The sequence below is a fragment of the Mya arenaria genome, chromosome 6 (assembly GCF_026914265.1).
Source record: "Mya arenaria isolate MELC-2E11 chromosome 6, ASM2691426v1".
Classification (NCBI taxonomy): domain Eukaryota; kingdom Metazoa; phylum Mollusca; class Bivalvia; order Myida; family Myidae; genus Mya; species Mya arenaria.
Window position 1 is genome coordinate 42,540,315 of NC_069127.1, and position 105,508 is coordinate 42,645,822.

Consider the following 105,508-nt stretch of genomic DNA (forward strand, 5'->3'; position numbering starts at 1 on the left):
TGATAAATATTTTTCTAAGAGGTCAAAGAGGCCCGCCCGTACTTATTTCATTGATGGTGATAAGAATAAAAAAGATTGGTATGATGAGAGTTGCAAACAAAAGTTATTAGTATATAAAGAATACTTGACAAATTTTAATAAGGCATCAGGTAATGAAGGGAGAGAGAGAGTTTTACAGGCCAAAAAAGATTATAAATACCAGTGTAGAAAGTCCAAATTATCATTTCACGCAGAGCGTAGTAAAAAAATGAATGACATGCGTAGAAAATCACCTAGGGAGTTTTGGAAGATTTTTAGGGTAAAGGCTACATGTCAAAAGGGTGACGATATTCCAAATGAGGATTTTAAGGTATATTTCGAAGGGTTGATGTCTGGTGCTCAGGACCATGATGATGATTTAAGCTCTGAGTTTTTAGCAGATTTTGATAGGAACAATAATGGTAATTCACCTACGTTTGATTGTCTTGATAGATTAATCAGTGAAGAAGAAATTTTAAAGGCGATTAGTAGACTTGGTAATAATAAGGCATGTTCCATAGATAATGTTTTATACGAATATTTTAAAACCAGTGTTCCGGTTTTGATCAAGCCATTGCATTTGTTTTTTAACACTATCCTTAACAAGGGCACGTTTCCCAAGTCATGGGCTAACGGGGCTATTATTCCCATATATAAGAAAGGAGATCTTTCGGACCCTAACAACTACAGGGGGATTACACTGATCAGTTGCTTTGCAAAGTTGTTCACCGGTATATTAAATGAGAGGCTTAAGAAATGGGCGATGGAGTACGATGTTCTCACGGATGCACAATTTGGTTTTAAGAACAATTGTAGTACAGTAGATCCTATATTTATATTACAATCATTGATCCAAAGACAGTTAAACTCTAAAAAGAAGTTGTATTGTTGTTTTGTGGACTTTAAAAAGGCGTATGACAGTATAAGTAGGAGCAGGCTATGGTATAAACTAATAAAATCCGGCGTCGATGGTAAATTACTGGCCCTTTTACGCTCAATGTACGAGGAAGTGAAGCTTTGTGTTAAACATGTTGGGACATTGTCTGATTTCTTTGAAAATAATGTCGGATTATTTCAAGGGGAAATAACTTCCCCGATTTGTTTCTCTCTGTTTTTAAATGATATAGAGTTACATATGCAACAAGGAACTTATGCCGGGATCTCTCTCGATGAAATAAATATCTTTCTGTTGTTGTTTGCAGACGATGCTGTGTTAATGTCAGAGTCGAAAGAAGGCCTTCAGACGTCATTAGATAACTTACAAACATACTGTGATCGCTGGAATCTCACTGTAAATATTGAAAAAACTAAAATAGTTGTATTTAGAAAAGGCGGTAGATTGTCGCAAAATGTTGAATGGAAATATAAAGGTGTTGTTGTAGAAATCGTAAATTCCTTCAATTATCTTGGTGTTGTTTTCTCATCTGGTGGCTCATTTGCTCAAGCAGCTAAAACTTTAGCTGGCAAAGCTATAAGGTCTATGAATAGTCTATTTGCGGTTATAAAAGATACACTCGCCCCTGTCCATATTCTTTTTAATCTGTTTGATGCATATGTTATGTCTATACTTAATTATGGATCGGAGGTATGGGGATTTGGTAAGTATGAATGTTTGGAAAGAGTGCAAAAAAGGTTTTGTAAATGGATCCTCAAAGTGAAAAGGTCGACAAATACTCTTTCTCTATATAGCGAGCTTGGCCGGTTCCCATTGTATATTGAAAGATACCTGCGATGCATTAAATACTTTGTTAAATTGTTTACATGCAAATCTAAGAATTGTATTTTAAGAACTATCATTTTAAAGGAAGTGAGTGAAGTAGAACTAAATCCTGCTGTCATAAATTGGGCCTCGAATGTTCGAGATGTATTACAACGCTCAGGTTTTAATGATGTTTGGTTATTCCCCGAATCAGTGAATATGGCTGCATTTGTACCTATGCTTAGAAATAGATTACGAGATATTTATATCTCAGAATGGAGAGTGGGTATGGATAGCTGTAGTTCATTAAATATATATAAAAAATTTAAATGTAATTACCAAGTTTCTAATTATATTTCTCTATTAGACAATATCAAATACAGACAAGTGCTTGCACAATTACGGCTATCTTCCCATAGGTTAAATATTGAAGTTGGCCGACATAATGGTATTGCAAGACATGATAGAAAATGTACCTATTGCAACCTTAACGATATAGAAGACGAGTACCATTTCGTTTTAAGATGTCCACTATATGCTGATATTCGTAGAAGGTATTTGCCAAATTACTATTCAAGACATCCTAGTATGGAAAAATTTATTACCTTACTGCAAACAGATAATAAACCTCTTCTGGTTAAACTAGCTATTTATTGTTTAAAAGCTTTCAAAGAAAGAAATGATTATGTTTGAATACATATATGCTTTTTCTAGAAATATTTATATCCTTGTACTGGATGTTATCCCATGTGTTTTGTAGATGTCTTAAGATTAGTTGTATTTGTACTGTTATCTTTGCGCTGATAACTATTTAGTGATCAAACCACTGTATTCTTTTAAAGTACCCTTGCCTAACATTTGCCTAAACGTTCCTCTATGGAGAGTAGGGAGTGAACACTCTCACAGGTATCTATAGGCGCGATGAAAGCTGTTGTTGTTGTTTTTTTTTGTTTTTTCTCCATCACCATATATATAGAAATTGAATAATTCATGCATTTATTCATCTATGTTTTATTTATTTGTATGTGTATGCGTATTGTGTATGTTGTGTAATGTGACGATGAGCTGTTTATATGCTTAAGTCAAAATAAATTTTCTGTTCTGTTCTGTTCTGTTCTGTTCTGTTCATAATTCTCGTCAGTTTTATTAAACTCATACAAACTCGATCCGTTATCTAAAAATCTTGGTTCGTATTCAAGACGTAGTTTGATCCCTAAAAATATGTTTTGCATCTTTGAAAGTATTAAGACGCTTCTATCACCTTGTTAGAAAAATCGCGGTAAGTCGCATCGCGGCAATTCGCCGCGTGCATATTTTCGGAAGTCTTACGCGGTAGCAGAGATGAACGCGACGATGACGCGCACCATCGCGTTGGCTACCGTGGAATAAATCGTAAACTGATACTGTTTAGTATGTTCAGTATTTAGTCACTTTTCCTAACTAATTTGATTCACAATATGCACTCTTCACTTATGTCTGTATCATTTCATCCCAATACTTCTGATCCACAGGAGCTGTTTGAGTAGGCTGTTAAGTCATATGACGTAGATGATAAAAACAAAAAAAGCTATGAATTGTGTACAGATAAAAAATATAAGCGTTTAAAATGTGAGGGGTTTTAATGGATTCGAATTCCCAAGTTAAAAAAGTGGCAAAATATCGCTTATATGTTTATCTTAGTTAAACCTGATTACCCATTACAATTAATATATATATTTGCATCAACACATATATCGCGCTTTGAATTAAAAGCATGGTAAATTAAAGGTCTCATTCATACACCCCTAATGGCTAACACTCAGGTATACGCCGACGCTCGGGGATAACATCATATTCGGGGACGCGGGCAAGAAAGGTAACAAAGAGAATGATAAGATCCGGAAGTTCAGCGTTGGAGAGTATGTAGCCAGCGACCTCGCCAAGCTGAAGATGTCCAGCAGCAGCAGCAAGCTCACGGACCACATGGAAAACCACGATGATGACGGTGGCGCCACAGGAAAATTAGAGTCTGTATGAATCACTGTGAAATATTTGGGACAGAGGGGTGCGGCTCTTATTGGCATACATTGTGTCAGATGTGTGCTATGTTTACAAGTCATGTTAAATGCATGTCATGTAGGTTTTGAAGATGTGATGTTTGAATATCAAAGTTTCTTTAAATGAAGCATCAAAACCATTCTAATGTAATCATATTTAAAGTTCGTGAAAGCGAAACAAAATATCAAGCTTGTGTTAAATACATGTTAATTATCATTTCGAAATGAATATGCAATGCTGGTAAGCGAGTCTGCTTTTTAACATTTGATATATATGTTTATAAATGCAATTGGCTAAATGAAATACATAATAAGTTCTTGTATGGCCTGTGAAAAAAAATGGAACTAATACGCCATACTTTTTGGTTCACTATTTTACGAGAAACATCAACCATAAGTTCCTTTCAAAATAATTCCAGAATTTGCGATGTACACACCACGCAGTTCAAATTCAACAAGTTCAGTTGTCTCATTTTTTTGTTAGGAATTATGTAGATCGCAATTGTATCCATAAAACTGTTAGAGCAATACAGATGTGAAAGCTAACAACGATGATGTTACCAATGTTGTTAGCTTTAACAAAGATCTTGACACTCGGACCAAGACGGTAAACAATAATGTGTGAAATGAAATGATACAATGCATTAAGCAACATATGTATTTGTATATGTATATGTGATTTCCCTCATAAACTTATACATTAAATACTTTAAATATATTTTGATACCAAATGGGTCATTAATTACAGTCAATGGCTGTGGTGAAATAACTTCAGACAAGAATTCAAAGTAATTCGAAACAGCATGCTTCCTTGAAGTAAAATACATTTTTTTTAATGTTTTGATATGTAATTTCAACCTTTAAAGTTGTGTACAGAAAAGAACTTTTCTCCAATGATGACAATAACGTTCTTTAAATAAACATGAGTAACCGAACAAAAAAACAACAAAGATAATATCTAAAAAAGCGAACCTTTCATGTTTTATTTGTATTATCCTAACGTCCTACAAAATGAATTTCACAGCTTTTCCAATGTACGTGAAGTTAGCGGCCTAGCGGCCTAGCGGCCTAGCGGCGTGAAGTTAGCGGCCTAGCGGCCTAGCGGCGTGAAGTTAGCGGCCTGGCGGCCTAGCGGCGTGAAGTTGGCGGCCTAGCGGCCTAGAGGCCTGGCAGCCTAATTATTTTTTCTATTTCCAAGCAATTGTTAATGCGTTTTTTTTTGAAACAATGATAAATCAAGGTTTTTTATTCATAGTGTTAAATAGCGGCCTTAAATTGTCAGAATATTTTTCTTTACCTTTTATTCTAAAACAATTTTAAATTAACTGTTTTATGCACAAATTATCACTCTGGAGCGTTTTTCAACTTTTTTCCATAAAAGTCGATCAAGCACTTCAGCGACCTAGCGGCATAGCGGCGTGAAATTGGCGGCCTAGCGGCCTAAATTGAATCCTATTTCAAAGCATGTATACATGCATTTTCTTCTAAAATAATGACATTTTAACTGTTTTTATGCACAAATTAACACATTGAAGCAATTATCAACAGTTTTTTTTCCAAAAACGTCGATAAAGCAGTCAGCTATTTCAAAGCATTAAACATGCCTGTTCTTCTAAAACAATGATGTATTTACTGTGTTTATGCACAAATTATCACTCTGAAGCGTTTTTTATTTTTTCCCCAAAAAAAGTCGATCGAGCACTTCAGCGGCCTAGCGGCCTAGCGGCCTAGCGGCCTAGCGGTGTGAAGTTAGCGGCCTGGCGGCCTAGCGGCCTAGCGGCCTAAAATGGTTTCATATTTCAAACCATGTATACATGCATTTTCTTCTAAAACAATGACATATTAACTGTTTTTATGCACAAATTAACACTTTGAAGTAATTAGCGATTATCAACAGTTTTTTTTCAAAAGCGTCGATAAAGCAGTCAGCTATTTCAAAGCATTAAACATGCCTGTTCTTCTAAAACAATGATGTATTTACTGTTTTTATGCACAAATTATCACTTTGAAGCGTTTTTCAATTCTTTTCCAAAAAAGTCGATCGAGCACTTCAGCGGCCTAGCGGCCTAGCGGCGGCCTAAAATGGTTTCCTATTTCAAAGCATGTATACATGCATTTTCTTCTTAAACAATGACATATTAACTGTTTGAATGCACAAATTAACACTTTGAAGCTATTAGCAATAATCAACATATTTTTTTTTCAAAGTCGATTCAGCAGTCAGCTATTTCAAAGCATTAAACATGGCTGATCTTCTAAAACAATGATGTATTTACTGTTTTTATGCACAAATTATCACTCTAAAGCGTTTTTTTATTTTTTTCCAAAAAAAGTCGATCGAGCACTTCAGCGGCCTAGCGGCCTAGCGGCGTGAAGTTAGCGGCCTGGCGGCCTGGCGGCCTAGCGGCCTAAAATGGTTTCCTATTTCAAAGCATGTATACATGCATTTTCTTCTAAAAACAATGACATATTAACTGTTTTTATGCACAAATTAACACTTTGAAGCTATTAGCGATTATCAACAGTTTTTTTCAAAAGCGTCGATAAAGCAGTCAGCTATTTCAAAGCATTAAACATGCATGTTCTTCTAAAACAATGATATATTTATTGTTTTTATGCACAAATTATCACTCTGAACCGTTTTTCAACTTTTTAAAAAAAAGTCGATCGAGCACTTCAGCGGCCTAGCGGCCTAGCGGCCTAGCGGCGTAAAGTTAGCGGCGGCCTAAAATGGTTTCCTATTTCAAAGCATGTATACATGCATTTTCTTCTAAAACAATGACATATTAACTGTTTTTATGCACAAATTATCACTCTGAAGCGTTTTTCAATTCTTTTCCAAAAAAGTCGATCGAGCACTTCAGCGGCCTAGCGGCCTAGCGGCCTAGCGGCGTAAAGTTAGCGGCGGCCTAAAATGGTTTCCTATTTCAAAGCATGTATACATGCATTTTCTTCTTAAACAATGACATATTAACTGTTTGAATGCACAAATTAACACTTTGAAGCTATTAGCGATAATCAACATATTTTTTTTTCAAAGTCGATTCAGCAGTCAGCTATTTCAAAGCATTAAGCATGGCTGATCTTCTAAAACAATGATGTATTTACTGTTTTTATGCACAAATTATCACTCTAAAGCGTTTTTTATTTTTTTCCAAAAAAAGTCGATCGAGCACTTCAGCGGCCTAGCGGCGTGAAGTTAGCGGCCTGGCGGCCTAGCGGCCTAAAATGGTTTCCTATTTCAAAGCATGTATACATGCATTTTCTTCTTAAACAATGACATATTAACTGTTTTTATGCACAAATTAACACTTTGAAGCTATTAGCGATTATCAACAGTTTTTTTCAAAAGCGTCGATAAAGCAGTCAGCTATTTCAAAGCATTAAACATGCCTGTTCTTCTAAAACAATGATATATTTATTGTTTTTATGCACAAATTATCACTCTGAACCGTTTTTCAACTTTTTAAAAAAAAGTCGATCAAGCACTTCAGCGGCCTAGCGGCCTAGCGGCGTGAAGTTAGCGGCCTAGCGGCCTGGCGGCCTGGCGGCCTAAAATGCTATCCTATTTCAAAGCATGTATACATGCATTTTCTTCTAAAAAATGATATGTTAACTGTTTTTATGCACATACTTTCACTCTGAGGCGATTATCAACATGTTTTTGAGAAGGATAGGCATGTTCACATGCTTTGAAAAGCTGACTGCTTGTTCGACTTTTTGAAAAAAGGTTGATAATCGCCTCAGAGTGATAGTATGTGCTTAAAACAGTTAATATATCATTGTTTTAGAAAAACAATGCATGTATACATGCTTTGAAATAGGATAGCATTTTAGGCCGCCAGGCCGCTAGGCCGCTAACTTCACGCCGCTAGGCCGCTAGGCCGCCAGGCCGCTAACTTCACGCCGCTAGGCCGCTAGCTTCACGCCGCTAGGCCGCAAGGCCGCTAGGCCGCTAACTTCACGTACATGCTTTTCCACGCTCGGTGAACAAGTATGTTACAGCGATAATTCTATCTGAAACGAGATGTTTTTGCTTCATTCAATAACCAAATGTGACGTCACAAACCACGTGGTATCTCCACACTGATAACGTATGTCGTTCAAGACTAAAGAAAAAATCTCAATTATAACAAGAAGTATCTTTAAAGACGGCGAACAGATTGCAAACAAGGTCATGAAGAGAGAATACTTTGCATATATTGTTTATTTTAATATCTTTAAAGTACTTAGGTCGATAAAGGTTTAGTTTTTGCACAAATTTCTTACCAATAATATAACATTGACAATTATTTGCTAAACATGTGCGAAATTACGGAGGCAGGGTTTGTGCCATGTTTCATTTCAAAAATATGGTACCTTTTTAAAAAAGTTAAAACCAAAAAATTGAGCAACTTTATAGGTCATTCACTATTTATAGGTATGAAGACATCAGTGTAATGCCACTAATCTGATTTATCACAATGATGAAAACTATAGTTTTTGTCTCAAGTGTCTCAAAAATATTTTAAAGAGTTCCTCGATTTATTCCGAGAAGACGTGAAGGCATTTCAACGTCATTCCGACGTCACACTGACGTCATGTGCCTGTAAGGTATAGTTTTTGTTTTTATTTTAGACCACAATTTTGTCGTCTATTTTGTAATCACTTGCATTTGTATCTTTTACTCTAGCATTCTGTGATGATGTGTTCTTTTGATTTCTCGCACGAAATAATTCGTTATTCTTCTAAGAACTATTTAAAGACCGATTTGACTATTAACATAATCTGAATCACTGCGCGCATATCCATGACAACCACGAATTATCATATATCCATACGCAATAGTTTTCACTAAGCACAAAAGAGTTCCAGCAAAAAATTCAATTTTACTTAATTTTGCAACAAAACACCATACGCTCGGGTCGGAATAAACCTATCTTACACTCTCGGCCATGGAAGATAATCTTCAACACCACCGCTTTTTGTCGTATTTGTAGACATTGTGTCGTCTGAAGTAAACATAACATAATATAACATATTATATTGTTCATTGTATTTTAAGGCCACTAACCAAGAATACATATGACAAATCGTAGTATTGTGTACGTCAATTATATAATGTATTATATTACATATTTACAAAACATGTACCTATGTTTTTACACAAATCAAGCATATCAAAGCAGTGTAAGCATAAATGGTTCTATTTCATGTATAATAAGTTGTACAATATATAATTCGTGTAAGACCAGTTGCTTTCCATAATCGAATGCTTGATATACGAATTTAGAAAACGTGTATATATCACTAGTAGCATCGGTGCACATTATATTATTAAACAACTGAAAGCTTGAATGTGTGAACCAGGCAGTCCGGAACAATTCATGCCGTTAACCGTCATAAGAAGGTAACTTGACATATAGTTTAATACAATGCCGGAAAATCGGTGACAATAAGTATTCCCTCTCCCTTGAAACTCTGATGTATTAATCCACAAAGCTACCTAACAAATTGTAAAGAAATGATTTAATGGCACTCTTGTATAACTTAATACAATTTATTTTCAGTAATGCTGTCATAGCTTAATTTGATGTCAAATAGTCAACCAAAAATTAACTGTCGACATTATTTAATTTCACTGACAAGCTCTCCGCTCATGTATCGTTCTATTTCGTCAAGTTCTTCCTTGGTGAAGGTCCCCAGGCAAAACTTGCGCACCTTATCTCCGGCCGTGCTAACTCGAGATGCCTCCTCCCCGACCATCGTGTTCTGCGACATATCCGCTGCATACCGCGAAGAAGGTGGCTTTCGCCCGTACACATCAGCCACCTCGCGTGTAAGATACGCCGCATTTCCGCAGCACAGACCTATGTACTGTACACCGATTTCCCGTGCCGCCTCAGCAAACCGTCGCACTTGTAAGCGCGTGCATAAGAAGTGGTTAATGTTTGTCGGATACAAGAGTTCACCTGTAAATAAAGTTACGACTATTTTTGTACAAATAATAGCATGATTCTTTGAAAAAAAAACTCGTCAAATTCTATTAAAAGTTGATTCGTGCGTATAGCATATTGATCTGTTTCCTATTATAAGACTTCTCTAGGAGGTTAACATTGTTTGGTTGCTTTTAAACTGTTTTTTGCATACCGGTATATTGGGTATTAATTTATCCATACCGGTACATTAAAAATGAGTCCATACCGGTCTTTTCGTCTTTGAGTGAGAACATGGTCCGACAGTCTTCACGAGTGTTCATCGGGACTGGTAAGGCCGCGATAGGACCCTGCAAAACAATACTGGGAATTGGACGCAGCGATATTGGTTGGGAATCTAACTCAGCTATAATACCCTTCGGAATAATACTGATAATAAAACCGCGTTGAACACTGGGCCCTGCAGGAAAAAAACTGGGAATACCACACAGCAATAGGGTCTTGCAGAATAAAACTGGGAATATAACCTGGCGAAAGGGCCCTACAGAAAAATACTGGAAAAATGATGCAGCGATAAGGCCCTGCAAAATAAAACTAAGAATATAACCTGCCGATAGGGTTCTGCAGAATAAAACTGGGGATATAACGCGGCAATAGGGCCCTGCAGAATAAAACTGGGAATATAACCTGGCGAAAGGGCCCTGCAGAATAATCCTGGGAATATGACGCGGCATTAGGGCCTGCAGAATTATACTGGGAATATGACGCGTCGATAAGGCCCTGCAGAATAATACTGGGAATACCACGAGGCGATAGGGCCCTGCAGAATAACATTGGGAATACCACGTGGCGATAGGGCCCTGCAGAATAATACTGGGAATACCACGTGGCGATAGGGTCCTGCAGAATAATACTGGGAATACCACGCGGCGATAGGGTCCTGCAGAATAACACTGGGAATATAACGTGGCGATATGGTCCTGCAGAATAATACTGGGAATACCACGCGGCGATAGGGCTCTGCATAATAACACTGGGAATTCAACGCAGCGATAGGGCTCTGCAGCATAAAACTGGGAAAACCACGCGGCGATAGGGCGGCGATAGGGCCCTGCAGAATTATACAGAAAATATAACGTGACGACAGGGCCCTGCAGAAAAATCCTTGGAATACCAAGCGGCGATAGGGCCTTGCAGAATAATACTTGAAATACCACGTGGCGATAGAGCCCTGCAGAATAATACTGGGGGCATAACGTGGCGATAGGGCCCTGCACAATAAATCTGGAAATAAAACGTGACGATAGGGCCTGCAGAATAAAACTTGGAATACATCGTGGCGATAGGGCCCTGCAGAATGATACTGGGAATATGACGCGGCAATAGGGCCCTGCAAAAGAATATTGTTAATTTAACGCGGCGAAAGGGCCTTGCAGAATGATACAAGGAACATATTTGTGGCGATAGGGCCCTGCAGAATAATTGTTGCGATCTTACAAAAAGAAAGAAACCTTCAGAATAATAATGGGAAAATTTCGTGGCAATAGGGCCCTTCAGAATAATACTGGGAATATTACGTAAAGAAAGAAACCTGCAGAACAATAATAATGGGAACATTACGTGGCGATAGAGCTCTGCAGAATGAAACTGAGGATATAACTTGGCGATGGGGCCCTGCATAATATTACCGGGAATATGACGTGTCGACAGGGCCCTGCAGAATAATACTTGGGATATAACCTGGCGATAGGGCCCTGCAGAATGACACTGGGAATGAAACGTGACGATAGCAGAATAATACTTGAAATATAACGTGGCGATAGGGTCACGCAGACTAATTCTGGGAATATAACGTGGCGATAGGCCCCTGCAGAATAATACTGGGAACATTACTTGGCGATAGGCCTTGCAGAATAATACATGGAATATATCGTGGCGATAGGGCCATGCAGAATAAAACTGGAAATATAACTTGGTGATAGGGTCCTGCAGAATAATACAGGAAATATAACGTGGCGATAGGGCCCTGCAGAATTATACTTGAAATACCACGCGGCGACAGGGCGGCAATAGGGCCTGCAGAATAATACTTGGAATACCACGTGGCGATATGGCCCTGCAGAATAAAACAGGAAATATAACGTGGCGATAGGGCCCTGCAGAATAATACTTGGAATACCACGTGACGATAGGGCCCTGCAGAATAATACAGGAAATATAACGTGGCGATAGGTCCCTGCAGAATAATACTTGGAATACCACGTGGCGATAGAGCCCTGCAGAATAATACTTGGAATACCACGTGGCGATAGGGCCCTGCAGAATAATACAGGAAACATAACGGGATATAACGTGGCGATAGGGCCCTACAGAATGATACTGGGGATATAACGTGGCGATAGGGCCCTGCACAATAATACTGGGGATATAACGTGGCGATAGGGCCCTACAGAATAATACTGGGGATATAACGTGGCGATAGGGCCCTACAGAATAATACTGGGGATATAACGTGGCGATAGGGCCCTACAGAATAATACTGGGGATATAACGTAGCGATAGGGCCCTACAGAATAATACTGGGGATATAACGTGGCGATAGGGCCCTACAGAATAATACTGGGGATATAACGTGGCGATAGGGCCCTACAGAATAATACTGGGGATATAACGTGGCGATAGGGCCCTACAGAATAATACTGGGGATATAACGTGGCGATAGGGCCCTACAGAATAATACTGGGGATATAACGTGGCTATATGGCCCTGCAGAATAATACTGGGGATATAACGTGGCGATAGAGCCCTTCAGAATAATATTGGGAATAAAGCGTGGTGATTGCGCCCTGCACAATGAAATCGGGCTTATACCGTAGCGATAGGGCCCAGAAAAATGACTACGGGAATATAACGCGGTGATAGGGGCCTGCAGAATGACCGTCTGGGAATAAAAGGCGGCAATGTGTCCCTAAAGAAAACTAATGAGAATACAACTTGGTGATAGGACCAAAAACATTAAATATGAGCGCTGGTTAATTGTAAGGTATATACATTAAATATAAGTATTTTTACTTTGCAGACTTTCCGGATCTCCTTCAAGAGAGGCAGCATTGTTTCTGGGCCTCGCTGGCAGTTAAGGCCCACCACCGCGGCACCCGCGACCTCTAGGCGTCTGCAGGCCTCCGGAATGGGAACATAGTCAAGCGTCACGTCCGGGACATATGGGGCCATCGTCACTACGGCCGGTAACCCTTTAAACATTTAAACAAAGTGTGGATTGTAATGTAATTCATTGCTGGTGGACTTTAATACATAATGTATTGAAAGCAGACAAGCAAATGCTGTTAATTGATGCAAGTTACATTAATTCTACAAACTGGAAACAAATTACTTGATTACTTCTAAGTTAAACGCATTTCAATAATACCAGCAGTCTTTTCCAGATGTCTTGAAACAAATATATAAAATCAATGTTTATGGCTTTGTTTAACAAAGTTATGAGCTGGTTCGTTGTTAACTCTCAAATCTTTAAAACTGAAATATGCAGGTTCACAAGAATGATAAGCGGTACTTTTTAAAAATATTGAGACAACTGATTGACCTATGCTTGTTTTATTTTAAACAAATCAGCAAATCATAAAAAATTTAATTTGAAAGATAACAACGATGCCGTTAACAACGTTATTACTTTTAACAAAGTTCTGAACATTCGGCACAGTGTGACATTTTAAAATATTTTATCATGTACCTAAGGCTCCGGGTTTAATGATATTTTTAGTTGTTTTTTCGTTTTTTACAATTTCTAAACTAAATGTGTTGCAAGAATAACACTTTCTATATTCTATCAACCTTTCCCATGTTCCTTTATAACATTTAAAGCCAGGAGCGCCTCGCCAAGGTATCCGAAGGACTCGGCAATTATGTAGTCCGCCCCGCCCTCCACCGCCCAGTCCACCTGCTCCTGGAAAAGAATCAATATACTATTATATAAACTGTACTTCTTCACAATGAAGTTATCATTAGGTCTAAATAAAGTCATAACTCATGTTCCAGTTCTTGTTCTGTAACGGGTATTTTGTTTATTTTAAATGTTTTAAGAAACTGGAACATGATTTCTGTTCAAGGTTCGTAACGAAGACTGTATAATACTGAATGTATTTAGCATATCTATCTACCATATCACGAAAAAAGAGCATAAGGGTAAAATCAACGACGTTGACGGATGATGATGATGATGAACATGATTATGCATATGTTAAAGGTGTTGGTGGTGATGAAGATGATATCAGGTGGTGGTGGTAATGGTGGTGGTGACGGTTTTGGTGGTTGCTTTGGGTGGTCTTAGTGGTGATGGTTTTGGTCGTAGTTTTGGTTGTCTTGGTGGTGATGGTTTTGGTCGTAGTTTTGGTTGTCTTGGTGGTGATGGTTTTGGTCGTAGTTTTGGTTGTCTTGGTGGTGATGGTTTTGGTCGTAGTTTTGGTTGTCTTGGTGGTGATGGTGGTGGTGACGGTTTTGGTCGTAGTTTTGGTTGTCTTGGTGGTAATGGTTTTTGTGGTAGTTTTGAAGGTCTTGGTGTTGATGGTGGATTGTGTGAAAAGTGTTGGTGGTGGTGAAAGTGGTGGTGGTGTTGGTGGTGGTGGTGGTGGTAATGATGATCATGATGATGATGATGATGACGATGCTCCTCCTGCTGCTGCTGCTGCTGCTACTGCTGCTGCTGCTGCTGCTGCTGCTTATGATGATGCTGATGAAGCATAGTTGTGGCGTTGAACATTGCTAGTAAAGCGAGTTACCTGTTTTTGTGTATCAATCACTTACAACAAACATTTCTCTGGTGGCGCTATGTGTTTTATCGTCTTCGTTATTGTAGACGCCTGTAACGCAAATATTTCCCGCCATCAGTGTTCCAGTGTCGTCTGCAACTGCTCGAGCCATCGCTAGTGCGTTTTTGTTTAGTCGTTCAAGGTCATCTTCACGACCGATACACCGAAGTTTTTCCCTGTGACTGTAGTACTAGAAATAAATAGCTTAACCCGTTCACATTTGCTATAATAAAATATCAAATGATAGCATTTCAGCGATTAGTGTTTATCAGTGGCCGTGTATAAATTATGCTAACACAGGAACAGTTGTTTACAAACTTGTTTTGTTACTGACTTCAAAGACGCTTATTTACTAAGATTCGTTTACAACCCAACGTTGATACTTGCTAAATTTCGTTTATTAAAAAAATATTGTATTCATTAATCGAGCAAAAACAAGTTTTTATTTCTTACCGTGAACGCTTCAACGACATCGCTTCCAGCGTGCACGAATTCCTCGTGCAAATTCTTGACAAGGTGTGGGTGCTCGAGAACGACTTCCGGTACGAAACTTCCGGCCTGAAGGTATCCCCGCCGCTCTAGCTCCAACAGGTAGCCCTCCGCTATCACTACCGTCCCTCCGTCCGCCAACCGCTCTAATAGACCTGTCAGAACCAGTTTAAAAACATGTTTAGTTATTGTTTACAAACATAAAATGTTGTTGACTGTTGATATGCCGATAGAACAAAACAATAAATGTTCCCATATCTAACATTTCAAAAACATTTGGCTGGATTAAAAAACGGTAGCATCTGCCATCAAACTTAAAATTGTTTATTATCTTATTCATCCAGATGTTGACATACAAAATATTCGATACACCAGATCTATCACTAACGCCTATCACCAAAGCATAGAACAGTAATAGTTTCTGTCCACTCCTCCGTGAGTCCGCCATTGCTTCAACAAAGCCGATTGTGCAGTGTCCCCTTCCACATCGTTAAAATTCACCAAAAATTACAGAACAAGAAAAGAGATGCCACATGTCAAAGTAAGTGTATCTTGCCACAATATTCTCAGAAAGAGCCCTCAAGAAGTTCGAATTGTTTATACCTGGTGACGCACAACGCAATGCAAAATATAACTTATTGTCTTGAATGCTTATATATATGGCGGGCTTGCTCGTACTTCAATGAGTTCAGTCTGGAGGGGGCGGGGCGGGGATAGGAGGATGGGGTCGGTGATGACGCACGACTAAATGCAAATAAAGATAGTATGCTGAAGTATATGGCGAGTTTACTCGTACGCCAACGAGTTCAGTCTGGAGGGTCGGGGCGGGGATAGGAGGATGGGGTCGGGGATGACGCACGACTAAATGCAAAGTAAGCCTTGTATGCTTAAGTATATGGCGGGTTTACTCGTACTTCAATGAGTTCAGTCTGGAGGGGCGGGGCGGGGATAGGGGGTGTCGTCGGAGGTGAGGCACGACTCAATGCAAAATAGATCTAGTATGCTTTAGTATATGTCGGGTTTACATGTACGTCAATCAATTAACTCAAAAGGGGGCGGGGCGGGGATAGGGGATGGGGTCGGAAATGAGGCACGACACAATTAAAAATACCTATTATGCTTATGTTATGACGGGTTAATAACAATTAATCATCACATTAAATTATTTTATACAACATCCACGTTTCGGGTAATAAGAAAAGGTTTGAAAAATTAAGAAAGAAAAAAGAAGTACATTATGCAAAAACATAGAAAAATAGATTCTGATATATCCTCGATATATCTAGGATGTCACATTCAAGTTAATATACGGTACTCTCGAATAACGTAGCATGTTTCCTTATTCCCTATAACAAAAGCCAATGTAAACAACATTTGTTGTTTTTCCAGTATCGAGTGTTTGAATTTAGTGTCATAAACTTATAAAAACAGCGTATAAATTGCCCGTTTCTGTACAGTATAAAAACGTAAATTCCATATTACAAGCTAGCTGCAATTTAAAACAATTCTAAAATCTTATAGAAAGTAAAATATATATATACCTTTTCCCATTTTTTCAGCGACGCAAGTCTTAGATATGAACACAAGCTGTTCCTATACACACAATGATTGCGCTTAGCTCTTACACACGCGACTGTGTCGTGTCTTAAATCCTTTATTTGGCTTTGTAAAAACAACCCTTTGTCAATTATCAAGGCTGGCAGTTTTCACTATCAACTTACGAAACCACTTAATTCAGTATCAACTTTACTGACTTTGGACTTGCAAAAAAATGACCCTGCAGATTAACATGGCTTCAAATTGATTGTATCGAATGGCGGACAATACCATCTTTATTTGTTAAGGGAATTGCTATTTCAAATGTATTTTAACGGGATATTTTGAGATTTTTTTCTAAGGGAAGTAACACTGGTTCACATCTAAAATGTACCCTACACGAATAGAATCCTCATCATCCTCGTCATCATCCTCGTCATCATCCTCATCATCCTCATCATCCTCATCCTCATCATCCTCATCATCATCATCATCATCATCATCATCATCATCATCATCATCATCATCATCATCACCACCATCATCATCATCATCATCATCATCATCATCAGCGTCGTCGTCGTTGTGGTCGTCGTCGCATAATAATGCATTTGACTCCCCACATGCATGACTTTTTGCGTCACAGCACCTTTAGTTATAAAATGCCTTTCGTACATGTATAGGTGTTTCGAGAGTAAAGCAATTTTTACCACAGAATATTTTATCAAATATTGCCTTAAAAACATTTGAATTTTATCACAAACTGATTGTAAGACTATAAGGAATATTTGCCAAACTTTTTACTCTACTGTGGCTTTGTAATGATTGCATAATTTTTAAGAAAGATATTTGCACTTTAACCCAAATAAATGGGGGAAGTTCTGAGGGAAGGGCGCAAGTCAAAAATTTACGCCCCTAAGTTACGTCCCTCTAACACAAAATTCTGGACCCGCACCTGCTACACTCACAATCAGGTGACAGACATTTATAATCAAGCACGGAAACTTATCATGGTTTACGGACAGAGTAATGTGGTATTTTAGTAACATCTTGTAGAACTTTCTATAGAACACGCTGACTACCATGGACATTAAACTACGATCATTCTCGAACTTATTATTGATTATAGCAAAACTGTGGACGTAATATAGTTCTTATTTTTTTATTGAGTTTCATGTTCACTTACCAGGCTGTTAAAGTGCCTGCAAATTACTCAACAGACAATGTTCGTTTTATCATAAATGTAAGCTTAGATATGTTTCATAAACTGTCGCTTAATCATAATAGAAGTAAAGTCTCGTATATTTTAAGATGAATCTTCCTTCTGTTGTGTGCATTTGAAATTGAGATGAGTTTATTAATAGTCTTGGTAGGACCATTATATAGTTACATTAGCATACTACTCGATAAGCTGTCTTTGCGTTAATGAAATCAGCCCAGTCATTACATTTGGTGAAAGTTGTACGTGCACCATTACAATGGAAACTACACGGACAAGCCCAGTAGCCAAACAATTCCAGGTGACCTTGATGAAAGGCACAATGTCAAAGACTAAGGGAGAGACATAGAACGTACAAAACACCACAGACATACCACACATGCAGGGGATATATAATATAGGTATTAGCAAACGGGCGCGTAGCTGCCTATACGCGAGTACGCGGCTGAATGCACATGATTCTGAAAAACATCAGCCAGAGCTGCAGTATGCGTACTTGACTACATGATCCTTAGACGATCAATTTCCAGTACTAAATAAAGCACATTCGAACCGAAGAATGCACCAGATTGCACTATCGTTTTCAAACAAATTCGAGGGGGCATGACCCCGCCCCCCCCCCCGCCGCCCTAGCACAATTATGAATCCATATGAATAGAGGGCTAGCTACGCCCCTAACAAACGGTGGGGTAACCGCTTTGTAACGGTCATGATACAGGTGGTTATTGGGGGTTTAAACTACAGTCGAATCCCGTTTGCTTGAACTCCCAGGGACCGGCGAAAATACCTCGAGCCTCGGAAAATTTGAGCCCAGCTTGAATGCTTACCTTCAACATATAGAAATCGGTCCTTATCATCCAGATCAACCCTGCGAGGAATTCGGGCCAAGCGAGATCTGGCCAACGGGGTTCGACTGTAGTTAATGAGTGCTCAATCTCACTCTTATTAAAACTACAAACTTAAAAGAGTTAGCCTCATCGGGGCCGGTATCAACATGGAAACAATAAAGTGTCAAGTAAATCAAAGAATATAAACTAACAAAGTCATTTAAATCACTTAACGATCAGATACATACTGACAAACAAATGAATCAAGCCCAGGCACAGTGGCTACGACACAATCATTCACAGACAGTTATCCTATATCACTAGAGGATGCAAGGGTACGCCCTCTCCACCCTCCACCCCCCCCCCCCCCCCAAAAAAAAAAAAAAAAAAAAAAAAAAAAACAGCAACAACAACAAACAAACAAATTAAAATAAAATCGAAGATCACATACGACCATAAGGAACCTTTTTGGCTAGAATTTATTGAAACTTTTTTGGGGAGCTACTCCAAACCAGCCTGCCAACTCTTTAAACCAAATAAATTTCGGTTCTCAGAGGGGATTGTAAGTCAAAAGCTTACGCCCTTTAGTAACGCACCCCTATTACGACAAATCATGGAGCCGCCCCTGGATATTGCTCGTTTAAGTCGTTTCAATGTTAAAATTATAGGTTCATAAAGTCTAATTATGAATGTATCTTTGGGATTTGCACACATCACTGAATGAGGTTTAGACCCGTAAATAATTTCAGACTCAAGAATTGGTCACGTAACTACGAATATTATGTATGTATATGTTAAGACCTTGCGGTCAAGGATAGCCCATGAAGGTGCAAGCAATTATTTTCAACGGGGTCCTTTGTTGTTTTTTTTGCTGAAGGGACAGCACGCGGAAGAGACAGTGATGAGATACAAGGAGATTCGGGTGTGATACCTTAGCTCTTTTTCTAAGAGATCCCTTGGTTCTTTTACGTGCTCAGTGTAAAGCACAGATACACGGGGTACAACTTTCCTGGGTTAACCAGTACTGAGTACACCACTTTTCCAAGCACTACCCGTTTAATACCGAGGGCTACTTGTACCAACTTCTAACGTATTGCGGTATGACGCAGCCAGGGATCGTACCCACGACCTTCCGCTCCGTAAGCGGACGCCTTTACCACTAGGCCACGGAGACGGTTAAGACATTTTAAACGTTACACAACAGAAGTAAGAAATAAGAAGAGTTCGAGAACGGGGTCAGCTCCGCTTAAATAGGGTCGACCGGTTTCTGTGGGCGGCACCTTGGTTCAGGTGCAATGATTCGCCGCCAAGAGCTTAGGCTATTATCCCTTCAGAGTGTAAACAAGTTTACCCATTTATTAAAAAAACAAATTATTTTAAATAAAAAACATGATCCGAAATTTGTTTAGCTTTGGTGAATCGGGTCCTAAGGTTCGTAAACCAAACTTAAAAAATACCCACATCGCCCACGAGTTTGTGGAGAAGTTATCAAAAACCCATAAAATTTGTCGAAAGGTTTGTAATAACGTTACAAGACATACGTGTATTTTGATGTTGATGTTTTTTCTTTAATCATTTTATACATTTTTGTGTCAAAAAGTTGTTTTTATCAAACATATTTTTATAGTTTTATTTTACAATAATAATGTTAGCTGATCCATTTTGATAACCTTATTCTACATGGTACAATATTGAAAGCTACTACAATCTTACGTCGCGTTTCCGCGCGACACTGAACGCGAGACACATACGTACACCCATTACAAACAGACCACACAGGCATATCATAGCTTGTTAAAGCAATAAATACAAGCTGTTTTCTAGATTGCTCTCTTGGACGATTCTATATCTTATTACATGCGATGTAAGTGGCATTGATTAGTCCTCTATTTTTGCCAGCATTCTTATCTTTCAAAACATTGAAATATATCAAAACGGACGGTACGACTGACAGGCAATTTAAATAACCCTGTTTTATCGATTTGAAAACGATCATTTTCACACTTGAAGCGATAAATATTGATGAATAAATCATTTACTTGTTTATAGTTTGTTGTTAGGTTCAGAGAAGCTCATTTAAAAAAATCGGGAGCACTCGATCGCTCCTCACAAGAAAGAGATTACATTGGCAACACAAAATTGCTGGTTTGAGTGTTGCAATAAACGCCCTCTTCAAGTATTCTATTAAATACGAACATAAATATCTATTAACAAATGTATAAACGTGTGAGGCTGATATTATATCATATTGCATTATTTTAATTTGTATGGTAAATTCCTCTCAATGGGATCTCATTTCCGTTATTAAAGTGAACGGTATATATTTTTCCTTAATAATACGTATGTATGTCACTGCGTTTACTTCTGTTTCATTGTTAATTTTTCATGTTCATATATAAACTGTTTCTGTATGAAATGTTTGATTTTGTTTGTTAAATTGAGTTGATCAAGGTCTGGCCGCCCCTATTGACTGCAATACGGCTTACCGGTCGTGGAGCCATCACGACTTAAACTGTTTAAATGCCATAAGTGACATGAGATAGAAGTGACGGCGATTTGTAGTCAATTCAAGACATTGGAAGATTTGAAGAAACAGAGTGAGATACAAGAGACCCGGTTGCGATACCTCTTTGCGAAGAGACCTCTTGGTTCTTTAACGTCCTCCGTATATAACACCGATAAAAGGGATGCAACTTTCCTGTGTTTAACCAGTACTGCGAACATTTTCCTATAACTAACTTTCAAATACCCAACGCTAGGCAAGGGAGAGACTGATATCAAGTGTTTTTATCATTTGTTATTCATATGCCAGATTATAGGCCATTAACGTGAACAATCCAGAAACATTCCCATAAGTAACTATCTAACATGTTGATACATCAAATAGACTGCTTAAAAAGCCATGCCGTTGGATTGCTTAATAAGCCATGTTGATGCCACTCATTGATTAATTACTATGCCATGTTGATGCTTCTCATGGACTGGTCGCTAAGCCATGTTGATAATTCTCATTGATTAATTACTAAGCTATGTTGATACTTCTCATGGACTGCTCGCTAAGCCATGTTGATGCATCTCATGGACTTGCTCGCTTAGCCATGTTGATGCTTCCCATGGACTGCTCACTAAGCCATGTTGATGCTTCCCATGGATTGCTCACTTATCCGTTTTGATGCTTCTTATGGACTACTCGCTAAGCCATGTTGATGCTTCTCATGGACTGGTCGCTAAGCCATGTTGATGCCTCCCATGGACTACTCGCTAAGCCATGTTGATGCTTCTCATGGACTGCTCGCTAAGCCATGTTGATGCTTCCCATGGACTACTCGCTAAGCCATGTTGATACTTCTCATGGACTGCTCGCTTAGCCATGTTGATGCATCTCATGGACTTGCTCGCTTAGCCATGTTGATGCTTCCCATGGACTGCTCACTAAGCCATGTTGATGCTTCCCATGGATTGCTCACTTATCCGTTTTGATGCTTCTCATGGACTGCTCGCTAAGCCATGTTGATGCCTCCCATGGACTACTCGCTAAGCCATGTTGATGCTTCTTATGGACTGCTCGCTAAGCCATGTTGATGCCTCCCATGGACTGCTTACTAAGCCATGTTGATGCTTCTATTAAATTGCTTACTAAGCCATATTTGTGCTATACATGGACTGCTCACTAAGCCATGTTGATGCTTCCCATGGATTGCTCACTTATCCATGTTGATGCTTCTTATTGATTAATTACTATGCCATGTTGATGCTTCTCATGGACTGCTTGCTACGCCGTGTTGATGCTTCTTATGGACTGCTCGCTAAGCCATGTTGATGCCTCCCATGGACTGCTTACTAAGCCATGTTGATGCTTCTATTAAATTGCTTACTAAGCCATATTTGTGCTATACATGGACTGCTCACTAAGCCATGTTGATGCTTCCCATGGATTGCTCACTTATCCATGTTGATGCTTCTTATTGATTAATTACTATGCCATGTTGATGCTTCTCATGGACTGCTTGCTACGCCGTGTTGATGCTTCTAATGGATTGCTCGCTAAGCCATGTTGATACTTCTCATTGATTAATTACTAAGCCATGTTGATACTTCGCATGTACTGCTTACAAAGCCATGTTGATACTTCGCATGTACTGCTTACTAAGCCACATTGGTGCTTCTTAGTGATTTATTACTAAGCCATATTGATATTTCACATTGACTGCTTATTAAGCATTGTTGATGCTTCTCATGGACTGCTCGCTCAGCAATTTTTTCTGCTTCTCATAAATTGCTTACTAAGCCACGTTGATGCTTCGCATTAATTAATTACTAAGCCATGTTGATGCTTCTCATGGACTGCTCGCTAAGTCATGTTGATGTTTCACATGGACTGCTCGCTCAGCAATGTTTTCTGCTTCTTATATATTGCTTACTAAGCCATGTTGATGCTTCGCATTGCTTTATTACTAAGCCATGTTAAAGCTTCTCATGGATTGCTCGCAAAGTCATGTTGATGTTTCACATGGACTGCTCGCTCAGCAATGTTTTCTGCTTCTCATATATTGCTTACTAAGCCATGTTGATGCTTCTCATTGATTAATTACTAAGCCATGTTGATGCTTCCCATTGACTGCTCGCTAAGCCATGTTGATGTTTCACATGGACCGCTCGCTCAGCAATGTTTTCTGCTTTTCATAAATTGCTTACTAAGCCATGTTGATGCTTCGCATTGATTAATTACTAAGCCATGTTAAAGCTTCCCATTGACTGCTCGCTAAGCCATGTTGATGTTTCACATGGACTGCTCGCTCAGCAATGTTTTATGCTTTTCATAAATTGCTTACTAAGCCAAGTTGATGCTTCGCATTGATTAATTACTAAGCCATGTTAAAGCTTCCCATGGACTGCTCAATAAGCCATGTTGATGCTTCTCATTGATTAAATACTAAGTCATGCTGATTCTTCTCATGAATTGCTTACTAAGCCATGTTGATGCTTCTCATGAATTGCTTACTAAGCCATGTTGATGATTCTCATGGACTGCTTACTAAGCCATGTTGATGCTTTGCATGAATTGCTTACTAAGCCATGTTGGTGCTTCTCATTGATTAATAACTAAGTCATGTTGATGATTCTCATGGACTGCTTACTAAGCCATGTTGATGCTTCTAATTAATTGCTTACCTAGCCATGTTGATGTTGCTCATAAATTGCTTCCTAAGCCATTTTGATACTTCTCATGGACTGCTCGCTAAGCCATGTTGATGCTTCTCATTGATTAAATACTAAGCCATGTTGATGCTTCTCATGAATTGCTTACCATGCCATGTTGATGCTTCTCATGAACTGCTTACTTAGCTATGTTGATGCTTCTCATGGACTGCTAATTGAGCCATGTTGATGATTCTTATAAACTGCTTACTAAGCCATGTTGATGCTTCTTATGGACTGCTCGCTAAGCCATGTTGAATCTTTGCATGGACTGCTCGCTAAACCATGTTGATGCTTCACATTGACTGCTCGCTAAGCCATGTTGATGCTTCTCATGAACTGCTCACTAAGCCATGTTGTTGCTTCTCATGGATTGCTTACTAAGCCATGTTGATGCTTCACATTGACTGCTCGCTAAGCCATGTTGATGCTTCTCATGAACTGCTCACTAAGCCATGTTGTTGCTTCTCATGGATTGCTTACTAAGCCATGTTTATACTTTACATGGACTGCTCGCTAAGCCATGTTGATGCTTTACATGGACTGCAGACTAAGCTATGTTGATTTTCATGAAATGCTCGCTAAGCCATGTTGATGCTTTACATGGACTGCAGACTAAGCCATGTTGATTTTCATGAAATGCTCGCTAAGCCATGTTGATGCTTCACATGGACTGCTCGCTAAGCCATGCTGATGCTTCTCACAAATTGCTTACTAAGCAGCCATGTTGATGTTTCTCGCGAATTGCTCACTAAGCAATGTTGATGCTTCACATTGACTGCTCGCTAAGCCATGTTGATGCTTCTCATGAACTGCTCACTAAGCCATGTTGTTGCTTCTCATGGATTGCTTACTAAGCCATGTTTATACTTTACATGGACTGCTCGCTAAGCCATGTTGATGCTTTACATGGACTGCAGACTAAGCCATGTTGATTTTCATGAAATGCTCGCTAAGCCATGTTGATGCTTTACATGGACTGCTTACTAAGCCATGTTGATGCTTCGCATGAATTGCTTACTAAACCATGTTGGTGCTTCTCACGAATTGCTTACTAAGCCATGTTGATGCTTTTAAGCCATGTTGGTGCTTCTCATGAACTGCTTACTAAGCCATGTTAGTGCATTTAATGAACCGCTTACTAAGCCATGTTGATGCTTCTCATAAATTGCTTACTAAGCCATGTTGGTGCTTCTCATGAACTGCTTACTAAGCCTTGTTTATTTTTTTCATGAACTGCGTACTAAGCCATGTTGATGTTTCTCATGAACTGCTTACTAAGCCATGTTGATGTTTCTCATGAAACGCTTACTAAGTCATGTTGATGATTCTTATGAACCGCTTACTAAGCCATGTTGATGTTTCTCATGAACCGCATACTAAGCCATGTTGATGTTTTTCATGAACTGCTTACTAAGTCATGTTGATGTTTCTCATGAACTGCTTACTAAGCAATGTTGATGTTTCTCAAGAACTGCTTACTAAGCCAGTTTGATGTTTCTCATTAACTGCATACTAAGCCAGTTTGATGTTTCTCATTCATTGCTTACTTCTTCACGTTGATCCTTCTCATTGATTAATTACTAAGATATGATGATACTTCAAATTGATTGCTTATTGTCACAGAATGAACAGATGATTAATGGGATGAAAAAGTGCAATGCACAAAGAAGTTTATTGCGAAGATATCTTTGCATTGTCATGTTCAATGTCTCAAGTATTCAGCCAAGACAGTCTGTAAATTCTTTACATGGAACGCCGGATTTACATTATTAAAAAAACAAGCTCATCTGAAGTTGGTCACAGCTCTATCACAGCCTTGAGATGAATTCTACCTTTCTTTATTGAGCTAGTTAATGCAGGTTTGATGAGCGAAACGTGTTTGGAGATTACCCACTTGCGTGGTAAAATGCTGACTTAATGGGCTCGACATGATAACATTTCGTCCATTGATCACTTAACATACCATTTGCTGTTTTGTCATGATGTGTGCTTATCATTCAGTTCGACAGGGTCTTTCTTTTGTTAGGCAGAACAGTGATTTAGTTTTGATAGATATATAGACGTCATTTAGTTGCAAGCTACATTTGACAAATATACGTATAGATGAACCTAATTTGCATACATACTGCTTTTAAGTTATCGACAGCTGTTTCTCTCTCGTTATTGACATATTACTCGTTTATAATGACAATATTAAATCCATTACAAATCAATCAAAGGAAGGAACATCGTAACATGGATAACATACACTTTACAATGAAAACCCTGAAACTTGCCGAAATCTTCCTATGATTTTGTTAAATGGCATTTCGACTTGCGTGTGGGCTATCTAGGATCATGCTGTTTATAGAAGAAAAAATGTTTGGAAATATTCTTTATACTTATGTGAAGATAAGGACATATGTGACTGTCAGCATATAAATTACAATCCTGTTCCTCACACCTGCGACAATTTAGATTGTCACTTGGTCATATTTTAACAAAATCTGTTAAAAAGTGTAAATAAACATCATGTAGAGTAATTGGTCAGGGTTTTTTTTATCTAGCCCCCTCCACTTTCTTAAATTTCTTTATATAATCTTATTAGATATGTTTTAAATATCCCTTTAACTGAGAAAGTTTACCCTAAATCAATGCATCTTAGCGAGTCCCTTTAATTGAGAAAGTTTACCCTAAATCAATGCATCTTAGCGAGTCCCTTTAACTGAGAAAGTTTACCCTAAATCAATGCATCTAAACGAGTCCCTTTAATTGAGAAAGTTTACCCTAAATCAATGCATCTTAGCGAGTCCCTTTAATTGAGAAAGTTTACCCTAAATCAATGCATCTTGGCGAGTCCCTTTAACTGAGAAAGTTTACCCTAAATCAATGCACCTAAACGAGTCCCTTTAATTGAGAAAGTTTACCCTAAACCAATGCATCTTAGCGAGTCCCTTTAACTGAGAAAGTTTACCCTAAACCAATGCATCTTAGCGAGTCCCTTTAACTGAGAAAGTTTACCCTAAATCAATGCATCTAAACGAGTCCCTTTAACTGAGAAAGTTTACCCTAAACCAATGCATCTTAGCGAGTCCCTTTAATTGAGAAAGTTTACCCTAAATCAATGCGTCTTTATGACCCTGTGTGTCATGAAATTATTGCGATGTATCATAATCTACTCAGGTGTCACTGCTTAAAGATATCTCGGCTACGACAAACAATTACAATGTAATAAATGTAATAAATTCAGTCGTATTTAAACTTGAGTTATTGCGGATCTAATTACTTTTTATAGGTTTATCAGTTTGAATGAAGCGGCAGAAATATAGCTTTTACATTCTGTTGAGACCATGGATATTGAAACAACATTGCTTTTAATATAGTATTTAATTGAAAGGACCATTGTATGCCATTTGACAAATATTAATTGTAACAACCTGGTGTCGATATAGATTACACTCTAAAGAAGTTATCTTAAATAGTGCTGAATTCCAAAGTGAATTTATATTAGTCTTAAATTACCCCATTCTACAAGTAATCCTATCATTGTTGCAGTTCAACAATTAACAGGACGATGATGAAATAGATGGAGTGAAAACGTCCATAATTCGTTTACGTTATTTGACAAATCATGATAAATATGTTGTGAGTTTGCTAGTATTGCAAACTAGCTATTTAATATTAAATTAAAAAGGTAATACACAAGAGTGTTAGGAAAAGGTTTATTAGACTTTTGTAATGCGTTAAAGCATAAATATTAAGAAACAAGAAAAGTGATAACATTTATAACCATTACTTGATCTCGTTTCTTGTATTTGACCACAAATGGATCAGGCTCCAATATCACAAAAATACTTAAGTCAAATCTCAACCTCAATCGCAACTCATTTTACCATATAACATCAAAATTTATTGGAAAAAATATATATGTTTTCACACATTTTTTAAACCGCATTCTTATATGAATATGTTGATTAAAACCTTTGGTCTAGATTCCAATGGAAAAATATTATACAGCCCAAAATGAACTTGAGTTCAATTCATTGCCTTTTAACCATTACTTTTAATAAGGTTTCTTTAAAATATTATCAAAATCTTTCAATAACACATTCCATGAGAAAATACGTGTTCAAAAAGTATAAAAAACATGCAAGATTTGATGCTTTTATGTGGTAAAATGAGTTGAGATTAAGATTGAGATTTGACTTAAGTTTTTTTGTGATATTGGGGCCAGGTGTTATCAATATATTTGGTTCTTTGATTAATTAAAGTAAGTATGTCTTGAGCATCAATCATAAATATATATATTTAAAAGTTTGAATACCATTTGCTATGAGTTTGAGTGTCATTCGCTACATAGTCCCAGAGAGCTTGAATACCAATAGCTTTGAATACACAGTCCCAGAGAGCTTGAATACAATTCTCTATGTTTACACAGTCCCAGAGAGCTTGAACACCATTCGCTATGTATACATAATTCAAGAGAGCTTGAATACCATTCGCTATGTATACCCAGTCCCAGAGAGCTTAAATACCAATCGCTATGTATACATAGTCCAAGAGAGCTTGAATACAAATCGCTATGTATACATAGTCCAAGAGAGCATGAATACCATTCGCCATGTATACATAGTCCAAGAGAGCTTGAATACCATTCGCTATGTATACATTGTCACAGAGAGCTTAAATACAATTCGCTATGTATACCCAGTCCCAGAGAGCTTGAATACCATTCGCTATGTATACATTGTCACAGAGAGCTTGAATACCATTCGTTATGTATACCCAGTCACAGAGAGCTTGAATACCAATCGCTATGTATACATAGTCCAAGAGAGCTTGAATACCAATCGTTATGTATACATAGTCCAAGAGAGCTTGATTACCATTCGCCATGTATACATAGTCCAAGAGAGCTTGAATACCATTCGCTATGTATACATTGTCACAGAGAGCTTGAATACCATTAGCTATGTTTACACAGCCACAGAGAGCTTGAATACCGTTAGCTATGTAAACACAGACCCAGAGAGCTTGAATACCGTTAGCTATGTAAACACAGCCACAGAGAGCTTGAATACCGTTAGCTATGTAAACACAGACCCAGAGAGCTTGAATACCGTTAGCTATGTAAACACAGACCCAGAGAGCTTGAATACCGTTAGCTATGTAAACACAGCCACAGAGAGCTTGAATACCGTTAGCTATGTAAACACAGACCCAGAGAGCTTGAATACCGTTAGCTATGTAAACACAGACACAGAGAGCTTGAATACCGTTAGCTATGTAAACACAGACCCAGAGAGCTTGAATACCGTTAGCTATGTAAACACAGACCCAGAGAGCTTGAATACCGTTAGCTATGTAAACACAGACCCAGAGAGCTTGAATAGTATTCGCTATGTATACATAGTCACAGAGAGATTGAATACCATTCACTATGAAAACACATTCACAGAAACTTGAATACCATTAGCTATGAATACACAGTCCCAGAGAGCTTGAATACCGTTCGCTATGTATACACAGTCCCAGAGAGCTTGAATTCCGTTCGCTATGAATACACAGTCCCAGAGAGCTTGAATACCGTTCGCTATGTACACACAGTCACAGAGAGCTTGAAGACCATTGGCTATGTATACACAGCCCCAGGGAGATTGAATAGCATTCGCCATGTATACCCAGTCCCAGGGAGCTTGAATACCATTCGCTATGTATACACAATCCCAGACAGCTTAAAACTATTCGGTGTGTATAAGTACTCCTGGAGAGTTCGATTACCATACGATATGCATAGAGTTTGAAAACCCTTCGTCATGTATACATAGTCCTGGGAGAGTTCAAGAGGTTTTAAACTCGGAATGTGAACTAATTTATCAGTCACCCTTTCTCTCTCATTCGTTACGTTTACAAAATTCAAAGACATACCGCACAACCAAAAGACCTCGTCCCGCGTTTGTGATCTGTCAAATGTTATCAACGCGGTACGATCCGGTGCCCTTTCATGCGCCGCGTCCGTTTGATTTAAAGTTCGATCTACAATAGAAGGAAATACGAGTAACACAATATTTGTCGCTCGTAAGGACCGGCAGATAAGACATACATACGACTTTCACAAGCGGAATTGTCAACACGGCACCGCTAATGTGCACTGCTGTAAATAAAGCGTTAAGGCAATATTTGTAATTCCTAAATGAAGTGGACAGTGATCCTATTGTTACTTCTGTAGAATTTAAGTGAATTCCGTTCACAAAGTTGACAATATTAGAACCGAATGTTAAGACAAAGTTTAAGATAAAGCAGAAGTACTTGAGAACTAAAACTATTGTGTTTGATGTAGGTAGGAAGGTGGAAAAGTGAAAGAAATTAAACATGCTAACAGAGTAAAATGAGTTTGATAATTGGCGAGGGCAGCGGAAACGTACAAGGAAAAATAGAAGCACTTAATCTGTTAGATAAATAAAATCAAGTATTCAAATACCTCTTAATAAAAAAACGCCAAAAAAGGAACGGAAGAACGCAACGACATATGATATATAAATTGAACAAAAGAAATCCCAGAACAGAACGGACGGACGGAAGGGAGGATGTCGGATTCAGCGGAGTACGTGGCCATGCGTAGACGCATGAGCCGGCTACGCGTCAAGTGTGGGAAAAACGCTTCCATGGAAGGTAAACGCATTGTTTATAACTCCTTTCTTTAAATTACCATAAAGTACAATAGGAAACAGTTGTAATTTAATTATCATTATGACTTTCTATATTCCTTTATTATTAGGTGTATAGCCTTCTGAGATAAAAAAAAAAAACACCAACTTTAATTTCCATCAGTCAATATTTCGATATTAAAAAGCGTTTTAAGTTTACTTATTTTTATTCACGTTTTATGACAATGTATTGCATGACATATTGCCGCACTGCAGCCTCAGCCAAAATGGAAACATCGTACATGTTATGTGAAGATGTGCAAAATGGTATTCTTTGTACAGACTTTACAAATTATTACGTCATTCAACCTGATATAATCAATTGAACATTTCCCTAATTGCATGGCTCGCACCTTAAATGAACCGTAAGCGCATAGACACATTAAGTAAATATGACGTAACGCGGCCGGACAATTTACGTCATATGCAAGGAGGATGTCAACGTCCTTTTTGTAACGTTTTTTTAATGTTCCGTGATACTTCTAAAGTTAATCACACACGTTTTTATTAATAATATATTTGATATGAGACCAAAATAAGAGTTCAAAACCTTACTATAAAACCTATAAGACCATGAAGACCCATTATTTTCGTCACTGTTTAAAGAAGGCTGTTCGTACATGCATAATTGTTATCCATGATTCCATATGTCATTCTAATCCATTTGTTATAAAAAAAAAATGGATCGTTATTCTAATATTCCAAGAGATGAAAGAAATTGCCGACTCTGAAACTTAAATGCAGTGGAAAGAGACAATAATTTCCTTCTCGTACACACAGAAACTAAGGACGATATTTGTGTGAATCCATATAGCAGAAGGGGAAGATAAATGGAAATTGAAAATCTAATAATTTAACGGAGTTAAAGGATTTACTGAAAATCTCTATATATGGCATTTAAATCGAAAATAAAAGTATGAGTTTGTTTGTATATAAATATAAAATGTTTAAAAATAGAAGTGAAGTTAATACGTAATTTCTTTCTAACATCATGATAATTGATGTATGAAGACATTTTCTGATTTTACCATTTTAGTTTTTTAATATTTTTTTCTACTGTTGAAATATATTGGGGTATTTAATATGAAGCTTCCAATTAAATATGTCTGTAAAACCAAGTTCATTGCTGACTGATGTCTCGTATACCCCTTTACATGCCTTCTTTGTCAGTGGCAAACTTTACTGTTATGAAAATTGCTAAATAAATGTATGTTTAACTGTTTACATGCATTTTTGTAAATGCCAAGAGGCGTTGACAAGCTAATTGCCGAAAGACGTCAACACAACCACTATAAACATGCCTTGTTTTCCAATGGTAAAGTTCATATTATGCTTATTGCTGAATACTTTCTGTTTATTAACTTCTGATATGCGTCTTTGCCAATGTAAAGGGGCTTTGACAAACTTACTGCTAAGCAAAAGTTGTTTTTATTGTTATTGAACTTGTTCCTGTTTTTTGACGGTTGAAAGGGGATAAACATTGTGCCAGTCGCGTGACGTTGATAGAAGTGTAAGCATTGGAACATTGTCGTCAATTGGGTTCAGAACAATCCATATCAAAGCCAAGGACAGACTATACTAATTAACAGAGGTATTGAACAGCTGATAATTTGCATTGTTCCCCCGTGATTTATTGGCATATCTTAGAGTCGTGTTACATGCTTTCATTAACATGGAAACATAAGAACCCTGCCCTTTATTTCATTTAAGATTGCCCGATTGCTGAAGTTCAAAGATGTTCTGAACACTAATTGTATAATTCACTTTCATGCTTTTGTATTGTGGTAATTGTATAAGAGCCCATGCACTTATAAGAAAATAGTGCCATTTTAGCACTCGTGCGAATTTATCATGCGATTGTATTGTTACAAAATACGTGCAAAAAAACGAAATCATGATAAACACTAAATTGTATTATTCCAACATGTGTAAGTTCTATATACTTCGATAAATGTCTTTAGGATCACAACGTTTTCTTCAAACATCTCCGCATAACGTCCTTCAATGGTAAAATGGTGAAAATAAAATAACGATTAAAAACAAGTTTGTACATTTAAATATATTAGGATAGGTAAAAGTACAGGATTTAACCAAAAATATGTCAAATATGTTTGATAATTTGCTAATTCTATGAGAAATAACTAACGTCTTGCTTATGTTAATACGTTACTCTGAAAGTAAAACGTGTATCTGTATGTTCAGTGACATCAGTAAAGTCTGACATAGAATTTTGTCTTTTTGATACGGCGTATTTGAAAATCTTAATAATTATCCTGACGTCGTTGAGGTCGTCAGTTAACTTGATACTAATTATTTTGACATAACAGTCATTGTGTTCAACAATTAATGACAAATCTTTATTTATATACAGTCGAACCCCGTAGGCTCGAACTCGGTTTGCTCGAATTCCTCTTTTGCTCAAACTGGATGTAAAGGACCGATTTTTATATACTGAACGTAAGCATTCCCGAATTTTCCGAGGCTCGATGTATGTTCGCCGGTCCCAAGGAGATCGAACCAACGGGGTTCGACTGTAGCATAAAGAATATTTTAGCTTTTTTCTTAAATCTAATTATATTTTGACGCCGAAATATATCAAATATAACCGTGAGCCTGAGCCAAATTTAAGACGTATGTCTGTAAAATTAATCGTACAAACTAAGATGCATCGTTTGACATGTGCGTATAAGTATGGATAGAACTTAGACATGTCTGAATGACTAACAACATGTGTCATCCAAAGCTATATTGAAACTACCACAGAAAGGCTAGCTAACTAACTATACAGTCGAAGGAAGTGTCCAACGGTTAATTCTTCATGCAAACAAAATTAAGCATGCATTAGATTAGAAGATTAGATGGCAGCTCTTTTGATCGTTATTCATTAGGTCTGCAGTTTATGTTTAATTGAACTTAAAATCATTAGAGTAAACAAACACTTGCACACAATCAACTTCTACGTACTTTGATGTTGACAAAAGCGATAAGGTGTCTAATTAACAAAATAATAGTAATAACACCACTGACAGAATTAACTCGAGTCTTTAGAGACCGAAACATTGTACAAATAGTATACAAGCTTGAATGAACAGTATTATTTTAAACCTGAAACCTAATAAGCAAGCCCAGTAGCTAACAGTTCAATGAGTGCCATCCTTAAAAAAGGAAGGTTAAGGTTTGGCAGCTATTATGAAAACATATTTGTATATGATTAAAGATCTCATGCTTGTGTATGAAAGTATGTTTCTTTTCAAAATGTAAATTAGTATACAGTCGAATCCCGTTAGGTCGACCTCGCTTGGCTCGAATTGCCCGTTGGCTCGAACTGATTGTTAAGGACCGATTTCTTAATACGTTCAGTAAGCAATCCCGCTTGGATCGAATTTTCCGAGGCTCGAGGTATTTCACTCCGGTGCCTAGGAGTTCGAGCCGACGGGACTCGAATGTAGTTATTTATTTATTGTGAAATGATTCAAAATATTGAACCTCTTCGCTGGGATAGGTCACATGTTTGTTCAGTTTCTCTGGTAACGAGCGGTATTTATTTAAAAATGTACGTCAGAAAACGAACAAAAAAGAAAGACAACGACGCTATCCACACCAAGGCCACGAACATTTACCATTCGAAAAACAGGCGAGCAAATATTTCTACAAAAAATCGGCCATGATAAAACTGTTTTTTTTATGTGTGATTATACCTCCAAACTGACTTAGTCTAGCTTTTGATTGAAATTGAGTTTTAACAGACGATAATATATGGGAGTATGATGTTAATAATTCCCAGATTGTACCCAAAAAGGTTCACAATTATCTACTACTTTAGAAAAAAAACAGGGCAAAATTAATATGGAGACATTTGCGCGATCATATTTAAGGTAAAAGTAAACGAACGTCACCTCATAAGCAATGTTATCAAATCCCAATCAGGAAGTCACAAATAATCAAATAAAGGACAGGCAACTGCATTGTATTACAGTAATTAGCGAGGCCTGTTTTGTTAACGTAAATGTTTTCAAAAAGCATGACAAAGTCGTATCAGCACTTCTTACGAAAACATATAGGTCAAACATGAAACATTGACTATTTATTTATTAAGGTTAACATAGGATTTCAAATTCATTTATGGATTTATTGTCACTTAAAACCCGTTTACGATCTAATTTACTCGCTCTTTATAGTTGACAGAATACCTTTACCAATACGGTCAATTGTCTACATATGTTCATACGAGCCGCCTATCGAACTTATCAACGTTGGAGGCTTAGCTGTAAGATTAGATATTAAAGAATTAAGCAGTCTTTCATGTTTTATCACTATTTTAGAGCTTACCATTTCGTTTGTTCAAAGCATACAATATATTTTGAATAATGGAAGTTTTCGACAAAATACATATTTGTTTCTCTTGGGGTGTTTAATCCCGGAAATCAGAAATATTTTCTGAAAGTCGTGTACTTACTCCCATTCAACTTGTTGCTCGTATGTGTTCTGTTTTATTGGCATTTGTGATCTGCATACCAGTGGAGAAATGTTTCAATTAAAATCTCATAAAGCTGGAATAAAAATTATTCAGTGCAAATTTTAAAATAATTAACGAATAATAACACAAGAACTCTACAGGGCTAGGCAAAACACGAGATAATCATTAATTTTGCATTTATACTCCCACTTCTAAGGCAAGGTATCTTGTTTTATTGTGGATTATTAATGACTCCCATTCCAATAGCAAGGTATCTTGTTTTATTGTGGAGTATCATTGACTCCCATTCAAATAGCAAGGTATCTTGTTTTATTGTGGAATATCATTGACTCCCATTCAACTAGCAAGGTATCTTGTTTTATTGAAGATTATCATTGACTCCCATTCAACTACCAATGTATCTTGTTTTATTGTGGATTATCAATGATTCCCATTCAACTAGCAAGGTATCTTGTTTTATTGTGGATTATCATTGACTCCTATTCCACTAGCTTGGTATCTTGTTTTATTGTGGATTATCATTGACCCCTATTTCTATAGCAATTTTTTCTTGTTTTATTGTGGATTATCAATGACTCCCATTCCAATAGCAAGGTATCTTGTTTTAGTTTTATTGTGGATTATCAATGACTCCCATTCAACTACCAAGGTATCTTGTTTTATTGTGGATTATCAATGACTCTCATTCAACTACCGAAGTATCTTGTTTCATTGTGGATAATCCTTGACTCCCATTCCAATAGCAAGGTATCTTGTTTTATTGTGGATTATCATTGACTCCCATTCCAATAGCAAGGTATCTTGTTTTATTGTGGATTATCAATGACTCCCATTCAACTACCAAGGTATCTTGTTTTATTGTGGATAATCATTGAATCCCATTCAACTACCAATGTATCTTGTTTTATTGTGGATTATCATTGACTCCCATTCCAATAGCAAGGTATCTTGTTTTATTGTGGATTATCATTGACTCCCATTCAAATAGCAAGGTATCTTGTTTTATTGTGGATAATCATTGACTCCCATTCAACTACCAAGGTATCTTGTTTTATTGTGGATTATCAATGAGTCCCATTCAACTACCAATGTATCTTGTTTCATTGTGGATTATCATTGACTCCCATTCCAATAGCAAGGTATCTTGTTTTATTGTGGATTATCATTGACTCCCATTCAACTACCAATGTATCTTGTTTTATTGTGGATTATCATTGACTCCCATTCCAATAGCAAGGTATCTTGTTTTATTGTGGATTATCATTGACTCCCATTTAATTAGCAAGGTATCTTGTTTTATTGTGGATTATCATTGACTCCTATTCCACTAGCTTGGTATTTTATTTTTTTGAGAATTATCATTGCCCCCTATTTCTATAGCAACTTTTTCTTGTTTTATTGTGAATTATCAATGACTCCCATTTCAATAGCAAGGTATCTTGTTTTATTGTGGATTATCATTGACTCCCATTCCAATAGCAAGGTATCTTGTTTTATTGTGGATTATCAATGACTCCCATTCAACTACCAAGGTATCTTGTTTTATTGTGGATTATCAATGACTCCCATTCAACTACCAAGGTATCTTGTTTTATTGAGGATTATCAATGACTCCCATTCAACTACCGAAGTATCTTGTTTTATTGTGGATAATCATTGACTCCCATTCAACTGCCAATGTATTTTATTGTGGATTATCATTGACTCCCATTTCAATAGCAATGTATCTTTTTTATTGTGGATTATCATTGACTCCCATTCCAACAGCAAGGTATCTTGTTTTTTGTGGATTATCAATGACTCCCATTCAACTACCAAGGTATCTTGTTTTATTGTGGATTATCATTGACTCCCATTCCAATAGCAAGATATGTTGTTTTATTGTGGATTATCAATGACTCCCATTCAACTACCGAAGTATCTTGTTTTATTGTGGATAAGCATTGACTCCAATTCAACTGCCAATGTATTTTATTGTGGATTATCATTGACTCCCATTTCAATAGCAAGGTATCTCGTTTTATTTTGGATAATCATTGACTCCCATTCAACTACCAAGGTATCTTGTTTTATTGTGGATTATCATTGACTCCCATTCCAATAGCAAGGTATCTTGTTTTATTGTGGATTATCAATGACTCCCATTCAACTACCAAGGTATTTTGTTTTATTGTGGATTATCATTGACTCCCATTCAACTACCGAAGTATCTTGTTTTATTGTGGATTATTAATGACTCCCATTCCAATAGCAAGGTATCTTGTTTTATTGTGGATTATCATTGACTCCCATTCAACTACCAAGGTATCTTGTTTTATTGTAGATTATCATTGACCCCCATTCCAAAAGCAATGTACCTTATTTTAATGTGAATTATCATTGACTCCCATTCCAATAGCAAGGTATCTTCTTTTATTGTGGATTATCATTGACTCCCATTCCAATAAGGAGGTATCTTGTTTTATTGTGGATTATCATTGACTCCCATTCCAATAGCAAGGTACATGTATCTTGTTTTATTGTGGAATATCATTGACTCCCATTCCAATAGCAAGCTATCTTGTTTTGTTGCGGATTTTTATTGACTACCATTCCAATAGCTAGGTATCTTGTTTTATTGTGGATTATCATTGACTCCCATTCCAATAGCAAGGTATCTTGTTTTATTGCGGATTATCATTGACTCCCATTCCAATAGCAAGCTATCTTGTTTTGTTGCGGATTTTTATTGACTACCATTCCAATAGCTAGGTATCTTGTTTTATTGTGAATTATCATTGACTCCCATTCCAATAGCAAGGTATCTTGTTTTATTGCGGATTATCATTGACTCCCATTCCAATAGGAAGATATCTTAATTTATTGCGGAATATCATTGACTAACATTCAAATAGCAAGGTATCTTGTTTTATTGTGGATTATCATTTACTACCATTCCCATAGCAAGGTATCTTGTTTTATTGTTGATTATCATTTACTGCCATTCCAATAGCAACTTTTTCTTGTTTTATTGTGGATTATCATTGACTCCCATTCCAATAGCAAGGTATCTCGTGTTATTGTGGATTATCATTGACTCCCATTCCAATAGCAATGTATCTTGTTTTATTGTGGATTATCATTTACTACCATTCCCATAGCAATGTATCTTGTTTTATTGTGGATTATCATTGACTCCCATTCCAATAGCAAGGTATCTCGTGTTATTGTTGATTAGCATTAACTGATGCATGTCATCTTGTCCAGATATAAGGTAAAAGCTGGGGCTGATAAAAATATACGTTAATAACCTGTGGTTACTACTTATACAACAAGTGCAGGTACAGGGCCAGTAGTCTTAAATTATTATTAACGAAGACAATGTTAAGAGGTACGATATTAAGGCTAACATACACTAAACGAGAGACAACAATGTCACAAAAACAAACATTGACTACAAACCCGATAACATTATACGAGTAGATAAACATCACTTTAATGAAAATTGTTGTATTGCTGATGTTAATGCTACTACTGACTCTGATCCTGATAACACAACCGAGTCAATGGCATTTAAAGAGGTGAATCTTAACCTCGGGATAAATTGATTACCGAGAAATTTCAAAAATCGATCGTTTGCGAGTGAGGTCGCCCGGTGATCGATTTCATTTTATTTTTTGTCGTCATGTGCCTTAAAACGTATATAGAAGAACAATATTAATCATTTAGTATTCGGGTAAAAACCTCAAGCCTTAATCATTTAAAACTTTCTTCTAAATAACAATTATACTGACTAGTAGTTTAGAATTGATGTTCATTCATGGTATTCACTATAAAGTAGATTTTAATACTTAGATTGAAATAAGGCGTGTGTTTCGTTTATTATTAATAATTGTTTAAAAACCATGATCGATTATTTTCGATGATCGATTAGAATTTCGGACGGATTTCCATCCCTATCTTTCTCCCATTTGTAAATTCAAAAGTCACATTCAAATGATATTTAGAAGTGCTTTATATTGCGATCGAAACTGTAGCCATAGCTCATATATCAAATGCATATGTTACAGCCGAGGACGCATCGGAGGGCGGAGACCCGGGATTCCGTGACCTGGTCAAATACTGGAAGAAACATGGCATCCCCATACCGGAAGCCCTTCTATCTGACATGGCAGATGAAAATGGTGAGTTTCAATTACACTCTTCAATTTTAATTGTTTGGAACTTGATATTCAAGAGACGTATGGGACAATGGTTTAGATTTATTTGAAGGAAGTAGACATGTTACTTCAGTCCGAAATATTATACTGAGCACATAGTACACTTTAATTAAATTACATCATATGTATATTGAAATACAATAAAATGAAAAACATAACACACCATAACACATATTACACTTTATTTACCATACATTCATATAAGATTCATTTATATGTTAACATAAAAAGTCTGTATTCACTTTATTATTGTAGAACAGCATAGGATCATATGAAATGCATGCATCTGTCATTTATATTGTCATAAGATAACTTAAAACATTCCTTTAATTTATGATTTCAGTCAAACAAGCCAGAGCCCGTGGTAAGGGCAGACGTCGGTCAAAGGAACTAGAGGACCTTCACTTGTGCGCATCCACTGGCAAGTTACACACCGATAAACTTCACGATGTCGCCGAGGAGGACGACAGTGCCACAAAGGCGACCAAGCCGACTGCAAAGAAACCCTTATACCGCCGACAAACTGATGCGCAGATTGGTAGCAAAACGCGCGAAAGTTCACTTGGTAGCAAACCGCGCGAAAGTTCACTGAAAAAGTCAGGTTCCAAAAGCTCACTTGGTAGTTCCACAAATAGTCCAAGGACATCAAAGAAACCGATTGCAAAGACAATATCTAGCAATAAATGATAAATTTATAAATTGTTGTGAAGTATGTTCAAAAAAGGTTATTGTTTGTTTTTATTATTATTTGTATTATTATTATTATTATTATTATAATTATTATTATTATTATTATTATTATTATTATTATTATTATTATTATTGTTGTTGTTGTTGTTGTTGTTGTTGTTATTATTATTATAGTATACTTAGTCAATGATCAGTATTTGTTTAATAATGACCGTCTTTTCATACGTGTGTTTGATTATTTGTGTCTGATATCATTCGTCATCTGCGTGTCTATTTATCACAGAAGGTTAATTTAATAGGAAATAGTATCACTTTCATTTTTTAACATTTATAAATATGGCGAAATCAAACTCAGCCAAAAATAACAGGAATCTATTCAAAACAAAGTAACTTTATTCTATACCTTCTTCGTTAAAAAAAACACATCTGTTATAAAACTCGTTGTAAATTACATTTTACATTTTAATAACACACTATTTCGTTTACTTACGTCATTTCAACAATTCGTAATGATACATTTTATAACGTGACGTCATCTGAATGGAAATACGGCCGTACGATAAAAAGTGGAATACGGATAAAGGTAGTCAATGCGATATGTATCAAAGTACTGGAAGCAATGCTGTAAGGCGCTTTTTATCAACAAGCAGTGTTACAAAATATCCTCGAGGATGTATTTCGGTGTAAAATAAATACCATATCAAGATGATGATCTGTATGTTCACAGTAGTGGATAAGGATATATCAATTAACGGTGAAGGAAGAAATATTTTCAAATGAATGTGTGTAAAAATAATTATGACTATTATCAAAACTGTTACGGTTGTAGGAAACTCTTTTTTTTCAAATCAGAGCATCTTCTGTTTGTATGGATTATTATATATGTAATCAAGTAATCATTCGTTGACATACTGTGGCCGCCATTTTGTCTAAAGCTAGTTATAATAATCGGTCAAATCGTACGGAAAAAAAATGTGTATACGTTTAAACGTCCAATACATTGATAACGCAACATAATGAAGAGATTCTGCGATGTAAGTATAATACACATCCTTGGTGTGAGGGCAATGTTTGGGGGTGTTTTTTAGAGTTTATTATACGTAAAAGAACAGTAGCATAGTAGTTGCATATATTGAGTACCGTGTAATAACGTGTTTTTTTTCCTCTGTCTCACACCTAAAGGTCACGCTCTGAAATAACCGAATTGTCATTGAAAACAACGACTTAAAATCATTGCAAAATGTCTCCATTTAATTGAGAATGCGGCAGCTGCGTACAGTACTTGTAAAAATATGACCAAAAAATAGTAAAATGTTTAAATGATGATAAAAAATACATGATGAATCGAGGGAAGCAACGCGTGACCTACTCGAACTCCCGAGCACTTCGGTTTGGACGAAAAACACACTCGTTACATTCGGAAATTTTCAAGCTCTGTATTCGAGTATGTCTTTCATTTGCTTATGTCGGTTTGCAGCATTCGCGGCCTGTCGGCAATAAAAGTATCTCCTAAACCTACGACAAAAATAGGTTTTAGCATATCATTAAGTAGTGACTTGGCATATAAACCGTGACGGTAGATGAAACGGGAATCTTACTCATACGCAGTTCTATTAAATTGTATTGATCGCTTTATGTAGATATATATTTTATTTTTTTCTTATTCGATTAAAATGAAACTGTGGTAAATAATAAATATTAATATTAATATAGTGTTTAAAGTGAATCAAAGTAGTTCACAGATTTTCCTTTCGTAGCGTATTGTTGCTTTAAAGAGTATTCCAGGTTTTACGAATTTGTAATAGTCCTAAGCGAGGGTTGGTTCATATGATGTCCCGATCACCATTAAGCAGTATAATAGTTTAAGTATAACAAACGCAATGTTCGGCTATATCTCTGTATTCAATAATACGTTCAGACATCTACCAACGTATAAATAAGATCTGAGCGTTCTGAAAAGGTAAATATTAACAATCATCAAATAATGAACAATAACACGTTTATAATTAGTAAGCTGTAAACAGTCTGGTATCATCTGATATATTTCAATCGTTTTTAGTGACAGATTTAATTAAATGGCCTGAACATATAAAACACATCTTGATGGCAAATGATTTCAACAAAACATCACAGTACAACCTAAAATATTATTCATCAACATTGTGCTTACTGATTTCAGCAATAAAACACCCAAAACCACACACTCTCTCACGGTGACTGTTAGTTTACCATGCCTGTTATCATCTGAAACCAAACACACATTTATAAGTACATGTGTATATTGAATGAAGTTAAAAACAATATCATGGAACTGCTATTTGGATTTTAATACAAAATATGCTCATGTCATACTCATGTCATAATAAAATGTGACAACATTAAATAAATGCAACTGAATGAACAAATACATTGTAAAACTATGACAAACACAAAAGCCAACAGATGCAAATCATTACTAACCACTATTATAAAATGGATCAAGTAAAACAATCAAGTTTTCTAAAAAGTAAAAGCAAACATGTCTGCAGTGTTAGACAGAGCACACAATCAATCAACCCCCTTCAACAAAGGACAAGGGAGAGTGAAACCAAAACACCCACTGCACTCTCTTAACACAGGTTGTCTCCCTTAGACCTTAATTTTCGCCTTTTTACTGCAGTATTAACTACCTAATCATGGTGTCTAACGTAATTTATTTTGCGGAATCCTTAGTGTTGGAAATGTAAGAAGCGTAACAACATGGTGGTTTGTTAAAGTACTCCGGTGTGTTCGAAGGATATTTTTACTTGATAAGTAAGTTTATATGTCATTTATCGCATTATAAATACGCCTACCCGGAGGCAGACGTGTAAGCTTATTTCGTGTTTTAACCTATTATTTTAAGTTATTGAGTGTATAAGCTGAACGATTGCTGTGAAAATATAAAATAGCGTGACTTTAAACTGCATTTTTTTTAATATACCATTCTTGTACAAATTATCGCTATTTTATACTGAGTTTTTACATCTATTTCATTCCCCGGCTAATTGTGCACCTAATTTTCGTTGACTTTTAACTCAATAAATATAATTCTTATAAAAAGCCATACTTATTCTTTTTTTCAGGCTTATACGAATAGTTACTTTCAGAAATGGCCATCGCCGTGTACACAATCAATAGACTTGTTCGTTGTGCTGTTGCCTTTTATGGAACTTTCAACGGTCTGGAAATAGTGTAAAAAAAGAGAAAAACACCTCGCCCCTATTTCTCGAAACTTCTTAAGACCCTTTTAACAGGATTAAGCTAATCTCACTATTTTTGTTGTTCTATAAAAATGTGTTGTATTTACTTCTTCATTTTTTTAGAAATTATGTAGGAATAATCTGTATGATTATCAGAATAAACCATTTTTCATTTATCAAAATCCATTTTCAGTATGTATTTTGGCTAATTGAAATAAGCGACTTAAGCCTGTTAAGTTTAAGAAGTTTCGAGAAATTTGGGCCTGGTTTCTTTACGTTTGGGTTAACCGCGTTGAATCATTTCAGCAAGTGCGCCTGACGTACGTTCCTACCCTTGACCTCACTCCGAAGTGTAACGATGTACATGTAACATGAAGTTAAAAATATAGTAACGGGGGATCCCAATAATTCCGTTAACAAGCCGGCTTCATAAATTAGTGAGTATCTTTTAGGTGACAAAGAAGGCTCCTGATATTCAAACATCGACCAATGTAGAGCCACATATGAATGGTCATTTGTTGTGTTAAATGTAAAAGATATGAACAAAAATCAGAAACCGACCATCTGGATCATTTATTGGTTGAGCTTAATTTAACAATCTGGATTTTCATGGAAAGTATTATCTTTCCTTTTTACGTTTCCAACACATATTTTACCCGTTATTGTCAAAAGAATCTCATTCAATAAGGTATTTGCTCTATTTGATGCACAAGGCTCGATTTTGAGTATGTTGTGATGCTTATGAACGATGTGATGTCATTGCATTGTAACTGTAAACCTTTTTCTCCCAAAATAGCGAAACTCTTATGCTCTTTGGTAGTCTTTATACATGTAATTAAATGTGTCACTGAAAAGCAATAAAATTATTTATTTGTATATCATAGAGACAATGTTTACCATGTCAGGCAGGTAATTGCCCAATTTCCTTTTATCTGTTAAAGACACCGATTTGGAAATATATATAGACAATCGTGAGGTTTTATATTCGAAACTTATTGATTGGATGTCCAACCATCATAGTCATTGTGTTCTTGAGTGTGTATAAAGACCACTCAACATATTGGAAATAACAATGGATAGAAAAAGATATGTGTTTGCCTGAAAGCGTTACAATAGGCAACTTTATACAAGTGTCTGGGAGGGGGGTAAGTATTCATTTATAAAGCACCAAGTGAGACTTAAATTTCGCAATCGAAGTGGGATGTTTTGTTATACATGTACTTTAAAAAGATTGACAATATTATTAATAAAGCTAGATGTTATCTTGTGTTTTATTGAATGGCTTATTCTGGTTACATTTTGTTTCGACGTACTTTATTATTTAACTGAAAAAGCATCAAAGCGGTGCAGTCCCTCCATATCATATGCGATGCCACTTCACAAATTCGACCTTAATGCATAGAGTTGGGTTAATCCTTAAAAGAGTAAAGGGGCAATATTTTGTCAATATTTAAGCTTAAAATATATGTTAAGAAAACCCAAAAACATACCGATTGATTATTGTTTCCCTATATTAGCATTGAGTTCTGTTCTATTTTATAAGCATTTGATAAAAGAAGAAAGACAAAATTATGTGTGTTTACATTTAAAACATTACTGTGTGGAAATATGTTTCCCGTTTTTTAATAACTATGTTTATAAACCTCTCAATCTGGATAAATATGTTCGGCAGTAAACGACGGCTGAAACACATGTTGTCATATCGACGACACACAAATAAAACGATATACAAGACATTAGTTGAGCCGACACTGACGAAAGTTTAGGTAAAATAACGATTAGAGTAATTGCTTAAAGTAAATACAGTCTGCGATTCCAAATAAGAAGGATAATTGAATAATATACAAAAAGTGAAAAAAAAAGCATATTGCACATAATTATACAATGGGAGTGGAAAGGTAACAACGTTTGTCTGTTTTAAATAAAAGAAAGGAAATTACAGGGACTACTGCCTAGTAGTCTTAAACTAAACACAAACCCTGTTTCAAGGCATGATGCTCAAGGATAAACAAAAACCAAACAAGAAACACGCTACAATACAACAAACATGACACGATTTATAAAGTATTTACACTGGCAAATGTCTGGGTAACCACATTTGCATGATTAGCGAAAACTCAGTAAGCATTCACTGGGGGCTTGTATCATTCCCGAGCGCTCAATCGTACACTTAATTACGATAACGACAGTTGTCTTTTTGAACTTAGTTATAGCTGTGTGATTCTTGGAAAAATGCTAACCGCGTTTTACTGATGCTATGAGGTTTTAGACTTGAGCTTTGTCTCATGACTTTTTGTAATAGACCACAATATTCAACTGAATCCATGAGGAGTTGCAGCTCATATTCGAAAGTACCAGATTTCAATAAAAATTAGTTTTTTAAAACAGGGGAGGGAGCTCAGATATACGATACTTGTACATAATTATTTCAATGCTGTGTTCTCTCTTTTGTTATGCTCGAGTAGTAAAATAAGCTAAATAGACGAAATATACCCAGTAGCAGTATATTTTTTTATGTTAGATGGAAGTACATAATTATATCCTTTACCATCGTTCATAATCCAACTTCTTGGTATTTAAGCTGAGTCATTTCCTTTTGCATTGCTATTTATTTTTTAGCATTGCATTGCTAGTTTTTAGCATGGATAGTTATGGATGTAAATAAACGCGTTGCTTCGTTCTCCGAGTCGGAATTAGTTGATTTAGATGACTCAAAAGATTCGGCGAGTACAAAACGTTGAGTAAAACGAAGCGTTAGCCTTTTCATGCGTATCTTGTCAAAGAAAACATCAGCGAAACCTTCGAAGAAATGCCAAAATACTGAACAATGTTGAACAACAACTTGAGAATGTTTTTCGCATTAGTTCGGGTAATAGAAGACATTTTGACTGTGATATACCTGTTTTTCTTAGACGTTATTGATTATTCATTATTACAACAAATTGTTTCTGTTCACATAGACTGTATTATTTTAATTTTTAATATCAAACTATTTATTTGCTATAATAAAATAAATTTCAGATCCCATTGAGGGTGATAGCATATAATGTTTACCCGAGAAAGTAAATGGCAACCGAGGCGTCAGCTGATATTTATATAATAGCATTGATACGGATATTTGGTCAAAATATGAAAATAATTGTTCTGAGTAGAAACAGTATGATCTACACTACAATTGTTCTCTCATTTTGTTGAAATAGAAGTTGGTATGATGTATGGTTGAATCTGAAGAATGGTTGAATCTGAATACCAGATAGTTCATGGACAGTGCTGACAATAAGGTAACGAGGAGGAAAGGCGGTCGATTGTAGACTGCATAATTTCTGATCACGATGAAAGGCTGAATGTCTCTATGTAGAGGTCTAAAATGACTATGCCATATTAGTATTTGCCATGGTATGTCAGTGACGTTTTTGATATAGATGGACAGCTGTATATACATCATATAAATAAATACGCGCTTTAAATGTCGAATGGAAATAAAAAAGAATTATCTATCTGTTTTTAAAAATCCCACTATTTTTTCTATAAAACTATAGCTTGCCGATTATGTTTGTAAAACATTATTTCTGGGTGGTGCTACCACTCTAGTTTACAGCAAAACGTGTGATTTCCCTTTAAATCACTTGTAGTGAATTATATTTTCATATTACAAACCTTTTGAAGCTTATTCTTAACACAAATTTATTTGTTTGGTTCAGTTAACTTTAGTCGGTCAATGGCTATTCATAGCTATGCTTCTCTGTTATGTCATATACCGACTGAAGATAAAATTTGATTTCATTTTATTTGAACTGATTTCCTTTCATTTTCCTACGATTTCGAGCCGTACCCACCGTTGAATGCGAACGAGTAATCAGAAATAGAGCAATGATTGTTGTCTGGGACGCGTGCTGTGACGCAAAAATTCGAATAAAAATCATGATTATCATTGGTCCACAAATAGGTCGTGGGGTGAATGCGAAAAGGTTTTTCGCTTTCACCCATCGAGGTGCATGCACTTAAAACGCCGTGATGGTATTTTTAACAAGCTTCAAAACATAGAAGGCCTCATTCGGGCTCTTTTATTTTATGTACACCGTTTAAAATAACACTATTATATACAAAATGCCTTGGGCAGTGCGCCCTCCAATGTTGTGTAAATCGTACATTTATTTAGAAATGGACACTATTATATTCGCAATTTTGATATCGTTAGTTTGGCATCACTCCGCACACCAATTTCTTAAATTATCAAGGATTGTAAATCTATTTAAGAAGAAGTCGCCCACTTGCGTTCACACTGCAACTCCTTTACATATCACTCCAATTATGTGTACTGCAATTTAGAACTATTGCCAAAAAAGGCGTCCGGGAGCCGAGATTTACACAGATCCACAATCGTAACAACTCGGCCATCTCCGGCAAGCTTCGAGATAGACATATCTTGATACTAGCCGAGGTGTTCCGATTGACAGATCCATTGTAACAAAAACTAAAAATAGAAGCTGGGAAAAACAAATTATTGACTTTTGGTAAACCATAATTGTTATTTGCGCAGTGTAAACCGGAACGAACAGATATGGAGAATTACAGCATTTTGTTTATGCTCATGGCAATACTTAATGAAAACCGCAGCTTTATAGAGGCGCTGTCATTTTATATTTTAAGTGTCATGTGGTTTAACACGTCGAAAAAAGCAGTTCATCCGAAATTAAGGTTAAATGTGTTTCAAGGCAGTAAAGGCTCTCAGTTTATAATAGTGCTATCGCGAAATTTCCAAAAGGACAAAGATATATATCAGAAGAAATTCCAATCCGGCGAAAGACTATTTTACATTTTTCCAGTTTTAAGCGTCTTTGATGGAAATAATTATTCGGATATGCGTTTTGAACTGTCAAGATTGTTAACATATGAAAAAGTGAACGGACATGAATTATCGTTCATGAAACTATCAAAACAAGGACTATATTTCTCCACAAGCACTGCCAGCTTGGTCTGCTTTCACTGCCATAAGAAATCTTCTTCGTCGGCGAATGAATATGGAGCAAACCTGCACACAGAAACTTGTGAGTTTTTTCATGGAGGAGCCACTGCGAATGTGACAGCTGAGGCAGATGAATCCGGTTACATCTTCCACACTCAGCTTATGTTAAGCATAATCAACAGCCAACCAATGGCACAAAATGGCGAGGACCTCGGGCATTTGCGTATGAACGAAGAAATCCAAAGTGAGATGTAGTTTAAGTGTATAAATAATATAACAAAACTGGTTATATTGATATGCATACTGAATATGTCTCTTAATCCTCGTCCTATTCTCTAGTCAGTTGTTACTTTATGTTGCCTTTTTTTCTCTACCATTGTCGGATAGTCCAGACGTTCGAATGTTTGTAAACTTTGTGCGATTCAACATGTAACAATTCTCGTCTTACTGATGATTTTTTGTATGTAAGGAGACCATGGCAAATTACTTATTATTGTGTGCAATCTGCAAAAGTTCAGTTTGCAACACTCCCCATTTTGACACTAAGTAAACTGTTTTATCTTTAATGGTCCAGTCAACTTGTAGGTGCAATTTAGTCTTACCAAAACCAGAACATGTAATTAATTTCATTTACTTAAAAATATCAATTAAAATGAAACTTGGTCTGTCAATTGTCCATCGCTACTTGTCTCACTGTGTGGGAATGGACACCAGATATAGCTAAAAAAATGATCAATCGATAAGCGTTTGATTTTGACAAATGGTCAGTTTTCTATCATTTTTTTGTAATTTATGTTGATATATTTAACAAAATCAAGAGTTTTGAATAACTTGATACTGTGCAATATACGACTATGATGGAAATATGTCTCCTCTTTCGTATAATAGCCCAATTCACTCCGAAAGTTGCATGATCGCTCACAAATGTTAATTTATGTGGTACGATTTCAAACATAAATCAACAAATTGAAAATAAGAATAAAAACTGAATCAAGCGATTTCATTGTAATTGCATAATCTAGTAATGTGTAAAATATCAATATTATTGTTACGGAGATATTCATACCTTTTGATGCCCTGGCAGTGTACTGGGGATAGATGAAGCAAATAAATAACTGCACAGGGGATAGCTATTAAGTGGACTGAGGATAGTAACGATGTACATGTATTTAGAATAACGAGACTGTAATAATGATCACGGCTATTTATCTATACGTGAGCTCGAAGGAAATTGTTTGATGTTGTCCATATCGAGGGATGAGAGCAAAAACATGTTGTTGTTTTTTTGTATCTGTATGCACTTAAAACTGTTTAATTCATACATATTAGTTAACCATGATGTGTTTTTCACAAGCATAATAACTAACTATTTGAAATACGCCGGTAATCTGATTTATGGAGTTACACAAAACATATGGCCGTAGAATTTTTGTGGTGTTTGCATTTCATATACAATGTACATAGTATTGCTTTGTAAATCAAGTAGGTACGTTTTTGCACACAGCAAGTCACCAGTAGGGAATGAGATATTGTGATCAAATTTGGAACACGTAAAGCTTTTATCTTAGCTTGGGTCGATTTTGGTATTACTTAGGACAGAATAATGGTCTCTGTTCGTTCATTTCAGTGAGAAAGAATGTATTGTGACCAACCCTGATATTTACGCAGCGTGCATACACGTTCATTTAGGAGAGCATGGATCAAACTCATTGATAACTAAAGTTTGCTCAATAATTTCTTATCAAATTGTACTCTCACTTTTTGCAGATTATTTGAAAGTTCGAAATAGACATATACATGTATCGTATATTAACAGTGTCACTATCAATTTTTGTCCCATTTTATATGTTATCACCAGGACACACATTTCTCAACTTTGAAACTATCCCCAGTACATAATACGGCTATCCCCACTACAGTACTGTAAACATTTCTAAGGCTATATCTTTGACAGTTTAAAAGTTACATTGCCATATCTCACAATAAAAATAGTTGAGCTTATGCTAGTGAAATCCTTCGATTCAGATTTTTTATTTATTCGATATATCTTTCCTAAAAATAACAAAACTTGCAGAAATTCTGTAAGTTTTGAGGTGATCAGCTCAGATTTGAAGAATCATTTTACGAGGTCTGCTAAATCGTAAGCACTTTAAAGTATACCATAGGCCAAATTTAGCATTGAGCTATTAGTTCAAACACTTGCTTCATTTGTGGATACGGTAGATATGCGTTAACACAGCAAGATCTTACCTTTGGTAAAGAAAAACAACTGCATAAGTGTCTGTTTACTTATCACTTTTTGAGCTATATCCGGTGTCCGTTTCCACACAGTGTGTCTAATGTAATGAACGCTGCATCAAAGGGTTCCGATATGGCTCTCTTCAATTTGCATAAACTGCCAGAATGACATTGACTACATTAACATGTTCCAAACTATATTATGCATGAAGTAAAAAATGAAGAATGTTTTTATTATTATTATGTTGCTTAAGATGACCATCAGACGAATACATTCCATGGTGTTCCTATGCGACAAGCACGTCATGGGCGGTTCAGAATACCTTCTACTAGAAGAACTTCGTTTGACCATCCAAACTGGCCCACTTTTCACGAGGAGAATGCTCAACAACTTGCTGACTCTGGTTTCTTCTTCAACGGTAGATACTAATAGCTTAAGACATTATCTGATTAAAATATTAAAACATTGATCCCTGTCATTATATTCATACACTTACATTAAGTATTACATGTTGAAAGATAACATAAATATCGTACATGATGCAACCTGATAAGATATTGGTTTCCCAATATTTATGTGATCATCCATATTTATATAAAGTGTAAATATTGGATATCATTATTCTACGCAGTTATATTCACTTACAAGCTGTTGAAATCTTTGAAACCTTGAAGAAAAAGACAAAATCACACTGTTTGTTTTCCCTACTAATACAATTTAATATTAGTTTAATCTTTAATGAGTTACAAAAAGATGAACACTAATCTTTGACCCCCAATGGTCTGTAATTGACATAAGTATTTTTTTATCGATACTTTCTATAAAATCTGTTAAAGCGTTTTCATGAATTTTAAGGGACAGATAAAGTCCACTGTTTCTTTTGTGGTGTGGAGTGTATTTGGAGAACAATAGGCAAGAATCCAGCTAAATGCCACCTTCAGGAGTCACCTTCATGCATGTACATTAGGCACAAGCTTGGAGTGCCCTTCAAGGACAGCTGTTATGAGGAGGACACATTCCATGACATATCTCAGGGACCATTGTCGGTAATTAATCAAGTTCTAAGTGCTATTGTGTGTGTTTTCGAGTTTATCAAAGTCTGTCCGCATTGTCTATTGGCTGCAATATGGCTTGACCCGGTTTGACGCCATCACGACTAAAATTGTGTTTAAATGCCATAAATGACATGAGAAAGAAATGACTGTTATTATCCTTCAAGTCAAAATAATAGAAAACTTGATTATAAGTAAAGCGTGTGCGATAGCCAAGCACTTTTGCAAAGACATTTTTGGTTCGTTAACGTGCTCGGTGTATACACGGGATACAACTTTCCTGGGTTTAACCAGTACTGAGAACACCATTTCCCAGTACTACACTTTAAATACCGAGCTCTAGGCAAGGGAGCTACTAGTACCATATTTAAACGTCTTTCAGTTTGACGCGTCTGGGGTTTTAACCCTCTCGGCCTTCCACAAGACAAGTTCGAAGGGGGTATATTGAAGTCACCCTGTGTTAAGTCGTTTGGTCCGTCCGTTGCATGCAATGGTAGAGCAAAAAGAGGGAAAGAGCAGTGAACAACAATCATAACTCTGTTTGAAATTTATTCTTTGTGACTTTTTTGCCCGGAGCATATCTTAAAAACAATGGAATTGAATAAAACTTCATTCAATGGCGATGTAAAATGAGGGAAAGTAAGTGTTCAAGAACATAACACTGTTACATCACTCACCTTTTTAGATTTGTGCCCTTTTGTAGTTTTTCTTATCTGGAGCTTAACTTGAAAACTACTAGATGGATTTAATAAAACATACAATACAATGTTTAGCTCTATCCAAAAATGAACAAAATAATAAACACTTCCAGAGCATTGTTATCTTTAGGTGGCATGTGTAAATATTCTACTTCACTTTCTTATCAGAGAGGTGTTCGGTTGTTTTAATCAGATTCAGTGATAGCTCTAGTTTTTTATTATGGTGTGTACACAGTTGTTAGAATTTAACTTTTAGCCAGTACTGGAAATGAAAACAAAGTTGGAGAACTTAAACGAATGAACACGTTGCGATTTTCGATATCATGTTACAGATTACTAAGTGAAGTTTAAGCCCGTGGGGCCGGTTCCAATAAAGGATTTTAATCTCCAGTCCGTATAAAGAAGATTTCGAAGAAGAGGGGGTATATTGCATTGCACATGTCGGTCGGTTGGACGGTCGGTCTGTCGGTATATTTTAGCTTGTCCGAGTGATTACTCGACAATTCTTCGACCTATTCATCAAACTTGACTTGAAGGTTGGGCCTGACGAGTAGATGACCGTTATTATTTTAAGGGGTCATTAGGTCAAAGGTCAAAGTCACAGTGATCTTCAATTGAAAATGTTTTTCAAAGCTTGTCCGAGAGATAACTCAACAATGCCTGGACCTATGGTTATCAAACTTGACATTGAGGCTGGGCCTCACCAGTAGATATTGATTTGAGCGGTCCGTCCGTTACATGCAATGGTAGAGCAAAAAGAGGGAAAGAGCAGTGAACAACAATCATAACTCTGTTTGAAATTTATTCTTTGTGACTTATTGATTTGAGCGGTCAAAGGTCAAGGTCACAGTAACCTTGAATGTTATAAGTTTGTCCGAGTGATAACTCGACAATGCCTGCACCAATGGCCCTCAAACTTGACTTTGAGGTTGGGCATGATCGTTGGATAACCCTTATTGATTTAAGGGGTCATCGGGTCAAAGGTCGAGGTCACAGTGACCTTGAATGCAAAGTCGACAAGTCCTGGACCTGTGGTCATCAAACTTGACATGAAGGTTGGGCCTGTCCAGTAGATGACCCCTATTTATTTTATGGGTCATCAGGCCTAAGGTCAAAATTTCAGTGACCTTAAAGGCAAAAAGTTTGTATATGTGATAAATCGACAATGCCTGCACCAACGGCCCTCAAACTTGACATGTAGGTGTGGGGTGACCAAAAGATTACCCCTTTTGAGGTAACAAAGTCAAAGCTCAAGGTCACAACTCCTATTTGTCCTCAGAATTACTTTATGTGTACTTATTCCCTGCTGCTTAGATGATACATGTTTATCTGCAAATATCAGTCATCATCTGAACATGATAAAACACTGTACCTTCTATCCTCACACTGTAAATGGTCTTAATCTTAAAACTGCCTCAAAGGTAACCAATGTCAATGACTATTCAGCCGTCCTTTTAGTCCATGCATATTTCATTCAATTGTCCAAATATTCTTGACAACATGGCGATCGGGGATGGGGGCATAATGTTTGACAAACATCTCTTGTTTATACTGGCTTTAGTACAGCTTACTCGAATCAAATAAGTAGCAAATTAATAAAACTATTACTTTGACATACCGGTCATTTCATTATACGACAAAGATTTGTATTGGAACGACTGCATGGTAAACAAATGTCCTTCGAGTTAAACATTTAAAAGGATAAGGTAATGGTACCAGTGCCATGAAAATTCATATTTACAGATTGAACATGGATCTCAAACAAAAAGATCTCGGCGTTCATCTCTTCAAATACCAAGACCTAATCATCAAAAGTACATCAACCGAAATAACAGGATGGAATCCTTCGATGAATGGCCTACTTCAGATGTAGTAGAACCTGATAAACTAGCTGATGCTGGATTCTTCTATTCAGGTAATTGTTTTTTGTATGTTGCAGACGTATTTTCATTCCTTTGACAAACACTTTTACCATCGCTACATACAAACCAGAATAAAGAGTGTGGCGAGCATCAAATGGTATAGTGTCAAGGGCCAATAGTTTGTATGTTCTATAACTTCGATCTTACAATTAAACAAACCATATTTCAAAAAAGTTTAGTCAAGTTCATAAAATTGGTGCATGCATTTAGCAACAATGGGCAAGGAACTAGCTTTTGGAATGTATTGACTGTGTGCCATGCAACTTCAGGTACGGGAGACAGTGTTCAGTGTTTTCAATGCGGAGGTAGCCTGGAAAACTGGACATCCGACGATGATCCATGGGTTAAGCATGCTCGCTGTTATCCCACATGTGACTTTGTCCGCAATCAGAAGGGAGACAACTACATCAAGTTGGTTAAGGTAATACAAAATAAAATAAGAACAGAACGGAATGCATGCATTATATTCATTTTTCAGTGGTAACCATAAGAAAAATTATCAAAACTGATGAAATGTAATACACATGAATATAATACATGTACAATACAGAACTGAATTTCAAAAGAGATTTCCAGTTTTGGTGATATGCGATGATTGTATGACAACTGTTGAACTGTATTCTAATAGTGCAGTATAAACAACATTACAGGGACTACTAGTATATGAGTAGCAACCTCAGAATTGTCTAGGTCATACTTTTAAGGTGCACACTATAGGTAGATGCAGAACAAATATGCAAAATAATATTATACTCATTTGACTTTAATATTATACTCATTTGACTTTAATATTATACTCATTTGACTTTACTGTTATACTCATTTGACTTTAATATTATACTCATTTGACTTTAATATGATACTCATTTGACTTTAATGATCAAAAAGAAGTATATTTTTTGTGTAAGTATAATAGCCTTTGCTTGTTAATAGCTACGTGGCCACGAATACCGAAGTTTAAAGGGGCAATATATCTCTAATATTTCTATCTGTAAAAAAAACTATTGTTCTGATCATTACTGTCAAAATAATGCAAAAAAATATTTTTGCCAGTAACCTATGTTGTGCCCCTTTAAGATTATGAAGACATACGAGTGGATATTTGTATTATGCATTTCAGAACACAATGTCACACGATGGTCGACGACGGAGTGACGGTTCTAAGGCCAGTGATAATCAGGGTATGTTGTGTGAAAAATAAATTCACAAATAAAGATTCGAGTAAACCACCGTTTCACTGTATAATACATGCTATAAGCAACACGTTATGGTGCCAACTACTTAAGTGTAAGCTAGCGCGCGACACCAACTTCTACCAATCAAGGCGAGTTGCTCAACTGTTTCTGGCCCCAATATCACGAAAAAAACAAGTCAAATCTCAATCTCAGTCTCAACTCATTTTTCCACAAGTATGACATTATTATAAACACTAATGTTTTACTATTTTTAAAAGCACACTCTCACATGCGTTATGTTGATTGACATGATTGCTCAATATTCTTAAAAATTCTCCAGCACAAAATGTACTTAAGTAAAACTAAAAAATAGTAAAATTGGACTCCAGTACAATTTTTTCTCTCATTTTTTTATAAAATATTGACCATTTTTTTTATCAATATAATTTATGAGAGAATGCGATTTTAAAAATGGTAATACATTTATAATTTTGAATCATATGATGCTGTTATTTGATAAAAAGAGTTGAGACTGAGATTGTGATTTGACTTGAGTATTTTGTGATATTGGGGCCTGGTTTATACTACAAAAGCAAACGGTACAATACAATAACAATATTTTCTATTAATCCTTCACTATAGGAGAGTTGAGAAACATTTCGCTGTTGTCAAGAGCTCAACAAATTTGAAGAGCATTTAATAGGACATTGGTTTTAGTCAAGACAATCGTAAATTATTGTCTTAATATCACACTGTATTTTTTCTTCAGGTGTGAAGAAAGGATGTCGCGATGGTACCAATCATGGAAAAGACCTACGCAGACAATCACTCAAGCGCCGCTCATTTGCCGGTAAAGTGCTTTATAATATTGTTGTGCCCCGGCATATTTGGACAATTTCGTTAATGCTAATCAAATAGACTGATCTCTTAAATTACTTTATTCCTATTGGTTAATAAAAATATTTGCGCGTATCCGTGATTTTGAAGATTGTGATGCTTGTCCCCAATTTATTACAAATGCAAAGGCTTAAAAATTGCGGTGAGCAAAGAAAATTCATGGCGTACTGGTCATGCTTACTATTAGCTCGACTTTTCGAAGAATAAGGAGACTAAACTACTCACACCGGCATCTGCTTCGGCGTCTAGTTCAAGTTTTAGAATAAGATGGCATTTTCACTCATTACCCTTCACTTAATTCACTTAATACTTCATACAGTTGTTCAAGACCATCCCAAAAGGAGTTTACTTAACTCCATAGTATCCTAAACACAAATTATGGACCCTGATTGACTTCAGAACTTAGGTTTAAGTGTAAGGGCACGTTGTGAAACCTGGTTATTAGAATGGCGTTCCGCTACATTTGTTCATGTTTTGTTCAGGTTTAAATCACATACACTTTGCTTGGGTGAAAGTATTCCATAGCCCTAATTCAACATTTATCCTTCAATACAACGCTACGCTCACTCCGCCCATTCTTAATCATTAAAAATTCACTTCATGTCATCTAACTATTACTTAATTGCAAGGAATGCTCATTCAAACGATACCAAAGCATCAAAATTTAACGTGGGTGTCAATCATCAACTAAATAACAAGCTTGTTTGTACATGTATCTCTTACATTTCTTTGCGTTGGGGAAAGGTTTAAAGGGTTTCCCTTAACCAGTTAACACAACTGAATCGTTCTGTAAACGTCGGCGAGTAACACTTATAGCAGAATCGCTTAAACATATCTCGACAGTAAGCAACTGTCAACCCTCAACTTCATCCAAGATGGCATCCATCTTTCTACACCTAATACCGTAAACCTTCGGAAAACCCACATAAAGTAACAGACAACAGTTTTGTATAAGGCGACACAACAGGTTTTTGTGACTTTCGTCTTGTTTTTAGGCATTGTTGTGTCCTTTTGCAGGTGATGAAGACCAAGACTATATGGCGGCGTCGGAGACCAAATTAATGAGAAAGGATACCTGCGTGGTATGTTATGACAAAGAGCACACCATTGTCTTTCTGCCTTGTGGACATTTGGTCACGTGTGTTGACTGTGCTTATGCGCAAGAAAAATGTGCAGTGTGTAGAAAAGCCGTAACAGCCAGGGTGCGTGCGGTAATGTAACTCGCTCAGCTTATGCGCGTGTATTTACATCAATAATCTAGGACAAACAAAATTAGTTTTAACAGCAAAACCTAAGACCATCCAAAAACGAAAAAGGATGTTGATATCACTTGTTTATATAATGCTATATTCCAAATTTGATTTGAAATCCATTAATTATTTTATTCAGATACTCTTTCTCCAAAATTGTAGTTTTCAAATTATCTTTTGAAACAAGTAGGTGTTTTTTTATATAAAAAAATGGTAGAATAGTGATGGTATGTAAAACTAGTAACCAGAGCAGAACAGAACACAGTTTATTACAAGTAAACTATACAATTTCTTGTGTAACATATTAAGTTCCAACATATTGATAATAGAATTATACAATGTATTAATTGACATCAAAGAAGAATTATAATTAACATATGAACGGTGAACTGAAAAAGTACCATTGCAATTTAAGTACAATACACAATATGGCAAATTCTTGGTTATTGTATATGTTTTGGAACAATCTTATTTCGTTATAGTAATAACATACATAAACACATCTAATGCTGAATATTAAATATTAAAATAAGTAAAACATAACTTTTTGTATTCTAGCTATTAAGGTAATATACTACTCATTTTAGAATGCATAACACCTCTTCTATATTTGTCAGAAATAAATGCTTCCGATATATATTTGCTTAACTTAAAGAAAATGATTTTTGTATTAGTAATTTAGCAGCTGTATAAGTTTGAGCATACTAGTCGATCTCTAAAATAACTTTAACTCTATCTTTGTATTGACTGTACATTTGGTGTACACTTTTATATAAAATGGAATTCGCCCTCTATCATAACTAACCAGTATGCATTCTTAAATTATGAGAACATATATACTTTCTTTTGTTATTGCAATTCTACGATTTCAAAATATTAACTGAAGAAGATTTTAATTCAAATGAACTTGTTCTATACTCAGTTAAAACACCATTGTCATTGACGCTATTGTGTCACTGTTTTCTGAACCAATTTGCTTTAACATTGTCAATTCCTAACAAAGCATATCTTCCATGACGGATTAAATAGGTATACTGCCATTTTTCTTCAGTTGGAACAAATATTTCAAGAATACGTACGTATATATTTATATGTAACTGTATCTATCCCAGTCGACATATACAGGATTATATTAATAGGAATGAATTGTCTTACACCAAGTATAGCTTTGAGAAAAATCGAATGTATGTACACATGCTAACCAGTATAATATATGTAAAGTTGTAATCGTCAGAAATGTTTCTGTAAGAAAGCCTTATGTTATGAATGCACTTTTTATCACCAGTTTTACTGCTTGTAACTACTAACTTATTTGGAGTCTTTCATTGGCACTACTTCTTATGTGAACTGATTGTTCTTTTTCATAGCTTTACACAACTATCAATATGCAGCTGAAAACCATCGTCGGATAACCACGAATAACCTCTCCCGGGTCGATTGTGGGTAAACGACAATGCTTTTTAAAAGCGAATCGCTGTAAAAATATCTATAAAAAATCAATCCGTTTTCATCAATCCGTTTTCATACTCATATTTATTTTCTGTTAAGTATAGATATTTTGTTATAATCGTTATTGGTATTATTGTAAGTAGTATGTGTTTTATAATAGTATGTATATCCCGGTGCTTCAATTTAATTATTGACGAAATTGTGAATATGGAAACCTGATTGTTAATGAAAAAATATGGTTTAATTTTAACATTAATTCTATATTTTAAACTTCGGCTCCCTTTTTGCGATATATTGATATTTTTTACTTTATCAACTTTTAATTAAAGAGAGAAACTATTGATTGTTTAAAGACATGCTTGGCTGTAATGACATATCAACATAATACCTGCACATAAATCATATCAGGACATTTTAAGTTTTATATGAAATTGGGACGGAATATCTTGTTCGCAATAATACTTACCTTGTATCATACTGGAGAGTATTTTTATTGTTTTTGTTTATCACCAATCAGTCCGACCCAAACTAAATTGTCTCTCCAGTTGCCAAAATTTTATGAAAGTCACTTTGTCCACCTTTACTTGAGCATTTCTTATTCAATCTTTATCAAACATTTGGTTATTAAATAAACATAACCTATTAACAAAGTTCAATCGCGAATTATTCGCTCTAGTTACATCTGTCTTATTTTTATCTTTTTTTTCTAGCGCAAAACAGCGTTCTAAGCAGGAGTTATATCATTTAATCGCAGATTTTTTGTTAAATATGCTCATTTTATACATATTGCTAGGTAAGCTTGACAGTATGGTACCAAACAATTATTACTCCGTGAAAGTATACGTACCGCCCTGTGTGTATAATTTCATTAACTCAGGCATTGGATGCGATAACTTTACAATACCATGTCAACACTCAACAACTCAAACTGTCCTATGAACTAATGTGGTTATCACTCGGCTCAATTCAACATCTTTCAATCAGATGCTCTCTAAACCCTGCATATCATTTGATACATATTTTTTAACGCTTCAGTTCATTTTTGGATAACATTCTTGAATCAAGTCTCTCTCAAATTAGCACAAATATTAATATCTACAATAATATATATTAAGAATATAACCTTCATTTTCAGCCAATGAAATTGCAGATAGGCAACACTTAAGCACTAGGCTTAATCACTAAGATTTTCAACTTAAACGAGTTTTTAAAGGTCCGTCTACTGCCACTCATTCGATACAAACTTTCTGTCTCAGGTTTTGTGTTAACAATGTGTCAGTCAATGGGGTTGTATTCTAAGTCAGTTTGATGGCCTACGTTCACTCCACCCATTCTTAATCATTAAGACTTTACTTCATGCCATCTAACTATTTTTTATATCTCTATATTTATCTTTTAAACGTTTTTCGTCACTTTTATTTTAGTGTTGATAATAAGAAACTCAATATACATACTCTGTCACAATTTTAAAGTGCAATTGTAATTATGTGTAGTGGTCTTGAGAAGAAGAGTCAAGTTTGTCCTAATGCTGTCAGATAATGTGTTTTTCTTGTTGCATTCGATGAATGATAACTGCACAGTCGAACCCAGAGGGCTCGAACTCTTGGGACCGGCGAAAATACCTCGAACCTCGAAAAAATCGAACCAAGCGGGAAATCTTGCGTTCAGTGTTAAGAGATCGGTCATTAACATTCAATTCTAGCCACCGAGGAAATCGAGCCAAGCGAGTTCGAGACAACGGGGTTCGACTGTATATAACTGCATTGACATTTTAGCTTATTATACCCCCGACAAACGAAGTTTGAAGGGGGAATATTGGAGTCACCCTGTGGTCGGTCGGTCGGTCGGTCAGTCGGTCGGTTTGTCGGTCGATCCGTTGCAATTTACCTTGTCCGGAACATAACTTAAAAACTACTGGATGGAATTGGATTAAACTTCATACAATGATAGAGCATAATAAGAGGAGGTGCAGTGTACAATTATCATAACTCTATTCTTGCTTATTACTGGGTTATTGCCCTTTGTTACTTTTGTTTGTACGGAGTATAACTTGAAAAGTACTGGATGGAATTCATTGGAATTTCATACAATGGTAAAGCATAATGAGGGGAAGTGCAGTGTTTAAAAACCATAACACTACTCTAGCTAATAACTGAGTTATTGCCCTTTATTTGTTTGTTTTTTTGCTGTCAATTTTTTTCCAGACATTAAGTTGCAAACTACTTGATGGAATTTATTAAAACTTAATACAATGGTAAAGCATAATGAGAGGAAGTGCAGTGCATAAGAACCATAACTCTATTTCAGCTAATTACAGAGTTACTGCCCTTTGTTACCTTTTTCTTGTCCGGAGCATTACTTGAAAACTATTGGATGGAATTTAATAAAACTTCATACAGTGATAGATCATAATGAGAGGAAGTGCAGTGTATAGGAACCGCAATTCTATTTCAGCTAATTACAGAGTTACTGCCCTTTGTTACTTTTTCTTGTCCAGTGCATAACTTGAAAACTATTGGATGGAATTTAATAAAAATTCATACAGTGATAGATCATAATGGTAGGAAGTGCAGTGCACAGAAACTGCAATTCTGTTTCAGCCAATCACAGAGTTATTGCCCTTTGTTACTTTTTTCTTGTCCGGAGCATAACTTGAAAACTACCAGATAGAATGTAATAAAGCTTTATACAATGGTACAGCACAATGAGAAGGAGTTCAGTGTACATGCATCATTACACTATTTTAGCAAATTACAGAATTATTGCAGTTTTCTGTGTTTGTTTGTTTGTCCGTACAGTAACTTGAAAACTACTAAATGGAATTTCATAAAACTTCATACAATGATAAATCATAATGTCAGAGACGGCGTTCGGGGGGTATTAATCACCTTCAGTGACAGCTCTAGTTTTTGTATGACTAGTGTGCATTGTCCTTATTATAACCACACGAATTTACCTTGTATTTGTATATCAATTATATGCATTTTTACTTAATTGATATTCATAATAACCAGTGGTATGCATGTAAGGCAATACCTTAGTTAGAGTATGCTGAATGTTTTAATTCTAAAAGAAGCTACCTAAACAGTTATAATATTTTTTCTTAAGCGTTTTACATATTGTGATATTTTCCAATGCTTCCGTTTACAGATTTTAAAGTTTTAAATCACTAATCTATCTAAACCACAACTGGCTTATAAGCTAATCCATCCATCATTAACATGCACAGAGATGTTGGCGCTTTTATGATATTAACTTCGATATTATTTCTATGTTTAATTGATACTGATTAACCATTATGATATTTTTGCATGGATTGCATTTTGGAATATTATCATAATGACCCACTGGCACCGGATTTTCAAACTCAAATTATTTTTTTTAAAAATCAAAAAGAAATCTAATACTTACAAACTAAAGATAATAATGCCAAAAACCTGAAAAATATTGTGTGTTTTTGATAAATATACACTTTTCACTGTCTTAAGAGTATATAAACAGTACAACATAACACCACATCATGTATATATAAAAAAAAGCTTTCAGTAAAAAAATAATATTCAAATTAGATATTCAAACATAATATTAAGTAAGATCAAAAATGAAACTTTACCAGTTGAATCTGTTTGTATTAATGATGGATGTAATACCTTAAGTCATTTGGTAAAACTGATTGGACAAATAAGTGGGGGAAACTATTCAAAGATATGTTAAAGTGCGTTGTTGTGTTTACAGTTTAAGTCAACGTTGTTAATTGAAGTGGAATGAACTTTCATTATTGTCAATTGAAATCCAAGTATGTGCAATTATGTTAATTATATGGCAATTGTTGCTTATCATTTTCAATGCTTTGTTTCAGCCCTTTTTTTCAGGTTTTGGGGAAAGGTGGCGGGTCCTTCTCAGAGGGGAAAATTAACAAAATTGGGGAAAATTGACATTGACATTTGTTTATAAAAAAAGAAAGGCGAACACAATAAACTTGTTTCACAACTTTAATATCATGTTTTCTCATGCTTTACAAACATATGTCCCTCTTTGACTGATTGAAGATGTTAATGATGTTGTTAATATCTGATTGAGAAAGTTCAGTAGTTTCAGAAATCACAATTCTGATCAAAGATTCTAGCCTGACTTGACCAAGAGAGCTCCTGGATGGAGTGCACAAGGAATTCATCAAACTGAAAAGTCTCTCAACACAAGCTGTTGATGTAGGCACAATGCAGCTTAAGTCCACCAGATATGCCATGGCTTTGTAGGATCTGGCCAGTACAGGGTCCTCACTGAGAATGGCAGCAATGTCTGTGCTGCCCTTTTGCCTGCAACAATTGAACAACAAATTTAATAATGAGGCTTTGCTAAATAATATGAATTAATTCAACCTGCCTTCAAAACTTACACTGACTGTGCTTATGATATTTAACATCAACTTTTTACAGAAATTATTTGGAAAATATATATCAACATAAAAGTACCAGGCATAATAGCTAAAAAGTGTTAAAATGATTATTTCTACTTTCAGAGACACATAGACAATTGTATTGCACCCAAAGCAGATGATTATATATTATTTATAAATGATTTAACTATCATATTTAACATAAATGTGACTTGTCACTGACTTAAGATCAATACAATTATACCGGCAGGCAGGTTTCAGTAGAGATGCTCAGACAGCTCTATCTTCCACTGATGTCAAACTGATGAAACTGAAAACAATTAAATTTGAACAGAACTGAATAATGAACCTGTAAGCAAATACTGGAAATGAAAACAAACGTTTTAACTACATGAAACTGAACAAACAGTTAATGTAAAACAGTGTTATATCATATCACATATTACTGTAGTAACGTACAAATAAATCAAACTTTCATGCAATAATGGCTTCGGTTCCTTCAAGATATATGTTTGCATTAGTTTAATTTTTTTAATGTATGACTATCTGATTTCAATATATCCAAAGATACATGGAAAACTTTGATATTTGATGGAAAAAGCAATAAACCTGTGACTGACAATGATTAGCATGGAGTTGGAATCTAGAGTTTTTTTTCAATGAGTATGTGGCTTAGTAAAAGTCAGAGCAGGTAACTATAATCTCATTGATTCAATCATAGTCAAAATTGACAGAAGCCATTATGTCTCAATGAATAACAATAAAACTGTTTCTAAATTTGTTTAACAATAAATTAAGAACATGTAACAGTATTTACTTTGCAAGACACATCTGATGCTTGAAGCCCTGAAACTCAACCTTGATCTCAGCTTCTGAGTAAACAGGCTCTGCAACCACTCTGTGACGTAAGAAGATGTCTTCTCGTGGTTGACCGTAGTGACTGGCAAGGACCCCTATCTCCTTCTGAAATTAAAGCAGTTATGATCATGTCTACAGTAAAGACTACACAAAACCTTTACCTTATTTAAAAGTACATGTTTAAGATGATCATTAAAAAAAATTTGATGACTTTTAAAGGAACAAAATTATTGAAACAATTAATTAGTAGTTTACTATTTGTAGAAAGTTCCAATGAAAACATTATTTTAATTTACATACATCTCCATAAGTGACAATCTCCCTCATGCTCTCAGGAACCTTCTGAATGTTGAACACAGAGAAGGCGCTCAGTACCGGGGAGCACTGAAAGGCATCACTGATCTCGTTGATGAGGGCGTACACTACAGGCTTGGCAATGGTCTCCACGGTCTGTCGCTCTGTCAACTGAGGCCCCCTTTAAATAATAAACAAAGTCAATTAATGATGATCAAAATTCAAACTGATATAAAAGTTACAGAGATCAGGTTGAGCATTTGAGTAACATAGGTGTAGGTTAAGAAACAGTTCATGTTAGCATCTGCATCATGTTGGTCATATATGAATATTTCATAAAATTAGTAAATAATTTATTGTTCTATACATTTTTATCTATTGCAAAAATCACCTGAGGCGTCTTCCAAGCGAGTTTCTGTCATCAATAAGATCAAACAAATTGGTGATTCTCGACAAGTACATGTCACTATCTGGTCTGTTGGCATCAATCGCAGTATCAAACCTCAAAGCAAGATGGTGAAGCTGGTCCACCAACTCCTGAATTTTGAACAATACAAATAAAAAACATAAGGCTGAATTCTAGGCACAGCTGTCAAAATGAAACATAGAGTGACCTCTACTTAACTAGTATTAATTAAGTAGTATCACAAATCCAGGTACAATCAATCAATGCAGCATTCATTATTGTTACAAGTAAATTATGGCATTAATTTTTAAATTTAATCATATGCCTGTCCTGTATGGCAGTGCCTAAATTGTATTTATTTAACGTAACAGAAAAGATGTAATTGTTTCTCTGATGGTGACAAGTAATCTAATGCTTTGTTTAAATTTATTTAATGCAATTTTTTATTTATAATTAACCAATAAGTATTACACCACATCTCTGCTGCATGTCAGAAAATGTGTTGGTTCCCTGAAGATAATCACTGAAGTTGACAACAGGGCGCAGAACATCACAGAGCACCAGCACCATTGCAACCATGGACTTGTCCAATAACTTTTGTCGCAAGCCAAACACCTCGGGTACATACTTATCATGAAGACTCATGTCCAAGGCATCGAGTACCTAATAATATATTGATTATAACAATGAGTTTGTTATGTGCAAACAACTCGGACCAGGAAAACAAATATAATTGGAGCTGTTAAGTCTTCATTTAACTGTATAGTATACATTCAAGAACTGAAACAATTTTAAATGCTGGCTCTTTAAATAGTAATTAATGTAGAGAAAGCAGGTGTTTAATTTATAAATATTCTCCAAAATGTTATCAAATTGGTTATTATTATAATAAATATATTTTTAAATAGAGCTAAATACTGTCAATATTGAGTTTCAGCTTTAACTTAAACTGAAATCATTTAAATCAAGTTTCACAATTTGTTTGATAAATAACTTGAACTGAATAATAATTTAAGTACTTGTAATATACTGAACCTGCTCAAATCGGTCCACAAGCCTTACGCAAGACCTCCCATGCGACAACCACCTCGTTGTGCATGCCTAAATGAATCGTAGCTTCCTCATCTCATATGTCCTGGGTGAGTAGTGGAAAAGTTTCCATATGGACAGAAGCAGGTTGTCCACATCTTCGATGGCAGGATATTCTTTGATCAGATGTATAACGCACAACGCAAGCTTGTGGTTTCTGCAGTTAATGTATATTTGGTGCGGAACCACATGCCGAAATCGCCTTTGCAGTCCTGAAATTGAACACAAAATGTAACAGCTTACCGCATGTCTGTCTTAGTTAATTACTTAATAACTGCTGCAACTCATTTACCTTTGGAGTTTGTGGCAGTAAAAACCTAACAATCTAAAAACTAACATGTTTCCTTTTTATTATTTAAATTATTGTTTCAGTGAATTTATTATTGAAAGCTTATTAATTTAAAAATAAACATGATATTAAGATTATTATTATTCATATATTCTAAACTTATTTAAAAAATAATATACCTTTGTTTTCTTCTGACATTGTGTTGCACCCGTCAAACCCTACAAACAGCGCTTTTCGAATGTCTAATCCTTTCCTTAGTAGGAAGTCTTCAATGGCGGACATAAGGCTTTCAGCATCCTGCTTCTTTACATGAGTAATTCCTAAGAAATAGTCTTCTAATGCCCCAGATTCCCCTTTAATTCTCACCAATATCGCAAACTGTTCCCTGTGGGATTCATCGCTACTTTCATCAGCCAACAGGGAATACATGTTTGCAGATTTCACCTTCCTCAAAATGTCAAGTTCAAGATATCTGTCAATACAGGACACAATCTCTGACACAGACGACGATGATGTGTATTTTCTTTCTGGGTTAAATTTATTGTATTCAAGTACAGATTCATTTCCAGTGGCAGCCATATGACCCATTACGTTATCTACACTGTCCAATGCCCATTTTTGCCTAACTATGAAATATATTGTTGATATTAGTACAGAAAAGTACTTCCTGTTTCTTTCTATGGCTTCCTCCTGTTTCTTTTGTTGTCTGCAGCATACTTAGTATCGTAGGTTTCTGGTCCCCTATGCCAGACTTTCTTCTCCATGCCTCAGCATGCTGCTTGCTTTGCTCATGTTTTTGAAGTTTACGGGTTGGATGTGTGCCTAAAGACTGAACACCAGTGACAAATGTACCAGAAGGATTAGGTGCTACTACTGAGAAAAGTTCACAGAATTTGCAAATATACATGCCCTTTGCTGCGGAGTAATACAACCAACTGTATCTGGCTTCATATTTAGCTGATGTAAACAGACGAGAATCTGGAACCCTACAACTAGACTCCATTTCATCGTCTGTTCCATTCGCATCAGAACTCTGATCCGAAACATCTGAACACTGCTGTGTTTGACTTTCTGGTTTTTTAGATGAAAGAGTCGACGGTTCAGACAAAGTAGTACTAGCTGATGACGATTCCAATGTGTGATCATTACTGACCTGTGATTGTGATGGGCCATCGAGGTCGACATCCGCAGACTGCACTTTCCTCCGTTTTTCCGCATTATTATTATTATCAAGGCTCAGAGACTGTTGGCGAAAGAATGTGTCGACCCGCTTATATCCTTTCGCCGCAATTTTGTCCAATTTCTTGACGTAACAACGATTATTATGCGACATTTCCAACTTCAAACTGAAATATCGTGAACGAAATCGTGGGCGGAAATCGCATATGGTTTCAGGAGTAGATGCTTTATTATTCACATACAATTCAGTTAAACTGGGAACCAGTACATTCGGAACACTCGGTAGTCTAGGAAGTACACTAATGACTCAGTCACATAGCCCGGCCGATGAGGTTCCGATGAGCCAGCGATGCGATTTTCACCGAACACCGGCCGGACATCCGTGGCGTTTGTTGCTTAAAACCGCATCGGTGGCAGCTCGGTGAAATTTTAACTTCGGAGCTAAATTTCACCGGGCTCTCACCGAGCTCCCTCATCGCAGCCCCATCGTAACCACATCGGAAAACACGTCGGCCGGTGCACGGCCGAGTATCGGCCGGTGTCCCGTGCATCTGAGACAACCAGAGGACGAGGTTTTTTTTAACGGACACCGGCCGAGCTCCGACCGAGCTCCGGCCGATGTGGGACAGAGCCTTGGAAAGTATAGTACCGGTGGCTGACCGATGTAAGGGACACCGGCCGATGCTCGGCCGGAACTCGGCCGTAACCCGGCCGGATATCTCTGCTAGTATATATACTGTTCGCTCCTGTCTGTGTACAGCATTCAGCAAGTTGTATCCACACGATTCACTCTTGACAGACTTTATAAACAGGATGCCAAAATTAGTCAAGGAAAGTGATGGAGATGAGAAGAATTGCGGCAAGAAGAGGCAGCAGCCAGCTAGCAGCAAGAAAAAGGGCCAGAAGAAGCAGAAGACGCTAGCAGTGAAGACCAGAAAATCTCCCCGAAAGAGGATACAAGAGGAAGAAGGCGGTGCCAGTGGTACGGAGGGGGAGCAATCAGAGATATCCGATGCTGAGTCCATGGCGTCCCAGGCGTCAAAGTCGTCGCAGTCCAAGCCCACGTCCTCGTCCAAGTCCAAGTCCAAGTCCTCGTCGGCGTCTGCGTCGCGGCGAGCCGTTGGTGTGCCGGTAGAGGAGATCACCCAAGACCAGATGCAAAATCTTGCCATGGCACACTCCCGGCAGGACTGCAAAAGTAATTCTTGAGGTATGCGCGCAGTTCTTTGCCTGGTCCGGTCAATCTTGGTCCGTTCCCTGCTGCTTGCACATCTTCGAGCACGGCTTGGTCTCGCCATGCACCCGCGATGAACTGGCCCTGCTCATCTTCCCGGTCGAGATCGGCATTCTGAATGTTGGGGTAACGAGTCTTCATGAGGTTGTGTAGGGTCATGCAGGCCATGACGGTCTTAGTAACTGTCGACGGTCTCATTCCCAGGGTTGTTAGAAGACTTATGAAGCGATTGGCAAGTATACCAAACGCATTTTCAACCACACGGCGTGCCCTGGAACACCGGTAATTGAAGATCCGCTCGTCCCGTGCCAGGTGACGATGAGGGTAGGGCTTTAACATGTATTGCCGAAGGGGGAAGGCGTCGTCTCCGACCATGTAGTAGGGTGTGTCCCGGTCGTCATTAGGCAGGGAATCCGGTTGGGGGAGTCCGATCGTTCCCTCACGAAGACCTGGCTCTAGCCGCGACCGGTTAAAGATGCCGGCATCGGAACACGACCCTGGTGACCCCACATCCACCCAGATGAACTTGTAGTTCGAGTCTACCACCGCAAGCATGACGATAGAAAAGAAGCCTTTATAGTTGTAGTAGAGTGAGCCACTCTTGGGGGGCTTCTTGATTGCGACGTGCTTCCCATCGATCGCGCCACAACAGTGGGGGAAGTTCCACCTGTCTCCGAATCCCTCGGCCACCGGGCGCCATTCATCTTCTGTCTGGGGAGTGGCCCACATCTCATCCTCGTATACGTCGGCCTGACACACCTCGGGGATGAAAAGGGCGATGGTGTTGTGTGGGACACGAAACGCAATCGCAAGATCATGGTACCTGCTTCCGGTCGCCAAAAACCTCAAGGTGATTGCCAGCTTCAGCCCAGGGTCCAAGGGGGTTCGATGCCTGCAACAGAAGAGGATGAAATATGATTAAACCTTAGCAAGAATATAATGTTTTGAGGGAATATTGTTTGCAAAATACGGATTAACTTACGTTGTACTCTTGGTAATGCGGGGGCCAACTCGGTTAAGCAACTCATAGTACATCTGTGGCTCCATGTGGCGGAAGGCTTTGAAGTCGGCAGCGTGCTCGGCCTCGAGTTCCTTCATTAGAGTATCGTACTGGCCGAAAAGGGGTCTGCGTAGGATCCACTCTCGCACCCACCAGCGTCTTTCTCTTCTGCGGGCCCTCTGTCGCTCCCTCTCGGCGGCTTCTAGTATTGCCGCCAGGACCAGGTTGTACTGGAACCTTGCTTGAGCCAGTTCGTGTTCGAGCAGTGCCATTTGAAGTCTCCTCGGTGCAGCCATAGTGATGAACTGACAATGTCAGGTAGGAAGAACGGAATAGCTCGGCACCCAAGTCTGTGTTACATCGGACGAGCATCGGCCGGTCATTGTTCAGAGCCCGTTAACAACCCGGCCGGCGATCGCACGGTGTCCTGTTACCTGCTCGGGTACCGGCCGTATTCCTTCCGATGTCCGGCCGACCTCCGGCCGGTAGTTGCTGCCACATCGGCAGAAAAAAACTCATTTTGAGACAGACTCCGTACGGTCACCGTCCGGTGTTCGGTCGGTCGCCTGAAGATGTCCGGACGGAGTCCGTTCACGTCACCGAGCTCTGCTTCCGATGAGGAGAGCTCGGTGGCACCAAAAAAATCCACCGAGCTCTACCGATGCCGGACATCGGCCGGGCTATGTGATCTGGGCCATAAGATGACGTCATACCAAAGTTTAGAAGACGGATAATAACTGCGTCGCTTTATATCGTTCCGTTTTCGGATTTGTTTTTTTTTTTGGCGGTGGGGAATTTTAAGCGACAATTGGGGAAAAATATATACTTTTTTGCTTGGGGAATGGGGCCGAATGTCGGCCCCAAAAACAGAATAAAAAAAGGCCTGACAGCATATGGTGTGTTTTTCAACGAAGCATCATTGTTATGCTTTTTTGTTTTTCGTACTATTTGACCTTTCTTGTAAGATGATACAGTACTATGTTTGCATTGTGCTAGAGATTAAGAACATTTGTGTATTTGAAATTGTTGTATTCAAGGGCGGTCTAAACACAACAATTCAGTTTCCAAACACAATCATGTTGTTAGGTATGAATGCAAGAGAGGGACATGCTTTTAAGATATCCGCCGGGAAGTATCGTTGTTCGGAGTCAGACGGTCACGTTTCTACGAATCCTCGTTTGATATCCGTTTGATACTATACCATTGATAAGAATAAATATCCCGTTTAGGTTTTGGGTATGGTTGTGGGCAGATCTGAGAAAACATCTGTTGAAACAAGAAATACATAATTTATTGTGTAGACCACATTATAAATTGGTTTGATCGTGAAAAGTGTACAACTATGACAATGGAGTAATTTTCAAAAATCATATTGACATCGTTTTAAATAAATTTATTGAATTGTTACTCTGTTTAAGAAATGACTATATACATAGAAATTGGTGTAGATCTCCTCTACCTAGATATATCCATGACACCAAAAACTCTGTAAGTAGGTGTCTCGCACTTCCAAATGACATTTATTATAGTTTAACTTCAGGTTATTCACCGTGTGCTTTGTCTGATGCAGTTGTTATACAATTTCAACTTGTAATGACGACAATCATTGTTGTGGAACTGCTGTTGTATTTTTGTTATTGAAATATTATTTACGATGTTTTTGTTACGTTAATGTTACGTTTTGTTTACAGATATGTATTCAATGTTACCATTGGCTTAAATGTGAGTCTAAGGGCAATATATTTGGCTATTTGTTACATTTTTTCTTTTTAAATAGAAGTTATTAAGGCATTTTATTATTATCGTTCTGTGTGTAAAGGTAGTTGTTTGCTCCTCTTACTCTTGTGATTCAATGTATCCATGTCCCGAATATTATATTCCTGTCTACTTTTGTATGTATTTTTTCACTCTTACATGTATGTCGAACTATATCGTATTTACAGTCTGTCCTTTCAATATTCTAGGCAAACACCCTTATGTCAAATAAAATTGGAAACTTATTCTAGTGATGACATTAGGTGGTTGGCCTAGTCATACCATGAAAAGCATGACTCCGTTCGGCGGTTTCACAAACATGAACCATTACAAAAAAAGTGAAGAATTTATTATTCGTTATGAACGTCTGTGAAACTGTCGTCCAGGAGAACGTATAATCCATTTGTCACTCTTATTATATGCTTGAATTGGGATCGTTTTATTAACGACGAAAGTAGGAAATGTTACAGTAAGATCAATAAACTTAACAATAGAAGTTTAGAAATAGTTATGGAAAGGACTATAAGTATGTACTTGCAAACTTAAATGGTTTGATGCGACACATTCGTATAACCATTCATTTTATTTTATTTAAGTACGTACTTCAACCTTTAAATTTTTTAATTGGTCTACATGGTATTGTGTAAATTAATTACAAACTTGGCCAGTCACTGTTTATATATATCGCTTCACTTGATTAAAATCAATGACGGATGACTGCTGATTTCCTTGAAGAAATGTATTGGAAAACTTGAGAAAACTGCCTTCTCATTAACATTATGTTTACAACTAATATTTGGCATGTGTAGTTATAATGCAAAACCAAGAATTTACATGATGTTACAAATAAAAATTAAATTGAAAATTGAAAAGATTTTAAGGTAGTGTTTACGAAACTTAGTTAAAGCAATTGTACATTTGTTTTTACATTCGTTGATAAAATGAGCCCATTGAATACTATGTCTGCAATAAATTATTTCTTTAACATATGTGTTTAAGTTATGTTTTTTTTTACATACGATGGCTAATAGAACTTGTTGATGACAGACATGTTGAACATGACCAAAGACACTGCGTATTGTTTTCGTACCACCTGTCTATTCGGGTCTAAAATGAATAGTGTCCAGACTAGTCGTGTTACCACCAACGACGTCCCTATTTTCTGGTCATGTCTAGCCCTTACGTATGTCAGAGCGGCAATGTGACTAGTCTTTACATGTACGAATGGCTGGTTATTGTTCACATCCTTTACCTTTACGGCCGCTTGACAAACATTTGAATTTACAAAGCAGTAAGCTGTAGCCGACGAGTTACTGTCAACGTGACAGATGGCAGTCATAGAAATAACTTTTTGATCCGATCTGTGAAACTGTTTGAGGTGTATGGTGCCGTTTGTGTTCGTTGTCGCACTGAGGTGTATGGTGCCGTTTGTGTTCGTTGTCGCACTCTGATGTATCTTCCTACAACGAAATTATATAAAGGTGGAAGTGTTCCTTCGTGGTAACAGGCTTGCGTCATAGGACGAACTAATATGAAACAGTCCGAGTCATGCCTTAAAATATCATAATACGATTGTACTGAATGGATTTAAAAGTCTTTGATCTTAAGGTTGATTATCTTAAAGTTATTATCTTGTTATTTGTCAAACAGAATAAAGTGCAATGTCCCTTTCATGTTGAAAGCTTCCGGAAAGGACTCTTACTAATTTACTGGCTGACATAGTTTTCTCCTCAAGTATCTTGTGCTTATTTCAATACAAAGCTAAGTATTCAATCCCTCGAAGCTGGTGTGAGAGTATTTATAAAGTCTACACCATCAGTGCGTAACAAACGTCTCCGCTAACGTGTGTATTCGTGGACTTACTGGTGAAAAGAATATCCATTTCAGCAAATTGTGTGTTTTCGAGGTTCATATTAGACAAACTTCAACATGCCAGATGGTTGTGGTAATACATTTTCTTTGTATGCATGTGATAATTTAAGCTGAGCTTTAAAAGAATATCCTCAAACTTCAGGAACGAATTGGGAAGTACTACTGTGATTTTGTATAATGTCACAGTAATCGAAGGCTTCATTCCGAACGGAAAACAACAACAGGAGATGCGAAATACTTTCCACACTGGTTACAGAAATGCCATTTAATATTGATAGCGTGTTCAAGCATTGTTGAGCACATTCAGATGAATGTCAGCTGCTCCTGTGTGTGATTATGTATCTTCAGTAATTTGTATAAAACTAAGTGAGTTTTGTGTTATTTCGCCATCAGGTTATCTTTTTGAGAGTTCCATTAGCCATTCCGTTAATTCATATAACAACAATATAATATAAACTATTATTATAAAGAGTATTGTTTGCGTGTGCCCTTCGAAATGCTACTTCAATGGGAAATAACATCAAAATAGCTTGAAATATGTTCTGAACTTGTATTCTTGTTTAGATATTGGCTCGTGTTCCAAACAATGCGGTGGAGGAAAGTGTTGTTGGTTTTCCAAGAAATACATCTGCTTTGGACGCTGCAACCGACATGCCTGTCCACGTACGTTTTAAGTTTGCTTCAGTGTAAAAAATAATGGTTAAGTGAATGTTTATCGTAATCTAAGTGTGTGTAATGTTGACGAAGGCATTGGGAAAAAAACACTTACGCATGTTTATTAAATCCTAATTTATTTGGATTAAAAAGGGTCATTTCTTATTGTCATTATTCTCCAAGATCTCTAAGAGACTTGTGAATAAGTTTAAGTGAAACGTTTGTGCTCTGTACAAATATGTCCGTGATAATATCGCATACTATTTAAATAAATAATTGTTCTTTGCCTTTAATAGGACCACCGCCTCCCACACCGCTGCCAGAAACGACAACATCACATTTTTTAACAAGCTCCACAGGATCACCAATGAATACAAGCGGTAAGAAATATGCCTGCTTGTAAAACAAATCGTATTTCATTGTTGAAAATAACTGACTTGTGGGTACTAATATATAAAACAAACATAATAAGCAAACCGACATCAAACAGACGCATATGAAAGTATTGGAAAAAGCCTAGCAGCCCAAACTATTTTCATTCTGGTTTAGTGGAACACACAAATCAACAGACAAACGGACAAACAAACAAGAAACACACAATATAATATGCATAGTTAACGTTATTAAAAACAGTAATTGGTACGAAAACGGCTAATTGGGAAACACGATCAAAGAAAAGATACTATGTAACAAGTAGATGCCATTTTAAAAAGGTGTTTTCATCATAATGTTTTTGCTGTTGTTTAATTTCAGCTATTTCGTCCCCATTTTCTTCGAAAGAAGAATCGTCACCAACAGAAGGTAATAATGCGCATTTATTTTTTGTGACTGAATACTCTTTCCTTTAAAACTATAATTTGTCGATATTTTGTTTCTGTTCAAAAAGTATTTTCTATTTATTAAACTCATATTACAAAAAAGCAAACTCCTTTATAACACATATTGTTGTTAAACGTTAATTTTAACGTATTATTCTCATTCAGGCATTTCATCAGGTGAAGTGGTTGCAATAACTGCGGGCTGCTGCATATTTCTACTGGTGATTTTACTACTGATCGTCCATCTTTTAAGAAGGTAAGATTTGGTATCAACACTTTTGATTTATGTTCCAAGAGGGAAATCAATACTTGAACAGCTATAAGGCATACATGGTCGATCTTGCAACAATAAGTTGAGAACAAGTTTCTGATGTTTATATAAAACAAGTATGTTAACTAGGTACTTGACCTGATGTTGAACTCTTGTTACAGGATCTCATATAGTTACAACTCTTGAATGTCTTATTTACTATTACTCATGTAAAAATCATGCGTTGATATAAAAAATGTTATCTCGTGTATACCTATAAACTATCTTCCAATATTATATATTTAAAACAAAAATTGCGTTTGAAAAAACGTAATTATATACATTTGTTTTCGACTAAAAACATTTTGTTTCAGGAGGTCGAGATCTAAGCCCACTTCGACCGGTAGAGTTGAGGGACCAACTGTGGTAAATAAACTGTATGAGGCGAATCCAAATAGCCATTACCTAACTGTCATCTATAACGAGCAAGACAAGCATGCCCATTGTTCTGCCAACGGCGAGAACTTTCCCGGAACAAGCGGTGCGCTTCCATCAAGTGAAACTATTGCATCATATGAAATGCTCAATCAATATACTGATATAGATGATGGAGATGTGCATAGTGTTGTTTATACACCCTACGATGAAGTTGATATTAGCTGAAACCTCTGATGTTTTGTCACAGTTATTTCATTAGATACATTAATGACATTGTTTCAAAATAAGATTATAAAGAAAACAACAATAAAGATACCCCTCAACAAGGACTACGCCGAGGTGATATGGCCAGGGAATAGCCAATACATACATTTATTTATACGAATCAATGTGTCCCAGTTACAAGTATATTGTTCATACACTTCCGGCTATCAATTAATATATTCTATCAAAATCTTATATCTGCTCCCTAAAATGCTAAAATAGTACTGCGGATTAATTGAGAGTGTCTATATCTGTGTAAATAAATTTGTAAAAGATCTAGTGTTAAGCGACGGTTCGACTCAGATGTTTGAGGATCCACATGACTCATTCAATGATGGATCAGCCACTGCCGATGTTTATCTCCAATCATTGCTGTGACTTTGCATTGTCATACATGTTGTTGAAATAGCTGCTATCGCTGGATTCAAACCCACATTTAATGTTAGTGTCATCAGCAGTGCCGTACATATTCCCAACAGTTATTTTTTCCTTGTCACCAATACATGATTTAAGATCCTTATTCCCGACATTCAAATGATACATGAACGCTTGTGTTCTAAAATATTCTGTATTATCAAAGCCACATTTATTGTCTCTCCTGTCGAGTGCGGCAATACCAATACCTGGTCGTGTATCTTGGTCTACTCATGCGGACTGTCCCCAATCTAGCTCGTTTGTCATACCATTCACACCATTGTCCGTCTCTCTACTTTTACTGAAACTTCAGAATATGTTAAACACGTGTTTATGGCCGTAATGACTTGCATCACAGTGTATATAGATATGGTTCATAAGTACTTAAACAAGTAGTAAACTCGTCACTTATACACCTATTTTGGACAGTGAATAAAACAGTCTTAAAATGTTACTTATAAAGTACATAACAAAACTGCATTAACGCAGTTTCCTGGTCTTCAATGTGAGTACAACCACCACCGCCACTATCGGGCCAATAATTGCTCCAACTGGTGTTCGCTTTGTTTCTCCATCTGCAATGTTATGTATCATTTGCATTTAACTACTTTCCTATCTCGATAGTTAGAAGAAAATACATACGAGTAGAACTGAGTAACGAAACAATACCAGAGAAATGTTCTTGATGAGTTGTCCCAAAGGTGAATTTTACGTCATGAAACAGAATTCAAAAATAACTATTCAGTACACAATTAAAATATTTATGTGACAATATAGAAATTAAGCCTTTAATATGTTCTTACAACCAATCAAGCAAATTCAGTACCTAACAGTGTATTATTGTGTGCATCATTATAAAAAAAATATTCACGAGGTCATCACAGTAAAGTGCTATACTATGTAAACATACTTAGGGTATTCGAATAATCTATTTGTCAATGATTATTTGTTGATTTTAAAACCAAAAGAACCATGATTTTTTGTAATGAAAAGCTACTTTATGTCATCAAGCCTGTGCTTAAAATGATAGAATTAAAAGATTTCAACAGGACAAGAATTGTCTGTCAACGGTTCGTGACGTCCCTGGCCGATATTTTCCTGAAGAAAAACCATAGACATGTGTATTTTGTAGTTGGTTGGTGGTTTTCGTCTAGGGCAAGTGAACATTAACACGAACTGTCTTCAAAAAAAGTGTTCGAATGGAAGATGTTAAGCAATCGATTGTGCGAAATGAATAGAATGTCGTTTGTGGGGTGCTGGTTTGTGTAGAAAAAATACTGGTAGATTCCGTGCATTTCACAGGGAATTAACCGCGTAACCACAGATTCCTAACTCCACGCAGCGTTCCTCCCCCTGTAGTATACATTCATTCTGCTTGTCAGGTAGGTTTATGGTTGTTCTATAATAAGATTATTGGCAAATCCCAATGGAATTCATTGTAAAACTCGGCTACATGAAATATGTTTTTCTGAGTATCCTATGGGCGGTTTGTATTTTGACCTGTATAAGAAGATATCACTCCTCGCAGCTTAAACTCCTCGCAGATATCACTCCTTACTTAAATACCGTTAAGTAAAGGAACGGAATCCGGAGTACCGCTTAATTTTGAATTTGAATCCGGAATACCATATGGTATAAATATAGAATGAAACGTGCTAGATATTTGTATGACATGTGTAGCTTGGCTTATATGGTTTCACTTGATATATTTTTCATGGATATTGTATTCACTTTAATCAACGCAAATAATAGTCTCACGTGTTTTTCACTGCGACAAATCTGAAACGTTGAAACGCGGATTTGCCAGTGGATTCAGTTTCCAAACCATTCCAAAACAGGAGTCTTGATTCTTTGTAGTATGTTTATGCTCCGAATTATTTACTTAATAGAACAAAATGTAGTATATATGGGTCGACGTTTCGTAAAGTAATGATCAATACAAATAAGAAAGGGAAAACGAATAAGATATCGAGCATTAATTTGTTTCATTAATGTTTCCATGTCATGCGTTTTTGACAAAACATATTTTTACTGAAAGCCGTTCGGACCTCCAAAACAAATGCTCCGTCGGTATATCAGCTTATTAAATCACTGTATTTTTAAATTCTCAAACCTTCGTTGGTGCATAATTTATGCATGCTTACACTATTAGCAACCTGTAGGGAGGTGTTAAAGCTGCACTGTCACAGATTTACCATTTTTACAACTTTTCTATTTTTTTGTCTTGGAAAGAGCAAATTTTTGTGTAAATATCTTCAAACCAATAATATAAGATTGCTGACAAAAAATCAGATCGTAGATTTTCATATTTCCGTTCGATAATTAGTGTTTTATGGCATAAACCATTACTAACGGTTTAAGAAAAATGCATAAAACATCATTTTTTGAACTTTAATACAAATATCTGCGATCTAATTTTTAGTCAGCAATCTTATTTAACTTGTTGACATGGTTTTTCGCAAAATTTGGCTCGTTCCAAGACAAAAAATAAAAAGGTTGTCAAAACGTTCAATCTGTGAAAGTGCAGCTTTAGGTTTGGAACTTGCTATAATACATTCAAACGCTGTTACCAGTATAGCACACTGTTACCAGTATAGCACGCTTTTACCAGTAAAGCACGCGGTTACCAGTATAGCACACTGTTACCAGTATAGCACGCTTTTACCAGTAAAGCACACTGTTACCAGTATAGCACGCTGTTACCAGTATAGCACGCGGTTACCAGTATAGCACGCTGTTACCAGTATAGCACGCCCGATGTTACCAATATGACACGCTGTCATCAGTATAGCCCGATGTTACCAGTATAGCACGCTGTTACCAGTATAGCACGACCGATGTTACCAATATAGCCCGATGTTACCAGTATAGCACGCTGTTACCAGTATAGCACGCCCGATGTTACCAATATGACACGCTGTCACCAGTATAGCACGCTGTTACCAGTTTAGCACGCTGTTACTAGTATAGCACGCCCGATGTTACCAATATGACACGCTGTCACCAGTATAGCCCGATGTTACCAGTATAGCACGCTGTTACTAGTATAGCACGCCCGATGTTACCAATATGACACGCTGTCACCAGTATAGCACGCTGTTACCAGTATAGCACGCCCGATGTTACCAATATGACACGCTGTCACCAGTATAGCCCGATGTTACCAGTATAGCACGCTGTTACCAGTATAGCACGCCTGATGTTACCAATATGACACGCTGTCACCAGTATAGCCCGATGTTACCAGTATAGCACGCTGTTACCAGTATAGCACGCCCGATGTTACCAATATGACACGCTGTCACCAGTATAGCCCGATATTACCAGTATAGCACGCTGTTACCAGTATAGCACGCCCGATGTTACCAATATGACACGCTGTCACCAGTATAGCCCGATGTTACCAGTATAGCACGCTGTTACCAGTATAGCACGCCCGATGTTACCAATATGACACGCTGTCACCAGTATAGCCCGATGTTACCAATATGACACGCTGTCACCAGTATAGCACGCCGTTACTAGTATAGCACAACTATAAGTTGGTGAGTAATAAGTTTGTTTCAGTATACATGTTTGCTTTTTTGGCTCAAAATAAAATTTTATTGTGGTAGCGGGGCTGGGGGGACTACTCCTCGGTTCGTTTCAGTAATGTTATTCTGTCATTTACATTTGCTAGTTTTCTTACAGAACCCGAATCCAGTGTGTTTTTTTAGCTATCCTAACCGCGGCCTAACCCAGAATACCGACAAAAATTACCCTTAATACAGCGTAGCAAAAGAAAGGCGGGGGAGGGGTAGGTTGTGACACCCACATCTATGTCCTATTGGCTTTATAAACATTTTCATCAAATCTCGACTGATTCGAATCGATACAAAAGTCAACACAATACAATATTGTTTGAAGATGCACCCTTACTCCCAAATAATATGTACCAAAATTAATACAATTGTTTTAATTTACCGAAAAGGATGAATACATATCGGAAACAATGGTTTTTATGAAGGATACTGTGTATTTCTACCATATGAGACGATAGTTAATCACTGTAAATATTTTAGAAATCACCATAAATTTAATATTTTAATGTTTTCAGCTATTTAATACACGATTACAATATTGTTTTTTTGTAATTTATATTTTCCATAAATGCATTGTCTAGTAAGTTGTTAACGATTTATCACTCAAAATGTATATTTATTTAACATGTGTGTGTGTATTGATTTGGAATAAGAGTGTCCCTTTAAATAGGCTAAAATAAATAGCTGACAGGATAAACGTTCTAGTTTCTATTTTATAAATTGTTATACACTGTACATGTATTATTCAAATCCTTATATGAATTAAAATCTTTATATCAATTCGAGTTCCAATATTATCTTTAAATAATATTGTATGCCAGCTCGTGTTTTATGAGTATATTTAGTTCTGTCTACGGAAGGAATTATAAATCAGAAAGCTTCTTTTAGTAAAGCCGATATTTAAACAGATACGCAATCTATTTATAGGAAGGAAAAACCAGTGTGGGAAACCCGCGTCGAGAACATTTATTCATTTTGCTATTAAAGATGGATAAACGCAATATTCAGCTATTTTGCGTGGTTATACTGAGTGAATACTGTTGTCTAATACAAAATTTAATGTATTACATGGAATGCTTTATGTCAAAGACAGGCACTTGCCCTGTTTTATCGGTTGGAAAGTCAATGCGTGAACAATTTAAATATCACTTTGCAATTGCGCAGCGGAAAACAAATTGGGATTGCTTTAAACGTTACTCAGGTTTACGTCTGTTACGTTTTAAACGATGCGATATGAATGTGTATCCATTGACAGGCATATTGCTCGAAAATCATGTCTCAGCAATGCATTTTGAGATGTCGCGTTTCTTAACGTTTCAAAACATGGAGCAGAGTGACATATTTGCAACGAAATTAGCCAAAGATGGAATTTATTACTCCAAACACAATGAATCTTTGATTTGTTTTCATTGTGAAAAGGAGACGAGGCTTTCTGAAAAGGGGGAGTGGACTTTTCATACAGAAACGTGCGAGTTTAAGCTTGGAGAAGCGACCATGAACGTGACGTCTTATGAAGACGATGCAGGCCTGCTCTTTCAGCAACAGCTAAGGGAGAGCTTGACCCGTCCTTCTAGTGATTCAAGTGAATCAGACGAAAGCGAAGAACTCCAAACTTTTTTGCTGGACGAGATTTTCCAGACCCGCGCATCGGAGACAGTACACGATGCATCAAGCAGTGAGGATGACGGTAAACACTTGTTTAAGAATTGTTCGAAAAATTAAGTAAAATAAATCTTATAGCAGTGACCTGCTCGTGTTATTAGGGGTGTAATTAGCTTGTATGTATTCTGGAAAATGTCTGCATGTCGACGTAATGCAAGTGTATTGATATGCTACCCCTCTCTTTCCTCTTTGAACTAGATATCTTTTCTAGATGACCAAGAATTCTATCCAGGCGTTTCTATGACAAAGCCCCAACATAGAGAATATGCGATTGCCGAACTCCGTACAAAATCCTTTGACCATTCCAACTGGCCACCAGACCACCCAGTCCCTGTACAGCTTCTAGCTGAATGCGGGCTATTTTATGTCGGTAAGTATGTTATGAAATACTTCACTTCTTTAGACTTAAAACTGTTAACTTTGTATTTTAAGGTTAAATGAACGTATGTTTGTTTTTTATAGTTTAACTCGATGACAAGGTTTGTCACGCTCGGGTGCATTCAAGAAAACGTGTTTCTGATAGAGCTTGATCACACGACACATTGGATGAGTGATGGACACTTATACCGCTTCTATAATATACACATTCTTTATGATAGAGACAATCCGATAGCTAATAATGATATTAAACTTGCAGTTAAACTTTTATTCAAGGGCAAATGGACACGGTTCGGTGTTTTTATTGCAATTGTGGATTTAGGAACTGGGAAAAAAATGATGACCCGTGGGTAGAACATGCCCATCATTCACCGTCGTGCACTTACGTTATTCAGAAAAGAGGAATGTCATTTGTCAAAAAATGCAAGGATAAAACCTTTTACGAAAGATCTCTATGGAACACTCCGGTAACCATTTATTCACTAATTTTATTTTTCGTATATGAATGACTTTGTACAGTTTTGGTCTTACTGGGTAGTTAAGATATATTAGTTTTACTTCATGAAAATCTTTATAGCCATGCATTGAAAAATAATTTTGCTTAGTACCAATTAATATTAAAGTCTGTCGGAAAGGCTAAATTTCTGAATAGCATCAACCGTCATGTTTTCAAAAGAAAGATGTCAAAAAATATTATAAGTCATTTCTCTGGACAAAATTCTCTTAGCTTTGTGCAAGTCATATAACTATATCACGCCTCCACCATAAATGAAGCAACGCCATTGGTCCAGGACTGGTAACCAAGTTTATATACCAAAATGGCGTCTATTTTCCGATTCCGATTAATGTTCCGATGAATAAATGAAACATTTAAACATGTTAACAGGTTGTCGACGTGATATATACGTTATGGGGTTAGTAGGCGACGCGATATGGAAAATACGGGGCGCAGTAAACCATATTTGATTTGTTTCTGATATAATACAGGTAGAAATTACGGATTCAAATAATAGCAGTTGTATTGACGACCATCAATCAGAAACAGTTCAGAATCGTTCTTCATCTACAACAAGGGTAACAGAAACAAATATAAATCTGGCTGAAAAAGACCGTAAATACGACAGATCTCAAAGTGAGGAATGTCCTGAAAGCGAACTTAACCAAGAAAGATCTCAATCTAAACATATCTTTAAAACACCTGAACCAGCTGAAAATCAGGTTTTTGACGAAGAAAGATCTCAAAATGGCAGCTCCTGTTTAAATAAAGAAACAGTAGCTGGAAGTTCTGGTAATACGCGATCTCATGAAAAAGTATCTCATGCACTCGCATCAAAATCAGAGGAGGGTTTCAACCAAAATACAGGGGTCCCTTCTTCTTCTCTAATAGGCGGGATACGCTACAAAGGTAAGATGGTATAATGCTAATTTGTATAATAAATAAATCCATACACTAAAACAAATTCAATGCTGGGTATTGACAAGGTATATCAAAACATAAAGTGTTACTATTTATTACCATTATTTTTTTAATTTTATACTGAATTTATTGAAAATTTAGATGGTATAGTCTTAAAAAAACAAGTTTTGGCAAATGTACAGGTGCGTACTCGTATAATGTCCTGCATTTTGCTGAGTAAACTTAAAGATCGTCCAACAATTCGACGATTCATGTTTCTTTCAGAATACTCATACACGCATTTTTTTTGTTTAAGATACACAAAGCGAAGACGTTGTAGCTAAAGATTCAGAATCAGAGACTATAATGGAGAGATCTACTCGCAAACGCCGCACGAGTTCTGGTAAACATGTTTTAGCTTGGTGTCAATTGAACATTGGCATCGATATTTAAGTTTCCATTATCATTATGACGATGAATGAAATTTTACTGAATCGGATATTGGTAAAAACAATTTTCATGTTCCCCTTTTCTTCAGGTGATGAAGACGACGAAGAGACGACTGCGGTTTCTGAGAATAAAATTATGAAATGGGCTAAACCATGTGTCGTTTGCTTTGTCGAGCAATCCAATATCCTTTATATTCCCTGTCGGCATCTGGTCACTTGTGTGGAATGTGCACATGCGCTTAGGAAATGTGCGGTGTGCAGAGCGAAGATAAAGGGGACAATTCGTGTTCATTTAGGCTAACAGTTCGTACTGTGTCCGGTGTATTTGAACATATTATTATTTTACATTTAATTCACCAATTTAGTAATTTATCTTATACGGTACTTGCTTATACGGTACTCCATAATTTCGATAGGTTATTTTGAACCTATTGGACTTGATTTAAAAGTGAGCCAAAATTATAAGAAATGGAAACTTTACAAATCGACTTACATGGTTTGTGTTTATTAACGTTTTTTGCTAATAGTATTTGCCTGTTGTATCTGTGCTTTTTTCTTCCATCTTGAACTGTATGTTATCAGGGTTCTTTCTATGATATAATTATGATGTTTGTCATTTGTGTTTTAGAGCTCAGGTCTTTAATGTACTCAGTGATTTTTTTTAGATTTTACAAATTTTAAGCTCTTTAGTGTGTTTTATTGTATCTATGTATATACACTTGATCTTAAATATGATTTAGTTATAGTATTTTCTTGTACTTTTATACTTGTCTGCCTGCACGTTTGTTAGTTTGTGATTATATGTTCTAACAAGATGCTCTTTCTTTATATAATGTATGCAAATAGCCTAATATAGTATCAGAACAGTCTGATTGCATACACATCAAAACATGTTTTGATTGTTTTAAACATTCAGAATATGTAAGCCTACAGATGGTGCATATTTATGATATTGTTGCGTGTATTAATTGATATTCGTGTGTTGTTGTTGATGGTAATGTTGTTGTTGTTGTTGTTGTTTTATTTAATTTTGATATTAAAAGTGTTCTGTTTTGTGTCTTATCAATGTATAAAATAAAGTAAACATATTCAATATATAAAAAGTGATAATTAACTGGAACGATTGTGTGTGATGGTACGTGCTATTGATACCGTTTTTAGTTTGACAGTTGTAAAAAGTAATTTTACGCTGTGTTTTTATTATAGTTTGTCTGAATATGCTGATGCGCCTTAAATACGTTGTTAAGGATTAATTTCTTGAATGGAATGTCTGGACTGTGCCTTAACACTAGCTTACGTATTTAACCACCAAGTAATCCGTTAATACAATGATTATGTGTTATTTGGATGGCTGGTGACCATATCATTTTGGTATCATTTGAAAGACATTTATGTGTAAAAACATATGTAGAAATATATCAACAAACTATTAGGAAGAATCTTAATTGGCCATCAAGCATCACAAAATATATTCAGATATGTTCACGTCCGATGTAGTTTAATTCAACCTAAACAAAATGCAATAACTTTCCATAATATAGTTCGTTTGATTCAGTTTAGGTATAAGTGATATAAGCGAGCAATACCCTTTCAAATGCTATTTAAATTATATACAATATTGGTAATGGAAACATCATTCTAAAACGGATAACTAGACGTTTAGTTCGTCGGATATACCTTTAAGTATGCACGTATTAGTTCTGATCTCTGTCTGGCGTTTTATTTGTTAATTTAACACGAGTTACGAATACATAAATAGTATTGTGTAAGCATAAATGATGCTCTTCTACAACATATGCAATAAAAAAACCTCTCTTTTTTCTAGTTTTCGTGTAAGTGTTGTTGTGTGTCTAACGCTTCCTCGAAATTTGATGAGTAATTAACAACAGAAAAGAAAACTATAAGTATAGATTATTTACATGATGAATATCAGAAGTTAAGTATTTCATTTAAAGATATAAACAATTCTATGCAAATTGCTGCAAACTGCAAACCATAAGTGTGTACCATTTCTTAATCAGATTGAGTGAAGTAGTCGACAATGCGAACGGACATAATCGATATGCCAACCCTACTGTTATACAAGTATATATCATCATGCACCAAGTTTAAAGGCTACTTTGTATTGGATGTTTCAGAAATTGTAATGACTAAAGATAATATCATAATATGATTGTACTTAATTTAAAAACAAATTCTCTGATCGTAGGTTTGATTTACCTAGTAATCAGTTTCATAGTTGTCAAACAGTGCAGTATCTCTTTGATGTTAACAGCTATCGGAAAGCACACTTACTTTCTTACTGCCTGTCCTAGTTTTCTCAAGTATCACGTGACTGTTTTATACAAGGGTTTAAGTGTGCATCACAAGAAACTGGCTTACATTGCAAAGATTTATAACAAAGCATAGATAAGCTGTTGACATTACTGGTGAAAAGGATATACATATACATTCTAACGAGTTGCTTTTATATTAGACTTACTTCTTACTTCAAAATGCCAGGTGGTTGTGGTAATATTAATGTTTTCTTTGAATATTATAACTATAAGTTGCATAAATCATTCCAGGTATGTAAAAAAAATCAGTTGATCTTACAATAATGCATTAAAAGTCAGCGGCAGGCGTTGGAGTAAAACCTTTTGTTATCGACACCATGATTAAATGCGTTAAAACAGAATATACTACGCACCCGGTTTACAGAAATGTCAAACAAAGTGGGTCAGCTTAGATTAGTTCCTGTTCATGTAAAGGTAAATAAATGTAAAAGTATGTCATATATCAATCTCTTCAGATGATATTGGGTTTTGTTTTTGGAATAAGATAGCATGTATACGAATACCTAAATTAAGAAACACCAAAAGTTATATGTTTTGCGCTGTCCTACATTTCAATTGTATAAAATGAAGATTGTATTTGTCTTTTAGACCATCTTTAACTGCTAAAAAAGTGTCTGTAAATTATTGTTGGTCATACTTTTTACTCGTTCTTTCTCTACCTGAGTAATGAAATACTTTTAAACGACGCACGAATTGTTAAATGGCGTTATCGGGCATCCTTTTGGTAAAAAAATCCTTTAAATTAAAGTTTATTTTTAGATATTGGCTCGTGTTCCAAGGCATGCGGTGGAGGGGAGTGCTGCTTGTTTTCCAAGAAATATTTATGCACTGGACGCTGTAACCAACATTCCTGTCGATGTAGGTTTTAATGTTCTTTACATATATGTTATCCTAAACCTAGTCTTATCAAATATGGGGGTCAAGTATACGGGTATTTGGAACAGGAATGTTGTAAAGTAGGTGTGATAGAGAACTTTGTATAATATATAAAACCTACGTGCTAACACATGTGTGAATTATGTCCCCCATTTTGTTTTGAATTCAATTGGATTGCAACGGATTTTTAAAAAGTCTTTAAGACGTTTATGTGTTTAAACATAATAGATTTAAAAATGATACGTGCATTACCTTTCTTTTTTTCATGGACAATATTGCCTTAAATTAAGACAAATATTAATTGTTATTTACCTTGGATAGGGTCATCGCCTCCTCCATCCCCACCACTGCCAGAAACGACAACACCAGATTTTATTTCAAACTCCACAGGGTCGTCAAAAAATACAAGCGGTAAGGAACCTTTACCTGAATTAAATATTTCGCATTGTATCGTACTTGTTACAAACAACCGACGAGTGGATGCGGATAAATGAAAAACAAAAAATAATAACCCTAAATAAGATCAGATTTTATTGAAAGTATTGGACCAGCTCAGAAGCCAACCCTTTTTCGCATTCATTAAGTGGAACAGAATAAGCAACAGTCAACAGAAAAAAAAAAAAAATATAACATACACAGTTTACGTTAATCTCAATGGTCCGTCTGTTTCCCAACAGGGACAAAGGAACACATGAACTTTGCAACAAACCGGCGTCAAATTTGTACAATGTTTTTCCATCAGTTGAAACCCAAAAACCATACCTATACAATACCATTTCTGAATTACTTAAAGACTTTCAACCAAAGCTTGTCTCTATTTCAGCAATTTCCTCCCCATTTTACTCGAAAGGTGAACCATCAGAAGGTAGTACTTACTTCCATCTTCGTCTTGGCATGAATGTGGGGTTTTTTGGTGGGTGTTTGTTTTTTGTTGTTTTTAAAAGATAACATTAAGTATTTTACATCTCAAATATTATATAGATTTTTACATGTATTGCATCAAATATATTGTTGAAAGTTTATTTTACCTTATTCCTTACATCTAGGCATTTCGACGGGAGAAGTTGTTGCAATAACGGCGGGATGCTGCATGTTTCTACTGGTAATTTTGTTGATGTCACTTCTGTGGCGAAGGTAAGTTTCCTTTTACACTAACAAGATTTATTTTGTAATCTTAAGCCTACCCATGATACCGAGAGTTATTGCGTTGATAGCTATGGTGCATACGTGTTCAACTTGGCAATACTTAGTTGAGAATGAGTTTCGGATGCTTATTTAAGGCACTTATGTTTAGGGACACTTGTTAATGATTATCATATGTTGACAACTGTAATATATGTTTTATTTACAATTACGCATGTCTTTATCATACGTTATAACAAAAAAAGTTTTCTATGAAATACTATAAACTATTTACTTATTGTATATATTTTGAACTAAGATTGAGTGTGCAAAACAGAAATATTTCTATTGCAATATTGTTTTCGACTTATAAACTTTATTTTCAGATGGTCGAGATCTAAGCCCACTCCGAGCAGTGGAGTTGGAGGAGCCACTGTGGTAAATGAACTGTATGAGGCAAATCCAAATATCCACTATCTAACTGTCATCTATAACGAACAAGACAAAAACAATCAAACTTATGCCAACTGCCAGAACTTTCCCGGAACAAGTGGCACGCTTCAAGCGAGCGAAACATTTGCATCGCCATCTGCAATGTTCAATCAATATACTGATGTAGATGATGACGAGGTGCATAGTGTTGATGCACCCTACGAACAAGTTGATATTAGCTGAAAGCAGCTGTTGCGTTCAGACGATGTTTTGTTTATTTCAATAGATACATATTTTTTTTTTTTAAATCAAAATAAAATTATAAAGAAAACAATATTGATTTTTCTTAACGAAAATTACACCAAGGTGATAAAGCCAGGGAACAGTCAATATCTACAATTATTTAGTATTATTAATACGAATCAATGTGTCCCATGGATGCTACAAATATATAGTTCATACACTCCCGGCTATCAAAAAAAATCTTATATCTGCTCCCCAAAATACTTAAACAATCTCCCGGAGTGCTTGAGAATGTGTTTATGTCTGCATAATATATTCGTCAAAATTGTAGTTTTCGGCGACGGTTCGACTTAGTACTCAGATGTTAGAGGTTACACATGACTAATACATTGATGGGTCAGCCACTGCCGGGGTTTATCTCTTAACACTGGTGTGCCTTTGCATTGTCATAAACGTTGTTGAAATATTTGCCATCGCTAGAGCCAAACCCAGATGTGTTTGTGTTATCAGCAGTTCCGTACTGATTCCCAACAGTTCTGTGTTCCATGTCACCATCACATGCTTTAAGATCCGTATTTCCGACATTTATATTGTCCATGATTTCTTGTGTTCTAAAATATTCTGCATTATCAAAACTACGTTTTTCGTCTGTTCCATCCTCTCTCCTGTTGAGTTCGGCAATACCAATACCTGGTTGTGTATCTTGGTGTGGTCTTGCTGACTGTCCCCAATATAGCTCGTTTGTCATACCATTCATACCATTGTCCGTCTCTCTATTTTTCCTGACGTTTCAGAATATGTTAAACACGTGTTTATGGATATTAAAAACTTGCATCAGAGTGTTATAGATATGGCCCAAACAGGGACATAAATGCTTATAAAAGAAGTAAACTAATCAGATTAGTTGTATTTAGGCAATGGATAATGGAAGTAATAAATATTCTACAAAAAAGCTACTCATAGTATATACCAAAAATGTATTTACGCTTTTTTATTGTCTTCAATGTGAGTATAATTATAAGTTTACCTCCTTTTAAACAACAGGAACAGACCGACCAAGACCACACCAACCAACAAAGCCACTATTGGTCCAACAATTGCTCCAACTGGTGTTCGCTTTGTTTCTCTATCTGCTTTGTTATCCATTAGTCGCATTTAACTAGGTTCTAATTTCGATATTTAGAAGAATGCAACTACACGTTGTTGAAAATGTGTTTACAACGAAATGAATCCTATTTTTAATTATGCAACCAATATTATTTCATTCAGACATTTACTAATTCAGCATTATTTGTTTTTAAAATTATTTTTGGAAATTCAAACTTGACATAATTTGAGTCCTTAAAATGCTTTAGGTTTGTAAAATGAAAGAAAAACATGAAGATATACCTTTCATCAAGCCTGTTTGTGGTGTGTTTATTGTTTTAGCAGCATCAGTTGTTTCGATATCCTCGTTCTCGTCTAATATAAATCAAGTTTATTACATACTGGCACGTTAATATAATAAATGATATGAATGCAAATACAAACATTATATCGTTAACAAAAAGCACTTCTATACATGAATTAAAATTAGTTTAACATTTACAAATATCCCATAAGTGAAGCAATATCCTGAATGCTATCCGAGTCCCAAATGGTTAGTATTCAAAAGTAAAAGTGAAGAAATATCCTGAATACGTTGAATTACCAAACAACCCGCACTAAAGTATCGTCTGTTATTCTTGATGAAATGGTTTCAAAAAACACATTTGACAATAAATGCCTTCCTGGTTACAAAAATGTAGTTTAGATAGCATCATTTATTAAAGAAAGCCTAATGCATGGTCAATTGTAAAGTAGCATTTGTGTTTGTTCTTGAAGTATCTGGTCCAAATGTCTAAAATAAAATTCACCACATTTTAGCATGTCCAATGGCACATTTTACCCTTATTCTGTCCCAGTAAAATCCTCCGAGGACCTGCTGCTTTTAAACGTGTATTTAAGGCTTCACGTTTCAAACGATAGTTCAACGATACAACTTACCATTGCATTGAAAATCGAGGTCACCCCATGTCCCGTTATTGCAGTACCGGACGGCCTCTTCTGTGCTGCCTCTGCATGTGTATGTGGCATGACTCGCCGAGCATGCATGTAAGGCAAAGTCTATTGTCTCCAACTCCGCGCAGTCTTAAAGATACAATCTTATTCAAAAATAAAAAGGTAACTAAGAATAAGTTCAGACGTATGATTGTTCTAAACCTGTTTGACCAAGTAGATATTGGCTAATGTAGACACTTCGGCATTATAAACTGATTCGCTTTCAAAAATTGCAATTGATAATTCCGAATCGCTGTTCTGTAAGCTACTGTTCAACTTGTATTTATCGTGTGAAGACGTTTTTTTACCGATATCACTCGTTATATTTCGATTTTCTCCGTAAAACATTGAAATATTTCATGACCGGTACGGTAAAAAATATATGCTACATTTGGACCTATTTTTTCAAGCCAAACATCGATTAGTTTACATCAAGCGAGCACTTTACACGGATATATAGCTTTTTTAAGACTTAAACTCAATTCTGAAATAGATTTTCACTTTAAACAAATTGAAAATTGAACACATCAGAAAACGAGTTAAAGTGAGGTGATCTTATAAGTGCATTGTTTTAAATACCATTCATTTAATTCATTTCAATATGGATTTTATCTTTATTTGTTCTGAATGGTTTATCAGGAAATACTGTGACTGTTGTTTACCTAAGGCGTTCAGCAAAATCATAGAACAAGTACTTTAAATTAACTTTAAGATGCGTACAATGAAAAGTAATTAAATTGTTAACAAATATATGACTAGACAAACAGGAAAACGAAATATATTCTACGGTTTTCTTTGAAATTCTTATAAAAACTATAAAACATACAAACCACAGTTGTAAAATTCATGAAGAGTATTTGTATCTGAAATAAAATTGTTTACGGTTCAGATTTATTATGAAATATTTATGACGAAAATATTTTTAATCAATTTGTTAAAAGATTTTAACATAGTTTCGACTGCAATTTAATACAAACTAGATTGATACTTACATGTGCATGAAAACAGAATCATAAACGATACCAGAAAGAAATCCATTGTTTGGTTATACCCATGTAATTATTTCTACATTTCAAAAGAAAATATTATTTCACAATACTTATTTACTTGACAGAGTATTCAATAGTTTTGACAGTATTCCAAACGAGCATGCCAATATGGTAATTCGATATTCTAAAGCATGCACGGTACGCACATCGAGTTATATAAACTCTGTTATGACTAATTGCGCCTCTAAGATTTCTTTAACCCAGTTATTCATGTTAACGTGCACGTTTATCTGCCCTGATATTTTCAGCTGACTAAATTCATTACAATCATAGAAAATGTTATAAGGGAAGCAATGAGTTATATATATATTTCGAAAAACAAAAAAAAACACACGAGCAAACCAGCATAGGCGAGCTCATGGGATTTTAAACTTATATGTCGATGGTTTGAATGATTTTGTTTACTTTAATATTCATCAAATTAATCATTAACTTTATCTCTGGCATTTACTAATTCGGCATTATTTGTTTTTAAAATTATTTTTGAAAAAGCAACATGTGCTTTAAAATCTATAGCTTCTGGATCGGTATGGGTGAAAAAACGGTCTTGGATACCACGGTAGAAACGTTTAAAGTCATGTTTACATATATTTAGAACTTGGACGTAACCCACGTCATTTGGGTTCTTAAGCGAGATTTCTATTTAAGCACAGGTACAATGTACAAAACGCGTTGTTGAAAAGTGGAATGATCAATGCTGAATGTTAATTCCGGTATTTTTTTATATTTTAAATTCCATTAACATTAGGGTATGAATATTCGATGGATACATATGTGATAATGAATTTTTTTACGCCGTAGAATAATTACGAATGCAACAGTTCTGATATGGACTGGTTGGTAATCGCTACCGATGCCGTTCATCTTAAGTGGTACCCTTATTTGCAAAACAAAAAATTAGTGTTCATCTCGAGGTTTCTTTTGTGCGATTAACAAACTCTAATAATCTGCCAATGGTTGAAAGTTTTTTAGTACTGTATAAGTCTTATATATAACAAAAGGCATGTTCGCATGTAATTTGGATACTTATACGATTTCATGTAATGCTGGGTACACTGTGAACTTAAAAATCCAGGGGTATTTTAACGTTTCCGGTCTTACCTTCAGAGCATAGAAAGACCAACTTACCTGTTTAGATAGTCTGACTCGCGCATAATCTTAATGCATCTGAGAATGGACGCTTTCAGCAACAACCTTTCACCGTATACGGGTCTCCACTGTATTGCATTACGAACTGTTAAGGCTAGGCCCGCTCCATCAAAATTGCATAACGCAAGCTTTCTTTGGACTGAGTTTTCCTTCAGTTGAACCAAATCTGCTTTAAAGGCGTCGTCAATTTCCGATCCATCTAATTCAACTTCTGTATAAGACACATGTCGTTTTGATATCCGCCATTAACAAATTACGTCCGGTCCGGATTACAACTTAAGATCGAGTGACAAAGGCAATACATGACACGAACATGGCCGGAAAAAATGCAATTAACAGTAATCAACAATGCTCTCCCTTATTATTAAAGTGTACGCACCCTTTATTAAACTACTTCGATCTACCTATTCTAAAAATAACAAACGCACATATGACTCAAAATCATTAATCTCATGTCTTGTAAATGTGTAGCAGATACCTGTTATTTTGCATAACTCGACCGTTTTCTGTAAACGTTATTCCTCGTGCTGATTTCGACATAAATATTTCGTTTCATCTGTTGAATCAATTTATTGAAATTAAATGAAATAAAACCATGGTGAGGCAAGAATGCAATGAAATAGCAGAAGAATGACAACCTACAAAAACATTCACCTGATATTCCTTGGTTAATAGCCAAGTCAAGTCAAGTCAAGTTTATTTGTAATTTACGGCCACCGGCCCATAATACAAAAACGAATTTACATCAGTGTCGTACGAATATATCATTGCCATTTTTATGACTATTTTAAAAATATAAAAAAATATTATGTATCAACATTTAGTTAGTGTGCATACTTGCATGGATAAATTGGCATGACTAACAATTTATTAAAATAATACAGGCGAAACCCGTTGTCTCGAATTCGCTTGGCTCGAATTCCTCTTTTGCTCGAATTAGATGTAAAGGACCGATTTCTTTACACTGAAGGTAAACAATCCCTCTTGGGTCGAATTTTCCGAGGCTCGAGGATATTTCGCCGAACCCTGAGAGTTTGATCCAACGAGGTTCGACAATAATTTAAAGTTTGCTATAAAATACTTCCACAGAAGAATTTGCAGTTGCAATACTGTCTAAGTAAAAACATCCTATTATATCATATGTCTTGCATTCTAAGTAAACATGGTACTCATCTTCAACAACATCTTTATCTTTATCGAAACAAAATGCACAAATTCAATAATCACGTACAATTCCTAGATGCCTACCAGTCTCTATACCAAATTTGTGACTAGAACATCTGAATTTTGCAAAGCTTTTGCGTTAATAGTACGGAGCATTTGCACTTAGTTCTAGAAGATTCGTTAATGTTTCTGTAACAATATTGTTTAAAACTATCTGATACACGACATTTGAACGTTTCAATGAATAACTGTACATCGCCAACTTCCTGACTGACTGACCCATACGAAGCCAAACTCAAATTTAAACTGCGGCAAGGTTGGTTTCCCTAACCTCAGAAGCCCACTTTCGCCTCCCTATATCAACTACATGTAGTCATATTAGCATACGATAACAAAAGTTTAGCAAATATATATATTGCGATTAAATGATTGGTCTGTCAGTTTGAAACCAGATGAATGAATAAATTATTACATAGTGCCAAATGACTTTGGTCATTGATATACAATGCTTAAAACTATGCATGACGAAAGCAAACAACTCAACTTCTAGTCCCAAAAACCTGATAATTCCACGTATTAAATCCAGTTCTAAATGGAACTAATCCCCATATCGTCGTTAGACACTCCCAACCCACGTAGTTTACCAGCTGTCTGAAAGAATGTGTCTATGTTTATTCTTGGACCAATAATTATACTTAAAAGCCAAAAGAATCTTATCGCCAGCATAATGCATAACTTTATTAATGAAAGGTTGTCATGGCTTTTGGCAAATCCCATCAAATGCTCAGACATATTATCGTTACACCGACTAGCTTCACACCTAGTTCGTTCTAAAACATGAGGGTGGGAACATGGGGCCAGCACACGATCTTCAGTTTTCACCTATGTATGTGTAAAAGTTATCGTTTATCTACCTTAATTAATTGTAAAGGGTATGGTTTGCTTATAAAGATGTGTCACTATACTTTGGTTGATAACAGAGTACAAATACACGTTATTCTACACCATAATGAAACTTCTTGTTCAGTCGAAAACAAACTAGATCAGGTTCGACGGTTTTAACGATGCTCTTTATCATGAAGACATGAGATACGTGGTGTAATATGTTTTAGTCTCAAGATTTACCTTGCTCTTGATCAATGCAAAGAAAACGCAAATTTCAGAAATGATGACAAATAGACGATCTCTTCTGTTATTTTACTCGACAGATTTGTTACACTCGACATTGTTTCTGACATTTCGACACTTTTATCAGCAATATTTATACGTCTATCTTTATTCATTGTACCTTCTGTTACAAATTACGGTACACTTTATTTAATTCACGATGATAAACGGGCAACCATAGGAAACAGGTGTTAAACCCAAGATAGCTAAAATCATAACCATGCACTGCCCTGTTACCTTAGAGTCATTTTGGGTTAACTTTATGAACAGATATTAACGTAAGCCATCCATCACTAGGATGCAAAAATGTGTAACTTAGCTTAGACTATTATTTTTGCATGGAATACATTTTTGAATATTACCATAATTACGCTTCATTTATGATATGATGCATTAAAGGGAGGGATTTTTTTCTGAAATAACATAATGACTTTTTGATTGTATGTTTTAAACAAGTTTTTGAGAACTCAGCCTCACGTTTGTACCAACATTTATTTTTTTTAAAGTGTATTAGACGTCACAATCAAGAACCGGGCCATAAAGTGAGTCATTTCCTAAACGTTTCTGCGAACGTAGATGAAACGGACATTTTATTTGGTTAAATAGCTAAAGAAAGAAATAAAACTGCGTATATTTTTAAGGTAGTCTCAGATAATGTTTGATAAAACACCGAGGTTCACATGATGCTTTATTAAACAGAATTGTATGGGAAATACCTCAACCTCACACTCACTATATCCTAATGCATGAGATAAGTGGGCGGAGCTCACCTTTGTAAACAGTACCTGAATATTGTCTAATTTGGGACTCTTTTTAAGGTTTTAGACTGTAAAAATAACAGCACAAATACTGAAAAATGTCAAATGAAATTTCACATGATGAAAAATAAGCTAGTGAAAAATCGCCGATATAATCTGCCAATACCAATTGTCTTATTACCTCCCTTTGCATTAGCTTGATATCATTTAACTTACAATTGAACTATTTTTTTTAAATAACAGTGAAAGTATGATAAGTTTGTTAACAAAATACTCAAACTAATTATTTTCTAGTTAAAATATGAAATTGAAAAAAAAAATGTATCTAAAGCAATATAGTAGGTTAATGAATTAAGAGAGTCATATCAAATGCAAAAAATCGTAACGATATCATGGGCGATTACATGTTAAAAATATAAATAAAGTTTTGTTGCATGTGTGTTTTGACTTGCGATAAATGCAATTTTTAATCTCCTGTGGTTAAAAGATGACAAAACAATTAAGAGCAACATAAGGACACTTTATGCGAAGGCGGCTTTTTCATGGTACTGCATGTGTTGCATTTGTATTCATCACAACCAGTAATATTACAACATGATGATATCCTGTCATTTGAAAACCATGAAACAAACCTTCAAACATTTCAATAAGATACTCAAGTAGCTGCAAAAAAATCACTGAACTTCAAACATGATATTTTATCAAATACACGATTTAGCTCAGAAAAAGCACGTACTGAAATACCTAAACCTTAAAACGAACAAATTAATACTTTTGAAAATGATGCCCGTGTATTTATTTAGATAAAGGATAGGCACGTCGCAGTGTTTTGACATATATATTTTATCTCATTTTTCAAAACGAGTGCTGATATGCCCCTGATGTAGCATAACAGGTACGTTTATGAGCGCGGGTACACCATATGTCACGTGCTCTCAGCAGCGGTGTGCACCTGATGAAAGCATGAAACCCCTGTGCCAACCAGGCATTCATATTAGCTTGGTTATTTGATGAGAGATCTTGGTTTAGATAAGATGTGTGTAACGTTAATAATAGCGGAAATTTGAAGAATAAAAAAAAAACGTTGTATTAACAATTATAAGCTTTGGTATTTGATTAAAGATAGCGTTGTTAATGGATATTTCAAGAATAAAACAACCTACGTGTTTCCACCAATGGAAAAAAGTGACCTAGTCAGCAAATTTACGATCGTGTAACATAAACGGTCACAAATGTACCAATTAAAAGAGTTCTTTCGTTATGTTTGTACAAGAAAGAAACACTGATGATTGCTAGATTAACTTGATTACCAGTATTGAGTTGAGCGACCCAAAATAAAAGCAAAATATATTTCACGAGTCGTCGCCCATGATACCGCCTTGTAACAGAACTGTTTTTAGCAACAATGTTATTAATAGCCAGTTTGTTACACAGTTTGATAATATTCATAAGATAAGTAAGTTTAACAAGGTACAAATAATATTTTTACGTGTGGAACATTTTAAATACATAAATAATTTGATCATTATGTTTATAACTTAAGCCCACATCACTTTTTTCAGCATCGATAACGCTTATCTTGAAGACATATAATTCATTTTCTATTCTGGAAAAAGTACAAGATATGATTGTAGATTTCCAACACTGTTTTCGACTTATTGACGTCATAGTGACACAGAAAAAAGTATGTTGAGGAAGAGAAAACACTATTTATTTTTCTAAATTAGCCATACACTTTTATGCCAACTTCATGTAGATGCTTTAAGGTTACTTGAACACGAAGTTGTCCGTCGTCCGCCGTAGTCGTCCAAACATTAAACGCTTACCTAAGAATTGAAATAAAACAATGAAATAATTATGAACTGTTGAATAAATAAGGCGTTATTGTTCCGATACATATTTCTTTCATGCTTTTCGATGAAATAAGGAGTTTTATCGGTGAAATAACAACAGTGAAATATCAATTTTAAGAACTACTTTTAAAATCCATTGTAGTTACTTCCCCTTGATCATAACAGAACACTTCACTTTGAACAAGAAAATGTTGGCAAATTTAAGGAAATGTTTTATGAATTTAAATAAATATATATATATGGAAATTAACAACTTACCGTTTATTGTCAGTTATCCCGTTTTTCAAACGTTTTCTTGATCTTGAAGCTGAATGTTCGAACATTTGCTTTCATACCAAACAAATTACAGACGAAAACAACTGTTCGAACATAAAAGAATGTTTTATCATCGTTCAAATGCATTTTGAACTGTTTGTCGTTGTAATACGTAAAACGAGCTTCCCGGAAAATTCACACAACAATTTACAGATAATCTGATATTTTTTACCCCACCCACGTTTCAAAATATGTCAACAAACTAGCGTGGTCCTCATCATTACCTTGAAAACGACCGGTCTTCAATCAAAACAGACTGGTCTCTGACAGTAAGATGACTGAATATCCACGTATCATGAAACACACTCTAAAACTAAGAAAAATGTGTAAAATCCAATGATTATCCGCATTTGTTTTGCTAACAAATTTGGTTTCGTATTCATGCTCCGCTTAAAATAAAAGTGTTTTCGTTATTTTTTTGAACATATGTGCACTTATTAAACTTCATTGATTACTGTTCGAGCGAATAATAAACTATAAGAATGAATAGCGGAAAACTTTTTCTCAACAAACCGGAAATAGAAAAGTTGACAGCTATAATTTTGCGTGAGGGGCGCCCCACGGGTAGCGGCGTAAATAACATCGTCTTCAAAAAGGAGGTAATAAAGAAATAAATTTAAAAAATAAAATAATACAACTCCGAAAGTAAGCATAAAAGAAACAGAAAATTTGTTATTTCAGTGTAAGATCGCATTAAATTTCACTCGTGATCATAGAAAAACTATATTTTCACTCGTGGCCTCGCCACTCGTGATAATATGTTTTTTCTTTGACACTCGTGAAATAAAATACGATCTTACACTGAAATAAACAAATATCCTCTATATATCAATTAAAGCAGAAAGACAATTTTAGTTTATTTTGAATTACAACTATTTACCAATATATTTTATCGGTATGTGTTTGTCACATAGCATGGACACTAAAATATTGCCCTTCAGTTCTTTGACATTGTTAAGATAAAAATAATGAAAAAAATCAATAAGTTTCCTCTGTTTTTATTAAAAATATTTTTCTTTAAAAGAGACAAGGTTAACATGTCTGGAAATCCCCAAAGCAACAGTTGCTCAAAACAAAGTCATTTTTTTCCTAAGTGACCGACACAATCTAAGGTTAAAGGCTGAGCTTTTAGACAAATACGACGTTTTTGCTAGTTCACGCTATAATTCTAGCAAAATCAGACGAAATGCCAGTTGCTGTAATAAATAAATGTAAAAATGTAGAAAAAAGAACAACTATGTATTCTAAGGAAGCAATGTCACATCTTCAATGTATTTTTTTTTATTTTGTTCTTTTTCTAGTGGTGTGGCTGGTGTTCGGTGTACCGGTGTGATTTTACATTTACTGTCATAATCACAGGGGATGACAAGGGTCCGCACAGACACAAAGGCATAATCATTGTAAGCGGTTTATCATATATTTTTAGCAGAAAGTGGTATTTAAGCAGAAGAACAAGCAGGTTTTCGTAGAAGTTACGGCATTGTAGGCCGCAATTTCTAAATGAAATGTTGATATTTCTTTGTCAATGCAAATGATGTTGAATTGCTTTTTAATGACTATAGAAAAACGTTCGGTAGCATTAATAGAAATGCACTATGGAGAAAATTGCTCAGTCATATATTGATGGTAGTGTTCTGAGAGCTATACTGAATGTTTATGCTAAGCCAAATGTGTGTGAAAGAACTACTTTCCATTTTTCTGAAAGATTTGTTATCTTATATGTAGAGTCATTGTGAAGTAATATCTTTCATTCAAAATAAATGAACAGTTGAGTGTTGATTATGTTGATGTTTTATTAACATTAATCCTTCTAGTGTATGCTGATGATACTGTAATATTTGAAGAAAGGTAAACTGCTCTTTAATAATCACTAAATTGTATGCATAAATATTGCAAAGTATGCAATTTATCTGTAATACTGATGAAACTAAAGTTGTAGTCTTTTCAAGAGGTAAATTGAGAAATAAGTTTGTTTTTACTTTGACAAAATTCTCTCCGAAGCTGTTGTTGTTCCATTATATAAATGGAAAATTTGGCAAGACCAAGACGTATTAAACATATCAAACGCGTTCAGCTATGTTAATTGTCATGTCTAAAGTTAAGAAGCATAGATTACCTGTTGATGTTCAATTACAGCTGTTTGATAGGATAATTATTCCTATTGTATTGTATGGGTAAAGGGCTATGGAAATATTGATGTCATATCTCAATTCCAACTTAAGTTTTACAAGAACATATTTAAATCAAAAATGTCTACTCCAATCGATATGGTGATGGGCGAGTTAGGAGCCAGTCCTATTGAAAAAAATGTTTGATACTAGAAAAAATAAACACTGACTGGGTTGTCAAGATAAAAATATTCCTAATAGCATAATGGTTTCCCTAAGTTTTGGAAAAGGCAAAGTATACCTAATTGTAATTATCTTAAGAACAAAGTGAACTCATCATTGAATGATCACTATATTAAAAGTTGGAGTAGCAATGTGTATAAAAATTTTGGTTTTGAAATTTACCTATAGAAAAGGGTTGTAAGTATAAGAGAAAATAGATTGTGTTATACTCAAGAATAAGGTGATGAGTGTCACTATCTTTTTAACTGCAGTTTCTTTATAAATAAAAGACGTACATAGGCAAATCAAAACTTATATCGTTATCCAAACATTTTGAAAATCTAATGTGTTGTAATGATCATACTTCAATGAAGCTAGCTTTGTTTGTTAAAATCATAATGTTGATTGTTAATGTTAAGTGAGTCATCTTCCTTTATTTTTGATCTCAATATTGTTAACGCTGTATGTGTCTTCATCTCTGTCATCTTTTTCTACAGTAAGCTGTAAATGTTTTGCATCTGTTTTTACTGTTAATTTGTTGCCCTTAATATGGCTGTTTTCTTAATTTGCTTTGTATAAACGTTTGATACGCCGTTTGTTACCTGTTATGCCCATATCGACCAGTAGTATGAATAAAACTTGAAACTTGAGTCAGATTGGTTTTAGTCACTCAATATTATCTTCAACGTCAATGTAATAAGCATGTCGGATACACGCCAAGAACGATGTTCTGCAAGTCGTGCGGACGTGTTCTACTTTAATGGGGTATCGTTTTCTAGAATATTTAATGTCAATACCATCGGCTCGTCAGACGTACGTCAAGGTTAAAGCGGTCGGCATGTTGGACGTACGTCAAGGACAAAATGCTTATTTCTGAACTGTTAAGCCCCGCCTACTGGTTACCGTTACAATATGGGAAGTAATGTATGGAACTCCCAAACATTGTACAAGTGTCGTAGTTACTGACAATGCTAAGAAGACGAAAACCATTGAAAGATAATGCATCGAATATTTCAGAAATCAGAAGAGTTTATGTAATAGGTTGATGACATTAAGTAAAATCTGAATGGTTACGACTGGGGTGGAGTGAGCGTTACGAACGAGTCATTCCTAATCAAGATTTTACTTCAGGTGTATATCGTATGATTAGCACTTGGCGGACCTTTAAACCACCGCGAAATCACCATAAGCAGCCAACCTGTTACTCGACCGTTTTCGTAATTAAATATGTTTGTATGATTACGACATAAATATTTCGTTTCATCTGTTGGAGAAATAAAACCATCATGTGGGGAAGAATGATCAACCGATACGTTTTGAAACTGCAATAAATTGAATTGTTATCATCAAACGAACACCTGATATATGTCTGATTCATTTTGTTCGTATTTTAGACAGCATTTATTGCATACGTAAATAATGATGTCAGAGTAAAAAATAGCGTTTGTTTAATACCAGATTTATAAATGCAAATGTGCAGATATGTAAGTGAACAAAGCATCGTGTGAAGGCAAATCGCTATAAAGCGAAACTCTTGCATAATGAACAATGGGTTAAAAAAATCCAGGTGTATACGTTTCGTTAGTTGCTATAACCGGATTTGATATTGAGATTTCCATTGAAATAAAAAGTTTATCATGATTATAGCTTCCAATACAATATGTATTTCAACTGGGGAATGTTTCTATGTAAATCATTTGTTCTCCCTGAAAAGCCTTATCGCCAGCATAATTCATAACTTTATGACTTGAACATTCTAATGGTTTTTGGCAAATGCCATTATTTTTTGAGACATACGAATATAACACCGACTTGCTAAATTTAGGTAGTTCTAAAAGAAGACAAGATGACACGAGGCAGACACGAAGTAAATGGAGAGTCTAAATTGGTTGTAAATGGATTGTTCACGATTTTGATGAAATTGCCAAACCACGGGAAAATCAAAGCGATTAAAGCGTTAAAGGCTTTGGCCTGCTATTTTTTGTGAGTGCATGTAATTGTAAAATAAATTAACATTAACATCTTAAGATTTTATGCATGGTAATGAAATCCTTCGCAAAAACGTTTTGATTATTACGCTGATACTCTATTACACGTAACAAGTAATTACAAGTAAATCAAAACCATGGAGTATCAGACACTTGAAATACTCATTTAATATGTGGGATACCCAATTAATTATAAAAGTATGGAATAAACTCAATTGCGTATGGGACCTTATCTTTGGATTTATAAACAATGCACTGCCACGGAAAACGCATTTAAGCAGGTTTTAGAGAAATTTACTCTACACTTCAATCATGACGGAGTCGTGTTTAGTTTACTACCAGTGTATGCCCGCTAAACCAAATGCATCCAACACAATGCATTGGACATGTTGATAAAGTTTATGCTTAAGGTATCTTTTTACTATGACAGGATCCTCGCTCATAATTCCAATCACTCACATTCTAGTTAGTCCATGTATGTATATTAATATATCCCTCAACCTATGTCACTCATAGACAGAATGAGCATAGTTATATCAGAGGTTTATAAATATGCATTCGTAACATGCTGAAGACTCAGGACTGAAATACTGCGACAAACAAAAGTAAATGATTTGATGCGACACAATGGCATAACCATCTATTATGTGTAAGTACATACTAACAATTTTAATAAAATAATGTCAAGTAAAAGCCGATTTTAAGCTGTTTTAAACATAGAGAATATACTAATGAATGAATTACAATCACCAAAACAACATAGTAATAGGTTAAAATGAAATATTATTATTTCCTTTCAAACATTTTGGTTTGATAACTTTCGCCAAATGAGCATCTAATTGCACCTTCAATGCGATGCAAGTTTTTCCTGTTTTTTTTATGTTGCGTTTTGTACATGAAGCTCGTCGATGTTGAAATAATTACGTTTCCTATAATTTAATTGCGTAATTACGCAAGAACCAAGCTTATTCGCATTTTATTTACCGCACAACATTATAATTATTATTACTACGCTACTCTTAGCAAGCTACTCGTGCAGAACGCAGCCGTAGCATAACAGCAGATTGGTAATGTTAAAAAGGTAGTTGACCACCGCAGTTCTAACAGCACTTGGGTTGGTACGTCCGTGTGTGCATTAATTCTTCAAATGTTAAAAATGTTATGTCGATCTGAACATGGAAGATTCCGATTTACGGTTATAAAGTCTTCAGGCCTAGCGGCCTACAGCCTTAATCATTTTTTGCTAATAAACATACTTGCGCCTAGTTAGTTGCAGCGGTGGCTTTGGATCTGATTGGGGAAGATCTTACACCCCATTACTGTGAGCTGAAACTTGTATCATATCTTGCAGCCTTTTCTGGGAAAGCAGTTTGACATTTTAGGTACTCTGTGTGGCTTATATTTCATCTTGCGCTAGTCCCATGCACTTCCACATCTCTAACCTTTTTTGCATATTCGGATTTCAAAAATTAATACTGACAATTTCGACAAAATTTCAGCTGTATGTATGTATTTCTTCAGTTCATGCAAGTAAATATACACCTTGTATAATTCAAGATGATAAACGAGCCCACACAGGAAATAGCAGGTGTTAACTGTACGAATTATCATCCATTTGGCCAGATAGTCACAATGTTGAATTATCCAATCTGATGCAAAGGATTCACCTGATGTTTGAAATGAGGAAAATAAAAATCCTTCAAATTTATCTAACATCTAAAGTTATTTTGCGTATAGATTTTATGAATAATATATGTATGTTTAAATATTGTTTCATAATGTAAAATATATTTTTTCTTCTGTCTAAAAATGTACATTTTGACATTTTTAATGTCTATACAAACTCTGATGTCACACAATGTATTATACAAAAGCAACTACAGTCGAACCGCGTTGGCTCGAACTAACTATGGACCGGCGAAAATACCTCGAGGCTCGGACAATTTGAGCCAAGCGGGAATTCTAACCATCGGTCCTTAACATCTAGTTCAAGCCAACGAGGAAGTTGAGCCCGTAGATCGCAGCTTGGGACAATATGAGAGTTATTAATATTTTGAATCTAGATTAAATCGTTAAATTGTAATGACCAATTATTTTAACCTTTCTCTTCTTTCGAAAATATTCTTACTTCATAAACAAATTCAGTACTACAGAAAATAATCATAATCTAACGCTGCCATGTTATGACGAATCTTGCAATTTAAATGGTAGTCATTTGTATATAGTATGCCTCATATAAATGTGCGTCCATTTTTATGACGTCAGCGGTCCATATACACTTTCGGTGGCTGACTAGCCGGTCCTTATGATGTCATATGGCCCTCAGTGGTGTGTAATATTTGTTAAATGTTCTTAACATAGGTTTCAATAACAGTTATAATTTAGCGTCGATCACAATCTTGTTACTTCTACAAATTAAAAAAAAAAACTGTAACGTAGTTCGAGCCACAATATAATGATACATTTCTGTACAGAGACGGACGACATAGTTATTGACGCGCGATCTTTAATCAACCTCGCTAGTAACACGCACTTAAATACTCATACCCTAAAAACGTTCAGATTCAAACTTCTACCATTAATTTTCTGTATATTTATTCGAAATTTAATTTATCTCATTTTTCAAAACGACAGCTGATATGTCAGAAGTGATATCACGGGTCGAATCGGTATCCTCTTGATGAAAGCATTGCCACCCTGGGGTCAAACAAGCAGTTAATATTAATTTGTGTATTTGGCGAAGATTTTGCTTTTTTATTCGCTCATGTTTTTGGACCAGATAATTTGTGTACGGTTATGCATCTGAAATAACTTTTTTTATTACTCTTTGATACCGAAATTCTAAGAAAAGAAATACAATTTAAGTATAAAAAACTAGTTTTAGTGGAGGACGAACCAACGCCGCTACAGTCAAGAAAAAAATATAAAACTACAGAAAATTTGCATTACCATGTATCTGCAAGAACGTTAAAACTGTTGGTTTTACACTTAAATACTAAACAAATATCGCCGGAATAAATCATAAGTTTATACGTACGGTCTTTGGAAAAGCTATCAGATTTTAAGAGATATTGGTGATAACATGGCTTAGCTTCAAACCCATACCTTGTGCTGCAACCTGGAGATAGTGGCACGCGGCTAGTACGTAGAACTTTGACTGTTTTCATTCATACACCTGTTTAGTTGCCGCTGGTTTCATTTGTTATATACCTTCTTAGAATGTCTAATTTATTCCGAGTATCAAATACTAATTCAGCCCTTTATCGCAATTTAAATGCAACTACTT

The 105,508-nt window shown here is 35.8% G+C and overlaps 7 protein-coding genes and 1 pseudogene across 26 annotated transcripts; 4 read left to right on the forward strand and 4 right to left on the reverse strand.

Annotated features, from left to right (window-relative positions):
• Positions 1–8,766: 8,766 nt before the first annotated feature.
• LOC128236706 (betaine--homocysteine S-methyltransferase 1-like) lies at positions 8,767–16,692 on the reverse strand. Its single transcript, XM_052951777.1, has 7 exons — positions 16,522–16,692; positions 14,945–15,135; positions 14,487–14,681; positions 13,518–13,629; positions 12,741–12,919; positions 9,937–10,018; positions 8,767–9,704 (listed from the first exon to the last, which is right to left on the reverse strand). Exons 1-7 carry the CDS (start codon positions 16,529–16,531, stop codon positions 9,361–9,363), a joined length of 1,113 nt encoding a protein of 370 aa, XP_052807737.1. The 5' UTR covers positions 16,532–16,692; the 3' UTR covers positions 8,767–9,360.
• A 13,166-nt stretch (positions 16,693–29,858) lies between these two features.
• LOC128239239 (uncharacterized) lies at positions 29,859–41,552 on the forward strand. Its single transcript, XM_052955788.1, has 3 exons — positions 29,859–30,415; positions 38,977–39,090; positions 39,470–41,552. The coding sequence occupies exons 1-3, from the start codon at positions 30,331–30,333 to the stop codon at positions 39,811–39,813; spliced, it is 543 nt and encodes a 180-aa protein (XP_052811748.1). The 5' UTR covers positions 29,859–30,330; the 3' UTR covers positions 39,814–41,552.
• Positions 41,553–47,497: 5,945 nt separating this feature from the next.
• LOC128238291 (baculoviral IAP repeat-containing protein 3-like) lies at positions 47,498–63,539 on the forward strand. Of its 11 annotated transcripts, none has more exons than XM_052954057.1 (10): positions 47,498–48,247; positions 50,496–50,660; positions 51,098–51,288; positions 53,736–53,907; positions 54,184–54,335; positions 55,035–55,095; positions 55,859–55,939; positions 57,004–57,188; positions 58,288–58,311; positions 63,205–63,539. In XM_052954057.1, the coding sequence occupies exons 1-10, from the start codon at positions 47,599–47,601 to the stop codon at positions 63,301–63,303; spliced, it is 1,779 nt and encodes a 592-aa protein (XP_052810017.1). In that variant the 5' UTR covers positions 47,498–47,598; the 3' UTR covers positions 63,304–63,539. The 11 variants fall into 11 exon arrangements, with proteins under 11 accessions (XP_052810017.1, XP_052810022.1, XP_052810019.1 ...); XM_052954062.1 differs by having other exon boundaries at positions 57,004–57,068; positions 63,205–63,538; XM_052954059.1 differs by lacking the exon at positions 63,205–63,539 and adding an exon at positions 58,604–62,681.
• A 355-nt stretch (positions 63,540–63,894) lies between these two features.
• LOC128237815 (uncharacterized) lies at positions 63,895–67,332 on the reverse strand (annotated as a pseudogene).
• A 1,103-nt stretch (positions 67,333–68,435) lies between these two features.
• LOC128237816 (uncharacterized) lies at positions 68,436–69,726 on the reverse strand. The gene is made up of 3 exons (XM_052953400.1): positions 69,413–69,726; positions 68,678–69,322; positions 68,436–68,544 (listed from the first exon to the last, which is right to left on the reverse strand). The coding sequence occupies exons 1-3, from the start codon at positions 69,724–69,726 to the stop codon at positions 68,436–68,438; spliced, it is 1,068 nt and encodes a 355-aa protein (XP_052809360.1).
• Positions 69,727–72,879: 3,153 nt separating this feature from the next.
• LOC128239285 (uncharacterized) lies at positions 72,880–75,729 on the forward strand. 2 transcript variants are annotated; one of them, XM_052955866.1, is made up of 6 exons: positions 72,880–73,130; positions 73,622–73,720; positions 74,008–74,091; positions 74,465–74,512; positions 74,707–74,785; positions 75,154–75,729. In XM_052955866.1, the coding sequence occupies exons 1-6, from the start codon at positions 73,115–73,117 to the stop codon at positions 75,440–75,442; spliced, it is 615 nt and encodes a 204-aa protein (XP_052811826.1). In that variant the 5' UTR covers positions 72,880–73,114; the 3' UTR covers positions 75,443–75,729. The 2 variants fall into 2 exon arrangements, with proteins under 2 accessions (XP_052811826.1, XP_052811825.1); XM_052955865.1 differs by having other exon boundaries at positions 72,885–73,130; positions 74,695–74,785.
• A 4,684-nt stretch (positions 75,730–80,413) lies between these two features.
• LOC128238952 (baculoviral IAP repeat-containing protein 7-A-like) lies at positions 80,414–88,423 on the forward strand. Of its 8 annotated transcripts, none has more exons than XM_052955295.1 (11): positions 80,414–81,163; positions 81,350–81,508; positions 81,793–81,983; positions 82,504–82,921; positions 83,229–83,315; positions 83,451–86,111; positions 86,457–86,555; positions 86,895–86,984; positions 87,397–87,486; positions 87,620–87,707; positions 88,082–88,423. In XM_052955295.1, exons 1-6 carry the CDS (start codon positions 80,464–80,466, stop codon positions 83,660–83,662), a joined length of 1,767 nt encoding a protein of 588 aa, XP_052811255.1. In that variant the 5' UTR covers positions 80,414–80,463; the 3' UTR covers positions 83,663–86,111; positions 86,457–86,555; positions 86,895–86,984; positions 87,397–87,486; positions 87,620–87,707; positions 88,082–88,423. The 8 variants fall into 8 exon arrangements, with proteins under 8 accessions (XP_052811255.1, XP_052811254.1, XP_052811261.1 ...); XM_052955294.1 differs by having other exon boundaries at positions 83,451–85,872; XM_052955300.1 differs by having other exon boundaries at positions 81,055–81,163; positions 81,337–81,508; positions 83,451–85,872.
• A 127-nt stretch (positions 88,424–88,550) lies between these two features.
• On the reverse strand, positions 88,551–91,591 carry LOC128238953 (uncharacterized). 2 transcript variants are annotated; one of them, XM_052955304.1, is made up of 6 exons: positions 91,442–91,591; positions 91,280–91,312; positions 90,396–90,539; positions 89,760–89,831; positions 89,398–89,500; positions 88,551–89,152 (listed from the first exon to the last, which is right to left on the reverse strand). In XM_052955304.1, exons 1-6 carry the CDS (start codon positions 91,485–91,487, stop codon positions 88,792–88,794), a joined length of 759 nt encoding a protein of 252 aa, XP_052811264.1. In that variant the 5' UTR covers positions 91,488–91,591; the 3' UTR covers positions 88,551–88,791. The 2 variants fall into 2 exon arrangements, with proteins under 2 accessions (XP_052811264.1, XP_052811263.1); XM_052955303.1 differs by having other exon boundaries at positions 89,398–89,503.
• Positions 91,592–105,508: the final 13,917 nt, after the last annotated feature.

What these genes read in the sequence shown, in the direction of transcription:
- LOC128236706 (XM_052951777.1), bottom strand. An exon ending in ATGTCGTTGAAGCGTTCACG is followed by an intron (nt 14,682 to 14,944) that starts GTAAGAAATAAA and finishes ATTTATTTCTAG; the next exon opens with TACTACAGTCACAGGGAAAA. An exon ending in TATAAAGGAACATGGGAAAG is followed by an intron (nt 12,920 to 13,517) that starts GTTGATAGAATA and finishes AAATGTTTAAAG; the next exon opens with GGTTACCGGCCGTAGTGACG.
- LOC128239239 (XM_052955788.1), top strand. Translation starts at nt 30,331, where the DNA reads ATGTCGGATTCAGCGGAGTACGTGGCCATGCGTAGACGCATGAGCCGG. An exon ending in GAAAAACGCTTCCATGGAAG is followed by an intron (nt 30,416 to 38,976) that starts GTAAACGCATTG and finishes CATATGTTACAG; the next exon opens with CCGAGGACGCATCGGAGGGC. An exon ending in TGACATGGCAGATGAAAATG is followed by an intron (nt 39,091 to 39,469) that starts GTGAGTTTCAAT and finishes TTATGATTTCAG; the next exon opens with TCAAACAAGCCAGAGCCCGT.
- LOC128238291 (XM_052954056.1), top strand. Translation starts at nt 47,599, where the DNA reads ATGGAGAATTACAGCATTTTGTTTATGCTCATGGCAATACTTAATGAA. An exon ending in CTCTGGTTTCTTCTTCAACG is followed by an intron (nt 50,661 to 51,097) that starts GTAGATACTAAT and finishes ATGAATTTTAAG; the next exon opens with GGACAGATAAAGTCCACTGT. An exon ending in TGCTGGATTCTTCTATTCAG is followed by an intron (nt 53,908 to 54,183) that starts GTAATTGTTTTT and finishes ATGCAACTTCAG; the next exon opens with GTACGGGAGACAGTGTTCAG.
- LOC128237816 (XM_052953400.1), bottom strand. Translation starts at nt 69,726, where the DNA reads ATGGCTGCACCGAGGAGACTTCAAATGGCACTGCTCGAACACGAACTG. An exon ending in CGCATTACCAAGAGTACAAC is followed by an intron (nt 69,323 to 69,412) that starts GTAAGTTAATCC and finishes CTTCTGTTGCAG; the next exon opens with GCATCGAACCCCCTTGGACC. An exon ending in CGCCGTGTGGTTGAAAATGC is followed by an intron (nt 68,545 to 68,677) that starts GTTTGGTATACT and finishes CCCAACATTCAG; the next exon opens with AATGCCGATCTCGACCGGGA.
- LOC128239285 (XM_052955865.1), top strand. An exon ending in AGAATCGTCACCAACAGAAG is followed by an intron (nt 74,513 to 74,694) that starts GTAATAATGCGC and finishes ATTCTCATTCAG; the next exon opens with GCATTTCATCAGGTGAAGTG. An exon ending in ATCGTCCATCTTTTAAGAAG is followed by an intron (nt 74,786 to 75,153) that starts GTAAGATTTGGT and finishes ATTTTGTTTCAG; the next exon opens with GAGGTCGAGATCTAAGCCCA.
- LOC128238952 (XM_052955295.1), top strand. Translation starts at nt 80,464, where the DNA reads ATGGATAAACGCAATATTCAGCTATTTTGCGTGGTTATACTGAGTGAA. An exon ending in ATGCGGGCTATTTTATGTCG is followed by an intron (nt 81,509 to 81,792) that starts GTAAGTATGTTA and finishes CTTTTATTCAAG; the next exon opens with GGCAAATGGACACGGTTCGG. An exon ending in AGGCGGGATACGCTACAAAG is followed by an intron (nt 82,922 to 83,228) that starts GTAAGATGGTAT and finishes TTTTTGTTTAAG; the next exon opens with ATACACAAAGCGAAGACGTT.
- LOC128238953 (XM_052955303.1), bottom strand. Translation starts at nt 91,487, where the DNA reads ATGGATTTCTTTCTGGTATCGTTTATGATTCTGTTTTCATGCACAT. An exon ending in TCATGAATTTTACAACTGTG is followed by an intron (nt 90,540 to 91,279) that starts GTTTGTATGTTT and finishes TGTATCTTTAAG; the next exon opens with ACTGCGCGGAGTTGGAGACA. An exon ending in TTCCTGTTGTTTAAAAGGAG is followed by an intron (nt 89,153 to 89,397) that starts GTAAACTTATAA and finishes CTGAAACGTCAG; the next exon opens with GAAAAATAGAGAGACGGACA.